This window comes from Amblyraja radiata, chromosome 2, assembly GCF_010909765.2.
Source record: "Amblyraja radiata isolate CabotCenter1 chromosome 2, sAmbRad1.1.pri, whole genome shotgun sequence".
NCBI classification, from domain to species: domain Eukaryota; kingdom Metazoa; phylum Chordata; class Chondrichthyes; order Rajiformes; family Rajidae; genus Amblyraja; species Amblyraja radiata.
Window position 1 is genome coordinate 148,387,663 of NC_045957.1, and position 144,179 is coordinate 148,531,841.

At 44.0% G+C, this 144,179-nt stretch overlaps 2 protein-coding genes and 1 long non-coding RNA gene across 10 annotated transcripts in view; 1 reads left to right on the forward strand and 2 right to left on the reverse strand.

The window, feature by feature from the left end:
* Positions 1-1,232: 1,232 nt before the first annotated feature.
* Positions 1,233-102,706, reverse strand: LOC116985556 (death associated protein). Its single transcript, XM_033040358.1, has 5 exons — positions 102,654-102,706; positions 98,967-99,250; positions 77,593-77,692; positions 8,523-8,568; positions 1,233-1,987 (listed from the first exon to the last, which is right to left on the reverse strand). Exons 1-5 carry the CDS (start codon positions 102,704-102,706, stop codon positions 1,868-1,870), a joined length of 603 nt encoding a protein of 200 aa, XP_032896249.1. The 3' UTR covers positions 1,233-1,867.
* LOC116970418 lies at positions 86,267-88,935 on the forward strand. The gene is made up of 3 exons (XR_004411136.1): positions 86,267-86,358; positions 87,188-87,189; positions 88,853-88,935. It is a non-coding gene; the product is annotated as an uncharacterized LOC116970418 (long non-coding RNA).
* A 19,289-nt stretch (positions 102,707-121,995) lies between the features above and the next one.
* Positions 121,996-144,179, reverse strand: part of ctnnd2 (catenin delta 2) — a 1,121,748-nt gene continuing 1,099,564 nt past the window's right edge. For all 8 annotated transcript variants that reach the window (XM_033017096.1, XM_033017092.1, XM_033017086.1 and 5 more), the window contains 3 exons: positions 131,741-131,872; positions 129,524-129,600; positions 121,996-124,343 (listed from right to left, as the gene is read on the reverse strand). In XM_033017096.1, the coding sequence (XP_032872987.1) occupies positions 124,083-124,343; positions 129,524-129,600; positions 131,741-131,872 (470 nt within the window). In that variant the 3' untranslated portion in view covers positions 121,996-124,082. The remainder of the gene's footprint in view (positions 124,344-129,523; positions 129,601-131,740; positions 131,873-144,179) is intronic.

Genomic DNA, 144,179 nt, shown 5'->3' on the forward strand with positions numbered 1-144,179 from the left:
CTTTATAAATAAAGTTATTATTATTATTATTATTATTGTACCTAGCATCCTCAACCATGACTGGGCTTGTATTCACTGGAGTTTAGAAGGATGAGGGGCTTTCTTACAGAAACATATAAAATTATAAAAGGACTGGACAAGCTAGATGCAGGAAAAATGTTCCCAATGTTGGGCGAGTCCAGAACCAGGGGCCACAGTCTTAGAATAAAAGGAGGTCATTTAAGACTGAGGTGAGAAAAAACTTTTTCACCCAGAGAGTTGTGAATTTATGGAATTCCCTGCCACAGAGGGCAGTGGAGGCCAAGTCACTGGATGGATTTAAGAGGGAGTTAGAAAGAGCTTTAGGGGCTAGTGGAGTCAAGGGATATGGGGAGAAGGCAGGCATGGGTTATTGATAGGGGATGATCAGCCATGATCACAATGAATGGCGGTGCTGGCTCGAACGGCCGAGTGGCCTCCTCCTGCACCTATTTTCTATGTTTCTATGACCCCACGGACAAACCCATGCCCCCATCTCCACCAATGTCAGTCTGAAGATGACTCCTGACCTGGAATGACACAAGTCCATTCACTGCCCCACCTACTGAGTTTCTCCAGCACTTTGCTCAAGATTCCAGCCATGATCATATTGAATAGCGGTGTGGTTTCGAAGGGACGAACGACCTACTCCTGCACCTATTGTCTATGTTTCTACATCCATGTGTCTGTCCAAATGTCTTTTAAATGATATGAAACTGAGCGTTTATAGTTTGACTTGATTTTTAAGATTTGGCAGGATACTAAATTTTACATTCATCTCTCACACATCACCGACAAGCAAATTATCAGATCACTGTCTCAATGTACTTCATGAAAGTTTGCTTTACATAATGGGTTATAACAACATGCATCTGGACATCATTAAGGAAAACTTAAATTCAATTATTTTTCAAAAATAAAACTGAAATAGAAAGTCAGAATCAGCAAATGTGATAATTAAATTAATTAAATCATCTTTAGAAATTCTTCTCATTCATTCAATGTCCTGTAAGAAAGAAAGCAGCCATTTTTCCCCTATGTGGTCTATATTTGATTTGATACTCACAGCAAATTGTTGCTTTTTAAATGCTCTCTGAAATGGCCCATCAAAGAAAACTGGTTAGGCAAAAAATGCAGAACTTTGCTAACATTTCTCACATGGAGAGGGGTAAAAGTGCCTGCCAAATTTCCAAAATTACAACAGTGGCAAAAAGTCAAGAAATATATTTAATTGAATGCAAAGAGCTTTGGAACATCAAGAGGTTATAAGAAGAGCTAAAGCAATGTAGGAATGTGCAGAGATTGAATTGCTGAGCACATGAAATTGGAGCACCATCTCCTGAAAACTACTCCCATTTAATGCACACATGCTTCGAATTGTCTTTGTGTTTACTTCTAGCGCACATTTAGTTCAATTTATAACAGGATTTACAACATGCATACAAGTGTCTGTGAGAATCAGCATTGACTATGCGATAACAGGAACATATAGGCAGGACACGCACATGGCCGAGTCACTCGTACATTTCTCACACATGCACCAAAGTCAGACATTCTGCCAACAATTTCTCTATCATTCCAGAAGCAGAGCTGATATTTCTGATATTTTGTAAAAAAAAAAGCCAAAACCAATATCCCAGGTACCAATTTAATTAAAAAATGGCTAATTAATTTCCAAACATGTTTTGACAAGGTTTATAAAATTTAAAACCATAAATCTGTTTCTAAAGAGAAAAAGAAATTGCTTCAAATATCTTCGACATTAGGAATCCAATTAATGGTTTGATATCTCCCATAGGGTTAATGATCTGCACCAACATTTGTACATTCATTTCAAGGGCTGGGCTCTTCACTTGCGAGGTTGGTGGATGGAATGATTGATCTGATGTGAAACAGACAGTTTCTCCACTGATGGATAAGGCTTCTGGTGGGCAACTTGTGCGGCTGCTGGAGGGAAGTCTTTATCCCCCTGTGGAAGAAATAACCAGACCACAATCAATCTGTATTCAACAACACAAGGTAGGTAATTACGCAAACCCACCTTTCGACAAATGTTTTCAGGGGGAAAAGGCTTCCATTTATGACGTCAAGACGCTCCAAACCAATTTACAGTCCACAAAGTAAGCTTGCTGAAGTAACTACAGCTGCTCCTCGACCTACGATGGGGTCACGTTCCCATCAACCCATCGTAAATCGAGAATATCGTAAGTCGAAAACAAATTTAATACAATTTGATCACGTGACTGGAAGTGAGCTATTGCTCGCTGCTTAGTGTTTGCACCATCGTAAAGTCGAAACATCGTAAATCAGGGAGCATCTGTATTGTTCTGTAAATCAAGGGGTCAATCTGTACACAGCAAGTTCCTCCAAACAACAAAGTAATACAAACTGAATCATTACTTGTGACTTTGAAGGCCAAATATTGGACAAAAAACCTGGGCCATAGATTGATACAGTGTGGAAACAGGCCCTTCGGCCCAACTTGCCCACACTGGCCAACATGTCCCAGCAACATCTCTACTTTTTTTTTAGTAATCCTTTGGATAATTTGCTCTTAACTGAAGTCATTTACGATCTCACCCAACAGGTCACAGGAACAGGAGCCGGTTGTTCAGCTCAGAGCCTATCTTCCACCACCCATTTACATGAAAACATCTGTATTCTGATTCAATTTACATCCCCGGTTAATAACTCTTAATATTTTAGTCCAATAACACGCTATCAACCCAGTCTTGACATTTTCAATGGAATTATCCACAGCAGTTTATTTTGTGGGGAGGGATGCAAAGGAGTATTTCCAGATTTCCACTATTCTGGGTAATTAATTGCTTTCCGATCTGAACAGTTTAGCTCCAATTTTAAATTCTCCCTCATTCTTGTGTATCTGACTAGAGGGAAATGATTTCTCTACACAGAATACTGTGCGGCACTCCATCAGGAACATCAGCTTGGTCGATCGATGCACTGAAATTTCTATAGTGGGGCCTGTCTCAAGAAGTAAGAATGCTACTGTTTGAAGAAGGGTCCCAACTCAAAACATCGCCTTGTCCATTCCCTCCACAGATGCTGCCTGACCAGCTGAGTTTCTCTGGCACTTTGTGTTTTGCTCCAGATTCCAGCATCCACAGTTCCTTGTCTCCAAGAGTGTGCCCCCTCAGAAGGAAAGTCTAATGACATCTAACGTGAGTTGTTGGATAGCAACTGTTCAGGATAAGTACTATTGCTCTCAAATTCATCCCTGTCAGAATGTATTATACAATCACAAAGGGGATGAATTCTGGGCTTAACCACTGTTTTTCAAATAAATGCACAATTGCCTGTGGAGTAACCTGAGATAACGAATGCCGTTGTACAAGTGCATTTCTTTCATTTTCATTACAATCCTTTCTCTGCAAGCGAGAATTAAATCTCAGGAATTTAATTCAACTGTGTATTCTTATGTGCTTGTGAGCGAGTCCCCTTTAAAATTCAGTGAGACAGCACTCTTCAACATGTGAGCCCAGAAAGACTGGGAAAGATGCAGAAATTACATTTCCAAAAGTAAACAGGGTTTAAATTTCCCAACAAGTGGTTTCTGTTTTACATGGTTTTTCTTGGGTTTTGCCCAATCTTCTTGTTGACAATCTTTCAAAGATTACAAGAAAATCCCTACAAGAAACAACGGCCTAATAGTTCCAGGGCTTTTTGTATGTATTTGGAGAGCTGGTGGAATTTGGAAATCCAGACATTATTTGTATAACATCAACATGGTTTTGACAGTGAGCTCATGGGCCCCACCTAGTGGTGAAACCCAAGCGTGACAGCATACAAAGAGCCTGTTTTGGACTACATTAGATTCCAAATATTTTAAGCCTACAATGTCCAGCCAGCACTGCCCCCTTTCTGCATTTCTGCCAGTAGTGTTGAGTTTTTCAAGTAAAGGGCAGCTGAAAGCTTTAAGCAATGATGCTACAGTATCAAAAAATATTGCTTGGAATATCTCCTGCTTGTCCCAGCCTCAAACTCATACAATTCTCAAGCCCGTCTCCCCATTTAAAATCTTCCATGTAACCCATCAGCTGCTCTCTCATTGCTAATGTCATTAAATTGTTCAGCTGCCTGTTTCCCTAGCCCCCATGTTAGCTAATACTATTAGCTCTACTCTGTCCACCGGTAAAATCTATTTTTGCTTCAGATCTATCACCCTCCTCCTTCTAAGTAAGGCCACACAAAGCCACTGTCATAGGACTCAACATTCCAGTACAACCTTTCCTCTCACCCAATGCATATATTGCTTCCCAACCACCAAGTCAATGTCTCGAAACTGAACCGGACTGTTTGTAATTTTACCATCTCATTTTGTCAAGTTCAATATTAGAGCTGCTCCATTTCTTTATCCAGCTCTGTAACACTGCCTTGTGTTGCTGCTGAAACTCTCATCTACAATGCTACCTCAAGAATTGAAACATCCAATATTCTGCTGGCTGGCCTCAGATTTTCCACCGCCCATAAACTTGAAATTATACGTTGGCTTAGTCACAGTTTGCAGCATGGAAACATCGTTCAGACCACCTCATCCATGTCAACAAAGGTGCCTTCCACTTCCTACTGTTGGCCCGCATCTCTCCAAACATGTCCTATCCATGAACCTGTCAAATGCCAATTGTACCTGGCTCAACTACTTCTGGCAGATTACAGAATCTGCCAGAATTCTGTATAAGATTCTGGCAGATTTATGTCCCACCATAATCTTTGGGACAAAGACCCATCATTTATTTATTTGCCTCAGTACTCCACAATTTGAAATTTGTAATAGAAAAAAAAATCACGTGGTTAAAGTGCACATTGTCAGATTTAATTAAAGGGTATTTTTTATACATTTTGGTTTCATCATGTAGAAATTACAGCTGTGTTTATACATAGTCCCCCCATTTCAATGCACCATAATGTTTGGGACACGTCTTCACTAATTGCTCAGGTGTGTTTAGATGCATAATTGATGCAGGTATAAGAGAGCTCTCAGCAACCAGTCTTTCCTCCAGTCTTTCCATCACCTTTGGAAACTTTTATGGGTGTTTATCAACATGAGGACCAAAGTTGTGCCAATGAAAGTCAAAGAAGCCATTATGAGACTGAGAACCAAGAACAAAAGTGTTAGAGACATCTGCCAAACCTTAGGCTTTCCAAAATCAACGGTTTGTAACATTATTAAGAAGAAAGAGAGCACTGGTGAACTCACTAATCGCAAAGGGTCTGGCAGGCCAAGGAAGATCTCCACAGCTGATGACAGAAGAATTCTCTCTGTAATAAAGAAAAATCCCCAAACACGTGTCCAACAGATCAGAAACACTCTTCAGGAGTCAGGTCTGGATTTGTCAATGACCACTGTCCGCAGAAGACTTCATGAACAGAAAGACAGAGGCTACACTGCAAGATGCAAACCACTGGGTAGCCACAAAAATAGGATGGCCAAGTTACAGTTTGCCAAGAAGTACTTAAAAGAGTAACCACAGTTCTGGAAAAAGATCTTGTGGGCAGATGAGACGAAGATTAACTTATAAGAGTGATGGCAAGAGCAAAGTAGGGAGGAGAGAAGGAACTGCCCAATATCCAAAGCATACCACCTCATCTGTGAAACACAGTGGTGGGGGTGTTATGGTCTGGGCATGTATGGCTGTTGAAGGTAGTGGCTCACTTATTGTCATTGATGATACAACTGCTGATGGTAGTAGCATAATTAATTCTGAAGTGTATAGACACATCCTATCTGCTCAAGTTCAAACAAATGCCTCAAAACTCATTGGCCAACGGTTCATTCTACGGCAAGACAATGATCCCAAATATACTGCTAAAGCAACAAAGGAGTTTTTCAAAGCAAAAAAAATGGTCAATTCTTGAGTGGCCAATCAATCACCCGATCTGAACCCAATTGAGCATGCCTTTTATATGCTGAAGAGAAAACTGAAGGGGACTAGCCCCCAAAACAAGCAAAAGCTAAATATGGCTGCAATACAGGCCTGGCAGAGCATCACCAGAGAAGACACCCAGCAACTGGATCACAGACTTCAAACAGTCATTGCATGCAAAGGATATGCAACAAAATACTAAACATGACTACTTTCATTGACATGACATTGCTGTGTCCCAAACATTATGGTGCCCTGAAAAGGGGGGGGGGGGGGGGGGGCTATGTATAAACACTGCTGTAATTTCTACACAGTGAAACAAAAATGTATAAAAATCGCCTTTATTAAAATCTGACAATGTGCACTTTAACCACATGTGATTTTTTCTATTACAAATCTTAAATTGTTGATTTTCAGAGGCAAATAAATAAAAAATGGGTTGTTGTCCCAAACATTATGGAGGGCAATGCACCTCTAAGACTACCCCTATGCCTACTTAGATCCATAAGTTACCATCTATCGAGCCTCTTCTTCTAACTCCAGTCCTCCAGTCCTTGCAACATCATCTTAAATTTGTTCTGTGCCCTCTCTAAATTAATTACATCCTTCCTATAGTACAGGAAGCAGAACTGCATAGAAGGCTCCAAGTGCAGTCTCACTCTTGTACAGCTGTGGCATGATATCCTTAGCCTCCTACAGAAAGTAATTAGGCAAAATCAACACGCTTTTCTGGTAGATAAATCATCTATATTACTAAAAGTCTGTTCTTGACCGGTTTTGGCTTTCTGTGCTGCGATTTCCGAGAGTACGCCGCCACCTACGGCCGTCATTTTTGGCCACCTCGCTCAGAGCCCCCATCCGCCGCATGTGTGCCGAGGATTTTTCCCGTCGATGAAAATTGACAGAGATATTAATGTTTTTACAAAATTCCCCATTCTCTCTGCTGCCTCTGCTGGAGGGAGGGGGAGGGACTATAAAACCAGGAAGTGGTGTGTCTCAATCAGTCTCTGCAAGTGGTGTGCCTCAATCAGTCTCTGCAAGTGGTGTGCCTCAATCAGAGCTCTGAATGACACTGAACAAATGTCTACAGCACTGTGAGTACCCTTAATTTGGTTTGAAAATGAAAATATGGTTAGAGGTAAAAAAGCACTGCCTGCAAATGGTTGTTTGGGTTTGGGTTGAAGTAAAAAGGCCCTCCCTCTCCTCCTCTCCCCCCCTCCCTCTCCTCCTCCCCCCCCCCTCCTCCTCCCCCCCCCCCCCCCTCCTCCTCTCCCCCCCCTCTCCTCTCCCCCCCCTCTCCTCTCCTCTCCCCCCCCCTCTCCTCTCCTCTCCCCCCCTCTCCTCTCTTCTCCCCCCCCTCTCCTCTCCTCTCCCCCCCTCTCCTCTCCTCTCCCCCCCCCTCTCCTCTCCTCTCCCCCCCTCTCCTCTCTTCTCCCCCCCCCTCTCCTCTCTTCTCCCCCCCCCTCTCCTCTCCTCTCCCCCCCCCCTCTCCTCTCCTCTCCCCCCCTCTCCTCTCCCCCCCCCCTCTCCTCTCCTCTCCCCCCCCCTCTCCTCTCCTCTCCCCCCCCTCTCCCCCCCTCTCCTCTCCTCTCCTCTCCTCTCCTCTCCTCCCCTCTCCTCCCCTCCCCCCCCCTCCCCTCCCCTCTCCCCCCCTCCCCCCTCCTCCCCTCTCCTCCCCTCTCCCCCCCCTCTCCTCTCCTCTCCCCCCCCTCTCCTCTCCTCTCCCCCCCCTCTCCTCTCCTCTCCCCCCCCTCTCCTCTCCTCTCCCCCCCCCTCTACTCTCCCCCCCCTCTCCTCTCTTCCCCCCCCCTCTCCTCTCCTCTCCCCCCCTCTCCTCTCCTCTCCCCCCCCCTCTCCTCTCCTCTCCCCCCCCTCTCCTCTCTTCCCCCCCCTCTCCTCTCTCTCCTCCCCCCCTCTCCTCTCCTCTCCCCCTCCTCTCCTCTCCTCTCCTCTCCCCCCCCCTCTCCTCTCCTCTCCCTCCCCCTCTCCTCTCCTCTCCCCCCCTCTCCTCCTCCTCTCCCCCCCTCTCCTCTCCTCTCCCCCCCCTCTCCTCTCCTCTCCCCCCCCTCTCCTCTCCTCTCCTCTCGCCCCTCCCCTCTCCTCCCCCCTCTCCTCTCCTCTCCCCCCCTCTCCTCTCCTCCCCCCCTCCCCCTCTCCTCTCATCCCCTCTCCCCCCTCTCCTCTCCTCTCCTCTCCTCTCCTCTCCTCCCCTCTCCTGTCCTCTCCCCCCCCCCTCTCCTCTCCTCCCCCCCTCCTCCTCTCCTCTCCTCTCCTCCTCCCCTCCTCGTTCCTCTCCTCTCAACCCCTCTCCTCCTCTCCTCTCCCCTCCCCTCCCGTCCCCTCTCCTCTACTCTCCTCTCCTCTCCTCTCCTCCCCCCCCCTCCCCTCCCCTCCCCCCCCTTCCCTCCCCCCCCCTCCCCCCCCCCCTCCCCTCCCCGCCCCTCTCCTCCCCCCCCCCCCTCTTCTCTCCCGCCCCCCGTCTCCTCTCCTGCCCCCCCCTCTCCTCTCCCAACCCCTCTCATCTCCCCCCCCCCTCTCCTCTCCCCCCCCCCTCGCAACCTATGTTAAAATCATTTTGCTCAGTAACAGGTTAAAATAGAGAATAATAAATGATCTTACCCTTGCTAAAGCTCCAGAGATAATTATCGGTACAGTTAGTTGTGGGCTGTAAAAGAAAAAAAAATGTGATTGCACTATTTATCAGAATTTGATATGAATAATGAATAGTTTCCAGAGCTTGAAGGTTGATGTAAGCACATATGTTAGAGAAATAAAGCAGTTAGATTTGTGAGTGAAAGTACTAGTGATCGTGATAAATTTAAGTTAGGGCCTTGGAAAAGATTCACTTGAGGACTCAGAGGTTATATTGGGAACAGTAAAGCTCTGGTCAGACAATTGATATAATTCTTCATTCATTTAATGTGACAAAGTAATATTACTCATTGGAATTCAATGCCAATGATACATAAATTACACATGAACACCAACATTTACAGAAAGCATGAGGTTTAACATAATAAACATTACTGACAGCAATGGCAAAAAACCAAGGTTGGCTTGTCATATTTTCCCTTAAACATCACCCAGTGATATATGGGCAGACTTCTTTCAGTTTGTTGTGTCTTGTTTTCCTGAATCATTCTTCTTCATTCAAGGCTTTCCTTATAATTGGTGACTTTGGGAAAGTTAAAATCGCCCATTATAATAGCCCTGTTAATTTTACTTTGTTCAAAGACCTGCCTGTATATCTGTTGCTCCATTACCATTAGCAATTGGGAAATATATAGTGGAACCCCCTCATAGTGACTGCACCTTTCTTATATTCGAGTTCTACCAATATGCTCACTGCATGAGCCATCTAAGTTATCTCTTTGTGAAGCCTTGACATTCTCCCGAATGCTACTCCCCACCTAATTTATGTCCCTCGGTCACATCTGAAACATTGAGCTGCCAGCCTTTCCTTTCTCACAACACAGTTTCTGTAATGGCTACAAGTGTCTTCCATATCAGAACATTATTGCACAACACTAACATCTCCTGTACAGCAATACTGATGCACACATTCATCCTGTACATACATTCACACACGTACAAGCACCCCAGTCCACGGGCATTATTATACCTGCACCTACTGAGCACGTGTGCAAGGGCAATGTATACACATACAACAACATCGTTTTTGTTTTGTCTCCTTAAATGTATCTTTGATTCTAGTTTTATTATTTTTTTAGCCGTGTATATGTGGGGGGTGGTGGGGTGGGGGAAACCGTTTTAAATCTCTTCCCTGTTCAGGGAACCGACTTTTTCCCTGTCAGGTCCCTGATGTCGTTGGGCCTAACATTGTGGAGCCTCCGGCCGGAACCAACCTGAGGGCTCCCGTTGCGGAGCCTGCGAACCTGACATCACGGAGCTGGCCGTCTTCGGAGTGTGAGGAGCTGTGCTAGCGCGCACCTGCGACCTGACCGGAGCTTCGGAGGCTCCGGCTGCAGGCCCGGTGGACAGTAACACTGGGAGCTTGCAGGTCCCTGGTTGGAGACCGCTTTTCGGAGCTCCCGCAACGGCAACTTCCCCCGCTGGAATCGCGGGGTTTAATGGACTCGGAGCGGGGCCTAACATCGCCCGGCGCGGCGTAAACGGCAGTGGGACTTACCATCGCCCGCCGGGGGCTTTAACATCGGGAGCCCCAGTCCCTCGATGCTGCAGTTGGACTGCTGGACCGCGGGTGAAGAACAAGGGAAGAGATAAGACTTTTGCCGTCCATCACAGTGAGGAGATGTTGGAGATTCACTGTGATGGATGTTTATGTAAAGTGTGTTAAGTGTGCGTCGTGGTTTTTTTGTAATTGTTAACTGTAGAAAATGCAATTTCGTTCAATCCAAGCTGTTTAAATGACAATAAAAGGCATTCTATTCTATTCTAGTTTAAAGATGCACATAAGTATTTCATCTAATTATTTTTATTTATATAACTTCTACACAATAACATTCATTCTCAAGTACTGTGTATAGTTGCATTTGTGCCCAATGACCTACATTGTGCCAGTAGAATCACAGTGACCCTTTGCAGACACTCACCATAAAACACAAATTAGATAAAGTCGGTCCCTGATTAGTTGCCAGTTGAGAAAGGGAAATAGAAGCTGGCATTATCATTCTTCTGGACTTGATTGACCCACATGATGAATTAATGGCATCAACATACAAAATTACTAAATTATCTAAAAGCATCTTTAACTATACAGCACTCAAAGGTTTGTATTCATAAATCTCTCAAAGTAATTTATGTACAATGCATTATTCCACTACAAATAAAATCAATGCCCTGTTGCTGAACACAATGGTACTTCTGAATATAGTAGTAATATCTAAGATTAGATGATTGAAGGGTCTTGACCTCAGGGAAAAACTCAGCAGGTGCAGCAGCATCTATGGAGCGAAGGAAATAGGCAACATTTCGGGTCAAAACCCTTCTTCAGACTGATGTGAGGGTGGGGGGGGGGGGGGGGGGGGGGGGCGGGAAGAAGAAAGGAAGAGGTGGAGCCAGGAGGCTGAGGGAGAGCTGAGAAGGTGAGGAGAAAGTAGGGACTACCTGAAATTAGAGAAATCAATGGGGAAAAATGGGGTGCTGCTCCTCCAATTTACTCTGGCCATGGAGATGTCCTCATTCTTCAGGGAACGGGGGTTCCCCTCTTCTACTATAGATGAGGCTCTCACCAGGGTCTCTTCTTTACCCCGTGACTCTGCTCTCACTCCCCATCCCCCATTCGCAACAAGGGCCGAGTCCCCCTTGTCCTCACCTTCCACCCTACCAGCCGTCACATACAACAAATAATCCTCCGACATTTTCACATCTCCTCCCCATCTGCTTTCCGCAGACCGCTCCCTCTGGAACTCCCTCGTCAATTTGTCCCTTCCCACCTAAACCACCCCCTCTCCGGGCACTTTCCCTTGCAACCGCAAGAAATGCTACACGTGTTGCTAGAGCCAGGATGTTTAGGCGCTAAAAAACTCTGAAATAGGCAGGCAAAAAGGCATAATAAAATTGCAAAAAAGGCATGAAAAGGGCACATTGACAAAAAAAGGCATGTATTTCCTCCCCTAAAATATGGTTAAAAATGATAATATAAAGGTATTCTACATTTAATTACCAAAGTTGCCTGGTTGCACATAATTACAAGCAATTTTTTCAAAATTTCTGGTGTTAATTATGCCCCCTCTCAGACAGAATATGCCTCAGTTGTGAAAAACTTATTTCTACCTCAGCTGAGGTCACTGGTGCACACCCAAAACAAGCTACAGATTCTATATTCATGTCGATATCTTGTGCATTACAACTCCCTTTGAGAACTTTAGCTATGTTTTGTATTTCTTCAAGATCTTTGTTAGCTAAAATCACTCTTTCACATTTTCCTTGTACAGGTGCACAACCTTTTATCCGAAAGCCTTGGGACCAGACACTTTTCGTAATTCGGAATTTGTCGGTCTTCGGAATGGATTTTTTTTAGCGTAGATTTTAATGGCTGGCTCAGTGGTAGAGTGCTCGGCTCATATCCGCAAGGTCGCGAGTTTGCGCCTTGATCCCGGCAGTTCCTCGGTCGCGAGTTTGAGTCTTCAATGTAGTTTTTTTCTTGCAGTCTGTATGAAATGCAGTGTGTTGAATGAATTCCTGAATTTATAAATGTGACCGCAGCATTGAATCACCTCTCGCACTCATGTCACCCTAGCGGGGCTACATGCCCTTAGGCGGCCTAAGGCGACATTTTCACACGCTTATATCCGTGTGCAGCAGAGGCGACGTGCGTTTGGCGCCAAACGTGAGCTTTGGCGAGCTTTGGTGTGCAGACGACATCCTGGGAAAAATGTCCGGTTTCTTCCAGGTAGGCAATATACCCTCCCGGGCAATATACCCTCCACTTCTCTTTTACGAAGGGGATTTAGTTCCCCTTTCTTCCAGGACCGACCGGAGGTTCCGCTGTCACCTCTGCGGGCCACCCTCGGTGAACGCTCACTCAACTTTGTCTTGGGATTCCTACTCTCCCGCGCAATGTATCCTCACCTTCTCTTTTACGAAGGGGATTTAGTTCCCCTTTCTTCGAGGACCGACCGGAGGTTCCGTTGTCACCTCTGCGGGCCGCCCTCGGTGAACGTCCTGTCTCCCTGTCCCTGGGATAGCAGGCAGCGATCAAACAGCACAATACCCCCCTCCCCCTCCAACTCCAGAGGAATCCGTTCCCCGATGGGCCGCTACGGCGACAAGTGGCAGTTCGCCCACAGCCCGAGCTGCGCGACCCCAAGAACAAGATTCACAGCTTCTGCTCATACTGGAGTTGCTTTGTGCTGACCTCTTGTGCTAGAATCTGCTTGCAGATTGCACAAATTAGATAAAGTCGGTCCCTGATTAGTTGCCAGTTGAGAATGGGAAATAGAAGCTGGCATTATCATTCTTCTGGACTTGATTGACCCACATGATGAATTAATGGCATCAACATACAAAATTACTAAATGATCTAAAAGCATTAAACTATACAGCACTCAAAGGTTTGTATTCATAAATCTCTCAAAGTAATTTATGTACAATGCATTATTCCACTACAAATAAAATCAATGCCCTGTTGCTGAACACAATGGTACTTCTGAATATAGTAGTAATATCTAAGATTAGATGATTGAAGGGTCTTGACCTCAGGGAAAAACTCAGCAGGTGCAGCAGCATCTATGGAGCGAAGGAAATAGGCAACATTTCGGGTCAAAACCCTTCTTCAGACTGATGTGAGGGTGGGGGGGGGGAAGAAGAAAGGAAGAGGTGGAGCCAGGGGGCTGAGGGAGAGCTGAGAAGGTGAGGAGAAAGTAGGGACTACCTGAAATTAGAGAAATCAATGGGGAAAAATGGGGTGCTGCTCCTCCAATTTACTCTGGCCATGGAGATGTCCTCATTCTTCAGGGAACGGGGGTTCCCCTCTTCTACTATAGATGAGGCTCTCACCAGGGTCTCTTCTTTACCCCGTGACTCTGCTCTCACTCCCCATCCCCCACTCGCAACAAGGACCGAGTCCCCCTTGTCCTCACCTTCCACCCTACCAGCCGTCACATACAACAAATAATCCTCCGACATTTTCACATCTCCTCCCCATCTGCTTTCCGCAGACCGCTCCCTCTGGAACTCCCTCGTCAATTTGTCCCTTCCCACCTAAACCACCCCCTCTCCGGGCACTTTCCCTTGCAACCGCAAGAAATGCTACACGTGTAGCTAGAGCCAGGATTAGGCGCTAAAAAACTCTGAAATAGGCAGGCAAAAGATAATAAAATTGTAAAAAAGGCATGAAAAGGGCACATTGACAAAAAAGGCATGTATTTCCTCCCTTAAAATATGGTTAAAAATGATAATATAAAGGTATTCTACATTTAATGACCAAAGTTGCCTGGTTGCACATAATTACAAGCAATTTTTTCAAAATTTCTGGTGTTAATTATGCCGCCTCTCAGACAGAATATGCCTCAGTTGTGAAAAACTTATTTCTACCTCAGCTGAGGTCACTGGTGCATACCCAAAACAAGCTACAGATTCTATATTCATGTCGATATCTTGTGCATTACAACTCCCTTTGAGAACTTTAGCTATGTTTTGTATTTCTTCAAGATCTTTGTTAGCTAAAATCACTCTTTCACATTTTCCTTGTATATCTTTACCTACATCATCAGGAATTATACGTCAGAAAACCTGCAAGTTATTCACTAATGTTTTGCCACATTTCTCAAGGGAAGTGATAGCTTGTGGGAAGTTTGCAAAATTGGAAGCAATAAACACAAGATCGCGGTGGAGGAACTTTTTCTGCATGATTTCACTGACGGTCCTGACTGCAGCAGACTTCAAAACAGATGACGAATTATTTTATGTTTTCGAAATTTGCAGCATAGTAGAGTACAGCAGAGAGCCACCTAGTCAAAACGGGCTGAGGAGGTAGCGGAATCTCGGGTACTATTTCCTTGAACATGCTTTGAGGAAGATTTTCTTGACATTGGAAAGTAGGCGATCGACATTTGGAAACAAACTATGTATGTGCTTGACAATTCTATGAAGTCCTTGAGCTAAGCATGTCAAATGCAACATTTTGGGGGAATAAAACTTTAAGAGCACGAGCAGCTTTTTTCATGTCCGGAGCTGCATCAGTCACAAACAGAAGAACATTCTCGTGTTTTATATCTTCTGGCCAAAGATCAGCAAGTGAAGATGTAAACAACTGAGTAATAGTTGAGCTGTTTGACTTCTCCAATACTTCCAATGTCAACAAATACTCCTTTGATGGTGGACCTGCCTCCAGTGTACCGATGACCACATTGGCAACATATCTCCTCACATCGATTGTTTCGTCTATTGAGATCCATATTATGTTGCATGCAACTTCAACTCTAATTTTCTGCACAACAATGTTGAAGTTGATGTCAACATAATTTTTCCGTAATTATGACTCGCTTGGTATATGTTCCTCTGTGTATTTCTTGAAAAAAACTCTGAGAGATTAGTTTTACAATTTCCAAATGGAATTCCAGCATCAATGAATGCCTTGCACAGACCACTCGAAAACTCAGATTTGCGACAGGAGCCAGCAGTAAATGTAGTTAGGAGACAAGCTTGGGTATTTCGCTTGTGTAGTCTACACCCCAGCGATATCAACATTGACTTCTCTAATTTTAGATAGCCCTTGTTTTCTCCCTCCTCCCCCTCACCCTTTCCAGCTCTCCTTCTAGTCCAACTGTCTCTGCCTCTTCCTTTCTTTTTCCCAACTCCCCCCCCCCACATCAGTCTGAAGAAGGGTCTCAACCAGACACGTCGCCTATTCCTTCTCTCCATAGATGTTGCCTCACCTGCTGAGTTTCTCCAGCATTTTTTGTTTACCTACGATTTTTCCAGCATCTGCAGTTCTTTCTTAAATAGATCTTGGAGAAGGCAGAACCAGCGGGCAGCAGCACGAACTAATGAATGACCGATGGTGGCGTCCCCGGTTTCGCCCCGGTGGTGGAAATTTTCTTGTAAGTTATACTATGTTAACACGTTAATAATAACATTAATATTAAAGTGTTAACGTAGAAAACGTCATTTAAATTGACGGCGGCAGCGACCCGACTTCGGAGGTTCGGCCGCGGGGCCCAGTTGGGAGCTCGCAGGTCACAGGTTGGTGACCTGTTTTTCTGAAGCTCCCGCGGCAACAGCTTCTTCCGCTGGACTGGAGGGCGGCAGCTTCGACCACCACTTCGACAACATTGGAGGCCTGGATCGCCTCAGCGCAGAGGGAGAACAAGGAGGGAAGAGACAAAGACTTAAGATTTTTGCCTTCCATCACAGTGAGGAGGTGTCTGGTGAACTTAGTGTGGTGGATGTTAAATTTGTGTTTATTGTGTATTTTGTTACTTTATTATATGTATGACTGTGAGGCAACAAAATTTCATTCAGACCGAAGGGTCTGAATGACAATAAAGTTTCCAAGATCCAAGAAATCACGGTACAACTAGAGAAAATAGCACGACATTTGAGCAAAACGGCAAAAAAAGGCTGATTTAGGCACTCGATCGCACAAAAGGCATTATCCTGGTGAAATCATCAAAAAAGGCATGAAAAGGCATTTATGGCATTCATGGCAAAATCCTGGCTCTACATGTCGCTTTACCTCGCCCCTTGACTCCATTCAAGGACCCAAGCAGTGTTTCCAGGTGCGGCAGAGGTTCACCTGCACCTCCTCCAACCTCATCTCTTGCATCCACTGCTCTAGATGTCAGCTGCTCTACATCGGTGAGACCGAGCATAGGCTTGGCGACGGCTTCGCCCAACACCTCCGCTCGGCACTTCAACCCCCACTCCCACTCCGAATCTGACCTTCCTGGCCTGGGCCTCCTCCATGGCCAGAGGACCACTGTAAATTGAAGGAGCAGCACCTCATATTTCGCTTGGGCAGTTTGCACCCCAGCGGTATGAACATTGACTTCTCTAATTCCAAGTACTTTCTTCTCCCCTTCTCAGCTCTCCCTCAGCCCACTGGCTCCTCCTCTTCCTTTCTCCCCCCCCCCTCCCCACCCTCACATCAGTCTGAAGAAGGGTTTCGACCCGAAACGTTGCCTATTTCTTTCGCTCCACAGATTCTGCCTCACCCGCTGAGTTTCTCCAACATTTTTGTCTACCTTTGATTTTCCAGCATCTGCAGTTCCTTCTTACCCATTTAGGAGGGATACTTTAAATTCAGATCTAAATTAAGTTCTAATTTAAAAGTTTGATTTTAAATTGTGCCAATTTAATGGACTGGCAGAATGTGCACGGCTATTACTGTCATAAAATAATTTTCACAAACATGATTTATTTTTCTCCCACGCATAAATAAAATAGTTCATGTCCTGTACTGAGAACTTGCAATGGGTTCTTTATTAAGTCATGGCTTATTGAGCTAATAAAACAGAATGAGAAACCAAGAGGAAATTTCATATACGACCTGATTTAATATTCTGTTAGCTAATTTTAAAAAGCAAACCATTGTAAAACTGTCAAGTGCCAACAGTAGACATGCAGAACTGAACTGTAACGAGCGTTTTGCTGCAAAAGGTACATCATCATGCATAATCCATACAAATTTAAACACTAGCATGTTTAAACATTGATGTGTTTAACTTAGCTTCTGATATTTACTTGAGAACAGGAAGTAAGCAGGATGGTGGGAGTAGGAAATTTGGGCAGGAAACCTGGAACCACAGGTTTTCTTAAGTGACCTGACAAAATTAACCACAAAACACGTTTAAAATTTTTGATTTTTTTTGCCTGCCAGTCACACATCGACTCGTTTGGAGGATAGACGTCGATAAATCAGACATTGATGAAGGGATGCCACGCGAATATCAGCTTGATGGGTCCTGAGAGAAATATTCCGGCTTTGCTTGGCCCATAAATAGTGTAACAGATCCTTTACACCATGAATATGGTCGTTCTCTTGCACGTTTACCTGCGGTTATTGCCATAGCTCAGGAATTCAGGCTTTCCTCGTGTGAAAAAAATTAAAATGACTGGTTTACAAATGACTGATTTGCATTTGGAAATGAGCAACTTGGATGCCAGCAAGTTGGAATATTTAAAACCTTTCTGCATTCGCATGCATACTTGGCTGAACTCGGAAGTTAAAAGTGCTGCCTTTAACATTGGATAAACTGAAAGAATATGAATGAGAGCTGAAGTCATTCTTGGTCGAGACACAAGTCTGGAATAATTTTCTGTGGTTGTACAAGATCCACATTGTTAAAAGCAAGTTGCCACAAATTAATTATTTTTTAAAGACTAAACATTTCATCACAACACCCATTTTCACCCAGCAACGTTTTCACCCAGAGAGTTGGGAATTTGTGGAATTCCCTGCCACAGAGGGCAGTGGAGGCCAAATCACTGGATGGATTTAAGAGAGAGTTAGATAGAGCTCTAGGGGCTAGTGGAATCAAGGGATGTGGGGAGAAGGCAGGCACGGGTTAGTGATTAAGGACGATCAGCCAAGATCACAATGAAAGGCGGTGCTGGCTCGAAGGGCCGAATGGCCTCCTCCTGCACCTATTTTCTATGTTTATGTAGCATAGATGCATGTTAAAGTGACCACGCACAGGTGAAACCCCTGGAGGGTCACATGCAGGGCAATATTAAGCAATCCTTGCCACTGGAAAAGTAGGATTTTACACACATCAGATTACACCTTCATTTACAGTGTGTAAGAAAGAACTGCAGATGCTGGTTTAAATAGAAGGTAGACACAAAATGCTGAAGTAACTCAGCGGGTGAAGCAACATATCTGGAGAGAAGGAACGGGCAACGTCTGAAGGGTCTCGACCCGAAACGTCGCCCATTCCTTCTCTCCAGAGATGCTGCCTCACCCGCTGAGTTACTCCAGCATTTTGTATCTACCCTAATTTACAGCCCATCCTAAAAAACTGCCTCATCTCCCTTGAGCTTTCATGCTTAACTGAGAATCTTACATACAGATAGATCACTGCTGAGAAACTTTTAGATATCCAAAAGAATTGTCTTTTTTTTTAATAAACTATTATGATTAGCCAAGTCATGCAATTCCCCACGTTGGTCATTTATCACTTTCACTGAATCAAGATCCTGGAATTTTTCTCAACTAACTTGCTACAGGAGCACTTTCTTCACTTTTTTATTGATGTTCTGGATGTAAAGGTTGGAGGGGTAAACTGCTCATTTTCTGATTGTCGTAAGATCTGTGCAAATGTTAACACAACAGATGAAGCTCAAGGATTTTCAACATATCTTGATCTGTGGCGGGATTTTAATCCTGACTGGCAGATGATCTTTAGTTTAGAAGCATATCTCGGCATTGTGGTGCATACATTCTAAGGCACAGAGATATGTCATTAAATAAGAGCTAGACCGAACAGTGAGCCAGATAACTTCAAAAGACAATTGTTGTGAAAAATGTTGTTGTTAAAGGTTTGTCAGCACAGCAAATAGACTGTGTTCCAAATAAATAGATTAGAGAGGACCAGGAGTCCCAACTTTGTCATGCAGATGCAGAAAGAAAATCCCCCCCCCTCCCCCCCCCCAGAGACCGTACATCCTCCAGACCAGGCAGCAATCTTCAGGATCAACAGCCACTCAGTGTCGTTTTTCAAGCATGTAGCAGGCCAGGAATTGCCTCTTACAAAGTAATGCTGCAGGAAATTCAAGGTCTAACTTTGATTGTCTGGGCTTATCAGAAAATAATTTACCACACTTGTTCTTTCCACTACTCCCTTCTCCCAATCATTCAATTAGAACTGTCCACCACAATTTACTGCAGGATATCTCCACTTTTGGCCCACTGTGCTGCGACAGAACGCCGCCACCTACGGCCGTCATTTTTGGCCACCTTGCTCAGAGCCCCCCTCCAACTTACGGGTGCGGAGCATTTTTCCCACCGATGACAAATCAGAGAGATATTAATGTTTTTTAAAAATTCATCATTCTCTCTGCTGCCCCCGCTGGAGGGAGGGGGAGGGACTATAAAACCAGGAAGTGGTGTGCCTCATTCAGTCTCTGCAAGATGGATGAAGCCAAGGGTCACGTCTCTCTGAGCTCTGAATAACACTGAACACATGTCTACACAACTGTGAGTACCCTTAATGTGGTTTGAAAATGAAAATATGGTTTGTTTGAAGTAAAAAGGCACTGCTTACTGCAAATGGTGGCTTGGGAGCTTTGGTTTAAAGTTGAAAGGCACTACTTACTGCAAATGGTGGCTTGGGAGCTTTGGTTTAAAGTTGAAAGGCACTACTTACTGCAAATGGTGGCTTGGGAGCTTTGGATTGAAGTTAAAAAAAAATCACCATTCTCTCTGCTGCACCTGCTGGAGGGAGGGACTATAAAACCAGGAAGTGGTGTGCCTCACTCAGTCTCTGCAAGATGGATGAAGCCAAGGGTCACGGCTCTCTGAGCTCTGAATAACACTGAACACATGTCTACACAACTGTGAGTACCCTTAATGTGGTTTGAAAATGAAAATATGGTTTGATTGAAGTAAAAAGACACTGCTTACTGCAAATGGTGGCTTGGGAGCTTTGGTTTAAAGTTGAAAGGCACTATTTACTGCAAATGGTGGCTTGGGAGCTTTGGCTTGAAGTTGAAAGGCACTACTTACTGCAAATGGTGGCTTGGGTGCTTTGGCTTGAAGTTGAAAGGCACTACTTACTGCAAATGGTGGCATGGTTGAAAGGCACTACTTACTGCAAATGGTGGCTTGAGTGCTTGGCTTGAAGTTGAAGCACTACTTACTGCAAATGGTGCCTTGGGTGCTTTGGCTTGAAGTTGAAAGGCACTACTTAGTGCAAATGGTGGCTTGTGTGCTTTGGCTTGAAGTTGAAAGGCAATACTTACTGCAAATGGTGGATTGGGTGCTTTGGCTTGAGGTTGAAAGGCACTACTTACTGCAAATGGTGGCTTGGGTGCTTTGGCTTGAATTTGAAAGGCACTTATTGCAAATGGTGGCTTGTGTGCTTTGGCTTGAAGTTAAAAAAAAAATCACCATTCTCTCTGCAATGGCACTACTTACTGCAAGTGGTGGCTTGGGTGCTTTGGCTTGAAGTTGAAAGGCACTACTTACTGCAAATGATGGCTTGGGTGCTTTGGCTTGAATTTGAAAGGAACTTTTTACTGCAAATGGTGGCTTCAGTGCTTTGGCTTGAAGTTGAAAGGCACCACTTAATGCAAATGGTGGCTTGGGTGCTTTGGCTTGAAGTTGAAAGGCACTACTTACTGCAAATGGTGGCTTGGGTGCTTTGGCTTGAAGTTGAAAGGCACTACTTACTGCAAATGGCGGCTTGGGTGCTTTGGCTTGTAGTTAAAAGGCACTACTTACTGCAAATGGCGGCTTGGGTGCTTTGGCTTGCAGTTAAAAGGCACTACTGCAAATGCACTTACTTCCTGTTTGCACTGTATATTGATTTAAGATAAAATGCTACCACTTACGGCTGTGATTTTTGACCATCTTACTCAGTCTCCCCTCCGCTGAGCAGGTGCAGAGAATTCTTCCCATCAATGAAAAATAAAAGTGTTATTAGTGTTTAAAAAATGTTGAGAATCTCTCTCCTGTCAATCACGCCATGAAAACCACACCTTTTCTGGTGGGAGGGGGAGGGGTTATAAAACCCGGAAGTGTGGGTATGGCTCAGTCTCGGCATGATGGGGGAGGGAGAGGTCATGACTCTGTCTGAGCTGTGAATCAACTGAACACACTGAATGTCTACTGAACTGTGAGTTTAGTGTTTTGTGTGGTTTTATGGTGGTTTCATCCTGCATGAAATGGTATGAAGCTGCATTTGAATTTGGTGGCCTTGGACCCTGCTTGAAGTGGAATGAAACTGCACTTTAATTTGGCGGCCTTGCATCCTGCTTGAAGTGGTATGAAACTGCACTTGAATTTGGTGGCCATGGATTCAGCTTGAAGTGGTATGAAACCGCACTTGAATTCGGTGGCCTTGCACCCTGCTGTAAGTGGTTGGAAACGGCACTTGAATTCGGTGGCCTTACACCCTGCTCATAGTGGTAAGAAACTGCACTTGAATTTGGTGGCCTTGCACCCTACTTGAAATGGTAGGAACATGGATTTGAATTTGGTGGCCTTGCACCTTGCTTGAAATGGAATTTCAAGGAATAGTCATGTCAACTGCCAGCCCACCAGCCGTGAGTGAGCTGCCAGCAGATCAGGCTTGAGGAACTGAGCTGCCACCCCAAGAACCCATACCAGCACTCCAGAAAGCCCCCCCACTGGCCACCAATATTGGAATTGGTGGAGAGGTGGAATATTGCGTTGGGGGACCAGCCCTCCCGTGTGAACATGGGACCCAACGGGTCCCACGTAGTCTAGTCTGTTCTATCTCTTGCATACCCTTGATTCTCAACACACCATCATTGCAACCACATTTTTAACTGGCAAGATCCTAGTATCTGGAATTCCTTCCCTAAAATCTCCCTTTCCTTTGTTCCTGTTGGATGCTTCTTATAAAGCACCTCATCAACCAATCTTTTGGTTACACATTGAACATTCCATTATGTATCTCAAAGTCAAATGTTTAGGAATAGCCTGCCTGTGATCATCTGTTCCGCCAGTTCTTCCTCCTGTTAAAGGTTGATTTCTCCACTTGTGATTGCTTCAGACAAAATGCCTGCTTATACAATGATACACACGTGATAATATACATTCATTGCCCGTTAAGTGACAACGTTGCCATTGGTTTATTATTGTAATATACACCGAGATACAGTGAAACACTTCACATGCATGTGACTGGGCTATATCCATACTCTGCAATTTCTTGCGGTCTTGGACAAAGTTGTTGGATAACCAAGCTGTAATGCATAATGCTAGGATGCTTTCTATCTTTCATGCATCTGTAGAAGTTGGCAAGGCTCATTGGAGACATGCTGAACTTCCCTCGTCTTCTGAGGAAGTCTTCTTCTTCTTACAAATGAAACATAAACCAAAGGAATAGTTAGATCTCAAGCTGGGTGTTGAGCAGCCAGGTTGTTGTCTCTGCGTCAATGTCTGCCAGGCGCTGAGCTCCATTTGGTGGGTGGTAGAGCGGGCACCCAGAGATGACATGGTTGGCTGTCTGTTGTTCTGCTCCGCATTCACAGGCTGGGCTCTGGCGGAGTCCCCATCTCCACATGCTGGCATTGAAACGCCCAACTAAGGTACCAAGTCTGTTGAGCTTCACCCATGCTCTTCTGGGGAGGTCAGACCCTGGACAGCAAGTAGAAGTAATGGTGTACTTTCTTGGCCGTAGCTTCAATGTGGTTGGTCCAGGACAGATTGTTGGTGATATTTATGCTTAGGAACCTGAAGCTTTTGACCATCTCCACTTTGGCATCACTGATGCCGATTACTTCTTATATTTCTACAACCTCTGTACGTTAGCGCATTATGAACATGGAAGATTCTGACAATAGACTTGAAAGGGCTGTTAACGTTTCAAGATCGATTTTGCACTTCAAATTCATCATGCTGCTAAACAATTGAATTTTATATACTATCCATCATGAAGCATGTGAATGTTGCTAAAAGAACTCGATAAGAATGCAATACATACTTTAAAAAAGACTACACGATCAACCTCACATTGAAGAAATAGTTGATGTTTCCAGGTCGAGACCCTTCTTCAGACTGATGTGGGGACGGAAGACGGGAAGAAGAAAGGAAGAGGCGGAGACAGTGGGCTGTGGGAGAGCTGGGAAGGGGAGGGGAAAGAGGGAGAAAGCAAGGAAGTTGCTCTGAAATTGGAGAAGTCAATGTTCATACCGCTGGGGTGTAAACTACTCAAGCTAAATATGAGGTGCTGCTCCTCCAATTTACGGTGGGACTCACTCTGGCCATGGAGGAGGCCCAGGACAGAAAGGTTGGATCGGAATGGGGGGGGGGGGGGGGGGGGGTTGAAGTGCTGAGCCACCGGGAGATCAGGCTGGTTATTGCGAACTGAGCGGAGCTGTTGGGCGAAGCGATCGCCAAGCCTGCGCTTGGTCTCACCGATGTAGATCAGCTGACACCCAGAGCAGCGGATGCAGTAGATGAGGTTGGAGGAGGTGCAGGTGAACCTCTGCCGCATCTGGAAAGACACATTAGGATTGGATGGAGCCAAGGGGGGAGGTAACATCAGTCTGATGAAGGGTCTTGAGCGACACCTCACCTATTCCTTCGCTCCATAGATGCTGCCTCACCTGCTGAGTTTCACCAGCATTTTTGTCTACCTTCGATTTTTCCTTCTTAAACCTCACATTGAAGATTACTTTCAGTTTTTACCTTTATTTCTTCAACTATCCTCCCATTAAAAGAAGCTTATGCAGTGACTGTTCACACAATCACACGCTGCAGATTATTTATATTTAATCATACATTTAAATTGTTCAATTAGCCACCTGGGGGCAGTCTATCTCCACAGTTTACAAAAACGCACGTCATGATGCAGACTTGAGTTTAGTTTAGTTCAGAGCTACAGCTCGGAAACAGGCCCTTCGGCCCACCGAGTTCGCACAGACCTGCGATCCCCGCACATTAACACTATCCTACACACACTAGGGACAATTTACACATACACCAAGCCAATTAATCTACAAACCTGTACATCTTTGGAGTCTGGGATGAAACTGAAGATCTCGGAGAAAACCACCGTGGTCACAGGGAGAACGCACAAACTCCATACAGACAGCACCCATAGTCGGGATCGAACCCAGGTCTCCGGCACTGCGAGCACTGTAAGGCAGCAACTCTACCGCTGTGCCACCTAGTGTGTCAATGGAGCTGTGTACTCTTGTTATGGACCCCTTGTAGTAGCCACAGCATTGACACGCTCCAATTTGAACTGTCTCTCGACCTACTCGTGAAGAAAGCTCCTCAGATTGCACTAAATCGCAGCACCTTTTTCGTCATTTACCCTGACGATCTGTTCAGTAAGGTGTAGCCAATAAAAAGAAACACACTTCATAGTCCCATGTCTGCAGGCAGTGCTACTTTTTCTTTACACAATGTATTTCTCTTGGAAATTTTTCTTAGACACAAAGTCCTCGTTATCCATAAGGGATAGGGTTAAGGGCCTGTCCCACTTGGCGATTTTTTTCAGTGACTGCCGGCGTCATATCAGTGTCGCCAAAAGATTTTGAACATTTCAAAATCCAGCAGCGGCAAAAAAACACATTTCAAAATCCAGCGGCGACACTTGAAAAAACACCACGCGTCATATGTCATCACGCCGCAGATTTTTTGGTGACGTGATAAGTCGGTCAATGATGCCGGCAGTTGCCGAAAAATAAAATCGCCAAGTGGGACAGGCCCTTTACAAACTTCCCACATGAAACAAAACTTTCAAGTACCTCTCATACCTAATACACAAATAAATAATGAGCACAAAGTGCTGGAGTAGCTCAGCGGTTCAAGCAGCACCTTAGGAGAACATGGACGAGTGACATGAAAGGGGAGAAATGGCTCCAAATCCAGGTGGCGCACAGGGAAGAGAGGAAGGAGGGAAATAAATAGTAAATAAATAAATAAGGGCAGAGGCATGATAAAACAAAATAGATTTCTTTAATTGGAAGGCCAAGATATCTCCTGGTTGCTAAGCATTTTAATTCCCTTCCCATTCCCATACTGACATTTCTGTCGTCCTACGCTTCCTCCATTGCCAAGTGTGGCCAAATACAAACTGGAGGAACAGCACCTTATAATCCACTTGGGTATCTTAAATCCTAATGGTATGAACGTTGAATTCTCTAATTTTAGGTGACTACCTGCAAACAACCCCTCCTTTTCTATTTATCTATTTCTTTATGTACCTGTCATTTATTTATTCCTTTATTTATCAATTCTTTCCACTCCCCTCTCTTCATGTGCCCCACTTGGATTCACATCCATTTCTCTTCTTCCCTTCCTCCTGTCCTCTTCCATCTATATTCCTTCTTCTGGCTTCACAGTCCATACCTCTCCCATCCTTATCTCACACTCTTTGTCTTTTCATCTCAGGCCTTTGTCCAACCTATCAAAATTCCCCCCTCCCGGCATCCACCTATCACTTGCCAGGCTTTGTCTTGCCACCAAAGATAGACACAAAATGCTGAAGTGACTCAGCGGGTCAGGCAGCGTCTCGGGAGAAAAGGAATAGGTAACGTTTTGAGTCAAGACGCTTCATCAGACAGATGTCTTGCCTCCACCTCTCTTCCAGGTTTGCCCCCCCCCCTCCACCCTACCAAAAACAAATCAGTCTGCAGAAGGATCTTGACCAAAAATGTTACCTATCCATGTTCTCTAAAGATGCTGCCTGACTCGCTGAGTTACTCCAGTACATTGTGTCATGATTTGTATAAACCAGCATCTACAGATCTACATAGAATATTTCAAAAGAATGAACACACATTAATAAACATGAAAATGCATAAATACCAAAAAGGAATTGATATCAGATAATGAATAACTTCCATTGAAGCTCATAAGCTGTCAAATAACAAGGTTTTCAAATAACAAGGTTTTCAAATAACAAGGTACAGCTATGTAAACAAAGACTCCTCACCATTAGAATAGCATACAAGAGAGAGCCACTTGACGTAAGTGGTTTGAAAACTGATTAGTGTATTCATGTAGAACATTTATATTGGTTCCCCGACACGTACTATAGAAGATACTAAGTGGGACCCGTTGGGTCCCAGCATCACACGGGAGGGCTGGTCACCAACGCAATATTCCACCTCTCCACCAATTCCAATATTGCTCGCCAGTGGGGGGGGAAGGGCTTTCTGATGTGCTAGTATGGGTGTTGTGGGCCGAAGGTACTGGTTTCCAGAAGGCTAGTATAGACATTGTGGGCCGAATGGTTTATTGGGCTAGCAGCCAACTGTTGCAACAATTTTAAAAGCCAAGCCAAGGCAAACAATTGGGCAGCAGCCACCTGACAACCAACATTCATTTTGTGAACACAAACATTTTTAAAAGGCGAGGCAAACAATTGGGCAGCAGCCACTGGACAACCAAAATTCATTTTGTGAACACAAACATTTTTAAAAGGCGAGGCAAACAATTGGGCAGCAGCCACCCGACAACCAAAATTCATTTTGTGAACACAAACTTGTTAAAAAGGCGAGGCAAACAATTGGGCCGCAGCCACCCGACAACCAAAATTCATTTTGTGAACACAAACTTGTTAAAAAGGCGAGGCAAACAATTGGGCAGCAGCCACCTTACAGCCGCATCGAGGGGACTCACCCTGGAGTAGACGTGCGTTCAGTGTTATTCGCAGCCCAGAGAGCCGTGAACCTCTCGCTTCCTGGGTCTGGCAGAGACTGAGTGAGGGACTACACTTCCGGGTTTTATAGTCCCTCCCCCCTGCCACCAGCAGAGCGAATGGGGATTTAAAAAAAAACACATTAATATCTCTCTGATTTTTAATCGATGGGAAAAATCCTCCGGTCCTGGAAGGCGGAGGGGGGGGCTCTGAGTGAGGTGGCCAAAAATGACGGCCGTAGGTGGCGGCGTTTTCTCGGAAATCGTACCACAGCGAGCCAAAAGCGGTCAAGATCAGACTTTTAGTAATATAGATTAACAATGTAGACGAGGAATTTAAATGTGACAATTTTGCGGATGACACAAAGTTGGGTGGCAGTGTGAGCTGCGAGGAGGATGCTATGAGGCTGCAGTGTAACTTGGATAGGTCGGGTGAGTGGGCAGATGCATGGCAGATGCAGTATAATGTGGATAAATGTGAGGTTATCCACTTTGGTGGCGAAAACAGGAAGGCAGATTACCCGAATGGTGTCAGATTAGGAAAAGGGGAGGTGCAACAAGAACTGGGTGTGCTTATACATCAGTCACTGAAAGTAAGCATGCGGGTACAGCAGGCACTGAAGAAAGCTAATGGCATGTTGGCCTTCATTGTGAGAGGATTTGAGTGTAGGAGCAAGGAGTTCCTACTGCAGTTGAGGCCCTGGTGAGACAGCACCTGGAGTATTGTGTGCAATTTTGGTCTCCTGATTTGAGGAAGTACACTATTGCTATTGATGGAGTCCAGCGTAGGTTCACCAGGTTAATTGCCGGGATGACAGGACTGAAATATGATGAAAGAATGGGTCGACTGGGCTTGTATTCACTGGAATTTATAAGGATGAGAGGAGTTCTTATAGAAACATATAAAATTCTTAAAGGACTGGACAGGCAAGATGCAGGAAAATGTTCCCGATTTTGGGGGAGTCCAGAACCAGGGGTCACAATTTAAGAATTTGGAGTAGGCCATTTACGACTGAGATGAGGAAAAACCTTTTCACACAGAGTTGTGAATCTTTGGAATTCTCTACCACAGAAGGCAGTGAAGGCCAATTCATTGGATGTTTTCAAGAGAGTTAGATTTAGCTCTTCGGGCTAAGGGAATCAGATATGGGGATAAAACAGGTAAGGGGTACTGATTTTAGATGATCAGCCATGATCATTTTGAATGGCGGTGCTGGCTTGAAGGGCCCATTCTTGCTCCTGTTTTTCTATATTTTCTATGCTTCTAGTGTACGGGTGATCGGCATAGTCTCAGTTGGCCAATAGGCCAGTTTCCATGCTGTACCTTTAAACTAAACTAAACATATATTCCTCAGCATCAACTGCAACTCCCAGATGTTAACAGAACAATATCTCATTAACTACACCAGTAATTAGAATTATGCATTTTTTCAAAATATTCCCAAGTCTCACAAATCCAATAAAAGTAATTTCCACTGTGCAATGTTTCTTATGTTACAAAAAAAATGCATTTCACATTGTAACTCTCACTTCTATTCACCGTAGACACCGTACTTCCTTTTCTCCGATAATCTCTGAGGTAAAGTTCTTATCTTTGATCTTTTTCTCTGGATGGTTTCCAGTGCGTGCAACTCAGCCGTCAGGGTTCTCAATCTCACTTGTTGCGTTTTTGCAAACAATCACTTGTTGTAACATCATGCGTAGGTTGCACAGAGACTTCACGATGCCTCCACATATCAATTAAATCCTCGCTCTAGCCATTGGCTAAACTGCTTCAGGACATTTTGCAGTTCTATGACTGCATATTTGCTGGAATCGTCACACCCATCTCCAAGATCTTTCACCAGGATCGTACTATTGGACTTGTGGTTTGGACCTGTGGCGAGCTATTTACTGTACATCATCCCAGCAAATTCCAGTAAAGGCATGGCCAATGTCCAGAATCACCAGGGAATCAGTTGCTTGCATCAACTAATCAAATCACGGAGTCCACTTCCAAAGTAATCACTGCTGAGGACTGAAAATGTACACAATGTTCAGAAATATTAAGATTACTCTCTCCTTGCTTTAGTTGCTACTCCACAATGAAGTGAAACATGTGTTCAGCTCTTGTTGAAGGATGTTGCACATCCATCAGTTTTGAAAAACACAATAATGTTCCCTACTCACTGTGTAACTTCACAAATGTCAGTATCACTATTCTTGGACTGTCATGCAATTCCATAGCAACCTTTCCCTTCCCCTTATGAACTTCTTGCCACCAGGTGAACCTTGGCCTGAATGAACTGAGTTCTCTTCAGAAAATGCCACATTTGTTTACTTCATGCTTCATTTCACAATTAACAAAACAATCGTTACCAATTTCTCATTCTCCATGAATACCATGCTGGAGCTGGAGCCATTAGTTTTTGTTCGTCCTCATCTTTGCACTCTAGATTTCTTGTCATCTCTGGAGCTCAACTGATCGGTAGTCTTCTTGAGTGGGGTCAGTGCACTCACCAGCTTGAGCTGCTGTAGAATTTCATCACAGCCTTGAATCTTTGAAATGCACAAGTGACTGAAAGGAACAGTCAATGTCCATGATTTCAGCTACAGGTTGAACACAGAATTTCTGGCAACTGATGATCCGCTCATCCCTATAACCCGGACAAAATTACGGGAGCTCATCTGAAATTCCCTGAGCGGCCACAGATGGCATTGAGAGTTGAAAACGCTCTTTCCGGTCGTGTCCCTCCGTCGTGAAATAATCAACAATGCTCTCTGTCTTCACTCTTAACTGTTTTGAAATGACAATACAGTAAATCCTCGTTTTAACAACCCCCTTATAACAGATGTCGGATATAATGGACGGACCTGCCAACACATCCCTGGTTTGCACCATCTCCGCGGCCGTTTAGAGCCTGTAGTGGGTGGGAGGAGTGGTAGAGGAGGGGGCGGCTATAATATGAAGAAAATGCAGTTTCCAGGAGCTACGACAAGAGCCGCCACAACAGCCGTGTCACTGAAATGTCCGGTGAGTGAAGAAGGGCTTGCTGGTGTACTCTACTAGTCGAGAGTGGGGTCAGAGGCCAGGACTCTAAAAGGCCGGGGAAACGATGAGAGCCGGGGATGGGTCAGCAGGTCATTCTATTTGCATTTTATATTTATTTTAGTTTAAAATTTCAGTTTTTCGTGGTGCTTTAGAAACATGAAGTGTGTCATTAGTGGAACAGGGGTGCAAAGCCATTTCATTATCACATGACCTTTGTTGGTCCAGAAAAACAGATAATGCTGAAAAGCTCTGAAAGCGAGGGTGCCGCAGTATCGGTGGTCAACCTGTATATGATTCTGGTCTTTCACTATGAGAGGTAACTGGACCATGGTGGCTCCAAAAGCCACCCAACAATTTACTTCCCCTGTAAAGTCAGTTTACTCTACAGCATTGAGATGCGTTTCAGATATTCTCGGTACACATTCTGCTCAGCAAACTAGCTGGTGGCAATATCAGTGCCCATGCTGATATCATGACATTTTCATCTGATAAGGAGCTACTAATGTATTGCGGGTATCTCCCTCTGCACATGTGGACTAGATTCCATTTTATTTTGTCCAATTAAATGAGTTTAGAAATGCAGCATGGAAGCAGGCCTCTTGGTCCAATTAGCCCACATCCACCATCATTGTTCACACTAGTTCTATGTCATCCCACCTTCGCATCTACTCCCTACACGAGTGACAATTTACACAGGCCAATTAACTTACAAATCCGCATATCTTTGGGATGTGCTATGCACCTGGAGGAAACCCATTGAGTCACAGGGAGAATGTGCAAACTCTACAAAGACAGCACCCGAGGTCAGGATCGAACCTGGGTCTCTGATGCTGAGGCAGGAGCTCTAGCAGCTGCACCACTATCTCTTTCTGTTACCAATTACAAACACAAATGGTACTGCTCCTCACCTCTGCCCCATGGCATGCTTGGCAAATAGGGATGAATGTGCTTGCCAGTAGTTTCATTCTTGAGGGAGTCTGCATTTACACACAACGTGGTAATTAAAACATCAGTGCGAGGGTGGATGGATTTTAATACAGTCATAACCTTTTTCCAACCACATGACTTGAAACTTTCTCAACTTTGGCAATTAACCTTCAGTTTTCCTGCTGTGAGTTCTTGTAGAAGCGACGACAATCAAGCATGAAGGTGACAACCACTCTACCATTACCTCCTCTATTGTCTTGCTCCCTGGCTGCATCTTAAGGCCATGTCCTTCGCAAAATTGGTTCACATTTATCAATGTCCTTTCCACACTGGTGGCCACTTTGCATCCACCCTCGAGCATCAGATTCAACGTCAAACAGTTCTGCTTGAATTCTCACATCTAACAGCCTGCACATGGACTCTGCAATGCCTGATCTAAAAAGGTTCGAAAGCTTCAATTCTTAGCCATTGCCTTAACCAAATTGCATATTCGCCCCACCAACTCAGTTGGTTCCTTAAGGGGCTGTCCCACTGTACAAGCTAAAAAAAAAAATCAAACTCGTGGTAAGCACGTAGAATGTACGTAGCGGGTACGTTGGAGCTCAGGACGTCTCTTAGCGGCTCGTAACGCTAACGGCAGGTACTCGGGAAACGCGGTAAGCTCGTGAAGACTCGTGAAGATATTTCAATATGTTGAAAAATGTCCACGAGAGCCCCGAGTACCCATGAGCGGCTATTACCGTAATTCTTCGAGTTCGAATCAGGGTAAACTCGGGAGAACTCTTGAATTAGCTCGTACAGTGGGACAGCCCCATCAGCTTGCAAAAATCTCTGAAGGCACTGCATTAAAATAGTCCAGGAACAATTATTATATCTTCGTTGCGGACCTCATTTGTAATTTGAGGCGCTAACAATCCCACAGGTATTTTGTGCCTTGCTATTCTACCGCCAGCAGCAAAATTCCTTTCCTCTGAGTTTGTCCTCCCCTGGCACCTCAACTATATCACTTCACATTGAACAGTACACTGCAAGTACAGAATAAGGTGCAAAAGTCTGCAATTCACTGGAAGGAAATGCGAATCAATGACAGAGGCCCTTACCAGACTAAATCCCCAGCACCCAAGCCGAGTTATACTCAGTCAGTTACACTGGGATGGCCATGTCATTCGCATGCCCAACATCAGAGTCCCACAGCAGACACTCTATTCAAATTATAAAGTCCTGGTAAGATCTTGCCTGGAATGTTGTTGATAAGTCTAATCTCCCTAACGTGTAACTGAGGGAGTGCAACAAACTCTTAGAGGACTAATTCGTGGCTTGACAGATTGGCCCTGCAAAGGCGGATTAATTAGTCTGGGTCTATGGAATTTAGAATGAGAGATGAACTTGCTGAAATGTATAAAATACAAGCTTTGTGGAAGGGTTGAGGTGGAGTTGGATGGTTCTATGGCTGCGATACTGAATCACAAGGGCTCGCCATTCAGGACAGATGAAGAAAGGTTTTATCACCCAGCAGATGTTTCTTCAGTCAGAAACTGTTTGCCCAAGAGGCTTTGCCACTGAATATATCCAGAGCCGACGCTGACAAATGTTTACATGTTAAATGAATCAAGGACAGACAAAAATGCTGGAGAAACTCAGCGGGTGAGGCAGCATTTATGAAGCGAAGGAAATAGGCAACGTTTCGGGTTTGTATAAGAAGGAACTGCAGATGCTGGTTTAAACCGAAGATAGACACAAAAAGCTGGAGTAAAAGGCAGCATCACTGGAGAGAAGGAATGGGTGAAGGTTCCGGGTCGAGACGCTTCTTCTCTCCAGTAATGCTGCCTGTCCCGCTTAGTCACTCCAGCTTTTTGTGTCTATCTTGGGATTTGTATAGGCGTGGTGGCAGGTGTGTGTGTGCGTGTGTGCGTGTGTGTGCGTGTGTGCGTGTGTTTATTTATTTATTTAAAACATCAGCCATGGTAATATTGAATTGTGTTTGAGGGGTTAAATTCCATGAAACTCTATAATTATTCTCAACATTTCTTTTTAAACACAAAGTGCTCAATGTAAGCCAATGACATGTACAACCGAATAATGTTAAGAAACTTGGAAATTGGATCAAGAAATAAAAAAAGAGAAAGGGCAATTTCAATGTTGAGACAAAGGCAAAGTAACAAATAGTCCCAGCAGAATAGAGTGATGTTGAATCAATTAGAATGCCTACTATGGCTGAGCAAACTCTTTAACAATGGACAGGTAGGCCTGACAGCCAAGTCCATAAGGTCTCAATAAAACTACAACACCATTTCATTCTCTGACCTTCAGTGCAAACCTCATTACTCACCATGCAGGAAAACCAGAAATGTCCTTGTGAGACATTCCCCATTATCTTTGATACTCTGGAAGTTTACAGGGCTAAGATAGGCCCTACAGCCACCCATCTGTCAATCACCCCCTTCACATACATCCACCTATCCCTTACCAGGCTTGGCCCACCTGTACCTCTTTCCAACTATCTCTGCCCCAACTCCAACAGTTTAAAGAAATGTTCTGACCCAAAACATTGTCTGTCCATTTCTCTCCACAGATGCTGCTTGACATGCTGAGCTTCCAGCACTTTGTTCTTTTCTCATAGATTCCATCATCTGCAGTCTCTTGTGTCTCCAAAATGTAAAACCAAATCAATTCCACTCCAGACCTCGAGTGCTGTCAGACAGAGTTTGTATGTTCTCGAGGCCCTTTGGATTCCTTCGGCTGCTCATTCCAAAGGTGTGGGCAGTAGGTAAATTGGCCACTGTGATGAAGCTGAATTTTAGTTAAAAATATAAGAAGATATTAAATTGGCTTCTGGGCTATCTTACAGCTTATATTTAGTCTCAAATTGGCTTGCCTCAGGTTGCGGGTGTGTGAGATAATAAATCCTATAACATTGTCTCCCAAGTGACAAGCAGAGAGAAACAGCTAGTCACATCTTTGAAGTAAGATGCCATAAACCAAATAGCCAATGTTTATGAAGGACGAGAAAGGAACCAGGGAAGTGAAGATAAAATGTCGTAAACCAATGGCCAATGTTATCTTGTACTATGTAAACAAAAGGCCTTTGATGTGATGCATTCTGTGGAAACCTTTTCCTGTACCTCTGACCATGACTAATGTCTGTGAAATGTGCTAAGGGGACAAAAAAACCCTATTTAAGGCAATGTGATTCTGTTGTTCAGTGAGGTGAACGGAGGACGGTCAAGTGTCTGTAATGGTCACTTGACTGGAGTTCTCCCTCCCTTCCATCGGCCGATAATAAGTAAAGTTGTGAACTGGTCTACCAAACAGTTTGTGTGGTGTCTGTTTATTAAGAAGCGAACCTGGTTTAGTAGTTATAAAAGTAGCTTTTTCAACTGTAAATTGCCCCTCATGTGTGAGTGGTAGAATCTGGGAAGTTGATGAATATGGGGAGAATAGAAAATGGGATTAATGTAGGATTACTGTAGATGGTCAATGTGGGCTCAGTGGGTCAAAAGGCCATGATGTCTCTCTCAATGACTGTGATTTAATTTACTCAAATGCACTGTGGTTGACAGATATGTTACCGGGTGGCACCATCAGCAATGGTAGCCTCGCCGACAGTCTGTCTGTCTTTTAGTCTTTTTTGTTATTTTTAGTTTTTAAATGTTTGTGTTAATGTTCTCTGGTTTATTTTACGTGGGAGGTGGGGATGGGGTCAGGGGAAACTTTTTTTCAACCTCTTACCTTGCCGGATATGCGATTGTTTTCCGGATCGTATCTCCTGTCGCTATGCAGCCTAACATTTTGGAGCTGGAGGCTTTGCTCGAGACTGACTTTGAGCCCCACCACGCGGCCGTGGACTTTCCATCAGAGCCTGCGATCCCTCGCCTGGGATCGATGCACTAACTGCGGCCTGCAGATTTCAACATCGAGGAGCTTGCAGTCTCGGGTAGCTCCAAAGTCGCAGCAGGTACGAGCAGCCCCGACCAGGGGTCCGATCGCCCAGCGCAGGGAGCTGAGATCCCCCCCGATATGGGAGCTTGATCGTCCTGACGCGGGGGGGCCCAACCGCTGGCTACGGGAGCCAAGATTGTCCCATCCACGGAAGCTCGAGGCCTTCGACCGCGGGAGGACAAAGAAGGAATGCCTTCCATCACAGTGAGGAATGTGGAGGAGTCACTGTGGTGGATGTTTATGTTAAAATATATTTTGTGTGTCTTGTTGCTTTTTATTGGTATGACTATGGCAAATCAAATTCCTCGTATGTTGCAAAACATACTTGGCTAATAAAGTATGATTATGATTTTTATTACAATTATGATTTGGCAAAGAAATTACAGGTAAAATTCCATCATATAGTACATTTAAAAAAATGCTCATTGGATAGTTTTAAGTTATGCATTCTCAATTATACCTGCTTTTTTGAAGCTTGTGCTACTTAATATTGCCCAAAATGTAATTTTCAGAATGAAATTATCAGCACAATCAAGAGTTAGTCTCAAAGAAATTAGTACTTAACTAGAAGCAAAATATTAACGAGTTACAGAAGTAAAAATGAGTGGGCACCATACAGTACTCACTTGCATAAATGGTGTCTACCATGTACCAGTTGGCATCAGACTCAATTAGATACACATGTTGACTAGTGGTGTGCCTCAGGGATCGGTGCTGGACTGTAGATGCGTAGTGTGAACAATGATGTTGTTACTGTTTGTCATCTACATCAATGATTTGGAGAAAACATACAGGGCAAGATTAGCAAGTTAGCTGATGATACAAAAGTGGGTGGTTTTGCAGATAGTGAAGATGGTTGTGGACGATTGCAGCAGGATCTGGATCGATTGGCTAGGTGGGTTGATGGAATTTAATAGTGAGATGTGTGAGGTGTTGCAATTTGGGACGTCTAACAAGGGCAGGACGTACACAGTCATGGTAGGCCTCTGGGGAGTGTTGTAGAACAGATGGATCTAGGAGAGCAGGTGCATGGTTCCTTGAAGGTCCAAGTCGATAAGGTGGTCAAAAAAGCTTTTGGCACATTGGCCTTCATCAGTCGGAGTATCGAAGTTGGGAGGTCATGTTGCAGTTGTATAGGACGTTGGTGAGACTGCATTTAGAATATTGTGTTCAGTTCTGTTCAACATGTTATAGGAAAGATATTGTCAAGCTTGAAAGTGTTCAGAGAAGATTTACGAGGATGTTGCCAGGAGCTATAGGGAGAGGTTAAGTAAGCTGGGTCCCTATTCCTTAGGGACCCAGGAAGATGAAGGGTGATCTTTTAGAGGTGTACAAAATCATGAGAGGAATAGATCAGGTAGATGCACAGAGTCACTTGCCCAGAGTAGGGGACTTGAGGACCAGAGGACCTAGGGTCAAGGTGAAGGGGGAAAGAATGAATTGGAATTTGAAGGGTAACGTTTACACACAAAGGATGATGGGTGTATGGATCAAGCTGCCAGATATGGTAGTTGAGGCTGGAACAATCCTAATGTTTAAGCAACAGTTGGACAGGTACATGGATAGGACAGGTTTGGAGGGATATGGACCAAACGCAGGCAGATGGGACTAGTATAACTGGGACTTGTTGGCCGGTGCAGGCAAGTTGGGCCGAAGGGCCTGTTTCCATACTGTATCATTCTATGACTCTTTGTTACAGATGATGATTAAATGCCTATAATAAGTACAGTTTAATTCTGACAACTAAACAAAGATCAATGCCTTTGCAATTCACCGACAGCAAACCTTGTTTTTTGTTATAAATAAACTAAATACATCGTATATGACATTTCTTCACATGAAAGTGCCTTAAAATACTCAGATGCATTATCTTTTCCCAAAGTAATGTAGTCAAAGATAAAATATCGTGTTTTAACCTTTTCTGTAGAATTATATTTTTAAAGAGGGCATTTCAAAAGATAAATTAGCATATTACATTTCATGCCAGTTCTAGGTCTATAGATAACTCAATGGTTACATTCCCAATTATTAGCTGTAACCATTATCATAATAGTATGGGCATTTCATATTCCAAGAAGTACTCTTATTGACTTTATTCCCCAAATAAGTGACTGTTCGATTATCTACAAAATGAAATTGGGTACTGGAAAGTTGAACAATATGTAAAGTGTCACCACAACATGGAAATAGAAATCCAGATTGCGACTTGAAAATAAAGAAAACAAAAAAAACAATGGACATACAAGTAAGGCTTGGAACTTCACTCATCCTTAGTTTCTTCATATTTTACAGGTATTTACTCAGAACTAACCACCTAACAATTGAGAGTGGACTATGGGACTATATACGAATAAGAGGGTTACTTTGCAGCAGAATAACTTTGGTATAAAGCTGGTCACATGCTGTAAGGTAACCAAGAACAATTAAGACAATTTCTCTCGCCCAAACATTAGCCATGCCTTTAACCATGTAAATTGCAACCCTTAGAACTATCGCCTTTAAACCTCCATCCTCCACATCAGCAGAATCAATGAAACCCAATGAAAGCTTTACCAAGCGTTTAGTCACTCCAAGTAACGCCCAGTTTTCTCAGCACCCCTCCACAATTACACATTGATTCACAGTAGGATAAGTTTAATATTTTTTGCTGCCAGTTCCTGATGAGGTTATTTAATTCATCAAGATCTTGACCAGGGAACCTTGTTCTGCATAGGGGCCGGGTGGCATGTCTGTGAGCGGATGGCGGGCTACATCTATCACGTGTACACATAGATCCCGCCCCGGATGGCAGGCATCAAATCAAGTGTTCACATATATCCCGCCTCTTCGAGGGGGCCACCCGGACACTGGCCCCTAGTTACGGGCGCTCACATGGCGCATCTACGGACCATTGCCTTGGCTCTGTCCTGAAGGTGGTGGCTCAAATACTCACACTCACTCGTCCCCGGCCTATTGACAACCCCGATCGCGACAGTGAAGCCCAGACACAGGTGCGCAGCTGTGCCGGCGGTTTAGCGCAGAATGTGGTACAGCCAGAGCTCGGAGCTCGGCGCTCGGCCACGCTCGGGCGCTCAGCACTGCTCGGGTGCTCCACAATTGCGGCCGCCAGCTCAGGCGTTCTTGCGTCCTTGTGTCACCACGCCTGGGCGCCTCAGGTCCGGGAGGTACCGGAGATGATGGAAGTCTGCGGGCCGGATGACTACGAAAAAAAAAACGCCTGCAGTCCGGATGATTTCGGGTTACGGGCCGCTTTTGGTCCGGGGGCCGTAAGTTCCCGACCCCTGATCTAGACTGACATTCTAGTCTATACTAGAAGAGTGCAACAAGGCCAATAAAACAGATTAATTAATGTTAATGTCCAAAAGATAACTATTATGACAATGTAATTCTTTCCTGGTACAGGTGAACCCCATGATGGGCATTCGAGTTTCAAAAATTCACCCTTTCAGAAGTCACTAATTACAACCCAGAAATTTGCGATATTGAATAAAATTTGCCCTCAAAGAATCTGTATGAAAGAAAGTAAATAAAGCAACACAAGATTTATTTATTTTTTGAACTTGCGTTTCTTGCCGCTTGCACAGATAAAGTGGTTTTGTGCTGCAGAGAATAATTTTACTCGCGGGTCACCCAGACTGTAACTGGGAGTGGACATTTAAAATTCACTCCCAAGGATGGGGCATTAATACGGTGGAAGAGATGGCTTTTAGGTAGGGCTTCTCAGCTAAGAAAGCTGCTACACAGCTCTGCTTTAGCTTATCCTTGTACACTGATCAGCAATGAAATATAAAGAGGCTATACAACTCTCTTCCTATTTCTTTTCCACTGGGATTTTTATTTTGGCAGTTTTTAATGACACGCAAATTTGTTTGCATTAAATTGAAAACTGTGAACTGGAACAACACAAATTGGTTTTGACAGCCTGGTACAAGACCCACATGAAATAACCTATACTGACTAATGGCGTGTTTTTCCCTTCTTGCATGTGACCTTAAGGTTGCTTGACAACACCTTGGATTTAAATTGTGCCCTTAAAAGCAGTTAAAGATTCCAAACCAGACACAATTATGATACGTTGGAAACAGAAAGGAAAATCTGACTGTCTGTTATTAAAAAAATGTTTGAAAGTAACAGAACACTCACTGCTGTTTATCCTGCCAATTGTGCCCTATCAAAATGTTTGCTGCTGAGGAAAAAGCATTGGGAATGGGATGGGAGAGCAGAGTGGTTAGGCAAAAACTCAAAGATTGTTAGGAAGAAACAAATGAGCAGTCGATACGTGTAACCAGGTGCAACTCAGGGACCAATGAACGATCGGAAACATGCAAAGCAAATGGATGCAACTAAAATTGCATTTTTCCTGGAGCAATGCGTTATGTAAAATGATCCCAACCTGTGGAGATGATTATCAGTCACAGGAATTCTTTGTAAGTACAGTGCTTGATGTACTGTATCAGAAATGCTACAATGCAGTCATTTCAGTTTTCAGTCTGTATTTACAGTCTGAAAGCTTTCAATACAAATGATGGGAAGCACTGTTAAGATTTCACTGATAATAATGAAAGTGTTCCCAACAAAAAGTGGAATATAAACTAGGGTATTGCAGAAAGCCAAGGTCTGATGAGGAAAGAACTCCAGAATTGTTCTCTTTGGCAAAATGTAATTACTGGCATTAAGGTCCATTGCATTATTTCAATGTCACTATTTCCTAAACTTAAACCACCCATTAAATCCTACTTCTTTATCCTAATATATTATGAAGATTAGCTTCAAATTTCACAATAATATATCCACAAAGTAACTTGGAAGAAATTACTCCTTTCAACCAGTGTTGCTTTACTAAGTCAGCATTGCATTGTTGCCTTTGTAAAGGATTTTAACAGGTTTATAACAGAAAAATAGGGCAAATTAGTCAACATGCCTAAAACGTGGGGATAAAATAAAAATATTGCATTATTTATTGGAACGAGCAGGACTGAGTGGCTCTGTAGCAACTAACCTCCTTATTTAAAAGGCTCTACAAATTGTTAACTTTCCGAGATGATCTTAATTTGTTTTACCGGCAAAATAAATCAATTTCTTAAAAGAGAAGGTAAAACAAACTCCCATTTTAGCCAGACCAACAGCAAGTCAGAGAAAATTATCATCATGCTATTCGCAATGAGCAATAACATGGAAAATCTCCATAAAGTTTGGGAAGATTAAACTCGGATTAGCCAAGCTAATTTTAGGCTTGGTTAATCTGAAGTGAATATTCTCCATCTCATTCCTGGCAAAATGAATAACATCCTTTCCCAAATGAGCAACATCATTGTGGAAAGAAGGAACTGCAGATGCTGGTTTACAAAAGAAGATACAAAGTGCTGGAGTACACTTTGTAATCAACGTCTCTAGTTATTAGGCACCGCAAATGATTACCAAACTGCCGCAGACAAATTTACAGATGATTCCAGACAGACAATAAATCACTCACAAAATTCTCAGTATAAATGTACTTAAAGCACAACAAATACAAAGTCATACACATTTGCTGCCATCAGCTTTCCCATGATGCCAGTTGAAAATATTTCTTCATCCACCAATTTTACTCATGAAGGCACAGAATTATAAAGTTGTACAGCAAAAACACAGGCCCTTTGGCCTACCACACCTAAATTATCCCTTTTGCTGCTATACAATAAATAATCCCTTTACTTGCACTATGGCTTTATCCATCTGCCATGCCTATTTGTGCCTGTGCCAATGCCTCTTAAATAAACTTTCAGTTTCTGATTTTATCACCTCTTATGGCAGTGAGTTCCAGATATCAATCATTCTCTCTGTAGAAAATCTTTCCCCTCAAATTACCTTTGAAGCTCGTTCGTCTCAGAAATATTTATCTTTGCGTTTTGCCACAAAGGTACAGATAATGAATATAGTTTAGTCTCTGATGAATAAAGTAATTTATCAGAAAATTAACCAAAGAATAAAAGAATACAAACTACTTTCAGGAATCTTTGAAACTAACATACTAAATGCATTTAAATATATCAGTGAGCAGTGAATAGATGGTAAATCAAATAAGTGAAAGGCGGATAAAGAAAAACATAGGCTCGAAGACTTATTTATGTTATATACTAAAAAACCTGTTTTAAACTTTAAAGCACTTCATTTATCTTTTACATCACTTAAATACATTAAATTAATATGCTTCACTAACAAAGTAGCTTAATACTGGACAGAAAAAACTCCATTTGCTTAGAAGAGTCATCTTCATAAACTCCAAAATCTGCTCATTACCTGGTTCATTTGATGTTATTTTCTACATTGATTAATGTTATCTATCAACAGCAGCACTTAGAGTAGCCCTGGGTATCCCTGTAGAATTCAAAAATACTGTAATTAAATCTGAATAAAGGGCAGCATGCAAACACAGCAGAAATAAACCGGTGATAATCCCACATTAATGTATTGTTTAAAACCAATGCTGCAAAATTACTTTTATTAATATATTAATTTTGCCAGATTGATAGTTACATCATATCAATGGGGGAAATCTAACCGATGTAACTATTCATGTGGATTCGGATGACTAACTGATCATCAAACCATAGTGTTATTGCCAAGAAAATGCTTTTTTAATTAAATGAAAAAAAGAGAAGTATGCATTTGAAGAAGTATGCATTTATAATGTTAGTGAAATTTTCTGCAGAAATTATGGAATGAATCTGGGTGCTTAAGGCACTATTTAAGTTATTTAAGAGCAGTTTTCCTTCCCCTCAATGAATTTAAAGGATGCTATTTTTAATTATTTTTATTCTATAATTCACATCAAAGAGTATAGTTTTTAAAAAAAACGTTGTTAAAGTTAAAAGGGAAACATTGATCGATGAAATATTTTCATGTGGGAATTACATAGGAAAATCACTAGAGTTTCTACATTCGGGACGACAGATGGCACAATGGGCTAAGTGTTCGGCTGGCAACCGGAAGGTAGCCGGTTCGAATCCCGCTTGGAGTGCATACTGTCGTTGTGTCCTTGGGCAAGACACTTCACCCACCTTTGCCTGTGTGTGAATGTGTGTGAATGTGTGTGAGTGATTGGTGGTGGTCGGAGGGGCCGTAGGCGCAGATTGGCAGCCACGCTTCCGTCAGTCTGCCCCAGGGCAGCTGTGGCTACAGAAGTAGCTCACCACCACCGAGTGTGACTGAGGAGTGAATGAATAATGCGATGTAAAGCGCCTTGAGTATTAGAAAGGCGCTAAATAAATCCCATCCATTATTATTATTATTACATTCAAAATTAAGCTAAAGAACTACTGGTGCCCTCAAGAAGGCTAAAGTCAGCAAATTCACTGGTGGAATATGTTATTACATTTACCTGTTAAACAATGTAGACTTAAGACAGGAATCATGTAATGTGTGTTTTGAGATATAAATAATAAATTAGTTGCTGAAATAATGCTTAGGAATGCAATTTGAGCTTTCACGGGGGATCCTTTATGGAGTGACTTTGTCAAGAAAGTTTATTGTCTTGTGTCCCAGATAGGACAATGAAATTCTTGCATTGCTGCAGCACAACAGGATATTGTAGTCATAAATACAGATTAGATCAGTTGTCCATATACCATAGAATATATATACACACATCAGTAAACAGATAAAGTGCAATAGGTTGTTATAGTTCATAGTTTGTTTGAAGTTGTGTTTAATAGTCTGATGGCTGTGGGGAAGAAGCTGTTCCTGAATCTGGATGTTGCAGATTTCAGGCTCCTGTACCTTCTACCCGATGGCAGTGGAGAGATGAGTGTGTGGCCAGGATGGTGTGGGTCCTTGATGATGCTGGCAGCCTTCTTGAGGCAGCGACGGCGATAGATCCCCTCAATGGTAGGGAGGTCAGAACCGATGATGGACTGGGCAGTGGTTACGACTTTTTGCAGCCTTTTCTGCTCCTGGACACTCAGGTTGCCGTACCAAGCCACGATGCAACTGGTCTGCATGCTCCCTACTGTGCACCTGTAGAAGTTCGAGAGAGTCCTCTTTGACATACCGACTCTCCGTAAGTGGAGGCGCTGATGTGCTTTCTTTATCAGTGTTCTGGGACCAGGAGAGATCTTCGGAAATTTGAAGTTCTTGACTTCTTGACCCTTTCCACCATCGACCCATTGACTGTGGGACCCCATCCTACCCCTTCCAAAGTCCACAATCAGTTCCTAGGTTTTGCTGGTGTTGAGAGCCAGGTTATTGTGCTGGCACCATTTGGTCAATCGGTCGATCTCACTTCTCTACTCTGACTCGTCCCCATCAGTGATACGTCCCACAACAGTGGTGTCATCGGCCAACTTGATGATGGAGTTCGCACTATGTCCGGCTACGCAGTCATGAGTATAGAGTGAGTACAGCAGGGGGCTGAGCACGCAGCCTTGATGTGCTCCCATGCTGATTGTAATCGAAGATGACACATTTCCATCAATATGAACAGACTGTGGTCTGTGAATGAGGAAGTCGAGGATCCAATTGCTTAGACTTAGAAGGAATATCTAGTAAAAATGATCGATACCATGCTTAAATCTCATTACCCTCATAGACATTTCTGTATCTTGCTTAAAAAAAAAGGTAGAATTGCAAACTTAATACCCAGAATTAGTAGCAGACAACTTACCCCTTCAAGCTTGTCCTGCCAGCTAATCGACAGATTTGTACACCAACTGCACCTTTGCTACATAAACAGTTGTACTAACCCTGCAAGTAACCTGTAGAAAATGAGGTTATTGACATATGAAAGCATTGCAAATGGTTTGGCCAAGAATGGAAAACTCCCCTTCTCCAATCTAGCATTTTCCATTATCAGCAAAATGTACACGTAGGCTTAAGTGAAACCAAGGACATGCTGGGACTGTAGACTTTGTTCTATTTAGCTAACTGGAAATAAAGTACGAACCTTGTTGATGCAACTGTGACCAGCAATCTGTGGTACTATTCGTATAGAGTAAGCTGCAATTATTTTCAACAATTACTTGTGCTAGAATTAGAGGAAAGGGAAAAATAGATCAAGAATATAAAGAGCAAGAATGAGAAACAAAAAGATAAAGAGTGTACAGAAAGTAAAAACACGAATTGGGTGACCATGTTATCGCCAAGCACATTGCAGCACTCTACTTTCAAACTGCTGACACTGTTACACCATGGATGATACAGCTGCCCAAGTGCATTCAGCAAGTTACCACAAAAAGAAAGCAACAGTAACTACAGAATGTTTTATGATTGAAAACCACCACCAATTTCTACTGTGTCTTTTAGAGACAAACACACCAGGTGCTTCTTCAAAATAGTATGTATTTATCTTTCACATTCAGGCCAAAGTTGCTAGATTTTACATTTGCGCATAAATGATCAGATTGCATATAGTGCCACACACTCATTAAAGCATTCAGAACGCAGACCAAGATTAAGTGCATTCAAGGGCTCACAAACTTTAGACTCACACACATCTGACATCTCTACGTTATTTATTCTCAGCAAATAAACTATGCCAGCTAGCCTTTGAAATGATTGGAAACTGAGTGAGGAAAAAAAGGATTTGCATTGATTTAGAACTTTTCCCAGCCTCAAGCGGTCTCAAAGCACTTTATACTACAGGTCCACCATAGATTTTCCAGCACCCTTGGTTCAGGAGTTTTGCTGGACCAACAGAGATCATGTAATAATAATTCAACCATACACCTCTGACCCACTAATTATACCCCTCCCGTGTCTCCAAAGTACCATGGACTGCTAGAAGATTCACTTGCCTAGTATGCAGGTCTTTACTTATAAGCAGAGATTGGTTAGGCCGGGTTTATTCTCAGTGGAACATACGACACAGAGAGGTGCAGTTCATATATTTATGCGGGGCATAGATAGGGTTCATATTCAGAGTATGTTTGATTTGATTGTAGACTTTAGGAGAGCTCCCCCTCCCCTCAACAACACCACAGTCACATCTGTGGAGTCTTTTAAGTTCCTGGGAACCATCATCTCCAAGGACCTTAAGTGGAGAGCTACACAGAGAATGTACTTCCTACGGCAGCTGAGGAAGCACAATCTGCCACAGGCAATGATGGCCCAATTCTACACGGCCATCGTAGAGTCTGTTCTCACCTTCTCCATCATTGTCTGGTTTGGCTCAGCCACCAAGCACGACACCTGGAGGCTGCAGCAAATCGTCCAATCAGCAGAGATGGTTTTTAGCTGCAACCTTCCCTCCATTGATGAACTGTACACTGCAAGGGCCAGGAAGCAAGATCATCTCTGACCCCTCTCACCCTGGCCACAAACTCTTTGAATCACTCCCCTCTGGAAGGCGACTCCGGACTGTCAAAGCTGCCACAGCCAGACATAAAAACAGTTTTTATCCACGTGTAGTTAGTTGCTCTACTCAACAGCCAAAAACCTGTAGCCTCCCTTTGATCTGGTATTTTGTTGGTTCACATGCTTGATCAATGGTGTTTTATCATTAATGTTTAGTGTTTTCTGAGTCATTCATAACTGTCACTGTATGTCATGTTGTTACTTGTGGGCGGAGCACCAAGGCAAATTCCTTGAATATGATGTGAATACTTGGCCAATAAACTTACTTACTTATTTTCCTAGCGCGACAAAGTCTAAAACTAGTGGGTATAGGTATATGATACAATGGGTTAAATTTAAAGGCAATCTGAGCGGTAAGCGCAAGGAGATCCTTGGAAAGGAGCAGAAGGATATGTGTCTAATGCAGGCAAATTGAAATAGCGTATAGGTTTCACAAATCATAAGAGATAGGAGCAAAATTTGGCCATCGGCCCATCAGGCTTACTCCGCCATTCAAACATGGTTGATCTATCTTTCCCTCTCAACCCCATTCTCCTGCCTTTGCCCCATATCCCCTGGCACCCTTACTAATCAAGAAGTTGGAACGGACAAGGTGGGCCAAAGGGACCGTTTCTATGATGTTCAACTCTATGAGAGGGTAGATTGATGACTACAGGGATCTCTGCAAATGGAATAATTCAAGATATGCAATGATGTGGATAACAGGTGAAATTGGTTTTATGAAAGGTGAAAGATGGGAAGTCAGCCAAAACTATACTGGAATAACTGATTCAAATTAGAATCAAGGGATACAGGCTAAATTAAGCTTTAACATTGTCTCTGTTGACGCTGCATCTATATGTAAAATAGAGTTTCAAAATAAGGGTTGATATTGTGCTTCTTACTCAATAAACAATAACAATTTTACATAAGGATGGTTCATTCAAAAATAAAGCCTAATGCTTTAATGTATGCAATTCCTATTTAATGTATTTGTGCAAATCATACGGTAACTGAGACCTCTAAACTGCAAAACAATCAAAAATGTAATCACTTGAATGTGCCTAATTTTGTAGCCTTGGAATGTGCTGCATATTCATTATGATGTGCATTTTATCATTTGATTTGATGCCATCTGTCCAAGAACAGATGTACAACGACTCTACTTAAATGATGCAATTAGCTCTTTATGAATCTTCTTTATAGATTAAGGCATAGTATTGATTGTAATTATGTTTATTCATGAGTTGCCCAATTTAATCTGAGCACATAACTGCTGACTTTTAAACTAGTTTTTTTAGACTATTTTAAATTTACCAAATCAAATAATGACTGTCAGAAGGAAAGAACCTGCTGGTATAATGGCTGTGTAGTGCAACATTTATAAATAAGCACCAAACTAATAGGAGACACAAGGAACTGCAGGTACAGGAATCTTGAGCAAAACATAAAATGCTAGAAGAGCTCAGCAGGCTGGGCAGCATCTGTAGAAGGAATGGATAGGCAACAGAAAGGTTCTGACCTGAAATGTCACCTATCCACTCCCTCCACAGAACTGCCTGATCCGCTGAGATACCCAGCACCGTGTTAAATTCAAATTAGTCTAGTTTTGAGTGAATATACATTGGAAGTTTCAAGTATTGCATATGTTTACATTAGCATTCAAACAACCAGGATTTTACAAATGATTATGCTAGTTCATAAATTATTCCCTTTCCAAAATGCATGACAAAAAAGATGGAAAAAGGCAAGAATTTAACAATATTCAAGGCAGTGCTTTTAGCCTTTGGCACATTGAGCACGTTTGTGCTCCATTATTAATCCATGTCCACTGCTAGTCAGGAGAGATTACTCCATTCCATATTATGAATTAGCAACTTCATACTTACTGTTGCATGTTGAAAGTAGGATAACATCAGAGAGATTTTGACAATGAGGTAAAACAAATTTTAAAAATGGCTAGAAGCTGTGACAAAATAAACCAGCCTTCCCCTTTTCATTTCCCTTCTTGCATTTTGTCTCCATTTATCTTTCTTCAGGTACACAGCTGAGATCTGGGATCAACTAGCAGGTTTCATCTCACATTTTATATCTCTTGTGCCGGTTGTTATTCAAAACAAAATTTAATTTGTTCTCATGCTCAAGATTACATGTTAAGATTAAAAAGATTCAAATACAGAATAAGGGATGTACAGAAGAAGCTAATACCCACACCCTGAACAATGCAGTGACAGGCCAGTACAGCTGCTCGACAGGACACCAGCTTCTTAATGGAGAGTGTTGGCTACAACACACATTGACCACTTAGGGAAACCTCAGTAAGCCCTGCCGCACAATGAAAGTCCAGGGGTCTCATGCCAATCTTTGCTTTAGTTTAGTTTAGAGATACAGGTTCCATCGCGGAGCCTGGGATCCCTTGCTGGGGATCGCCGGAGAAGAGCTCCGACCGCCGGCCTGCGGCCTATAACACCGTGAAGCCGCAGTCTCCGGTAGGAAGTGGCAGATTTGGAACCTCCAAGCCGCAGAGTGTCCATCCGTCCCGACATCGGAGTTTTGAGCATCTCGACGAGAGGGCCTGTACATAGCGGCGACTACGGAGGGTTCATGGCCCCGAACACAGATGAACAAAGGAGGAGGACTGACTGAACGTTATTGCCTTCCACCACAGTGAACAATGTTGATTCCACTGTGCTGGATGTTCATGTTGTATTCTATTGTGTATTGTGCTCTTTTTGATTGTGTGGGTGCATGGTAAATCAAATTCCACTGGACCTTAATTGGTGTACGTGGCAATAAACTTGAACTAAACAGGCCCTTCGGCCCAACGAGTCCGCACCGACCAGCGATCCCCACACATTAACACAATTTCACACATATACCAACTATACAAACCAAACCAATTAACTTATAGAAACATAGAAAATAGGTGCAGGAGTAGGCCATTCGGCCCTTCGAGCCTGCACCGCCATTCAATATGATCATGGCTGATCATCCAACTCAGTATCCTGTACCTGCCTTCTCTCCATACCCCCTGATCCCTTTAGCCACTAGGGCCACATCTAACTCCCTCTTAAATATAGCCAATGAACTGGCCTCAACTACCTTCTGTATAAACCTGTACGTCTTTGGAGTGTGGGAGGAATCCATGCAGTCACGGGGAGAACGTACAAACTCCGTACACCCATAGTCGGGATCGAACCCATGTCTCCAGGGCTGCAAGCGCTGTAAGGCAGCAACTCAACCGCTGCGCCTCCGTGCTACCCTAATGTTGCTCATGTTGATAATGGCATTGGTTTATTACTGTCACATGTACCAGGATACAGTGGAAAAAACTTTGCATGCTATCCAGTCAAATCATACCATGCACTGGTAATACCAGTGTGAAACACCCACCCACCCACACAGGTTTGTTAGTTCCAACTGGCACTTGAATTTCCTTCATTACGAAAGGAAATGGAAATAAAAAATATATAAGGATTAATCAGGACAGGATTTTAACTAATCAGGTTCTTGCAAAACGGAATAATCAAGTTACATTGCAAAACAGTTAGAAATTTGAGTTTTGGTCCATTAATCAAAATGTTGCAGCTCATTGGCTTCTTCAAGAAACGGCCAATTATAAATGTAATTTATTTTTAGAGATACAACACGGAAACCGACCCCTTTGGCCCACACCATCTATCGATCACCAGCTCACACTCGTTCTATGTTACCCTACTTTCGCATCCACTCCTACGTTAGGGGCAATTTACCAAGACCAATTAATTTACAAACCCGCACGTCTCTGTGATGTGGGAGGAAATCAGAGCACCCGAAAGAAACGCACAGTCACAGGGAGTAGGTGCAAACTTCGAACTCCAAATTTCAGCATCTGCTAGTCTGCAGATTTAAAGTCCTTGCAAGACGTTACTGCACCATTAATCCTACAAATAAATATAATAACAAATCAGTGGTCATGCTTGGCAGAGTGAGTACAGCTTTACTGCCAAATAGACAGCATTTGATATCCTCAGCATTAGTATTAGTGAGATAGACTTTAGAGCAGATCATATACTTTGTGAGGGGTGAGTATTGTTAAGGATATTATCGGGGGGTGATTGAGAGGCCTAAGGTAAACATGAATATGTACCCTGCTAACCATTCATTCAGCCATAAACAACAGAATCCTATATCAGATATCAAACTGAAAAAACTCTTCATTACCTCCCTTTTGGTTGAATAAGTTACTGGTTTCGAGAAACTCATTCTCTTAATTGTTATTTTGTTAATTCTTCTCAAGCTGCAGCTATTTCCTCACTTCCTCCACCCTTTGTTATTAAGACCAAGCAAGGGAATGTCTCATAGTTAGAGGTTTCCTGATTCTAACTATCTGACCAGTGCTCAATTGGACCAATTTGCAAACCTCTCACAGACCAACCAATGCTCCTGATCCCTTTCTGAACTTTATTTCTATGAGATATTGGGGGGCATTTGGCCCACTTATTCCTTGTTGGCTCTAGACAAACCTCATTCTTACACTAATTTTCCCTGCAAGCTATCCTCTTCACATTCCCATCAACCTTCCCTCATATTCTTGTACTGACCTGCAGAATAAAGGAAATTTACTCAGCTGTTTAAATCAACAACCCATACATCATTGGAGTGGGGGCGAGAAAACAGGATGCCTGGGGAATTTCAGCCACAGGAAGAACATAGAAACTCCACACATACCTCATCGTCAGGGCAGGCCTTAAGCCGATTGGACCGATTGCTCCCATTTGGGTCCCGCGTGTAAGGGGGCCCCGCGCCAGAGTAATTTACTCCCGGCTCTGGTAGATCTACCCCGCCCGGGTGGAGGGGGGGAGAGAGGGGCGGAGAGAGAGTAGAGGGGTGTTGGGGGAAGAAAGTGGTAGACGGGGAGGGGTAATGGAGAAGGGGGAGAGGGGGAGAGGGGGAGGAGGGTCGATCCCTCACGGTCCTGGGGCAGCGCTCCCGCCCAAAGATCCTATAGCGGAGCTATAAATCTGCTCACTATAGGATCTTTGCTCCCGCCCCTCCAGTCGCCGTGCTTCACGCACACAGCCCCGGCTCCACCCCTCTCTCCCCGGGGAGACGCGGTGAACAATACACAGAGGGCCGGGCCGGGGGTTGGAGCAACGTTTACAAACCTCGGCCTCAGCTCACACTCGTCCGCCCAGACCCCAGCATCCGCTCCTGCCGCCGGCCATCTCCCTCCCTTCTCTCCTTCCCTCCCTCCTTCCTCTCTCTTTTCTCTTCTCTCATTCGCTCCATCCTTTCTTTCTCTCCTTCCCTCCCTACTCTCTCTTTTCTCTTCTCTCATTCGCTCCATCCCTTCTTTCTCTCCTTCCATCCTGTCCTTCCTCCCTTCTCTCCTTCCCACCCTCCCTTCTCTCCTTCCCTCCCTTCTCTCCCTCCCACCCTCCCTTCTCTCCTTCCCTCCCACACACACAACACACAGACAACTAACACACATACATAACACACAGCAGGGCTGCCAACTCTCACGTTTTCGGTGTGAGACTCGCGCTCTGGAGCAATTTCTCACGCCCTCACGCTCACAACCGAGTTCTCACGCTGAGTTCAGTCCTTGCGCAGTTTGTCCCTTAGCGCCGTGTGCCAGGGATCTGTGCGGTCCGGGGAAGCGCGTCAGTTGGCGGCTGTGAGTGAGGTCGCGCCTCTTCTCTTCTCTCTTGGTTGGATGTGCAGCCGCCGACAACATGAAGCAGCCGGCGATGGAACTAACTAGGTGAATCAGTTGTAAAACCTAGGGGGGGGGGGGGGGGGGGGGGGGGGGGGGGGGGGGGGGAGTCCTCAGTAGTGTGTTTAGATCTTTTGCAAACTGTTCCCAATATGCAATATACGGGTTTTCTGCCCGTAACCCGAAAAACCCCGGGTTTTTTTCAAATCGTTTTTGCGGGGTCGGGGCAGGCGAGCCGACCTGAGAACTGCGGACAGTCCCTGGGACGCGAGCTGATCTGGGAATGGCAGCCAGTCCCTGGGCACACAGAATGCCAACTTAATCATTATGGACAAATTGTGCCAGCCATGTACATGTTGCATAACTGACTCTATACAGATCTGAATGGGCTTAAAATGACCATTTAAGCCAAATTGCTCCCACTTTCCCCATTTTGAATGTGGAATGTGGAAAGCTTCGGCCATGGAGCACTCCGGACAGTGCGAGTGTCCCGGGCCGTCGGAAGCGCCGCTGCCACGACAGTCTCTGTGCCGAAGGGACAGACTCTCAAAGGGAGGTGGGGAGAGAGAGAGGGGGGGAAGGAGACAGGGAGACAGTGGGGAGAGAGAGAGGGGGGTGAGAGGAGAGAGAGGGAAGAGACAGAGGGGAGGGGGGGGTAAAATGGAGAGAGAGAAGAGGGAGAGGGGAAAGAGGTAGGGGAGAAAGGGGGGGAGAGTGAGGTGGGAGGGGGGAGAGAGAGAGGGGTGAGAGGGACGAGAGAGGGGGTGGAGAGGGTAGGAGAGAATAGGAGAGAGAGGGGAAGAGAGAGGGGTGGTAAAAGAGAGAGGGGGAAGAGGGAGAGAGGGGGAAGGAGAGAAAGGGGGGAAAGAGAGAGAGAGAGATGGGGGGGCAAAGAGAAAGAGGAGATAGAGAGAGGAGAAAGAGAGAGGGGAGAGAGAGCCAGGGGGAGAGTGGGGTGGGAGGGAGATATGGGGGAGAGAGAGAGGGGAGAGAGGAGGAGAGAGGAGGAAAGAGAGATGAGAGAGAGAGAGAGAGAGAGAGAGAGGAGGGGGAAGAGAGAGGTGAGAGGAGAGACGGAGAGAGAGGGGAGAGAGAGAGGGGAGAGTGTGGGGAGAGGGAGAGAGGGGGAGATAGAGAGGGAGGGAGAAAGAGAGAGAGGGGGGCAGAGAGAGGGGGATGCGAGGGGGAGAGAGAGGAAAGAGAGGGGGAGGGAGAGAAGAGGGGGAGTGAGAGAAGAAAGAGGGGGGAAAGAGAGGGGAGAGAGAGTTAGGGGAAAGAGAGGGGAGAGAGAGAGAGAGAGAGGGGACGAGAGAGAGTGGGGAGAGTGAGGTGGGGCGGGGGAGAGTGAGGTGGGACGGAGAGAGGGGTGGAAGAGAGAGAGAGGGGGGAGAGAGATGGGAGGGAGAGAGGGGAGAGAGAGGACATAGAGAGAGAGAGAGAGGGGGAGAGAGAGAGAGAGAGGGGATAGAGAGGGGATAGAGAGAGAGAGAGGGGAGAGAGAGAGAGAGAGGAGAGAGAGAAGGGGCAGAGTGGGGAGAGAGAGAGAGGGGATAGAGGGAGAGAGAGAGGGGGGAGAGAGAGAGAGAGGAGAGAGATGGAGGGGAGAGAGAGGGGAGAGAGGGGGGAAAGATACAGAGGGAGAGAGAGGGGGAGGGAGAGGGAGGAGAGTATAGGGGAGAGGGGGGAGAGAGAGAGGGGGGGAGAGGGTGAGAGGGGGGAGAGAGAGAGGAGGAGAGAGAAGAGAGAGGGAAGGGGAGAGAGTGAGAGGGGAGACGGGAGAGAGAGGGGTGAGAGGAGAGACAGAGAGGGAGAGAGGAGAGAGAGAGAGAGGGGAAAGAGAGATGGAGGGGAAAGAGAGATGGAGGGGAGAGAGAGAGGGGGGTTGAGAGGAGAGAGTGTGCATCCTGGAGGACAACCAGTGGCTGCTGGAAGTACCAAGCACTGGGTAGAAACGATGGAAGATTGTGGACTTCAAATGGGGGTGGTTGGAGAAAGCATCCTGCTTGCCTGCTAGATTTTCACTTACTGTAACTGCAGGGAAAATGTTCCCGATGTTGGGGGCGCTCAGAACCATGGGTCACAGTTTAAGAATAAAGGGGCGGCCAGTTAGTACTGAGATGAGAACAAACTTTCTTCACGCAGAGAATATAAGGCAGTGGAGGCCAATTTACTGGATGTTTTCAAGAGAGAGTTACATTTAATTCTTGGGGCTAACAACATCAAGGGATATGGGGAAAACACAGGAAAGAGGTACTGATTTTAGATGAATAGCCATGATCATATTGAATGGCAGTGCTGGCTCGAAGGGCCGATGGCCTATTACTGCACCTATTTTCTATGTTTCTATGCTTGAGTATATGGCAATAAAACTCGACCATTTGATTTTGAATCATTCATGCATGGTGGAGGTAAAATGTAGTCATAGAGTGATACAGTGTGAAAACAGGCCCTTCGGTGCAACTTGCCCACACCCGCCAACATGTCCCAGCTATGCTACCTGCTTTTGGTCCATACCTCCAAACCTGTCCTATCCATGTAGCAGTCTAACTTTTTCTTAAATGTTGGGATGGTCCCTGCCTCAACTACCTCCTCTGGCAGCTTGTTCCATACACCCATCACCCTTTGTGTGGATAAAGTTACCCCTTAAAAAGTTACCTCTTAAAAATACTTCATACAAAAAATATTGAAATCATACTTCTACAGTGCACTAAAACATGATTTTAATACATCAAATTTCAAAAAGTTACTACCCTTGGAGGGGGGACATCCTTCTTCCACACCCTCTCCCCACTCGGTTGCTCCACTCCCTCACCGGGTACCCCCAAGGCTAGTGGTCAGTGATCGCACAGTCTCCCCCCTTTCAAAAACGTTCCAATCCAATTTAAAGCATATATATTGTATTCAAGTGTAAGTTAAAAGACTCGCTGCAGTATGCACCATATTGCACAATTCCAATGGGGGGGGGGGGGGGGGGGGGGAGGAGGGTGTCCCCCTCCCATTGGAATTGCCAACATGTCCCAGCTATGCTACCTGCTTTTGGTCCATATCTCCAAACCTGTCCTATCCATGTAGCAGTCTAACTTTTTCTTAAATGTTGGGGTTCAAAAACGCTCCAATCCAAATGCTATGCTCCCTCGGGCTTGGTCTCTCGCAATTTCTCACTCCCAACTCTCACCCAATGTTGGCAGCCCTGCACACAGACAACTAACACATACAACTAAGTTAGGATGGGGTAGAAGCCCAAAGGGTAGGATGTGGCTGAAGCCCAAAATGTGATGCCTGGACTGGTTTTTCACCAATGGTTTTGGTTTTCCAGGATCTATTTTTTTTTCTTTTCATTTCAGTCACTAAAACAAGTGGTATTGCAACTATGTACTTTTCAGAGGTGATCTACATATTTTGTTTGTTACTTGTAGGCTTACATGTATGCAATTTTATATTAAAATGTAGCTTAGATCGGTTTGATCCATTAAGTCGCAGGCACTTTTTAAGCGCACGCTTTGATTACTTTCCATTCTACCATAGAGATATAAAGTCTATAATAGACTTTAATCATATTTCTATGAATCTACAGACCTTGGCTGGGAACGTGGGGCTCACCAAAATTGTTCCCAACTGGGCCCCGCACCTCCTAAGGCCGGCCCTGCTCATCATGGTCTGGATTGAAGTCGGGTCATTGAGATTGAGATCACAGAACCAGGACTGTACCACAACAGTTCCTCCCCCCTCTTCTCATTTCCTCTCCCTCCATTACACATTAATTCAACCATTGCTTTCCTTCGAGGGTATGCAGCTGCTAGATAAAGTTCATGCTATGTGAAGACTTTGAAAGACTTTCATTAGTCACTGACTGTTGAGTCAAATCTTCTAATTCTTATTTCTTCTTAGAAATAAATGCAGGACAATACTTTAATGGACAAGATCCTTTCAAACTGATTTTCCTTTCATTGTAAGTTCCAGTGAATCATCACAGCAACCCATTTCCAAATTGAAGCTCAGTTTAAAGCTGCAAGCCCATTAAGTGGACAATAGATGAAATTTGATTTTCTGCCTGTTTGGATTCTCCCTTCTGCAGAAGTATTCTAATTAAATTATGCAGAAGTCCTTTAGAGGTTAATTGCTTTCAGTGAAAGACGTTTAATCTCTGATCAAGAGAGAAAGTAATCCCCCCTTTTGGTAAGTGATTGGGTTGCTGATGTTAGACAAAACCAACATTTACTTTGTTTTTCAATTATTTAACTTAATACGCCAGCTTCTCTGGTACAGCTTCACAACCCACTCCTAGTAAATGAGCCAGACTGAGTCAGGGCCCAATCACAGTGGGTCCAGGTACATCTTGGCCAAATGTATCACCAATGCAAAGGCTAGGAAATTCTCTGTTCCAGTGACAAAGGCAAGTAACTGGCTTTGCCAGCAAACAAAGCTATAATATTGTCAGGTCACCTTCTTCCATGCTGAAAACAAGGCAAATACTAGCAGTTAAGGCAGTAATTGTTGTTGATCAGATAGGACACTCTTACTTCCCGGTTACTAAAATTAAAGGGTCATTTGTGACTACCAGTCTTGATGTAAATCATCACATCCATTTCTGTACTCTAGCCTTGTACAGAAAGGAATGGGGGTGGGGGTTGGTGGGTAGAATGGTAGCAAGTTGAACAAATTAGATGTAACAATAGAATAACAAAGAATTCAGGCCTGTACACATGCGGACAATTCTTACTAATTTGGATTCTTACTGGTCAGACTTAATTACAGGAGGGTAGCAAATGTAAGCTATAGAGACGAGTAAAATGCAAAATATATATTTATGTACTTTAAGGACTGGATAATCGTGACTGAAATATTTAGGCACAAAGTTGGGAAATGTTTTAGTTTACTACGGAAGAAGATGCGCTAGAAGACATATGCATGATATTGGAAATTTAGTGCAATGGAAAACCTGGGAAATATAAACTTCCATTTCAATTAAATTACCAATAATTTAGAAGTCACCCAAATTATCTATAAACGTTATCCAAAATCACCTCATAAAATCATAGAAATGGACATAAGAGGGGAAGAGGAACAACTGTGTGTTTTTGTTATAATCTTTCAAACCGGGAATGAAGCACTTTATATGTAACTCTGGCAATATGACTGAAAGGATCCTGAACTGAAGACTTTGATATCTGTATTTTGGTCATTGTTATTTATTTTATGTGCCACGCATGGAAAATTTGTTTTCTGTGCCTTTTAGGATTATTTTTGAAATCTAGTTTAAAAAAATAATTATCAGGTCCATATGGCATAGGGGTCCACAGAGGACATGTTCTTCACATTAGTACTTTACACCAACCTAATACTTGCCTGAGCATCCACTTCACCATACACAGAATGACAGCATCTATTAACAATGCTTTTACGCCATAGATTGTAACGGCAACTTTAAATCCAACAATTGATGCAAAAGGGTTAAAATTAAGATCATAGATTTCCTGGATTATTCCATTGCAGTGACAGCCAGCTGCCTATCTTGCAATTTCTACTGATGTTATATTCTAACAGTAAAATTAGGAATTTCTGACATATCATTTGTCATTCAATTTTCTGCACATGTACAGTGCCCACCATAATGATTGGGACAAAGACTCATCATTTATTTATTTCACTCAGTACTCCACAATGTGAGATTTGTAATAGAAAAAAAATCACATGTGGTTAAAGTGCACATTGTCAGATTTTATTAAAGGGCATTTTTATACATTTGGGTTTCACCATGTAGAAATTACAGCAGTGTTTATACAAATCCCCCCCCCCCCCCCCCCCCCCCCCCCCCCCCCCCCCCCCCCCCCCCCCCCCCCCCCCCCCCCCCCCCCCAATTTTAGGGCACCATAATGTTTGGGACACATGGCTTCACAGACGTTTGTAATTGCTCAGGTGTGTTTAATTGCCTCCTTAATGCAGGTATAAGCAAAGATCATAGAGGAGCAAGATAGACCACTCCTCCGAAATCCAATGGACTGACGTGTAGTACGTGACGGAACGTCACGGCCGCCATTTCTTTAAGCGACACACGTATGCCACCCGATGTGATCCAAAGCAAAGATTATAGAGCTCCTCTATAATCTTTGATCCAAAGCAAAGATCCTCGAGTATCTTGTAGCGGGAACAGCCCCCTCCTTTGCGTAGTTTCCCTTGCATTGTATTGTGCAGTTTCCCTTTAACACACACTGCACAAAATTAAATTTAACGTATATATATTTTATATATTTATATGAATGTGTCTGTGTGTGAGAGGCAAGTTAGAGATAATAAAGTTTATTCTCATGGATCAGAAGCAACTTTGATTTAAATAATCACTATTAATTCATTTGTCTTGTAAGATGATGTACATAATCCATAAAGAGAGGGAGAATGGGGGAGAGGGAGAAGGGGGGAGAGGGAGAAGGGGGGAGAGGGAGAAGGGAGAGGGAGTGGAACGATAGCACATTATAACGTGCGGCCGTCCCATTCCGACCAAAGATTATAGAGCAGAGCTCCTCTCGTACCTTTGATTGCGGCCGCCACCGCCGAACCCCCCGGCCCACCATTGCACCCAAAGAACAAAACCAAAAACGTACAGAAGTGTTAAAATTGTCTTTATTATAGTGGTAAGTAAAGATCTATTAAAAATAAGTCTACTAACTTTCTAATGTACCGACAAACCTAGTTTCACAATGACCGTTGATGGGAGAACAGAAAATAACATGTTCACGACAGAATATCGACAAAAAATAATAATAATATTTTCTAACCTTTCTTTTTTATCGGGGAACCTAAAGAATGACAGGTCTGGTCGTTTAGATTTACGATTAGAACAATTGATAGCGGAGCAGTGAGGTGAAGATTTACATGAGGACGCCATGACAGTATGGGGGAAGCCCAAAAAAATGCTCAATAAAATGGCGTCGACAATCACACACGTGATACTACGCGTTTTTCGAGGAGTGGTCTATCTTGCTCCTCTATGATCTTTGGGTATAAGAGCTCTCAGCATCTAATTTTTTCCTTCAGTCTTTCTGTAGATTGGTTATTGCATGTGAACCAATCATAGTAGAGTAGCATCATTAACCCCACCTCACTGTATACTTTATATTAACACCCACTTTCTACATTAAGTAGTCTTGGAAGCGGTAGTGATGACCTAACAACCTGCTGTACCGCTATACCATGTGTTATAATTAAAGATGACTTAAACTCTAGACCTGTGTTACATTCATCATTTACATGGTGTCAGGCAGCGTGAAGTGACCCACTGCGTCCGTATATTGGGTTTTATTTGCGTTTTATCAGTTATTATTTGTATCACCATGGCTCACTCGTGCCGCAAGCCAGCGCAGCTCATCTTCGATTCAGACATCAGGGAACGACGGAAGCTATTCGAGATCGACTACGAACATTATATCAACATCGTCCATCGCAATGAACCAGATGTGGTCAAAGCTTCGCTTCTACTAAACCTGGCAGGACCAGAGGCTCTGATGAGAGCGAAGACTTTCGACTTCGCACCGGCCGTTCTTGACGCCAACGATCAGGTAGTTGTACCTGCTGAGACTGTGCGTGACCCCAATGTCTTACTGCGTAAATTCCGGGAACTATGCGACCTACCCTCAAACTGTATCTTAGAAAGAGCAAATTTCTTCGCTAGACACCAGCTTCCCAATGAGCCTGTTGAAAGATTTATCTGTGATTTGAAATGTATGGCTCAGCGATGCCGCTTCGGTGTTATGTCTAACGAATTAATCCAGGACAAACTTGTCAGTGGCATGACTGATCAAAAGCTAAGGACTGAGTTACTACGGAATGCTGACTTAACCCTTGAACAAGCTGTGCATGCCTGCCGTACGGAGAGATCGTGGCTCCACTTAGTGACCACTTTGACACTCAGAAAAAGAGTATAAACCTGACGGGTTTCAACAAACGAGCCACACCGACAGCTAATAGAAGATTTATGAATGAACCGCCACAAACGGCTAATCGGGGATTTACCAATTAGCCGCCGCAAAGGTGTCCGAACTGTAACTATTTCCACAACAAGGGACGGATGTTCTGTCCAGCAAACGGCAAACCATGCAATTACTGCAAGATGAAGAATCATTTTGCCGTTTGCTGCAGGGCCGTAGGAACAGAACTTCCAGCTCAGCGTCTAATCTGCACCTGTTGCAACAAGACTAATCATTTTCAGACTCACAGGACCAGCTAGAAGCTGCCCATGAGGACAATCCAATTAGCTCGTATGAAGAGTCCACTGTGCATATACCCCTACACACAGCTGGATAGCTTTTAGATCCCTCTGTGTCTATGCTAATTAACAACAAGCCTGTGAAGGCCAAAATGGATCCTGGGGCTCGCGTGAATGTAATGTCTCTGCATGTCTACAACAAGATAAAAAATAATGAGACCTTGACTAGAGATGGCTCTACCTTACATGCTTATGGGGGGGGGCTATGGCTAGTCTCCTTCGACCGCTCCGTTCACAAGTTACTTATTCTGAGTACCCGATAAAAAGCTACCCTGATCTGTTCGATGGCAAGCTAGGCAAGCTGCCTGCTACCTATAAGATCGCGATTAACCCCACCGTCGACCCAGCGGTCCGTGCCCCCCACCGCGTGCCACACGCCATGTGAGGCAGAATCGAGATTGAACTAAAAACATGGTCTCCATGAGTGCACTAGCCGAAATCAGCGAACCCACAGACTGGGTCTCCACCATGGTTGTCACGCATAAGGAAGACTAAAACGAGCACCGTGTGTGCATCAATCCAAGAGACCTAAACACTGCCATCAAGCACCCACACTATCCGATGAGGACTGTCGAGGACGTCGCTGCACAAATCGGGCGCGCAACAGTGTTTTCTGTACTAGGCGCAAAAAGCTTGTTCTGGCAGATACCGCTAGATGACGAGTCCACGAACCTCACTACATTTGCTACACCATTTGATGTAGCAAACGTAGATGATGACTGTAATCTTAGAATGCCATTCAGCATCAACTCAGCCAGCGAGGTTTTTCAAAGAACCATGGAACAGCTGTTCACAGGCCTCCCGTGTGCCATCATCGTAGACGACATCCTGGTTTATGGCAAGGACATAGCGGAGCACGACAACAACCTCGAGCTTATTCTGGACAGGGTACGTGAGATTAAGCTAAAATTCAACCCCAAGAAATGCAAGTTCCGCGTTCCAGAGGTTGCCTATGTCGGAAACTTGTTCATTTCTGGTGGTCTTAAGCCTGACCCGAAGAAAACTGCTGCCATCCGAGAAATGCCAGCTCCCACCGACGTGCTAAGCCTACAAGGATTTCTGGGTATGGTGAACTCTCTGGGAAAGTTCATACCGAATCTAAGCGAACTCAGTTCACCACTGAGACAACTCACCCGCAAGGACACTGAATGGACCTGGTACCAGCAGCAACAACGGGTATTTGATTTTTTTAAACTTCAGCTGGCCAGCGCTCCTGACTTACTTCGACCTGAAGCATCCTGTCACGATAACCTGTGATGTCTCACAATACGGGCTGGGCGCAGCCTGCCTTCAAACGTCTGCCGATGGGACTGTACTACCTGTATCATATGCCTCCCGCACCCTGACGGACACCGAACAGCGATATGCCCAGATCGAGAAAGAGCTGCTAGCTGTGGTCTTCGCTTGCTCAAAATTCAATTGGGATCACTTTCACAGTCGAAACAGACCACCAACCACTTGTAACCATCCTGAACAAACCTATACACGCAGCACCTGCACGACTGCAGCGCATGATGATGCAGCTCCAGTGGTTCGACTTCAGAATCGTTTACAAAAAAGGAAAGGACATGCTCGTTGCTGACACTCTCTCTCGTGCACCTCGTGCATCTAGTGAACGACATCCCCATGAATGAGATGAGCTTACGGTTCTCAAGGTTGATTTTGTTCCCACGGAACGCCTACGTCGCCTGGCTGAACACACAGCCACTGATGGCACTGATGGCACTGATGGCAGCTGCTCTCATCCATAATCAAGAGGCTGGCCAGACAAACCATCCAGCACACCATTGGAGGTGTAGCCGTTCTTCCTAGTCCGCGATGAGCTGGTAATACAGGACGGTGTCATTGTTAAAGGTCCTAGGCTCACCAGCTCAACGCCTGATGTCTTGGCCAACACGACCTCCGAAATCACCCAGTGGAAGCTGATGCCACAGGTGTTAAAAACAGCCGCGTCCAGAAGCACATCCAGGAGAAACACAACATCCAGAAACGCTCATACGACAAGTTCAGTAAACCACTGAAGCCGCTATTGCAGGGTCAAGTCGTCCTTCTGCAGACTGCTGTGGGACATGTGGGTTTCGTTGTCGGCCCGTCTACGGAACCCCACTCCTACCTTGTCAACGTCGATGGTGTCCTGTACAGATGGAGCCGCCAACACTTGCTGCTTGTAAAAGAACTTTGTCCACCCCCGGCCGATCCGTTTGCTCCACCCTTGTTGTTTAAATCCTCTGCTGCTGCTGCTATTACTAGTCCCAGCGTGTCCCGTTCTCCGCCATGGTTGGCAACCCCGTCTACCAACAATGTTACCTCTCCCGCATGCTCACCCTACCGGTCGCCCAAAATGTCCCCAGCTGTGTTCTCCCTTCCTGGTTCACTGCCTCCCTCCCCCGCTAACTCTTCTGGTACGGAGGGAGAGGGGTTTGTCCGTACGCTTTCGGGTCGTATTAGTAGACCGCCTGACAGATACGGCGAGTATGTTTAAATTCGCGTGCCTTACCTTTGCTTAACCATCTTTACGGGGAAGGATGTAGATTGGTTATTGCATGTGAACAAATCATAGTAGAGTAGCATCATTAACCCCACCTCACTGTATACTTTATATTAACACCCACTTCCTACATTAAGTAGTCTTGGAAGCGGTAGTGATGAACTAACAACCTGCTGTACCGCTATACCATGTGTTATAATTAAAGATGACAAACTCTAGACCTGTGGTACATTCATCATTTACACTTTCCATCACCTTTGGAGACTTTTAGTGCTGTTTATCAATATGAGGACCAAAGTTGTGCCAATGAAAGTCTTTAAGCCATTATGAGTGAGAAACAAGAATAACACTGTTAGAGACATCAGCCAAACCTTAGGCTTATGAAAATCAACTGTTTGGAACATCATTAATTAGAAAGAGAGCACTGGTGAGCTTACTAATCGCAAAGGAACTGGCAGGCCAGGGAAGACCTCTACAGTTGAAGAATTCTCCTTATAATAAAGAAAAATCCCCAAACACCTGTCCGACCGATCAGAAACACTCTTCAGAAGTCAAGTGTGGATTTGTCAATGACCACTGTCCGCAGAAGACTTCATGAACAGAAAGACAGAGGCTACACTACAAGATGCAAACCACTGGTTAGCTGCAAAAATAGGATGGCCAGGTTACAGTTTGTCAAGAAGTACTTAAAAAAGCAATAACAGTTCTGGAAAAAGGTCTTGTGGACAGATGAGATGAAGACTAACATATCAGAGTGATGGCAAGAGCAAAGTATGGAGGAGAGAAGGAACTGCTTAAGATCCAAAGCATACCACCTCATATGTGAAACACGGTGGTGGGGGTGTTATGACCTGGGCATGTATGGCTGCTGAAGGTACTGTCTCACTTATCTTCATTGATGATACAACAAGACAATGATCCCAAACATACTGCTAAAGCATCAAAAGAGTTTTTCAAAGCTAAATAATGGTAAATTCTTGAGTGTCCAAGTCAATCACCCGATCTGAACCTAATTGAGCATGCCTTTTATATGCTGAAGAGAAAACTGAAGGGGACTACCCCCCAAAACAAGCATAAGCTAAAGATGGCTGCAATACAGGCCTGGAAAAGCATCACCAGAAAAGACACCCAGCAACTGGTGATCCTATGAATCACAGACTTCAAGCAGTCATTGCATGCAAAGGATAATGCAACAAAATACTAAACATGACTTTCATTTACATGACATTGCTGTGTCCCAAACATTATAGTGCCCTGAAAAAGGGGGAGGGGGGGGGGGGGGGGGGAGAACTATGTATAAACACTGCGTGAACTCTACAAGGTGAAACCAAAATGTATAAAATTTAGGACAAAGTCCAATTTGCAGTACTCAACTAGCCAGTCATTAATTAGCTAAATCATTAACTTAGAACAAAGTCTACACAATCTCTCAAGAATCTGAGAACAAACAAAGATGCTGCTATACACTTACAAGCAAATCTCCAGAGTGAATAGGAAATAAAGGCCTGAAGATTTTAACTAAGAATTAAAATGTTCTTCTCAGTGATAGCAATAAAAAAAATCATAAGTGTGGAGAATCTTTGACTTTATTTGATGATAATAGTTGTAAAATGTGACATGCGATGGTTCTTCCTGCAAGGCTAAATGATGAAAGGTAGGTCAATCATAATTCAGTATGTAGTAACTCTAAGAAGATTGTACTTTGACTGACATTCTTCAAAAACTCAGCACAATTTAGGATGACACCCCTGTACAATTCTAGGGAACTCCGTTTTGTTGAAGGTATCATTTTCCAGATAAATTACCAAACCCCACAACTCATCTGCCCACTCAGATGAATACAAAATATGTCAGTAGTGACAGACTACTGACCGACATCCACTATAAACCCACTGACTCTCATGGCAGCAAAATTACAATACAGTATCTCATCTCTTTTTACAGATTGCAATGAATGCAATTTCTATTATTTCTTTCCACTTCCAAACAAAATTCAGCATATGATCGACCTCAGTAAGACCAAGTGCAGGCTTGGTGATCACTTTGCACAACACCTCCGCTCGGTTCGCACTAACCAACCTGATCTCCCGGTGGCTCAGCACTTCAACTCCCCCTCCCATTCCCAATCTGACCTTTCTGTCCTGGGCCTCCGCCATGGCCAGAGTGAGGGCCACCGTAAATTGGAGGAGCAGCACCTCATATTTCGCTTGGGTAGTCTGCACCCCAGCGGTATGAACATTTACTTCTCTAATTTCAGGTAGTCCCTACTTTCTCCTCCCCTTCTCAACTCTCCCTCAGCCCACTGTCTCCACCTCTTCCTTTCTTCTTCCAGTCCCCCCATCCTCACATCAGTCTGAAGAAGGGTCTCGACCCAAAACATTGCCCATTTCCTTCGCTCCATAGATGCTGCCTCACCCGCTGAGTTTCTCCAGCATTTTTGTCCAGCTTCAACTGACAATTTGGTGATTTAACAATTTGGTGTAAGATTGTCTCCCAAATATTAATCTTAGTGCACTGTAAACCTGTTTGGTAGCTCTATACCTCCTTAAAAATTCAGGCTAAACTGGGTTCTGTAATTCTGCACAAATTCCTCAGAAATTAAGATTAATATCTAGAAAATTGCTGTGAGCAACTCACTTTCTTCATTAACTATAAAAATAGAGACATTAAGATTATTTATTTGGGTAATAATCTATATTTCTGTCACAATAGCCATTACGATGGTCTATCTACCAGTTGTGCTACTGATGACATTAGAGTGGATGAGATGGTTCTACACAAGAAGGCATCTTCTGGAACATAGCCAACCAAAACTGGAAATCCTGAGATGTGGAGATGATTAATTATCATTTGTTTCATTAATTAATTTGAAACTGTTTCAATGCAATTGATTGCAGAAAAACAACATTCAGCAAAGTAGTATAACCACGATTGAATGGCAGATCAGACTTGATGGGCCAAATGGTCTAATTCTGCTCCTATAACTTATGAACATAAAAGTGACATAACCTCATGAAAATTGCCTTTTATTATTATTATTATTATTATTATTATTATTATTATTATTATTATTATTATTATTATTATTATTATTATTCCAAGCTATTAGATTTTGAGTTAGCACAAACAATAAACTGAGGTTTTGCAATGCAATGGAAGACATTTAAAGACTGCATGGATGAACTACAAAAATTGTTCATCCCAGTTTGGCAAAAGAATAAATCAGGGAAGGTAGTGCATCCGTGGATAACAAGGGAAATCAGGGATAGTATCAAAGCGAAGGATGATGCGTACAAATTAGCCAGAAAAAGCAGCATAATGGATGGACTGGGAGAAATTCAGAGACCAGCAGAGGAGGACAAAGGGCTTAATTAGGAAAGGAAAAATAGATTATGAAAGAAAACTGGCAGGGAACATAAAAACTGACTGCAAAAGTTTTTATAGATATGTGAAAAGAAAGAGATTAGTTAAAACAAATGTAGGTCCCTTGCAGTCAGAAACGGGTGAGTTGATCATGGGGAACAAGGATATGGCGGACCAATTGAATAACTACTTTGGTTCTGTCTTCACTAAGGAAGACATAAATAATCTGCCGGAAATAGCAGGAGACCGCGGGTCAAAGGAGTTGGAGGAATTCAGTGAAATCCAGGTTAGCCGGGAAGTGGTGTTGGGTAAATTAAATGGATTAAAGGCAGATAAATCCCCAGGGCCAGATAGGCTGCATCCCAGAGTACTTAAGGAAGTGGCTCCAGAAATAGTGGATGCATTAGTAATAATCTTTCAAAACTCTTTAGATTCTGGAGTAGTTCCTGAGGATTGGCGGGTAGCAAACGTAACCCCACTTTTTAAGAAGGGAGGGAGAGAGAAAACGGGGAATTACAGACCAGTTAGTCTAACATCGGTAGTGGGGAAACTGCTAGAGTCAGTTATTAAAGATGGGATAGCAGCACATTTGGAAAGTGGTGAAATCATTGGACAAAGTCAGCATGGATTTACAAAAGGTAAATCATGTCTGACGAATCTTATAGAATTTTTCGAGGATGTAACTAGTAGCGTGGATAGCGGAGAACCAGTGGATGTGGTGTATCTGGACTTCCAGAAGGCTTTCGACAAGGTCCCACATAAGAGATTAGTTTACAAACTTAAAGCACACGGCATTGGGGGTTCAGTATTGATGTGGATAGAGAACTGGCTGGCAAACAGGAAGCAAAGAGTAGGAGTAAACGGGTCCTTTTCACAATGGCAGGCAGTGACTAGTGGGGTACCGCAAGGCTCAGTGCTGGGACCCCAGCTATTTACAATATATATTAATGATCTGGATGAGGGAATTGAAGGCAATATCTCCAAGTTTGCGGATGACACTAAGCTGGGGGGCAGTGTTAGCTGTGAGGAGGATGCTAGGAGACTGCAAGGTGACTTGGATAGGCTGGGTGAGTGGGCAAATGTTTGGCAGATGCAGTATAATGTGGATAAATGTGAGGTTATCCATTTTGGTGGCAAAAACAGGAAAGCAGACTATTATCTAAATGGTGGCCGACTAGGAAAAGGGGAGATGCAGCGAGACCTGGGTGTCATGGTACACCAGTCATTGAAAGTGGGCATGCAGGTGCAGCAGGCAGTGAAGAAAGCGAATGGTATGTTAGCTTTCATAGCAAAAGGATTTGAGTATAGGAGCAGGGAGGTTCTACTGCAGTTGTACAGGGTCTTGGTGAGACCACACCTGGAGTATTGCGTACAGTTTTGGTCTCCAAATCTGAGGAAGGACATTATTGCCATAGAGGGAGTGCAGAGAAGGTTCACCAGACTGATTCCTGGGATGTCAGGACTGTCTTATGAAGAAAGACTGGATAGACTTGGTTTATACTCTCTAGAATTTAGGAGATTGAGAGGGGATCTTATAGAAACTTACAAAATTCTTAAGGGGTTGGACAGGCTAGATGCAGGAAGATTGCTCCCGATGTTGGGGAAGTCCAGGACAAGGGGTCACAGCTTAAGGATAAGGGGGAAATCCTTTAAAACCGAGATGAGAAGAACTTTTTTCACACAGAGAGTGGTGAATCTCTGGAACTCCCTCCCTGAGGGTAGTCGAGGCCAGTTCATTGGCTATATTTAAGAGGGAGTTAGATGTGGCCCTTGTGGCTAAGGGGATCAGAGGGTATGGAGAGAAGGCAGGTACGGGATACTGAGATGGATGATCAGCCATGATCATATTGAATGGCGGTGCAGGCTCGAAGGGCCGAATGGCCTACTCCTGCACCTAATTTCTATGTTTCTATGTTTTCCTTCTCACCTTTTAGGAATGGAAATTATTTCCATTCCCTCAAGTCCTGCCAACATCCTCGTAATTTCTGACCACACTCTTTCCAGCTTAATGGCAACTGTCCTACAGAAGGGAGATCGAACATGAACAAAACACTCCAGAGTGTAGCCTCAACAACGTGATTAATCCCAGTAGACTAAAGCATTTGCTGTTCTCCCCCAAAAATCATTATATTTTGGGGGATTTTGAAAGGCAAAAGCAATATATAGTATTCTTTCCTGTGGAAATCCTTGCAGACAAAACCCCCCTAGTTTAATGAGATGTAGCGTTTAACTGTTAAATGAGCTCTGTTATTCTTGTCTTTTAGCTGACTGTACTGAACTAAATTTATACAAAAGCCTTGAATAATACCAAAGCCTCATCAGCTGAAGATGTTAGAGCGAGTAGGCAAAGCTGGAATCTTTCTCAGTTCATTGATCACAAATTAGTTGGAGAGACTCAAATTCTTCATGCAAGAAAAAAATGCCAAGAGTACCCTAATTAAGATCTTAAAAGTGGCCAACTTAGAGGCATGGAAGGACACACACATTTGAGAGGCTTTTACAGGGATACATGATTGTGCAGGGAATGGATGGAAATGGATCACAGGCAGCAAGAGATAAATTTAACTTGGCATCATGTTCAGCATGCACATCGTGGTCTGAAGACCAGATTCCTATGCTGTGCTGTTCTATGTATTAAATACTTACTATGCTAGCAGATGGAGCAGCTGTGCGGATTATCATGGATTAGTAAGAGGAATTTAGATAAGCACGAGGATGAAAAAATAAATGGTGGCTTGAGACAAATTATGGTTGTAACAGGCCTATGCAGAGCATGACATTATCCAAAAGCTTGCTTGCAGCTAGCTAGTCTGTGTGATTGTTTCTCTGTGTCGAGTAGTCTCTTATTGTACAGAATCACCTATCATGTGGATGGACAAGTTACTCTTGATTGTAACATGCACGATTGAAAATAAATTGTCAGAGAAACAAATGCTAATAAATGATGCTGGAACTTGGAAATAAAAACAGAAAATGCTGGAAATATGCAGTAAATCACACAGCATCCTTCGAAAGAGAAACCAAGTAAATGCACCGTCAACGACACTGGTTCAGATGAAGTGTTTTCAATTGAAATATTAGGCAGACAAAAATGCTGGAGAAACTCAGCGGGCGAGGCAGCATCTATGGAGCAAAGGAAATAGGCAACGTTTTGGGTCAACAAGGGTCTCGACCCAAAACGTTGCCTATTTCCTTCGCTCCATAGATGCTGCCTCACCCGCTGAGTTTCTTCAGCATTTTTGTCTCCCTTCGATTTTCCAGCATCTGCAGTTCCTTCTTAAACAATTGAAATATTAATTGTTTCCCTTTCCATTGCCTAATTACCCTGAGTGTTTCCAGCATTTTGTTTTCAGTGCAAATGCCAACTAGCACAAGCAATGGTCTCCAAATCAGGCACATATCTGTAGTCCTGCAAACTTATATCTATCACAGTGAATCTCCTTTTCATTCATGCCAAGGATATGGGGGTCACAAGCAAACTCAACATTAATTTTCCAACCCGAACTGCTCTTACAAAGATGGGAGGCATGCAGCTTTAACAAACCATTGCATTCCGTGAGATCCACAATGTTTGAGGAGAGGAAGTTCCAGCATTTAGAACCAGCATTAGCAACAAAAAAAAAAGCGGATATATTTCAAGGACAGGAAAGTGTGAGACGTGGTGGGCAATTTGCAGATGAAATCATTCACATGGCGCCAGAAGCAACTGTTTTGCCCCGTTGAAGAAGCTCGGGCAAATTGGTTTATTTTGCAGATAGTACATACTACTGTCAGAGAGTACCAGTAATAGGGAGAACAAATGTTAGGCTGTTGAATAGGATGTTGTCAAGCATGCATCAATGTCCTGAATGCTATCAAGGTTTTGAATGGTGTTGGAACTGCATTCATCCATAGTGCAATGACATTGAATTAAATGCTGCTGATTAGACCATCTTGTTGCAGATGGTATATATACACACTAAAAGCTGGTGTAACTCAGCGGAACAGGCAGCATCTCTGGAGAGAAGGAATGGGCGATGTTTCGGGTCGAGACCCTTCTTCAGACAGGTCAGTCTGAAGATGGGTCTCGACCCAAAATGTCACCCATTCCTTCTCTCCAGAGATGCTGCCTGTTCCGCTGAGTAACTCAAGCTTTTTGTGTCTATCTTTGGTTTAAACCAGCATCTGCAGTCACTTCATACACATTTGTTGCAGATGGTAACCTGTGGAATGCAAATGTAATTTGCCACATCAGCCCATCTCTGAAATGTTGCCTGGCTGCTGTTTCATGCCACCATAAACTACTTTGTTTTCTGGGAAACGTGAATGGAAACTAAATTCTCCTTTGTCTCAGCCCAATTGTTATCCCAGTACTCAGTGACTTATAATAGATGAAAAACTTAAATTGTCTTCTGGTCTAATTACACATGATCTCACCTAATCCATTCCTAAGTAATTAATTTTCCATTCCTCTAGCTGACATTCTGCACACACACGTTTTACCTATTGCACCCAGCACCTACCTTTATTGCCAGGCATCTCCTGGACAGTCTTGAAACTAGATTCCCGAGGCCTCCCAAACAAACCTCCTCAAGAACAAGCAGCTTTTTGACAAATGTCCCATCTCTCTTTTATGGACTCCGTTGTCATTATTGTCTAAGTAAACCTGTGTCTAACATGCTTGGATATTTACTTCATGATATATATGTTGTTGCAAATGGTTGCCGAGGGTCACTGTCATCACATTACATGGAATATCTAAAGATCATTGAGAGAAGATGAGACTTTATATCCACACAAATGTTCATAATTTCCTTAATTACTTAATTAATTAATGGTGGTCTACTCTCGCACCTACTTTCTATGTTTCTATGTCTATGTTTCTATTAGTATCCAACTAATATAACTTTCTATAACTCTCCCTGACAAAAGCTCACAATATCACCAAATATCAACTTTGGTAGGTAAATTGCTACACAACAGCTCAACAGTTGCCTACGGCGATCCTCCAGTGTTGCCATTTATAAAGTTATGATCCCACTAGCTCGTCTGGTCTTCCCTAAAAGGTTATATTACAGTAAATTTGGGAAATATCCTGCTACTTTGAAATTAGAAAACCATAAGTAGAGAGAAAAAAAAACCATATCAAATTTCCAGCTCCACTGCCATTAAAACCCATAAGAGCTTCCACTTTAATGGCAATGCCTTTTTTAAGCATAGAAAAAATATATAAATATCTGAATAAATTATGTCATTAACCCTTCATTCACCCCTCTAGTTTCATTTGCCCTTGGGTGAACCATTCACCAGTTTACGAAGCACTGGTCTATTCTACATTTTACTTGATCTGCATCTCTTTTGATCTCTTGCACTTCCTTATCTCTGTAACTCCCTCTCCCCTGACGCTCAGTCTGAAGGGTCTCGACCCGAAATGTCACCCATTCCTTCTATCCAGAGATGCTGCCTGCCCTGCTGATTTACTCCATTATTTGTGTCTATCTTTGGTGTAAACCAGCATCTGCAGTTCCTTCCTAACCACAATCATAGAAACATAGAAAATAGGTGCAGGAGGAGGCAATTCGGCCATTCGAGCCAGCACCGCCATTCATTGTGATCATGGCTGATCATCCCCTATAAACTGTGGGATTAAAAGGTAATGATTAATCATAGTTTTAATCACATTATTAAATAATGGAACACCAATGTTCCTAAGTGTTTTCTCTATTTTCAATAACATACAGTATTATTTTTGATTATCACAAGCATTTCTCAACTCACTTCAAACTGGTCGGGTAATGCATGGCAGTGGTACATCCAAATGCCGAATCTGTTGGCTACGTAAATGCATTAAAAAAATTAGCGTTCTATTCTGTTTTCAAATTTCTACCAGCTGTACTACTCTTCACAGTTCCAGCGTGCTCTTTCATCTTTTTATCTCCTCCCCAAACTGCTTTCGTTCTTCTCTGAAAGTGTTGTCACCTTGACAACATTGAAGTCCACCTTTGTTTGCTCCCATCTCTGACTTTCTGAAGTTTCAAACTTACCAGTTCTGAACATAGAACTGTACAGCAGAGGAAGAGGAAAACACAGGCCCTTCGGCCCACAATGATGTCAATGCTGAACATGATGTCAAGACCTGCCTGCACATAATTCTTATACCTCCATTCCCCATATCCATGTGCCTAAACAAATGTCTCGTAAATGCTACTATTATATCTGATGATGACAGATCACTGTTTATTTTCTCTGGAGAGAATTGGCCCCAATTGTTGCTGATTTGATGGTTTGGATGGGTCAATCATGTAGATGTCGTCAAGTAAAAGCATGAATAAATACCCATCGTTGTGCTGCTACAAGTAAGAATTTCATTGTTCCGTTTCAGGACATATGACAATAACACAATCTCATCTTGACTCCTGAAGCTAGACAAAAATGCTGGAGAAACTCAGCAGGTGAGGCAGCATCGTATGGAGTGAAGGAAATAGGCAACGTTTCGGGTCGAGACCCTTCTTCACTCCTGAACCAATACTTCAAGTGGTTGTTGATAATGAGTCAGATTAAACATGTAGCCATTGTTTGGACCTGCATGAGTGAGAGTAGGTGAAGATGTTGGAAAGAATCTGTCTGGGAATAGGAAACTCTGGCAAAAATTCATTGCTGGATTGGGACTAGATTGTGCCTGGAAAAATATGGCAATTTAGACATTTACAGTGCACAGACTAATAGGAGCCACGTATTTTTCTACCTAATATTTCAGCCCCATTTTTTCAACCATGCTGTAGATGACACTTTCATTGGATTTGCAAATGGTACCATTTCAGATAAATACACTGAGCTTTTATTGTACAGAATGCATTACATGAATGATTGGTGTTGCAAATTCCATCAATGCTTTTAAAAGAGAACTGAATGGATTGAAATAGGGAAAAAAAAATCGAAGGACAAAAGACAGACTCTTTCGGGAACCCAGAATATCAAGTCAGTCACACTATGTTTCAACAATGCAATACAATCTTTTCTGGTTAAACTATCTTTAGAAAGTAAGCTGATTACTGTACTCGGGTGCTGCAAGAATACAACCAGTGTGACAATCTCATAAGTGACCTGCGGCCTCTTTGTTTGTAAACATAGAAACATAGAAAATAGGTGCAGGAGTAGGCCATTCGGCCCTTCGAGCCTGCACCGCCATTCAATATGATCATGGCTGATCATCCAACTCAGTATCCTGTACCTGCCTTCTCTCCATACCCCCTGATCCCTTTAGCCACAAGGGCCACATCTAACTCCCTCTTAAATATAGTCAATGAACTGGCCGCAACTACCTTCTGTGGCAGAGAATTCCACAGATTCACCACTCTCTGGGTAAAAAATGATTTTCTCATCTCGGTCCTCTTATCCTTAAACTGTGACCCCTAGTTCGGGACTTCCCCAACATCGGGAATAATCTTCCTGCATCTAGCCTGTCCAACCCCTTAAGAAAAACAGTAGGTTTTGAGTTAAATTAATTTCATTTGGTAAGGTCAACTTTTTTTCCATTTCCCGTTCATCAATTTACTTTGGCTTTTTGACCGAATGGATATCAAAGCAACGCAGAGCAAATAGAGAAAGGCAAAACTTTGTTGTTGGCTAGCATTGAATCTTGACTTGATACCTTCAAAAGAAAGCTAGCTGGTCTTTCATGGGAGCAAAAAATCAATCAATCATCAGGGGTGGGCAACCTTGTTCTGCATAGGGGCCGGGTGGCATGTCTGTGAGCGGATGGCGGGCCACATCTATCACGTGTTCACATAGATCCCGCCCCGGATGGCAGGCATCAAATCACGTGTTCACATATATCCCGCCTCTTCGAGGACGCCACCCGGAGCACTGGCCCCTAGTTACGGGCGCTCACCAACATGGCGTACCTACGGACCATTGCCTTGGCTCTGTCCTGAAGACGGTGGCTCAAATACTCACACTCACTCATCCCCGGCCTATTGACAACCCCGATCCCGACAGTGAAGCCCAGACACAGAAGATGCACGGCCGTGCCGGCGGTTTTGCGCGGGATGCGATACAGCCAGAGCTCGGCCCCGCTCGGGGGCTCCGCAATTACGGCCTCCAGTGCAGGCCTCCTTGCGTCATCGTGCCTGGGCGCCTCGGGTCCGAGAGGTACCGGAGATGAAGGAAGTCTGCGGGCCGGATGACCACGGGGGAAATAAAACGCCTGCGGGCCGGATGATTTTGGGTTACAGGCCGTATTCGGCCCGGGGGCCGTAGGTTGCCGACCCCTGATATAGTATATATGATCCATGTGATCTCTTGGATTAGATTTGTTCTCCTGAAATTCTCAGAAAAATGCTGCACATTAGTTTTCCCCAAGAGACTTTAATCAGTATCGCAAAGGAGATGATTGTCACAAGAGGGGGTAGAGGCAGGGGGTGCTTGAGTGTTTGGTACTGATGTTACAGCACGATGATAGGTTTTTGAGGTCACATCTTAACATATAACATATAACAATTACAGCACGGAAACAGGCCATCTCGGCCCTACAAGTCCGTGCCGAACAACTTTTTTCCCTTAGTCCCACCTGCCTGCACTCATACCATAACCCTCCATTCCCTTCTCATCCATATGCCTATCCAATTTATTTTTAAATGATACCAACGAACCTGCCGCCACCACTTCCACTGGAAGCTCATTCCACACAGCTACCACTCTCTGAGTAAAGAAGTTCCCCCTCATGTTACCCCTAAACTTCTGTCCCTTAATTCTGAAGTCATGTCCTCTTGTTTGAATCTTCCCTATGGGACGACAGATGGCACAATGGGCTAAGTGTTCGGCTGGCAACCGGAAGGTAGCTGGTTCGAATCCCGCTTGGAGTGCATACTGTCGTTGTGTCCTTGGGCAAGACACTTCATCCACCTTTGCCTGTGTGTGTCCTTGGGCAAGACACTTCACCCATCTTTGCCTGTGTGTGTGAATGTAATTATGTGAAGCACTTTGGGGTCAATGCAAGTTGACTAAAAATGTGCTATATAAAAATAAAGAAAAAAAAAAATTCCCTATTCTCAAAAGGAAAAGCTTGATCACATCAACTCTGTCTATCCCTCTCATCATTTTAAAGACCTCTATCAAGTCCCCCCTTAACCTTCTGCGCTCCAGAGAATAAAGACCTAACTTATTCAACCTATCTCTGTAACTTAGTTGTTGAAACCCAGGCAACATTCTAGTAAATCTCCTCTGTACTCTCTCTATTTTGTTGACATCCTTCCTATAATTGGGCGACCAAAATTGTACACCATACTCCAGATTTGGTCTCACCAATGCCTTGTACAATTTTAACATTACATCCAGCTTCTATACTCAATGCTCTGATTTATAAAGGCTAGCATACCAAAAGCTTTCTTTACCACCCTATCTATATGAGATTCCACCTTCAAGGAACTATGCACGGTTATTCCCAGATCCCTCTGTTCAACTGTATTCTTCAATTCCCTACCATTTATCATGTACGTCCTATTTTGATTTGTCCTGCCAAGGTGTAACACCTCACATTTATCAGCATTAAACTCCATCTGCCATCTTTCAGCCCATTTTTCCAAATGGCCTAAATCACTCTGTAGACTTTGGAAATCCTCTTCATTATCCACAACACCCCCTATCTTGGTATCATCTGCATACTTACTAATCCAATTTACCACCCCTTCATCCAGATCATTGATGTACATGACAAACAACAAAGGACCCAACACAGATCCCTGAGGCACCCCACTAGTCACCTGCCTCCAACCCGACAAACAGCCATCCACCATTACCCTCTGGCTTCTCCCATTCAGCCATTGCTGAATCCATCTTGCTATTCCTGCATTTATACCCAACAGTTTAACCTTCTTAACCAACCTTCCATGAGGAACCTTGTCAAAGGCCTTACTAAAGTCCATATAGACAACATCCACTGCTTTACCCTCGTCAATTTCCCTAGTAACCTCTTCAAAAAATTCAAGAAGATTAGTCAAACATGACCTTCCAGGCACAAATCCATGTTGACTGTTCCTAATCAGACCCTGTTTATCCAGATGCTTATATATATTATCTCTAAGTATCTTTTCCATTAATTTGCCCACCACTGAAGTCAAACTAACAGGTCTATAATTGCTAGGTTTACTCTTAGAACCCTTCTTAAACAATGGAACAACATGCGCAGTACGCCAATACTCGGGGACTATTCCCGTTTCTAATGACATTTGAAATATTTCTGTCATAGCCCCGGCTATTTCTACACTAACTTCCCTCAATGTCCTAGGGAATATCCTGTCAGGGCCTGGAGACTTATCCACTTTTATATTTTTCAAAAGTGTCAGTACTTCTTTAATTTGAAACTCATAGTATCCATAACTACTCTACTCATTTCCCTTACCTCACATTATTCAATATCCTTCTCCTTGGTGAATACCGAAGAAAAGAAATTGTTCAATATCTCCCCCATCTCTTTTGGCTCTGCAGATAGCTGCCCACTCTGTTTCTCCAATGGACCAATTTTATCCCTCGTTATCCTTTTGCTATTAATATAGCTGTAGAAACCCTTTGGATTTACTTTCACCTTACTTGCCAAAGCAACCTCATATCTTCTTTTAGCTTTTCTAATTTCTTTCTTAAGATTCTTTTTACATTCCTTATACTCCACAAGCACCTCATTTACTTCATGCTGCCTATAATTATTGTAGATCTCCCTCTTTTTCCGAACAAGATGTCCAATTTCCCTTGAAAACCAGGGCTCTTTCCAATTTTTACTATTTCCTTTCAACCGAACAGGAACATAAAGATTCTGTACTCTTAAAATTTCCCCTTTAAATGTCCACCATTTCTCTTCTACATCTTTCCCATAAAACAAAATGTCCCAGTCCACTCCTGTTAAATCATCTCGCATCTCATCAAAGTTAGCCTTTCTCCAATCAAAAATCTCAACCCTAGGTCCAGTTCTGACCTTCTCCATAATTATATTGAAACTAATGGTATTGTGATCACTGGACCCGAAGTGCTCCCCAACGCATACCTCCGCCACCTGTCCCGTCTCATTTCCTAACAGGAGGTCCAGCACTGCCCCTCCTCTAGTAGGTACCTCTATGTATTGCTGCAAAAAACTATCCTGCACACATTTTACAAACTCCAAACCATCCAGCCCATTTACAGAATGTGTTTCCCAGTCTATGTGTGGAAAGTTGAAATCTCCCACAATCACTACCTTGTGCTTACTACTAATATCTGCTATCTCCTTACATATTTGCTCTTCCAATTCTCGTTCCCCATTTGGCGGTCTATAATACACACCTATAAGTGTTGCTACACCTTTCCCACTTCTCAGTTCCACCCAAATAGCCTCCCTAGATGAGCCCTCCAATCTATCCTGCCAAAGCACTGCTGTAATATCTTCCCTGACTAGCAATGCAACACCTCCACCTCTTGCCCCTCCAATTCTATCACACCTGAAGCAACGAAATCCTGGAATATTTAGTTTCCAATCACAGCCCTCCTGCAACCATGTTTCACTGATCGCCACAACAACATACTTCCAGGTGTCTATCCAGACTCTAAGCTCATCCACCTTTCTTACAATGCTCCTAGCATTAAAATATGCACATTTAAGAAACCCCCCGTCTCTTCTTCTCTGTTTATTTCCTTTTTTTTCTTTCTCCTCTTGTGTCCGAGTGCTTCCCTTTTCTGCTTCCTGCCTCCCATTCTGTCTACTAGCTTTCTCTATTTGAGTCCCTCGCCCCAACCATTCTAGTTTAAAGTCTCCCCAGTGACCTTTGCAAATTTCCCCGCCAGGATATTGGTCCCCCTCGGGTTCAAGTGCAACCCATCCTTTCTGTACAGGTCCCACCTTCCCCAAAAGAAGTCCCAATGATCCAGAAACTTGAATCCCTGCCCTCTGCACCAGTCTTTCAGCCACGCATTTATCCTCCACCTCGCTCCATTCCTACTCTCACTGTCGCGTGGTACAGGCCGTAATCCTGAGATTGTTACCTTTTTGGTCCTTTTCCTTAACTCTCCTCCCAACTCCCTAAATCCTCCCTTCAGGACCTCTTCACTTTTTTTACCTATGTCATTTGTACCAATATGTACCACGACCTCAGGCTCCTCTCCCTCTGATTTCAGGATATCTTGGATGCGTTGAGACACGTCCGAGACCTTGGCACCAGGGAGGCAGACCACCATCCTGGTCTCCCGACTGCGTCCACAGAAACGCCTATCCGACCCCCTAACAATAGAGTCCCCAATTACTATTGCCCTCTTCTTTTTTTCCCTACCTTTCGGAGCAACAGGGCCGGTCTCTGTGCTGGAGGCCCGTCCGCTGTTGCTACCCCCGGGTAGGCTGTCACTCCCATCCGTACTCAAACAGGAGTACTTATTTGCAAGTGAATCTTGAGTTCATTCACATCTTCAAAAAGAAAACCTAAAATATGGTCCTTTTAAAACGACTGCATTTGTCAGTGCTCATTAAGGTAAGAACAAGAATTGGTGAAAACATGCACAATAAAAACAATGATCCCAATACAAAGCCTGCAAGTACTTCACAGACAATATATTTGTCTCCATCTTAATCAGGTGAACCTGGCAGCTGCTGCAAATTACTTTTGCCTCAGTCTACCTTATCCAGGGAGAAAAATTAAAATTCAGACCCAAGGAACTCGAGACCTGTGACAAATACGTAACCAAAGAGACAGCGAACATGACAAGAATGTGAAATGTCTTGCCATGCAAAGTGCAATGTATTCTAAATTTTGGCATCGTCTCTATCAGATATGCTAACTCTGTTCATCTTTCAGGCTAAAATAAAACACTGACATCAGGGAGCAAAGTCACATCATCTGAAAGTGCTTAGCTTTTGTAACATATTGTGGAAGGACTATCGATTACTTCATTTGGAGATAAGCAAATCTCACCTGTTACTTTCCCATTCTTCACTCTCTTTATCTTTCTCAGCAGGAGCCGGGGTTGTAGATCCCTGATGTTTCTTCACAATGCGCATACCTCCTGCCTTGACTAGGTAGATAAGGACCAGGAGGGGAGACAAGGTGGGGGGTCGCAGAAGAGATTGGGGGGGGGGGGGGGGGAGCGGAAGAGGTGGGGAGGGGGGCGTGGAAGAGGTGGGGGGGATGCGGAAGAGGTGGGGGGGGGGGTGCGGAAGAGGTCGGGGGGGGTGCGGAAGAGGTCGGGGGGGGAGCGGAAGAGGTGGGGGGGGGGGTGCGGAAGACGTGGGGGGGGGTGCGGAAGAGGTGGGAGGGGGGTGCGGAAGAGGTGGGAGGGGGTGCGGAAGAGGTGGGGGGGGGGCGGAAGAGGTGGGGGGGGCGCGGAAGAGGTGGGGGGGGCACGGAAGAGGTGGGGGGGGCACGGAAGAGGCGGGGGAAGAGGGAGCAAGGCAAGGATGAGGGATGCAGGATCAGGGAGGGTGGGAGCAGACAGAAAGGGGAGATGTTAATGTCCATTTAAACATTTACATCTAGCAAACAATTTAAACATTTTGTACATTTAGAAATCAGACATTCATAAATTGTTAAACTAGCAAATATTGCTTTGATTTTGAGGGTTTCTCCAAATGTAATTATTGTGGATCTACTCCTTATGGAAAAAATGGGGAGTGTCGACTGTGGGGAGCGTATGGTGGGTTTCCTGCAACCAACCGCAGGAGATGCAACACCTGTCCCTATACCTCCCCACTCGACTTCGTCCAAGGACCCCGTCTAGTCTTTTCAGGTGAGGCAGAGGTTCACTTGCACCTCCTCCAACCCCTTGCACTGTATCCGCTGTTCCAGGTGTGAACTCCTGTATATCGGCCAGACCAAGCGCAGGCTTGGCAATCGTTTCACTGAACACATCTCGGTCTGCCTAAACTTACCTGATCTCCTGGTTGCTCAACACTTTAACCCCCTCCCATTCCCACACTGACCTTTCTGTCCATTGTCAGAATGAGGCCCAGCACAAATTGTAGGAACAGCACCTCATATTTTGCTTGGGTAGCTTGCACCCCAGCAGTATGAACATTGACTTCTCTAAATTCAAGTAGCCCTTGCTTTCCCTTTCTCCATCCTGACCCCTTCCCATTTGTCCTACCAGTCTTACTGTCTCCGACTATATTTTATCTCTGTACCGCCCACTCCCCTGACATCAGTCTGAAGAAGGGTCTCGACCCGAAACATCACCCATTCCTTCTTTCCAGAGATGCTGCCTGTCCCACTGAGTTACTCCAGCATTTTGTGTCTACATTTGATTTAAACCAGCATCTGCAGTTCTTTCCTACACATATGGTGGGTTCACTATTCCACGTTGATAATATGAAAATAAAAGACTTTATTTTATTGTCTTAACTTTCAGAATGAAGAATGAAGAGTGGGAATGAGACTTTGGACAGGAAAGAACAGATGAGGCCTTCATCAAAAGGAATTGAGTGCAATGGAAAAAAAATTGGTATGGTGGAGAAAGAAAAAGAGAAATGTTAAAATGAATTATTGGCCTATTGTACAATTTAGATTAAAATGTGTAAACAATAGACAAAGAGTGGAGGAGCCAAAGATTCCTTTAGAATGGGATGATTTGCTGATTCTAGTTTTCAATGCAAGGATGCAGAAAGGAGCAGAGCTATGGGAGAGCTTGGGTCCCGAGTCTTTGACCTTGGGACGAGAAACAGACCTCCAGGCTCTGCACCTGGTTTCTTTCTGCCACCTTGTACCCAACCTGTTAATCAACTGTTATTTCTGCTGACACATGTCCTACTGCCTCTGGTTCTGACATATGGACAAGCAACTGCAACATACGACCATGATATTGTCTTTAAATTAATTTTTTGGGCTCCGGGTATCAATGCAAGGAAGGCCAACATTCATTTCACTTCTTTAAATGTCTTTGAGAAAGTGGTGGCGAGTTGTATTCTTGGACCGTTACAGCCAACCTGCTGAAGCTACTCAATAGCTTGCTCCAGAATTTAGATTCAGAAGGATCTCATCTAGATGGTGTGCATTGTGAAGGGGAGTCTGTAGGTGTTTTTGTGAATCGGTTTCCTCATATCCGTTTGATGGTAGTGGTCATGGGTTTTATAAGGTCATTAGTGGACCTCATCAGGATAGTGCGCATCTTGGAGGGGAATCTGTATGTGTTTTTGTGGATCGGTATCCCTATGTTAAAGTTAGTGGTCATGCGTTTTATAAGGTCATAAGATTTTGGAGGTAATGGTGGGGAAGGCTAGGCAATTAATTACAGTGTGCTAGTAATGAAGGGAATGAATGTTTGTGATGGTGGAAGAGGTGCAAATTACAGGCAACTTCGTTCTGGATGGTAATTTACTTTTTGAGAGCTGTTGGAGCTGCAAGATCTTTCAGAACAGTCACTCAAAGTCCCATAGACCTTTAATAGATTGAATGCACTAATAAATTGACAGATGTATTCCCCACTGTTACACTCTAACAGTGCAATTACTTATTTTTTGTTATTTATTGATAAAGAGCTGTCCTCCTTGAGAAATGAGGCCCTCAAGGTGAAGCACATTATCTCAGCGATAAAGTGTGAATTAGATTTTAAGAACAGAAAATGAAACCCAAAGGGTTTGCAAGTTCTCAAGTGCAATGTCGCTGTATATCATGTTAAATTAATTGTTAAATCCAACCATTAATGTTATAATCAACACAAGTTTAAGCTTGGATAGACTGGATGTGGAGAGGGTGTTTCCACTAGTGGGAGAGTCTAGGACTAGAGATCATAACCTCAGAATTAAAGGACGTTCTTTTAGGAAGGAGATGAGGAGGAATTTCTTTGGTCAGGGGGTGGTGAATCTGTGGAATTCTTTGCGCCAGAAGGCTCAGAAGGCCAAGTCAGAGGACACATTTAAGGCATAGGTAGATTCTTGATTAGTGGTGTCAGAGGTTATGGTGAGAAAGCAGGAGAATGGGGTTAGGAGGGAGACATAGATCAGCCATGATTGAATGGCGGAGTAGACTTGATGAGGCGAATGGTCTAATTCTGCACCTATCACTCATGATCTTAATTTATAAATTAAGGCACAATGAATGACAGAATGTTTATGTCTTAAATACCAAACAACATCAAAATGGAGCAAAGATGGAGCCAATGTTGTCAGCTCTCAGTTCTTGAGATCCAGACAAAAAAAACAATATTTACATAGAGACCGGGAGGTCTATACCCAACGTGTATTTTGTCACTGGACTCATACTTAGGTTATGCTTGTTATTAATGTAATCCTGATCCCTATGTATCAATATCACTGTTATGTTTATCATTATTGTTTTTTTTTTGTGTTGTTTTGTTTTTGTTTTTGAAAAAAATTAATAAAAAGATTTTTAAAGAAAAGAAAGAGAAGAGCATTTGCAGATGCCAATTCCCAAATTCCATTTTTGGTTATGTCCAAGGATGGCCCAACCTATGGATAGTCCTGAATTGTCTGGGAATTCAACATTAACCCCGTGGACATTCAGGTTTAAAAAAACCATTCTGAAAAAAAGAGGAGAGTTTCATTTTATTTAAATCCTTTCTTTGCTTGCTAGAAAATAAGAGGAACAATAAGTACTTAGGTAGCAATGAATGTTTCAAAAACACATCCAAACCCTTTGCGATGAAGTTAGAATGATGCTGAGAAAATTAAGTATTTTTAAAAAGAGGCAACTATAGGACACAAGTGCAAGAACATTCTCAACTAAACTTCTTGTAACCAGTGAGAAACAAAAAGCAGCAGAGAGTCTAACGTTCTCAAGCAAAAACCATAATATTCGGTATTAATCGTGACTGGGGAGAAGAGTGAAGGAGCAACTTCAAAATAGTTATATGCCTTCCAACTCATTATTATAGTCTTCAAAGTTGCACACCCACATTTTATTTTATCCCCATTAACAAACAAGTTACAATATATTTCTGATAATAGATAAACCAATCAAATATACCTTTGAAGGAAAAGACTACATTAACCTTCAAATGTCACACACCAAGAAACAAGCTCTTCGGCTAACATGAAATGCCCACATACATTCAGGATTCTGCCATCCGCCATCACTCGCAGTAATTACAGTGTGACCCTAACAACTCACAGATCAGTAGGATGAAATTTTAACAACCAGAGGAAACTCACAGGGTTGTACAGGCAACATTGGAAGTCTGGATATGTAAATAGAAACAAGGAACTGCAGATGCTGGTTTATAAAAAAAGATACAAAGTGACGGAGAAACTCAGTAGGCCAGGCAACATCTCTGGAGAACATGGAGAGATGACATTTTTGGTTGGGACTCTTCTTCAGATTTATTTTAGGGGGGGAGGAAAGCTGGAAGAGAGGAGGAGCAGGGCAAGGTGTGGCAGTCAGGATTCAGGTTGCTCGAGGCACTAACTTACTATCTGTTCCACTGTATTTCACACCCTTCTACATCATCTCGTGGTCCAAGGACCATTCTATCACTATTCCATTTGAGAGTTCTTGAGTTTAATTATAAGTCAATTATTTGGTTTAGGCAAAAAACTTTTATAACAGAAATGTTTTTCATTTTTAACCTTCAAAGATTAAAAAATAAAATCATAATGAGCGAGTTGTAAAAAACTGATGCAAGGTTTTCATTTCTTCCATTATGTAAGTGTTTTATTCTCTGCCAATGAAATTCTGATTAAAATATACATCTGGTCATCCCATATTTGTATTTTTACCAAGACAAATCATTTTCTAAAACTGCCTCACAACATAATATCACATGTGCGGAACATCTAAAATAAGGCTTTCAAGCCAGCAAAATATATCAGTGTCTCACACCTCTCCTGGAGATTGTCAACATTGTGTGCAACGTGTGCGCAAATTAGTGTGGAATCCTTACAAATCTAATGTATCATGGGTCCATCAGATATAGAATATATAATATAGAAGACATTTCTATAACTTTTATATGCTTCTTCCAATCATGAAACTACATCCCCTCGTTTGCGATTCATCCACTGGTGGAAATATCTCAATATCTATGGAAACACATTTAATAATTCTGATTGTTTTGCTTTCCACTGAGGAGGCCTGACCTGCTGAGTATTTCCAGCATTTTCTATTTCTATTTTAGATTTTCAGTATCTGCAATTTTTTTGATTTTCATCTCAACATCTGTCCTGTTGTGCTCCCAAGAATCTTACGTGTTTTAGTTAGATCACTCCTCGATTTTCTATACCCCAAAGAATATAGATCTAACTGCTTTAGCTGTTCATGACAGGGCAGGACAATCTTCTCAAGTCAAGTCAAGTCAAGTTTATTCGTCACATACACATACGAGATGTGCAATGAAATGAAAAGTGGCAATGCTCACTGGATCTCATCCCAGGAATTAACCTAGTGAATTTATTTTGGATTGGTTCAATATCAATATATCCTTTCTTAAACAGGGGGACTAAAACTGTTCACAGTACTCCAGTACAACTGCCACAATAATCCCCTATTTCTAAACACCAATTCTCCAATACAACTGCAACAATAATCCCCATGGGGCCAAGGAAAGAGCGTTCACGTCGCGGCCCTGTTTCAACCAATCTTTCCACCACCACGCACAAGAAGCACAAGAAGCGCAAGACAGACACCATTGTGCAGATGCCAAGAAGTGTGTTCAGCTCTGGCTGAACAACTTCTAATCTTGTGTGTGGACTCGATAAGAAGAAGAATAATCCCCATTTCTAAACACCAATTATCTTGTACTAAAGGTCAACATGCCATCTGCCTTCGTCACCACTGGCTGAACCTGCCTGCTAACCTTTTTGCAGTTCATACACAACACTTGGATCCCTCTGCACTTTGTATAGCTCCAATTTTTCTTCATTTAGATAATAATCTGACTTCACCCTTAGGAAAGTGCACAAACTCACACTTTTATTTTACAATAAACTCCATTTGCCAAATATATATTATATCCTATTGCAGAGCCCCAATATCTTCAATGCAATCACCTTTGTGTCATCAACACATTTGTCTCGTTAAGTTCTGATTTTAAAATGTAAATCCATTTTCTTTTCATAAACTGACCAACTTGTCCATTTACAAATGTTATAGTAAACAGGAGTGCAAACCCTCTCACATTCAAATCCTAGATTTTTTTTTCTTCTTGCAAAGTTCAAATTTCCTATCCTTACCCATGCCCAAGCCCCCTTTTAAAAAACAAAAAAAGTACATGTGGGCACTTCTGGGTCCTTCACAGGGACAGTAACCCCTTTAGATCTGAGATTTATTTTTGGGCACTGCATCCAAGAAAAAATTATAAAGGCTTCAAGAGGATGAAGAAGGGGTGGAAGTTTGCAACCTTCACATGGTCCACCCTGCTAATGCAATCAACTCGACGTGCATAAACAGAAGATCAAATAGAACAAGTTGTCCAACAACTTTAGGCTGTGCACGCCACACGAAAGAAGAAGGATGAAGAAGATTTACCAGAAATGATTCGGAGTGAATAACATCAGCTGTGTGAAGAAGTGAGAAGCTCGATCGTTTCTATTAAGATGGATCCGACAGAGATATTTGGAATCAGTACGGATATAATAGAGAGAAAGCAAATTTGAGAAATCATCCATAGGGAATAAAAGCATTTGAATTTATAGAGTGCTTTTTTTATGACCAGAAGACATCACGATACCTTTTATATCCAATGTGATACGAAATGCAGCGACTTCTCTAATCTCAGAAATGGAGCTATCAATTTACACATTACAAGCAGCCACAAACAGCAATTTGATATAACTAGCTAGCATTCTTTACTGTAACCATATCGTAATCCCACATCAGGATTGGTGATTGCAACTGACTAATTGTATTAATTATATTATGGACAAAAAAGTACATACACTATTTATTTTTCTTTGTCATATGATATTTTCCTCAATTGCATTCCTGCAATTTTTGGAAATTTTCAAGTTCACCATTCATAATCACTTGGGTCTCATATCTGTGAAGTAAGTGTCAGTTACATCAACCTTTTCAAACTGGTTTATTTCAAGAGTCAAGAGTGTTTTATTGTCATATGTCTCAAAATGGAACTACTATTTTTTTTATTTGCAGCATCACAACAGATAAGTAAATATAGTGTTCTGTAAATCTCAAATTTATCTTAAAAGAATTACATGTGAGCAAATGTTCTTTAACAGAAAAAAAATTAGAAACAGGAAATCGTAGAAATACTGTGCAGGTCAAACCATATTAGTGGGAAGAGTCAACATTTCAGGTCAGACACCCTTCATCAGAACTGAAAAAGAGACAAAAAAAAAGTAAAGCCAATAAAAAAGTTGTTGGAAAGTTGTGGCAGGGGTATGTCTCTGCCAGGGTGACCATGGGGGAAATAGCTATAAACTAATCAATGGGTGACTGGGAGGAGTTATAGGGTAAGAACATTGACAAAATAAGCTACAAAATGCATAGTAGTACTGGCTGGCGATGTGCTATACTCCAAGAGAGCAAAAATAAACTGAACTTCATAGCAGAACTTCATCTGAGAGAGACCAAGAATTCTATAATTTGAGAAAACTTGATCTCAAATTATAGAATTCAACATTGAATCTAGACGGTTACAAACAGAAAAAGTGGCGCTGTTCCTCAAGCTTTCATTGGGTCTATGGTGACAAGAATATAGCTTTTGTCACCATATAGATGACCAATTCTACACGGCCATCGTAGTCTGTCCTCACCTTCTCCATCATGGTCTGGTTTGGCTCAGCCACCAAGCACGACACCCGGAGACTGCAGCGAATCGTCCGATCAGCTGAGAAGGTTATTGGCTGCAACCTTCCCTTCATTGACGAACTGTACACGGCAAGGGCCAGGAAGCGAGCGGGTAAGATCACCTCTGACCCCTCTCACCCTGGCCACAAACTCTTTGAATCACTTCCCTCTGGAAGGCAACTCCGGATTGTCAAAGCTGCCACAGCCAGACGTAAAAACAGCTTTTTTTCCCCACAAGTAGTAGCTCTACTCAATAACCAAAAATCTGTAGCCTCCTTTTGTTTTGGTATTTTATTTAATTCACATGTTTAATCAATAATGTTTTATTATTAATGATTAATGTTTTATGTATCATTCTTAACTGTCACTGTATGTCATGTTCTCACTTGTGGGTGGAGCACCTAGGCAAATTCCTTGTATGTGAATACTTGGCCAATAAACGTATTCATTCATTATTCATTCTTTTGGACTGAATGTTGATTACTAAACTTCATGTAGCCTGGTTACTCAACCCTTTTCAGCCTTCCATCTGTTATATGACCTCAGCTTCTTTCTCCTCTCTGTCATTTCCTCTCTCTCTGGGAGTGGAGGATGTGTCCAGACAGAGCATTTGGTCTTATCTCCAGCTCTTCACATTGCAACTTCTACATTCTTTTGTCCAGGCTCGTGTCGATGTTTTCACTGAGTAGATAACCTTGTCCGCAGATAAGCTTGTCTGAAGAAGAGTCTTGACCCGAAATGTTACCCATTCCTCTCTCTCCAGAGATGCTGCCTGTCCCGTTGAGTTAGTCCAGCTTTTTGTGTCTGTCTTAAGCATCTCCTTAATCACTGATACTATAACTTGTCAGAAACACCCCACCCCCCAATGTCCCTGCGGCATCACAAATTTGTTTTGTCTGTTTCAATCCCGATGAAGGGCCTCCAACATGAAACATTGACTCAGTTTCACCATTCACAGATGCATTCTGGCCTGCAGAATATTTTAGCGTTTGGGCAGTTCCATAAATATGTCAACCAGTAGGCCAAATTTTCAAAATAATCAAATTGGTTCAAATGTTATATCATTTTAAAGGTAAAGATATGAACTATCAAAATATGTAAGTTACAGATACACTGGACCACGTTCAAGGTCACCAGACTGCTCCGATGGAAGCATTCAACGACAGCCAATATATTGCCACTTGTATGTACTAATTAATTTCTTGTTTTTTCTAAAAGAAAATGAAGTGAATTATGTCACTCGCTATGATATAAACAGTATAACCAATGTATCCATGATCATACATTAGAAAATGTGAAACTTTTTAAAGTTATGATTTACTTATAAAATGATATGTACTTTGGTCATGTACATCCGGCAGAAAAAAAACTTGATTTTTTAATTTTACAAAAAGACAAAGAACCCAATTAACTGCAGGATCTCAATGCAAAGAAAGTTTTAGATCCTCTGCAAAGACTGTACATTAGATTTATTTAAAAATCCCTAATTAAGGAAAAAGTGTGTGGTCGGACATACACTTTTGTTGTAAGTCCGACATCATATATTCATGTACGTCCGACATAGCATTTATAATGAATACGTTTCTGCCATATTTATATGCCTTAAGGTCGTGTAATTACAGCACAATATCTCTGCATCATTATAAGTGTGTAGCACTATTATTAATAAAACTTTGTTTCCAACACAAGTTTACTAAGATCATAATTTCAATAGTGTGAAACCGTAGTGGGAAAGGAACGGCATCAACACCAATTACTTTCTACGAAGTTGCAGTTCACAGAAACCCTACCATTGAGATCATGTATATTTCCAAAGATGTAATTGCAGAGAAGAGAGAGAATTTGGAGGCATCCTGGCAAACCACAATACCTGTACCATACACGCACAAAATTCATAGTGTGGTACCATTTGGACAACATCACTTGTTTATCAGTGACCTGTCCAACAGTAGTGAGAACCAGCATGTTCGCATCAGAGAGGAGGTTGAGGATCTCAATGAGTCCCTTGGCAGCTTGGATGAATCATCTGATGATGAAAATGATGAATTACAAATACAAATTGGGGACTGGGTGTTGGTTGCCTATCAAGGGGAAACTTTCCCTGGTGAAGTCATTGAATTTGGTCCCAATAGCACTGATCTCGAGGTCAATGTTATGCATCAAGCAGGTGGGCACTGGAGATGGCCACAACACAATCACATTTTCTATTTCAGGAAAGATGTTATCAAAAAAAATCTCCACCAGTGGTCACTGACAGCAGGGGACAGTACATTTTTACTTTCTAAGCCCTTTTCCCTAAGGTCCTCCGCCCCTTTGTGTGAACATGCACGTACAGGATAGCTAAAAAATGTATAAAAATACCTTGGTTATAATATTTTCACATGTTCCTTGATGTTTTTGGTTCTACTTCTGAGTCATTAAAATAAAAACAATATTCACTTGTACAATGTGTGAGAGCAACGAAATAATCAATTTGCGAGAATGTTCTGCCATTGTTTGAAGGCATGACAATTCAGTAAGTCTATGCTAAAGTTGTTGGATTAAATGTTACTTTTACAGTTGCATTAACAGTATTCAAAATGTACTCCAATATACAGAATGATACACCAGATCTCAAATTTATGAGCAGCTTTATTTTTAATTTAATAATTCTGAAGGGAAAAGATGTTCCAGATCTAATAACATGACCCCAATACAGACTGTACATGAAAATCTATTTATTAAATACATTAAACCCATTTTAATGTTGAAGTGTTATCAAGTATATGGTTAATAGTTATTTTCTTTGTTTTGTGTTTGATGAGGTTTCTTTTGTTTAAGTTTGATATCGTTTTGTTGAGTTTTGTGATATTTGGTTGTTGTTCACAGAGCTTAGAAAAACAAGGTATTGTATTAAGTGCTTTATAAATGTCCTTAATATTATCAATAAGTAATGTTACCCATGGTGTCATTTGTCATGTAAGACAAAGTCTAGTAAGTGATGTAATAAGGGCTTAATTACCAACAAAATGTCTGCAATATACACACATACACACACAGACAATAAAAGGCTATTCTATTCTATTCTATTCTACATGTACATCCGACACGACAGTACTGTACGTCCGACACAAAGAAAAACCTTAATTATTCATTACTTGAAAGTAGAAATGACACATTATTCTTGCCATTTCTCATCATTTGACATCTAACTGAAAAGGTTATGAGTGATTTTTGAGAAAAAGCCAGTATACTTCAGAGATTTTCAGTTGAATTTCTAATGTCAGAAAAACGCACTTTTCTATGTACGTCCGACCACATGGTGTTTTTTAATTAGTACAAGTTGATTATGGTGTTTGTATTATATTTATATCTATAATTGTTTTCTACTCAGTAGATGTCACATATTTGTCAAATAAAAATTCTTTGTTTGTAATTATTTTTCCATTGGCAACTCATTTAAGTGTCTGAAATGTACGTCCGAAATTATGGAATTGCCCAGTTACAGGTTTTCCCCCCTGCTTTTCCAGAATCTGGATGTTTTTTTAAATTTAAAGTTCACTATTTGTAGTGACAGTATTTACAACGCCTCAGGGGTTTAGGCCTCAATAGCCACTATAATTATGACCGTGGATCAGAAGGTAATCTATACGCACCCACGAGCCCTCCACGAGACATCCAATGCTGTTGAAAGATGAATCTTCCAAAAACAGTCTCTTGATTAATAGTTTCTTTATTATAGTAGTACAAACAGTAAGATAAATCATAAAAGCTTATTCTTGTATGTACATTTCAATCATGCTCGTGCATGGTCGAAAACTATGTCTCTCCCACAATCTTCATTGAACTAATAAGGGTGGAGGAGGGGTAGCACTATATGTGGATACAACTTTGAACTATAGGGTATTAGATAATATGACAACTGTGGTTGACAATCTGCAGGAATGCATAACTATAGAAATATTCAACGGTAGAAATAAAAATGTCATCATTAGCTGCATATATAGGCCGGGTCAAGTATTGAAATCTTCAGGGGCTGGATGGAGAGTATGTTTTCAATAACAAGTAGCAAATCAGTTTTTTTATGTGGAGATTTCAATATCGACCTACTAAATCCTAACCAACACAACCTTACAGAAGACTTTGTCAACACAATGTACAGTATGAGTCTATTTCCCAAAATCACCAGACCCAGTAGAATTACTTCCCATTGTGCTACACACAATATATTCAACAATGACATTGAAAACAAAACAGTAAGTGGATTATTAATCAACGATATAAGTGACCACTTGCCAGTTTTCATAGTTTATGATTACATCCACAGGAACAACAAACCTTACAAACTAACAGAATATAGACGAGTGAGATCGGAGGAAGCTATCAATGCACTAAAAAAGGACATTGGCACAAAACTGGGACATAATATACCAAAAAAGAGACATTGACAGTGCTTATGAATCATTTATTACTATGTTTAAGTCACTATATGATAAAAACTGTCCAAAGAATATAACAGAAAACCAATAAATACTAAGTGTCCATGGATTAAAGGGATTACAAAATGCCTGCAAAAAAAAAAATGCACTATACAGAGATTTCATGACAGAGAACTAAAGATACAGAAAATAAATATAAAAATTACAAAAATAAGTTAACTTATATTATAAGAACAAGCAAGAAAGATTATTATAAGAAAATATTAGATGATAACAAAAACAACATAAAAAGAATATGGAGTATACTTAATAGTATTATCAGAAATGGCCCGGGGAGAACAAACTACCCGAAGTATTTTATTGATAAGGACAATGAAAATTATAATATGGAGGATGTAGCTAATAGCTTTAATAATTTTTTTGTAAATGTTGGACCAGACCTGGCTAAACAAATCCCTGATCCAGGGACATCTGGAGAAACTCCTGAGAATTTATTGGAGAGAAATCCCTGCTCTATGTTTCTTATGGCAGTAGATGAAAAAGAACTGTTGGACATTGTTAAAACATATAAAAACAAAATGTCTACTGATTTCAACGACATTGACATGTCGTTAGTTAAGATGGTCATTGAGGGGATTTCCAAACCTCTAACATTCATCTGTAATTTATCTTTCCAAACCGGTACTTTTCCAATCAAAATGAAAATAGCAAAAGTCATACCAATATACAAAACTGGGAACAAGCATCATTTTACAAACTACAGACCTGTTTCTTTACTCCCTCAATTCTCCAAAATACTAGAAAAAATGTTCAACAATAGACTAGACATATTTGTAGAAAAGCATAAACTAATCACTGTAAGTAAATATGGATTCAGATCAAACAGATCAACATCACTTGCAATAATAGAATCAATTGAAGATATCACAAACGCCATTGACAATAAACTATATGCAGCTGGGATATTTATTGATATAAAGAAAGCATTTGATACGATCAATCATGATATTTTATTTAAAAAATTAGATAGGTATGGCATCAGAGGTCTAGTACTGGATTGGATAAAAAGCTATTTAAGTAACAGGCAACAGTTTGTGAAGCTGGGCAGCTACAGTTCTACATGTTTGGACATTGCTTGTGGTGTCCCCCAGGGGTCAGTGTTGGGTCCAAAACTATTCATCATGTATATAAACGACATTTGTAATGTGTCCAATGCCTTGAGGCTGGTCTTGTTTGCAGACGACACAAATATTTTTTGTTCTGGGGAGAATTTAAAACAACTACTGGACAAGATAACAAAAGAAATGGGCAAACTGAAAACATGGTTTGACAGGAACAAAATATCATTAAACTTGAGCAAAACCAAAATAATGTTATTTGGTAATTGCAGAACAAATACACAAGCAAATATAAAGATAAATGGGGTTGAAATTGAACGAGTTCATGAAAATAAATTTCTTGGGGTTATAATGGATGATAGAATCAGCTGGAAATCACACATTAAACATGTACAATCCAAACTGTCAAAAAGCATTTCTGTATTACACAAAGTTAAGCAGGTTCTGGATCACAAATCACTCCGCATTCTCTACTGTTCATTAATCTTACCCTATTTAAATTACTGTGCAGAAGTCTGGGGCAATAACTATAAAAGTTCACTACTACATTCATTAACTATTCTGCAAAAAAAGAGCAATACGTATTATTCACAATGTCAGGTATCTGGGTCACACTAATCCATTATTCTTACAGTCAAAATTATTAAAATTAGAAGATTTGGTTGCATTTAAAGCAGCACAGATAATGTTTAGGGCCAAAAATAAAAACTTACCTGGAAGTATACAAAAATTATTCAATGAGCGAGTGGGGGGTTATAATTTAAGAAGAATATTTAATTTTAAGGTACAAAGAGTCCGCACGACCAGAAAAACTTTTTGTATTTCGGTCTGTGGAGTAGGATTGTGGAACAGTTTGAATGTGGAGTTAAAGCAATGTCCAAACATGAACCAGTTCAAAATGACATACAAAAAACTTTTTTTCACTAGGTACAGGGATGAAGGGGATGGTTGACAAACAGGGATTAATGTTTATTTATTATTTTATTTATTATTTATTTATGTTTTTTGGTTACTTCATACATATTACTTGTATGTGTATATCAGTTGTATGTATATATATGTCTGTATGCATCTCTAAAAATTGTCTGGGGTATTATTATGATTAATTAATTAATTAATTAATATGGAATAAGGGTTTAGGGAGAAGGGGTGAGGTTAAATAAGTTATTCTTCTTATCACTCCTTTTCGAGCTTGTAAAGAAAAAGTGTTGGACATTTAAATTTTGCTTTATGCTTTTCATTGCTTTGCAAATATTGCCTGGAATGTCCAATTGTTTGACTATTTCGATTTTGTTGTTGTTATTTATTCCTATTTATGTCTTACTTGTTCGGAACAAATAAACAAATCAACTAAAACTAAACTCCTTGGGAGTCTGCGCCAGAATCCCAGCCGCAAACCACGCCCCAGACTACATATAAATCCCACCCACGTAATTACAGGCAGATAAAAATGTAACAGTAATTGGTTATAATTATAACATACTGAGTTAAGCTAAATGGCTACTACACTATTTTTTAAGTCAAATTCTGAATCTCAAATCTTTGTTAGCTTCTAAAGTTAAACCCCATTAATATGAACATGCGAATTAGGAGCAGGGCACACAGCTCTTTGGCCTGTTCTGTCATTGAATGTTTCTGCAACTCCAGATTGAAGGGTTTTGTCCTGAAACTTCAACTGTGCATTTCCCTTCACAGACGCTGCCTTACCCAGAGTTCCTCCAGCGGATTTTGTTTTCGTTTTGCTCTATGTTCTAGCATCTGTCATCTCATGTCTGCTATTTAATAAGATCATGGGTAATCTAATCTAACTGTAAACTCAACTCTACATTCCCATCTACCTTTGGTAATATTTCACCTGGTCTGTGTTTTACAAGATTAGATGTCCACCATCAAAAGATAGATGTTGAGATGAAAGACAAATAAACTGCAGATGCACAGCAGGCCCATCTGCATTGGTGGGAGGCGAAATCACCAGCCACCCCTCCCCCCCCCTCCCCGACTCCCATTCCAATCAGTCTGAAGGGCCTCGACACAAAATTTCATTTTCCATTTTTTCCCACAGATGCTGCCTGATCCGCTGAGTTCATCCAGCACATGCTTTTTGCTCAAAATAGTTGTCCTGTCAGTTGCAAGTGACTCCTTTTCATCAGTTTATGTTATAGGAGCAGAATTAGGCAATTCGGCCCATCAAGCCTATTCCATTATTCAATCATGGCTGATCAATCTTTCCCTCTCAACCTCATTCTCCTGTCTTCTCCCCATAACCCCTGACACCCGTACTAATGAAGAATATATAAATCTCCGCCTTAAAAATATCCATTGATTTGGCCTCCATAGCCTTCTGTGGCAAAGAATTCCACTTCATCAATAATTATTTTCCATTTTCTACTAGCTGAAAATATTTTTGTAAACTTATTCCAACTAAACATGACAAAAACGTTGTGCTTTCAAATGTAATAATTCCGTCCAGTGCAGGGGAAAAGTTAACTTGAGAAAACCTAAATCAACAGCTGTAGAAAACCACTTCAGATTTTTAATATAGCATCTTTTGTCTATGAATAATCGATAATTTATTGTATTTTCATTTGTCACGTTGCGTGTTCAATGTGCCAATAAAGCTGCAGCAAGTTAGAAGTCATTGTTCTGGTCCCAGCACATATGACAATTGAACACTCATGACTCTCTTGGCCCAGGTAAGGTTGCAGAATTGCATAGAATTGGTGGCATTTACATACTTAGCTAGGCAGAAGATTGGGACTCGTGAGCATAGCCTAATGTCTGGCCTTCCTCGCAACTAAGTACCAATCTTAGTACCTGTCTGCTGCACCAGCAAACACTTCTTAAGCAGAAACTTCCTCAGATCACCTAAAGAAAAGGAAGCCACCAAATTGCTAATTTGTTTTATTTGAATAACAGTTAATTTAAATACTTTAATCTAATTAATTATTTTCTTAAATCCACAGCCATATAACCATATAACAATTACAGCACGGAAACAGGCCATCTCGGCCCTACAAGTCCGTGCCGAACAATTATTTTCCCTTAGTCCCACCTGCCTGCACTCATATCATAACCCTCCATTCCCTTCTCATCCATATGCCTATCCAATTTATTTTTAAATGATACCAACGAACCTGCCTCCACCACTTCCACTGGAAGCTCATTCCACACCGCTACCACTCTCTGAGTAAAGAAGTTCCCCCTCATGTTACCCTAAACTTCTGTCCCTTAATTCTGAAGTCATGTCCTCTTGTTTGAATCTTCCCTATTCTCAAAGGGAAAAGCTTGTCCACATCAACTCTGTCTATCACTCTCATCATTTTAAAGACCTCTATCAAGTCCCCCCTTAACCTTCTGCGCTCCAGAGAATAAAGACCTAACTTATTCAACCTTTCTCTGTAACTTAGTTGTTGAAACCCAGGCAACATTCCAGTAAATCTCCTCTGTACTCTCTCTATTTTGTTGACATCCTTCCTATAATTGGGCGACCAAAATTGTACACCATACTCCAGATTTGGTCTCACCAATGCCTTGTACAATTTTAACATTACATCCCAGCTCCATAAAATGCATCCACAACCATGTGTGCATGCATTTTAATTTGATTTAGTAATCTTAATGGGGAAACAAGATTCTAGAACCTTGAACAAAACACAAAGTGCTGGAGGAACTTAAAGAGTGCAAGAGTAATATCAAGAAAGTAAAATTTCACTACGATCTTACACTAAAGTAACTCATGTGTGACCTTCAACAATTATTGGGAACAACAAGGTTAGTAGGTCACAACGACTCTGTCTGGACTTGTATATTTACATAACTAAATCATTCATCAGGTCAAATTCGTGAATACCAGAAAGTAATGAATAACAAAATAATTACAAATCTTTTCAAACGCTGGGTAGAAAACACGAGCTACATCCCAGATCACTTACAGTCAACAGGTGAATATCTAGCATCTCACCAGAGGATTAGAACTAAATTGAATTTGGACCAAAAAGGGATCAAAAGTGCTGGAGTAACTCAGCCAGTTCTGACCTGTTGAGTTATTTCAGCAGTCCTTTTTTGCAAACCAGCATCTGCAGTTCCTTGTTTCTGAATTTAGACCATGCACGCTCAATTGTGTATGCATGAAGATGCCACATTTTAAAATTGTTCTCAATGTAAAGAATGACAATGCACTCCTGAAGCTGCAGCAAATCATGTTCCCTGTTTTTTTTCCCTCTCATCAGTTCTTCTGGCAACATTTCCCAAATTAGTTTTACAGAGTAATTTCATTGCAAGCGTGTGTCTGTGTCATTTTTGTGATTGTCAACACTCAAAGTGACAAATCATGACTTTTGATAGGACCGATTAAATCACCTTTAACAAGTTTAATATCTTTTACATCAAGTTCTATTGAGAAACTATATTTTTACTTCTCCTTCTGACAATTCTAAAACCTTGCCACTAATAGCGGAGTAGCTACAACATCAGGATAGTGCCAGTGGTCAGAGTTGGGGGAATGCAAAGAAACAGAGATAGGGAGGATGTGAGGCCAAGGAGGGATCTTGATTTCAGAAACACTCATTCTGGTTTTAAAGGCAGACAATGCACAGATGGTTCAAAATAAGAAAAGAAAATGCTGGAAAATACACAGCAATTCTGATAAAAACAATCAAACTGAAGTCATTTCTTTCATCACAGATAGTCTTTCCAATATAAATGAATTGGTGCGATCTTCCAAATTTTCCAGAATTTGGATAGCTCCCAGGAGGTTGGAAAATGACAAATGCAATACTGCTATTTGAGAAAGCGGAATGGGAGAAAGTATGGAACTATGGGTCTATTTATATTACATCAATGGTGTGGAAATTGTTGGAATCCATTATGAAGGAAATAATGACATCAGCACTTAGAAAAGCAGAACATGATTTGACTATTGGGTCACAATGACTGTCTGGAATTGTATATTTACACAACTAAATCATTCATCGGGTAAAAATCGCGAGTGCCAGAAAGTAATGATTTCTAAACCATTACCCATGTTCCAATCCCTATAAAAGTTAGGTAGAAAATACAAGAGTCCACATGGTTGTAGATCCAGGTTTAACAATTCTATGAGTTACTAGACCAAGGGGGACCCGTTGGGTCCCATCTGCTCAATGCGAGGTTTGGGGAGGGGGGGGGGGTCGGCCTTCGGCGTCTCACACACTAACCATCCCCCACACACACACACTAACCCCCCCCCCCTTGATATTATATTAATATAATAAAAAAATATATTTTACCCCATCCCATTCACTCCTTTTACCCCAGATTGAGGAGTGAGGGGGGGGGGATGGTGTGCAGCATCACAGGGGAGGGCTGGTTCTCGAACGCAATACTCCACCACTCACCCATAGGTCCCAATATTCACCACTCCCTAGAGAGGGAGGGGGGAGCAGAGAGGGAGGGAGGGCAGAGAGGAAGGGGGGCAGAGAGGAAGGGGGGGCAGAGAGGAAGGGGGGGGGCAGAGAGGAAGGGGGGGGCAGAGAGGAAGGGGGGTGGGGCAGAGAGGAAGGGGGGGGCAGAGAGGAAGGGGGGAGCAGAGAGGAAGGGGGGGAGCAGAGAGGAAGGGGGGGCAGAGAGGAAGGGGGGGCAGAGAGGAAGGGGGGGCAGAGAGGGAAGAGGGGAGAGAGGGGGGGGGCCTCCCCCCCTCCCCCATCTTCCTCCCACCCCTACACCCCCCCTCCCCCATCTTCCTCCCACCCCTACACCCCCCCCCTCCCCTCCCCTCCCCCTCTCTCTCTGATCACATTGAATGGCGGTGCTGGCTCGAAGGGCCAAATGGCCTACTCCTGCACCTATTGTCTATTATCGAAACGTTAAGGGTTTGGACAAGCTGGAGGCAGGAAACATGTTCCCGATGTTGGGGGAGTCCAGAACCAGGGGTCACAGTTTAAGAATAAGGGGTAAGCAATTTAGAACTGAGCTGAAGAAACACTTTTTCGCACAGAGAGTTGTGAGTCTGTGGAATTCTCTGCCTCAGTGGGCGGTGGAGGCCGCTTCTCTGGATACTTTCAAGAGAGAGTTAGATAGAGCTCTTAAAGATAGCGGAGTCGGGGGATATGGGGAGAAGGCAGGAACGGGGTACTGATTGGGAATGATCAACCATGATCACATTGAATGGCGGTGCTGGCTCGAAGGGCCGAATGGCCTACTCCTGCACCTATTGTCTATTGTATTTCTCTGCCCCGTGGAGGAGGTAGAGGGGGTAGAGGCAGCAACTACCTAGGTAATAGAACAGAAGCCTCCCCACCAGGCGCCGAGCCCAAGCTAGGCTGTAGCCGGCATGGACCAGAGCGAGGCCCGGAGCGATCTGAGGACAGTCAAAAGCTGGCCGATCGTGGCTTCCACGGGGGGAAGCCCACCCACCAGCGTGACAGACCATCGGGCAGGGGAGACGGAGAGGAGGTTGTTCCCTGTGACGGCCGCCATGGCCACTTTTCCACTGCGATTGTCCGCGCCCGCGCTGCGATAATGACCACCGCCGCCATATTGTAGAACTTCAAGGAGTCCAGCAGAGTGGCTGCACGACTTGAGCACGTGTTTAGCGGCTTCAATCCAGAGCCCTGGGGGGGAGGGAGAGGCTGGGCCGTGTAACTCGCAGCTCGTGGAAAACAGTGGGGATGCGCGTTGAAAATTCGGCGCAGCTTGCCGCGAGGAGCAGAGGCATTGTGACGTCATCCAGCTCGCTTCAGCATGCTAGATTTTAAAAATATCTCAGATTGGTGAACAATTTTAGTAAAAAACTGGGAAATAATGAATCAAATTTGCTGATGAGGCAATTTCTGAGATCATGAGGTAAATCTCTACCGGAATATGTAAACATTTCACCGTTAGCACGTCGGCTTTTCGAGATGTGAATCACATATGAAAACACACACATACACAAATAAATACATCCACATCCAAGACCATAGTTTTATATTATAATAGAAGATAGATAGATAGATTTAAGGATGTGGTGGATAAAGGGAAACTTGGTAATATTGAATATCTTTTGAAGGCCGAAGAACAATATGGTGCTATATTAAAGGTTATTGCACAAGGAAAAAGCTCAAGGAATTGACAGCAACATATCAGTATGGAAAGGGGACTGGGGTACAGCCAAAGAATAAATAAATTTATAATTTTAAGTGGTCAAAAAAGGTGGAATAGTCAAGAGGCCTTACGGTCAAGTTCATAATTTCCAGTTTTTAAATAAATTTGAAGTTCCAGCAAACACCATATTCATTGCCAAATCATCACCTATGAAACACTCGATGCTGTCTCAGCTGAAATATACAGATCTGCAACGTTTTTATTTCTCTTTACAATAGCTGTCAGACCTTCCATCACTATCATTTAACTCAGTGCATTAAACGAATCTTATTCTACTGATTTTTGCAATTTAAAACTGGAACCATTAAATAGCAAGCGGGAATACACAACATTGAAATTTAAGTAATAATCCCACAGCTAATTTACACCAAGAAGATAATATTTGATTACTTTATCCGCCTGATATTTTGCCCAATCCCTCCAAATTAAATATATCTACTCAGTGAATAGCAGGTATCAACATGCAAATTCCTTCTGGGTTTAAAAATAAAAATTCAGTCATCAAATGCAAAGGAAACCCTGCTGCATCAACAAGTTGAAAAAGTGTTGGAAGAGCTGGATCCTATTAACTGGGCAGCACGACTGTGTCACTTGGGCATTATATATACATACATATATATACATATATATACATACATACATATATATATATATACACACAAACACTGAACTTTTTTCCTCTCGTTTATTATACTGTTTACATAGCACTCTGTTTACATATTGTGTTGTGCTGCTGCAAGTAAGAATGTCATTGTTCTATCGGGGACATACGATAATATAACACTCTTGACTCTTTATGCCACACACAGTTGTAGAAGTCAGTGATTTATTTCCAACTTCGAGCTAACTTTGCAGCCACTGGATCGACACGAGAGGAAAAACAAAGTAATTAGCTGGTGCCGCGGGTCGCCATTGTTGCAATGTTACATGTACATACCGGCAGGCAGGTGTCCCGCTTTGGTTTCCACCTTGTCCGTGGGTGGGGAAGACATCCTCGCCGAGCCCTTCGCTGCTCCGCTGCTGCTCTGATGTCTCTCGGCTGCAAAGTGGCGACGTGGCTCCACAAACACGGCGGCCGCCCCGAGCGGCGCATGCGCGGGGAGTAGAGGGAGCGCGCGCTCCCAGCGTCTCCCTTCGTTTTCCACCCCTGGCGGTGACGTGTGGGGGCGGCGACGGTTGGCCAGGGTGGGCGGGGCGGAACGCTCACGCGGGGACTGGTCCCTCACGCGGGGACTCGTCCCTCACGCGGGGACTGGTCTCTCACGCGGGGACTGGTCCCTCACGCGGGGACTGGTCCCTCACGCGGGGACTGGTCCCTCACGCGGGGACGGGTCCCTCACGCGGGGACTGGTCCCTCACGCGGGGACTGGTCCCTCACGCGGGGACTGGTCCCTCACGCGGGGACTGGTCCCTCACGCGGGGACTGGTCCCTCACGCGGGGACGGGTCCCTCACGCGGGGACGGGTCCCTCACGCGGGGACTGGTCCCTCACGCGGGGACTGGTCCCTCACGCGGGGACTTGTCTCTCACGCGGGGACTGGTCCCTCACGCGGGGACGGGCGCTCACGCGGGGACTTGTCCCTCACGCGGGGACTGGTCCCTCACGCGGGGACTGGTCCCTCACGCGGGGACGGGTCCCTCACGCGGGGACTTGTCCCTCACGCGGGGACTTGTCCCTCACGCGGGGACGGGTCTCTCACGCGGGGACTTGTCCCTCACGCGGGGACGGTTCTCTCACGCGGGGACTTGTCCCTCACGCGGGGACTTGTCCCTCACGCGGGGACTTGTCCCTCACGCGGGGACTGGTCCCTCACGCGGGGACTGGTCCCTCACGCGGGGACTGGTCCCTCACGCGGGGACTGGTCCCTCACGCGGGGGCTGGTCCCTCACGCGGGGACGGGTCCCTCACGCGGGGACGGGTCCCTCACGCGGGGATTGGTCCCTCACGCGGGGACTTGTCCCTCACGCGGGGACTCGTCCCTCACGCGGGACTTGACCCTCACGCGGGGACGAGCGCTCACGCGGGGACTGGTCCCTCACGCGGGGACTTGTCCCTCACGCGGGGACTGGTCCCTCACGCGGGGACGGATCCCTCACGCGGGGACTTGTCCCTCACGCGGGGACTTGTCTCTCACGCGGGGCGAGGCGCTCACGCGGGGACTTGTCCCTCACGCGGGGACGGGGCGCTCACGCGGGGACTGGTCCCTCACGCGGGGACTTGTCCCTCACGCGGGGACGGATCCCTCACGCGGGGACTTGTCCCTCACGCGGGGACTTGTCTCTCACGCGGGGCGAGGCGCTCACGCGGGGACTTGACCCTCACGCGGGGACGGGGCGCTCACGCGGGGACTGGTCCCTCACGCGGGGACTTGTCCCTCACGCGGGGGCTTGTCCCTCATGCGAGGACGTGTCCCTCACGTGGGGACGGGGCGCACACGCGGGGACTTGTCCCTTACGCGGGGACTTGTCCCTCACGCGGGGACGGGAGCTCACGCGGGGACGGGCGCTCACGCGGGGACAGGCGCTCACGCGGGGACTTGTCCCTCACGCGGGGATGGGCGCTCACGTGGGGACTTGACCCTCACGCGGGGACGGGGCGCTCACGCGGGGACTGGTCCCTCACGCGGGGACTGGTTCCCCACGCGGGGACTTGTCCCTCACGCGGGGACTGGTCCCCACGCGGGGACGGTCCATCACGCGGGACGGGTCCCTCACGCGGGGACGGGTCACTCACGCGGGGACTGGTCCCTCACGCGGGGACTGGTCCCTCACGCGGGGACTGGTCTCCCACGCGGGACTTGTCCCTCACGCGGGGACTGGTCCCTCACGCGGGGACTGGTCCCTCACGCGGGGACTGGTCCCTCACGCGGGGACTGGTCTCCCACGCGGGACTTGTCCCCCACGCGGGGACTGGTCCCTCACGCGGGGACGGGTCCCTCACGCGGGGACGGGTCCCTCACGCGGGAACTTGTCCCTCACGCGGGGACTTGTCCCTCACGCGGGGACGGGTCCCTCACGCGGGGACTGGTCCCTCACGCGGGGACGGGTCCCTCACGCGGGGACGGGTCCCTCACGCGGGACTTGTCCCTCACGCGGGGACTTGTCCCTCACGCGGGGACGGGTCCCTCACGCGGGGACTGGTCCCTCACGCGGGGACGGGTCCCTCACGCGGGGACGGGTCCCTCACGCGGGACTTGTCCCTCACGCGGGGACTGGTCCCTCACGCGGGGACTTGTCCCTCACGCGGGGACTTGTCCCTCACGCGGGGACTTGTCCCTCACGCGGGGACGGGCGCTCACGCGGGGACTTGTCCCTCATGCGGGGACAGGTCCCTCACGCGGGGACTTGTCTCTCACGCGGGGACTGGTCCCTCACGCGGGGACTTGTCTCTCACGCGGGGACTTGTCCCTCACGCGGGGACGGGCGCTCACGCGGGGACTTGTCCCTCACGCGGGGACGGGCGCTCACGCGGGGACTTGTCCCTCACGCGGGGACTGTCTCTCACGCGGGGACGGGTCTCTCACGCGGGGACGGTCTCTCACGCGGGGACTTGTCCTCACGCGGGGACTTGTCTCTCACGCGGGGACTTGTCTCTCACGCGGGACTTGTCCCTCACGCGGGGACGGGTCTCTCACGTGGGGACGGGTCCCTCACGCGGGGACGGGTCTCTCACGCGGGGACGTCCCTCACGCGGGGACGGGCGCTCACGCGGGGACTTGTCTCTCACGCGGGGACTTGTCTCTCACGCGGGACTTGTCCCTCACACGGGGACGGGTCTCTCACGTGGGGACGGGTCCCTCACGCGGGGACGGGTCTCTCACGCGGGGACGTCCCTCATGCAGGGACGGGCGCTCATGCGGGGACTTGTCCCTCACGCGGGGACGGGCGCTCATGCGGGGACTTGTCCCTCACGCGGGGACGGGCGCTCACGCGGGGACTTGTCCCTCACGCGGGGACTTGTCCCTCACGCGGGGACGGGCACTCACGCGGGGACGGGCGCTCACGCGGGGACTTGGCCCTCACGCGGGGACGGGTCCCTCACGCGGGGACTGGTCCCTCACGCGGGGACTTGTCCCTCACGCGGGGGCTGGTCCCTCACGCGGGGACGTCTCTCACGCGGGGACTGGTCCCTCACGCGGGGACTGGTCCCTCACGCGGGGGCTGGTCCCTCACGCGGGGACGGGTCCCTCACGCGGGGACTTGTCCCTCACGCGGGGACTCGTCCCTCACGCGGGACTTGACCCTCACGCGGGGACGGGCGCTCACGCGGGGACGGGTCCCTCACGCGGGGACTGGTCCCTCACGCGGGGACTTGTCCCTCACGCGGGGACTGGTCCCTCACGCGGGGACTGGTCCCTCACGCGGGGACGGATCCCTCACGCGGGGACTTGTCCCTCACGCGGGGACTTGTCTCTCACGCGGGGCGAGGCGCTCACGCGGGGACTTGACCCTCACGCGGGGACGGGGCGCTCACGCGGGGACTGGTCCCTCACGCGGGGACTTGTCCCTCACGCGGGGGCTTGTCCCTCATGCGAGGACGTGTCCCTCACGTGGGGACGGGGCGCACACGCGGGGACTTGTCCCTTACGTGGGACTTGTCCCTCACGCGGGGACGGGAGCTCACGCGGGGACGGTGCGCTCACGCGGGGACAGGCGCTCACGCGGGGACTTGTCCATCACGCGGGGATGGGCGCTCACGCGGGGACTTGTCCCTACACGCGGGGACTTGTCTCTCACGCGGGGCGAGGCGCTCACGCGGGGACTTGTCCCTCACGCGGGGACGGGGCGCTCACGCGGGGGACTGGTCCCTCACGCGGGGACTTGTCCCTCACGCGGGGGCTTGTCCCTCATGCGAGGACGTGTCCCTCACGTGGGGACGGGGCGCACACGCGGGGACTTGTCCCTTACGTGGGGACTTGTCCCTCACGCGGGGACGGGAGCTCACGCGGGGACGGGCGCTCACGCGGGGACAGGCGCTCACGCGGGGACTTGTCCCTCACGCGGGGATGGGCGCTCACGCGGGGACTTGTCCCTCACGCGGGGACTTGTCTCTCACGCGGGGCGAGGCGCTCACGCGGGGACTTGTCCCTCACGCGGGGACGGGGCGCTCACGTGGGGACTTGTCCCTCACGCGGGGACTTGTCCCTCACGCGGGGACTGGTCCCTCACGCGGGACGGGCGCTCAAGCGGGGACTTGTCCCTCACGCGGGGACTTGTCCCTCACGCGGGGACTGGTCCCTCACGCGGGACGGGCGCTCAAGCGGGGACTTGTCCCTCACGCGGGGACTTGTCCCTCACGCGGGGACTTGTCCCTCACGCGGGGACTTGTCCCTCACGCGGGGACGGGCGCTCAAGCGGGGACTTGTCCCTCACGTGGGGACGGCCGCTCTCGCGGGGACTTGTCCCTCACGTGGGGACGGCCGCTCTCGCGGGGACTTGTCCCTCACGCGGGGACGGGCGCTCACGCGGGGACTTGTCCCTCACGCGGGGACTTGTCCCTCACGCGGGGATGGGTCTCTCACGCGGGGACTTGTCCCTCACGCGGGGACTTGTCTCTCACGCGGGGACGGGTCTCTCACGCGGGGACGAGTCTCTCACGCGGGGACTTGTCCCTCACGCGGGGACTTGTCTCTCACGCGGGGACTTGTCTCTCACGCGGGACTTGTCCCTCACGCGGGGACGGGTCTCTCACGTGGGGACGGGTCCCTCACGCGGGGACGGGTCTCTCACGCGGGGACGTCCCTCACGCGGGGACGGGCGCTCACGCGGGGACTTGTCTCTCACGCGGGGACTTGTCTCTCACGCGGGACTTGTCCCTCACGCGGGGAGGGGTCTCTCACGTGGGGACTTGTCCCTCACGCGGGGACGGGCGCTCACGCGGGGACTTGTCCCTCACGCGGGGACGGACGCTCACGCGGGGACTTGTCCCTCACGCGGGGACTTGTCCCTCACGTGGGGACGGGCGCTCACGCGGGGACGAGCGCTCACGCGGGGACGGGCCCCTCACGCGGGGACGGGTCTCTCACTCGGGGCGGGGCGCTCACGCGGGGACGGGTCTCACGCGGGGACGGGTCCCTCACGCGGGGACGGGTCTCACACGCGGGGACGGGTCTCTCACTCGGGGCGGGGCGCTCACGCGGGGACGGGTCTCTCACGCGGGGACGGGACCCTCACTTTGGCCAACGAGAGTTGTTTTTTAAATGTGCTATATAAATAAAAGTGACTTGACGACTATGGTAGGGTGAAGTTTATTCCATGATTTAATTGTGCGGCGGAAGAACGAATTGAATGAATGAATAGAATTTATTTGCCACACAACCAGGGTCGGTGGTATTTGGGTTGTCAGCAGCGGTACAATAATAAAGAACACACAACCACAATAAAAATGTAACACAAACATCCACCCCAGCATTCATCACTGTGGTGGAAGGCACAGAACTTGGCCAGTCCTCCTCCATTTTCCCCCGTGGACGGGACCTCCACCCTCCGCAGCCGTTGCTGTGGGCGTCCAGATGGTAAGGGACAAAGTCAAAGTCAAGGTAAGGTAAGTCCAGGATCGGCTCTTCCCCACCGGAGACCGCGGCTTCAGGTTGGTGTAGGCCGCAGGCCGGCGGTCGAAGATTTAAGGTTCCCGCCGCGCCGCAGCCAGAAGCACCGCAGACCGCAGGGCCGATGGTCGAAGCTCCCCTCCAGGGGTGATGGTAAGTCCATGCCGCACCCGCGGTAGTAGTTGGCCGCGGGCCGGCCGTGATGGCTTCTTCTTCCCCCGGGTCCCCCACGAGGGATCCTGGGCTGCGGACACCGCGCCATCTGGAGCTCTGCAGACCACGGCTTCAGGCTGCCGCGGGCCAGCGAAACGGAGCGCTCCCCTCTAGCGAGCCCCAGCGAGGGCTCGCCCGCTCCACGCCGAGAGTCCACGCTGCGCCCGCCGCTGAAGCCCCGGGCTCGTCTCTGGAAAAGGCCGCGCTGATCCTCGTTGTTAGGCCACGGGGGAGGCGACCTGGAAAAAGTCGCCTCTCCGTGGAGGAGGCGACCGAAGCGGTTTCTCCTTAACCCCCCCACACCACCCCCCACACAAGACACACAAAGGAACATTAAAACAAACTTTAAAACATACTAAAAAAAAATTGAAAGGACTAACGCGCTGCTGACAGGTGCAGTCACTGCAGCGCCCCCTAAGATGCAGCGCCCCTAAGATGCTGTACACATCTGTCTTGGTAGCTGGTATCTCAAATTGGATCGAATGCCCTCGTCTGCTCCTAATTGGTTTAGGTTTGGTGCAGGTTTTGTAATCTATGTCGATCTGGCCATTTAACATTTTGTAAAAACAGGTCAAACGGTGAGCTTCACATCTGTCTTGGAGAGGGTTCCACCCCAGTTAATTCAGAAGTTTGGTAACACTCGCTTCTCTCTCATAGGTGTTAGTAACAAATCGAGCTGCCTGTCTTTGAACACGTTCGATGGAAGAAATGCTTGTATTTGTGTATGGGTCCCATGCTGCAACTGCGTAGTCCAAATGAGGTGATTGTAGTTTCAGATTGCACGATGAACATCAGATGCTGGAAGAACAACTTGGTTGGTTGGTGGGTGGGTGATGAGACAATGGAAAGCTGGGCGAGAACCAAGATGCAGCACAGAACGCCACAGGAGATCCCTTCTCCTTGTGGCTATCAAACTGTACAACTCCTCCCCATCTGTCGTGGGGCCAACTGAACCCCCCCCCCCCCCCAATCTGTGCACATCCCCAATCCTGGACTTTCCACTCGTCACTTTAATTTCATGTATTTTGTTGTGTTTTATGACTGTTGGCAGACCAATTTCCCTCCTGTGATGAATAAAGTTCTATTGTATCGTGAAAGGACCAGAAAAGGGAATCGTCGTGGGGAGAAAGAGTAAGGTGTGGGATGCTGGGCCCAGGATCTCCTCCACTGTTAGAGTGAGGCCCAGTGCAAATTGGAAGACCAATACCTTATATTTTGTTTGGACAGCTTACACCCGAGCAGTATGAAAATTGATTTCTCTAACTCCAAGTAACCCATACTTATCCTCTCTTTAGTGAGTTAAAGTGTTTGTTTTGGATGTCTTCTAGTCTTTTATGTGGTGGGTGGGGGGAGGGGAAGGGGGAAACGTTATTTCCTAGTCCCTACCTGGTCGGATAGGCGGCTTGCCTCCGAGCTGCTTCTTCGCCCCCCTACCATCGGACTGGAGCGGCGTCTCCTGTCAGGAACAGCCGGAACTGCAGCTTCGGCGGCGGCACAGCGCAGGGACACCATCACGGAGCGGGCAATGCCTTACTGGGTCGCCGTGCGGTATGCTCTGGAGTGCTGTGACCGCCGACTCCAGCATCGAGGAGTTGTGGCTGTGGGCGTCCAGCCGCAGGCGGCGCTGGATTTAAAACACCGCAGAGCCTGGGATTCGAGATCGGCAGAGTCGGAGATCCAACCAGCTCCAATCCAAGATCCTGAGGACTTCGGGTGCCGTGGTCTCCGGGGAGGAAGGGGCCGCTCCAGACATTTCCAAGCCACTGAGGAGTGTTCACCCGACGCCGGAGTTCCAGCTTCCCGGCAAGAGGGCCTGAAAACATTGGACTGGCTGCGGAGGCCACAATAGGCCCGACTATGGGTGAACAGGGGATGGGACTGGACATTGCTGCCTTCCCCCACAGTGGGAACCATTGTGGGGGGATGTTTTTATGTTTATTGTTAAATTCTTTAATGTTGTGTCTTATCTTTATTCGGGTGCTGCAAGGGCAAGTCAAATTTCACTACACCATTTGGTGTATGTGATAATAAATGTCCTTTGTATCTCTCCATCCTTCCCACTTCCTAGTTATCCGACCAGTCTGACTGTCCCCCTGATTAAATGTTATCTCTGTATGCTTCGTTGTCAACTTCTCCTAGCTAACAATCATCTATTCTACGTTTTCCTTAACTGATATCCTTTAATATCTCATTTCCACACCTTACAGTTCCTTATCTCTGCGTCTCCCTCTCCCCTGACTTTCAGTCTGAAGGTCTCAACCAGAAACGTCATCCATTCTATCCAGCGATGCTGCCTGTCCTGCTGAGTTACTCCAGCATTTTGTGTCTATCTTCGGTGTAACCCAGCATCTGCAGTTCTTCCTACCCATACCAACCTCTCTGACTTGGCCTCCTCTATTGCTACAGTGAGGTCACAATCAAACTGGAGAAACAGCACATTGGTCATTCCGAATGGTATGAACATTGAATTCTCCAACTTTAAATAATACCCTCTCTTCCTCACCCCATCCCATTGTGCTTCCATTTCTCACACCATCACCCACACTTCCCATTCACCCTGCTCCTTTATACATTAATTTCCCATCCCAGATTCATTGATTTCCCTATTCCCCTTTTTCCACTCACCCTGTCCCCTTTCACCCACATCACTCCCTCCAGCTTTATGTTTCACATTTCTCCTATGCTCATATGACATCCTTTTGTTGTCTTTTCACCTCTAGCCTTTGTCACTTACTCCACCCATCTGTCAAGCAAACTCCCTTTCACCTGTATCTGGAAAGCTTCGCCCTGCCCCACCTCTTTTCCAGCTTTCTCTCCCCTACTCCAAAGGGTCCCGACTGAAAACGTCGCCTGTCCATTTCCCTCCCAGATACTGCCTGACCCACTGAGTTCCTCCAGCACTTTGTGATTAACTCAAGATTCCAGCATCTGGAGTTTCTTGTATCTCATAAATGTTAGAGAATAGAATTAACTTGAAATGCAAAGGATTGAATTTGATTATTTTCTCAGTTTATGCTTATGTTCGATGTTGGAATTTTTTAGCAGGTCAAATTGTTATTGTTATTAAATTTACATGATCATCATTCCAGTGTGCTCATGGCTGCATTTTTGTTCAACACAACAGTGAAGGTGAGGCCAGTCATAATTTTGCTGCCCACAGCCAAATTTACACAGCTGTTTGTCTATTACTTCTGTGCTCAATTATCTGCTTTGACTCCTGGTTAAGTCATGTCTAATTGTTAAACATTCCTTGTCTATGTTTTCAAATTCGCTGGTATAATTCTCCTAACTACATATCAGCTTTCCAACATTCTCCTTGGCATGCGTGCTTTTAAGACATAACTTTTCTGTAACCCATGGTAAATGGTACATTCAACATGTGGGCAGCATGTCATGAATATTCATTGCAATATTTGTCACACATCTTTGTACCTCCAAAATGGGTCAAACCACAGTTGTGAAAAATATTTAAGATCAGGTTTCCTTCAGATTTGATCTCTTCACTGACCATGGGTGGGTGGTGCGACCCATGTCGCAGCGGCCTCTGCAGTCCGTCCGTCTTTTTATTATTTTTTGTATCGTTTGAGTGTAGTTTATAGTGTTTTTTTAACTGGGTATGTGTGGGGGGGGGGGGGACGGGGACTTTTAAAATATTTTCCCTGTACGGAGGACCCGACCTTTTCTCTGTTGGGTCTCCGTTGTCGTTGGGGCCTAGCACCGTGGAGCGGCCTCCAGCTGGAACGACCTGGGGACTCACCATCGTGGAGCTGGCCGAGTTCGGAGCGTGGAGAGCGGTAGTGGCTCGCTGCTGCGGCCCGACCCCGGAGATTCGGGGGCTCCAGCCGCCGCCCCGGTGGACAGTGACACCGGGAGCTCGCGGGTCCCTGGTGGGAGACCGCTTTTTGGGGCTTCCGCAACGGCGACTTCCCCCGCCCGAGTTGCTGGGTTGAGGATGACCTGGAGCGGGAACTTACATCGCCCGGCACGGCTTTAACGGCCGTGGGACTTACCATCGTCCGCCGGGGGCTCCAATACCAAGACCCGGAGCCTGGCCTTACATCGCCCAACGCGGCTTTAGTGGCCACGGGATTTATTTACCATCGCCCGCCGGGGGCTTTGACTCTGACATCGGGAGGAGAATGGGGAGTGCAGGGGAGAGATAAGACTTTGCCTTCCATCACAGTGAGGAGGAGATTCACTGTGATGGTTGTTTGTGTAAATTGTGTTGTGTCTGGGTTATTTTTCTTGTTTGTATGACTGTAGAAACCAAATTTCGTTTGAACCTCAATGAGGTTCAAATGACAACAAATGACTTGTATCATTGTATCATTACTGAAGAAAATGTCTTAGCTGTGGAATACCTTCCCTAAGCCTTTCCCACTTTTCTAAGCATATCCTACAAACACACTTTTAAACCTATCTTTTGGCTGTCGGCCATATTATTTCTTGCATGACTGGTTGATGCCTAATGGTAATGATTCTGTATGAAACTCATTCTTTGGTTCATTAAAGACATGAATTAGTTTTAGTAGTTAAAATCCAAGTTCTTGTTTAGACTCTAGACTTTAGAGATACAGTGTGGAAACAAGTCCTTCGGCCCACTGAGTCAACCCCGATCACCTTGTACACTAACCTACATACTGGGTACAATTTTCCAACTTACTACAGCCAATTAATCTACAAATTTGTACATCTTTGGAGTATGGGAGGAAACCGGAGCACCCGGAGAAAACCCACGCAGTCATAGACAGAACGTATAAACTCTACGGATCGAACTTGGGTCTCTGGTGCTGTAAGGCATCGACTCTACCGTTGTGCCACTGTTTTGCCCCTGTTGTTGAAGCAGAGAATATCTACATTTGTTATAGATATCTGTTGCTGATGCAGAGACAATATCTACATTACACATATATAAAACTAGGTGAATGGCTGGACAATGAAGCAGGAGAAATGATAATGGGGAATAAAGAAAAATCTCAATCAGATTTGTGAGACACGACTTCCCATATACAAAACCATGCTGACTATCCATAATCAGCCCTTGTCCATCTAAATGCATGTATATTCTATCCCTCAGAATACTCTAGAAACTTTCGAACAACAGATGTTAAGCTCACTTGCCTATAGTTCCCAGCATTTTCCCAGCTGCCCTTCTTAAATAGAGATACAATATTTGCCCCCCTCCAGTCTTCCCGCACCTCTCCTGTATTTAAAGGCGACTTGTAAATTTCAACCAAGGCTCCCGCAATTTCCTTTTTAGTTTCCCACAATGACCTCGGATATATCTGATCAGGCCCTGGAGATTTGTCTACCTTCATACCCTGAAGGCTTTGTATCTTAATGCAAGGAGCATTTGTAATAAGGTGGATGAGTTGAATGTGCAGATAGTTATTAATGAATATGATATAGTTGGGATCACGGTGACATGGCTCCAGGGTGACCAAGGCTGGGAGCTGAACATCCAGGGATATTCAATATTCAGGAGGGATAGACAGAAAGGAAAAGGAGGTGGGGTAGCGTTGCTGGTTAGAGAGGAGATTAACTCAATAGAAAGGAAGGACATTAGCTTGGAGGATGTGGAATCGATATGGGTAGAGCTGCGAAACACTAAGGGGCAGAAAACGCTGGTGGGTGTTGTGTACAGGCCACCTAACAGTAGTAGTGAAGTTGGGGATGGCATCAAACAGGAAATTAGAAATGCGTGCAACAAAGGTAAAACAATTATAATGGGTGACTTCAATCTACATATAGATTGGGTGAATCAAATTGGCAGGGGTGCTGAGGAAGAGGATTTCTTGGAATGTATGCGGGATAGTTTTCTAAACCAACATGTAGAGGAACCAACGAGAGAGCAGGCTATTCTAGACTGGGTATTGAGTAATGAGGAAGGGTTAGTTAGCAGTCTTGTTGTGCGTGGGCACTTGGGCAAGAGTGACCATAATATGGTTGAGTTCTTCATTAGGATGGAGAGTGACATTTTTTATTCAGAAACAAAGGTCCTGAACTTAAAGAAAGGTAACTTTGAGGGTATGAGACATGAATTTGCCAAGATAGACTGGCAAATGATTCTTAAAGGGTTGACGGTGGATATGCAATGGAAGGCATTTAAAGACTGCATGGATGAACTACAACAATTGTTCATCCCAGTTTGGCAAAAGAATAAATCAGGGTAGGTAGTAACAAGGGAAATCAGGGATAGTATCAAAACAAAAGGTGAAGCGTACAAATTAGCCAGAACAAGCAGCCTACCAGAGGACTGGGAGAGTCCAGCAGAGGAGGACAAAAGGCTTAATTAGGAAATGGAAAATAGATTATGAAAGAAAACTGACAGGGAACATAAAAACTGACTGCAAAAGTTTTTATAGATATGTGAAGAGGAAAAGATTAGTTAAAACAAATGTAGGTCTCTTGCAGTCAGAAACAGGCGAATTGATCATGGGGAACAAGGGCATGGCAGACCAATTGAATAACTACTTTGGTTCTGTCTGCACTAAGGAAGACATAAATAATCTGCCGGAAATAGCAAGGGACCAGGGGTTAAATGAGATGGAGGAACTGAGTGAAATCCAGGTTAGCCGGGAAGTGGTGTTAGGTAAATTGAATGGATTAAAGGCCGATAAATCCCTAGGGCCAGGTAAGTTGCATCCCAGAGTACATAAGGAAGTAGCCGCAGAAATAGTGGATGCATTAGTGATAATTTTTCAAAACTCTTTAGATTCTGGAGTAGTTCCTGAGGACTGGAGGGTAGCTAATTTAACCCCACTCTTTAAAAAGGGAGGGAGAGAGAAAACGGGGAATTACAGACCATGTAGTCTAACATCGGTGGTGGGGAAAATTTTGGAGTCAGTTATTAAAGATGGGATAGCAGCACATTTGGATAGTGGTGAATTCATTGGACAAAGTCAGCATGGTTTTATGAAAGGTAAATCATGTCTAACGAATCTTACAGAATTTTTCGAGGATGTAACTAGTAGAGTGGATAAGGGAGAACCAGTGGCTGTGTTATATCTGGACTTTCAGAAGGCTTTCGACAAGGTCCCACATAAGAAATTAGTATACAAACTTAAAGCGTAAGGTATTGGGGGTTCAGTATTGATATGGATAGAGAACTGGCTGGCAGACAGGAAGCAAAGAGTAGGAGTAAACGGGTCCTTTTCAGAATGGCAGGCAGTGACTAGTGGGGTACCGCAAGGCTCAGTGCTGGGACCCCAGCTATTTACAATATATATTAATGATCTGGATGAGGAAATTGAATGCAACATCTCCAAGTTTGCGGATGACACGAAGCTGGGGGGCAGTGTTAGCTGTGAGGAGGATGCTAGGAGGCTGCAAGGTGACTTGGATAGGTTGGGTGAGTGGGCAAATGCATGGCAGATGCAGTATAATGTGGATAAATGTGAGGTTATCCACTTTGGTGGCAAAAACAGGAAAGTAGACTGTTATCTGAATGGTGGCCGATTAGGAAAAGGGGAGATGCAACGAGACCTGGGTGTCATGGTACACTAAGTCTTTGAAAGTAGGAATGCAGGTGCAGCAGGCAGTGAAGAAAGCAAATGGTATGTCAGCATTCATAGCAAAAGGATTTGAGTATAAGAGCAGGGAGGTTCTACTGCAGTTGTACAGGGTCTTGGTGAGCCCACACCTGGAGTATTGCGTACAGTTTTGGTCTCCTAATCTGAGGAAAGACATTCTTGCCATAGAGGGAGTACAGAGAAGGTTCACCAGACTGATTCCTGGGATGGCAGGATTTTCATATGAAGAAAGACTGGATAGACTCGGCTTGTACACGCTAGAATTCAGAAGATTGAGGGGGGATCTTATAGAAACTTACAATATTCTTAAGAGGTTGGACAGGCTAGATGCAGGAAGATTATTCCCGATGTTGGGGAAGTCCAGAACTAGGGATCACAGTTTAAGGATAGGAGGGAAGTCTTTTAGGACCGAGATGAGAAAATCATTTTTTACACAGAGTGGTGAATCTGTGGAATTCTCTGCCACAGAAGGTAGTTGAGGCCAGTTCATTGGCTATATTTAAGAGGGAGTTAGATGTGGCCCTTGTGGCTAAAGGGATCAGGGGGTATGGAGAGAAGGCAGGGATGGGATACTGAGTTGGATGATCAGCCATGATCATATCGAATGGCGGTGCAGGCTCGAAGGGCCGAATGGCCTACTCCTGCACCTGTTTTCTATGTTTCTATAGTACCACTTCGACCGATTAGATGCTGTACTGTCTGAAGTTCCATCTTCCAAATGAGGCGGTGTTAATTTTATTTACTCACCATTTTGCCAGGACTTTTATGACAGCAACAAGTCTTCCATCCCTTCTTGTTTTTAGCAAGTCTTCCAATTGTCGCCGCTGCTCCTGTTTTTTAGGTGTTAGTATTGTCATCCATCTGAAGCACACCCCCGAAGCCTTTTGTTATGAAATTAATTGACATTCCCATAAGAAGTTGCAAGAAGGCATCTTTGATAAATCTTCAGTTTATTTGTATTTGTAGTTGTATTTAGTGTGTAGAGTGTAGAATTGTAGAGTTGTATTTTAATGGTTTTCAGATTATGTTTGCACTCATGGACAAGTTGTTGATTATGTTCTCGATGTGCTGACCTGTTCCACCATCCTCACTGATGCTGCTGCCCAACCAATAGTCAACAGTCAACCAATGAATATTTCAGTGTTAGTGAGGATGTTGTCTTCTATCCACACTGGTGATGGTGAAAGATAATGAATATTTGTTTTCATAATTCAGCATAATCACAAGCATAATTCAGTTTAAAAAGATGTACAAAAACACTTGTTTAAAAGGATATTGGGATGAGGATAGGTGATTGTGATATTTGTTATTCTGATTGTATTGGGAAGGGTGATTATAGAGTGATGGGTTGTATATATGACTAAGATACTGAATAGTATATGCGGGTTTTTTCTTTTCTTTTTCTTTTTTTCTTTTTTGTATGGCTTTGTAAATATTTGATTAGTGTTCAAATGTAAATAATTTGGTGTACATATAGTGGCTGGTGTACATATGGTGTACATATAGCTGCTAAATTTGTATGAGATAATTACAAGCTGTTGAATAAGGGGTGGGAATTAATAAGCTTTGGCTTCTTCCTGCTCCTTTTCGGACACATATGATTTCATTTATTTATAGATATTGTTTATGACACTTTATAAATATTTGTGTTTTGTTTTTTGTATGCTGTTTCACACTTGCTTTTTATTCTGTCCGAAATAAATAACTAATAAATAAATAAAAATATGTGATAAAAGGTTTGTAATTACAGAGCAGAACAAATGAAAAGTCAACTTCTTCAAGGAATGAGAAGGATGCTTCTTGTCATCGTTGAGTCATTGGAACGTTCAGTCATTGATAATATTGCAGAGAAATGTAGGAAGGATGATACCCAGCTATAGGAAGTAATTGGAAAGGATGTAGAGAGATTCACCAGGATGTTAATGGGACTTAACCAATTAGGTTATTGGTGGTAGGTACACAAAATTGCTGGGGAAACTCAGCGGGTGTAGCAGCATCTATGGAGCGAAGGAATGGGCGACGTTTCCTTCGCTCCATAGATGCTGCTACACCCGCTGAGTTTCCCCAGCAATTTTGTGTACCTTCGATATTCCAGCATCTGCAGTTCCCTTTTGAACAGTTATTGGTGGTGGCCGGATAGGCTAGGACTATTTTCTCTGGAAGTTGAGCTGTGAAGTTGACGTATAATGAGGAGCATCAATAAAGTAATGCTCCCCCGTCTTTTTCCCAGGGTAGAGGATTCTAAAACTGGAGAACATAGGCAAGGTGAGAGAGGAGAGATTTAAGAAGAACCTTGAAGGCAACCTTTTCACTCGGATGGTAGCCCATATATAGAACGTGCAGCCAGATGAAACTATAGAAGTGAATACAATTATGATTTTCAAAAGACATTTGCACAGATATATGGATAGAAAATGGAGGCAAATGGATTTGGCCTGTATCATTCTCAACTTTGTTGGCATGGACAAATTGGACCAAAAGGCATGTTTCTGTATTGTATAACTCTAACTGTACGTGTGATATATTGCTCATGAATTTCTGTGTGATATTAACACTGAGATCACTGCAATCAATCTTGAATGTAATCAGATTAGAAGCATTTATTGATTATATGAAAAGGGACTACAAATGTTCATGAAGCCATCACTGCTATGCTTAGTGTGAATGTTGACAATAGACAATAGGTGCAGGAGTAGGCCATTCGGCCCTTCGAGCCAGCACCGCCATTCAATATGATCATGGCTGATCATCCCCAATCAGTATCCTGCTCCTGCATTCTCCCCATATCCCCTGGCTCTGCTATCTTTAAGAGCCCTATCTAGCTCTTGAAAGTATCCAGAGAACCGGCCTCCACTGCTCTCTGATGCAGAGAATTCCACAGACTCACAACTCTCTGTGAGAAAAAGTGTTTCCTCGTCTCCGTTCTAAATGGCTTACCCCTTATTCTTAAACTGTGGCCCCTGGTTCTGGACTCCCCCAACATCGGGAACATGTTTCCTGCCTCTAGCGTGTCCAAAACCTTAACAATCTTATTTGTTCAATAAGAAACCCTCTCATCCTTCTAAACTCCAGAGTGTACAAGCCCAGCCGCTGGGCTGGTCACATACCTTCTCAAAGTTTGTGATTTATGTCGAGCTGTCATTGCCATTCAGAGCAGACTGATGCAAATAGAAGGTCTCAAATCAGGATTTATCTTGAATCATTCTGCATTCAAGTTCTTGTCTGCTATTTTCTTGTCTTTTATAGTGTCATGGTTTGGATGACCTTCCCCATTATTGGGTGTTAATATCATGCATTACAGATGTTTACTTGGCCAATTTAGCGTATTTCTTCTTCTGCCCCTGTTGTTAGTAGAAGGTTTAACTATTCTCTGGGTACATTGTTGATGCCCACTGCTTGCCACTGATAAGCTGGACAGCTACGTTCTCGGTTAGTGTTGGGTTATCAATACAGTGTAGGTCATAGAAGGAAGACCTTCCAATGTGCCTTCTTGTGCTATTATCCTTTAACCTGTTTCTTTGTCGTGGATCTGTTCCTTCAGGATTTATTTGATTCTTATACAGTTACGTGTACTGGGCGTAATCCACTCATTTCTCCTTTCTACATTTAAATAAGCTTCAGGCCTCTTCTAATTAATTGCCACTTTGTCCACATCATGATGATCACTTCACCTCTATTTCCTTCCATTTCACCAAGGTCCACAAGTCCCTGTAACATTTTTAATTGCCAAATTAAGACTTTCTGTACCTTGAGAGACTTCAGCTTGTTATTGTCTAAAGCATATGTCATTTGGTTGATGGGACCCACACCTCATTTTAACTTGGAACTCCCAAAAGGTGGTGGTCACTGCCAGCATCTGCTCATTTTCTCACTTTTACATGGCAGTGGGCAACATTATTTGCCATTGATCATCTTGTTAACAATCTGGTTCTATTCTCTGCCACTTGGAAAATCCTTGATCATGTGAATTTCACAATTTTGAAAAAGTACCAATGATTATATTTTTAAAATACCAGAGATTATTTGTCTCTTTGTTTCTATTCATGGTGCACATCCATCTATTTTCATCACTCATTTGCTGTTTATGTTATCCTTGTGTCATGGCATGGTACTCTGAAGCTCCATCTGTAACTCTTTAGTTCTTCATCACTGCCATTTGTCAGAGTATAGGATCATGATATTATGTTCATCCTCAGCCTACATCTCGGAATTCTGCAGTTGATAGGCTTCCATTCAACCAGAGATCCTTCCATTCCCTTGTTCAAAGGGGTGGCAATATCCTTGTAAGTTGCCCTGAATACAGTCGTTATTCCACTCAGTGTTATTAATAATCATAATCCTATCCATTTATTTTTGCTGTCTCCCAAGTGGTAGTGTCTCATCTCTGCTGTGATGGTAACTAGTTTTTGTGTTTAGTGCAATATATTATTGTAGTTTGTGAATTGAAACTCGACTGGTGATCATAAAATTCTGAATAGAAACATAGAAAATAGGTGCAGGAGGAGGCCATTCGGCCCTTTGAACCAGCACCGCCATTCATTGTGATCATGGCTGATCGTCCCCTATCAATAACCTGTGCCTGCCGTCTCCCCATATTCCTTGACTCCACTAGCCCCTAGAGCTCTATCTAACTCTCTCTTAAATCCATCCAGTGATTTGGCCTCCACTGCCCTCTGTGGCAGGGAATTCCATATATTCACAACTCTCTGGGTGAAAACGTTTTTTCTCACCTCAGTCTTAAATGACCTCCCCTTTATTCTAAGACTGTGGCCCCTGGTTCTGGACTCGCCCAACATTGGGAACATTTTTCCTGCATCTAGCTTGTCCAGTCCTTTTATAATTTGATATTCTTCTTGGTTCTTGGTTTCTTGGTCCTCCAAAATATTCCAAATGGAATTTAAACTGGAGGTGGTGAAGGGAGGGCTTTATTTTTATATAAGATCCCCCTCATCCTTCTAAACTCCAGTGAATACAAGCCTAGTCTTTTCAATCTTTTAAATGGGAGGGATGTTAGACCAGAGGACAAAGAGAGGGATGGGAATGAGAAACAGATTTATATGTGGAGGAGTTGAGAACAACTGGAATAAAGAAGACAAAGGAAAGATGCTGGTAAAGGAGAGAGGAAGGAGTAATGGGGATGGATTTACTGTACAACTTTAATATCATGCAAAGAGGTTCTGCTTTATATCCATCTTTAGACCAAATACTTTCCACAGGATTCTACATCCCTGTTCTGGGCAGTCCTAAGGTTCCAGGTCCATGAGATGCAACCTGCAGATGGAGATCACGGTGACTCTAAATGGAGGAGTATGGTTTGTGTTATTACTATGCAGACTTGAAATATTCTTGATTAGGTTTTGAATCTTTTTTAATCTTTCAATGGCCATTTGTTGGTAAGGTAAAATTAAATTTAGACAGTCAGATCAGTTGTCAATAATCTTAAATAACAATTCTAACGTGATTGAAAGTTCCTTTGTTTCCTTGTTTAAGAATAAGATAAAAATAGCAAGGGTGGGGGAGATCACACAAATGTTCATCCAAGTGACTGTTTTAGGTCAGTATTAAATCCACAAAACATCTTTACAGACATATTTACAGGCGGTCACGGTGGTGCAGCAGTAGAGTTGCTGCCTTACAGCGAATGTAGTGCCGGAGACCCGGGTTCGATCCTGACTACGGGTGCTGTCCGTATGGAGTTTGTACGTTCTCCCTGTGATCTGCGTGGGTTTTCTCCGAGGTCTTCGGTTTCCTCCCACACTCCAAAGACGTACAGGTTTGTAGGTTAATTGGCTTGGTAAATATTTAAAAAAATGTCCCTTGTGTGTGTAGGATGTTGTTAATGTGCGGGGTCGGCGCGGACCCGGTGGGCCGAAGGGCCTGTTTCCGCGCTGTATCTCTAAACCAAAAGACTGATGATCCACTCAGTTGAATGACTTTTTTGAGAGAGAGAGAGAGAAATCACAAGTGTTGTTTTGTGAAGTGTAATGCAATGTGAAATTGCACGCTCTGTTAACGTACACATATCCTTCATTCTCATTGATTTTCAAGGTTCTGCCAAAATAAAATGCTGCACACTGAAATATTATTTGCTGTTATTGCTGCTGACATATGCAGAAGTTCCATCATTTTATTCAGTGATATGTAAACCTACAAAGCAGAAAGCATTTATTATTTAATAGGTCAATGAAAGTGACTTTCAAGCCATAACGGTGTTTGTCTTCTGCAGTATAAATACAAAATGTTAGCTACCATTTGTTTTTCAGAAATGTTTGCAGTTTAGTTTTGTAACATGGAAACCTATAGTTTGACCGTCAATATTATTTTTATTATTTGTTTCCATCAATAGTCTGTCTACATTTTCACCAAAGTATTCCTCGCCTTCAACTAAGTCCTATGACTTCGGAATATCAAATATTTATTTGATCCTGTCTGTTACTTAGGACAAATGGAGTCTGAGTGCCACTGATTTGTGAGACTTTGCTGATACAAAGTTGTTTGCCCCAAATTACAAGCAGCCAGAGCACAGGGAATACTGCACAATATGAAAAGTCTGCAATGCTTTCCTGAACATTTAGGTCGTACAAAGGGGATCAGATTGGGGTTTGAATCCAAAACACTGCTTTGGCACAAGACATGTTGGTTAGGGAATTGAAACCAACGCTGTAAACAATTATCCAAAAGATTTTTAAATGGTTGATTGGCAACTATTTACCTGTTGTTTCAAATTATTTTTCTGTTCTATTGTGCACCTTGCTAAGCCACAACAGTGCTGGAGTGTTCTGTGCAGCAGTGTAATTGAAGATGGGGCTGAAAGCTATTTCCCTTGTTACTCGCACTGTAATTTCTCTAGAAAACTGTAGTGTGTGGAGAATAATTGCATGTAAATGATATGCATGGGAACAATCACAGCTATTTACAAGAGTGTGTCAGCTGGTTTGATTGGCAAGAGATTTACACAATCAGCTCCACTGTACCTGGACACAGGTGAATGCAACCATTATTAAAAACTACAAGTGCAAGAGAAGCAATAAAAAGAATACATTGCAATGTTGACCTTTCATTTGATAGCTGGAATAAACAAAGTGGAGGAGGTTATGCTTTAGTTTTATATAGCCTCATCTGAGAACTTTGTTCAGTTTGGCCTTTGAAACATGAAGGATGGATTGATTTTGCTGAATTGCACAGAGATTCGGCCACAGATGGATGGCACAGTGGTGCAGCGGTAGAGTTGCTGCCTTACAGCGCCAGAGACCCGGGTTCGATCCTGACTATGGATGCTGTCTGTACGGAGTTTGGATGTTCTCTCTGTGACCGCGTGGGTTTTCTCCGGTGTCCTCCCACGCTCCAAACACGTGCAGGTTTGTAGGTTAATTGGCTTTGGTAAGTTGCAAAATTGTCCCTAGTGTGTAGGATAGATAGTGTTAGTGTACGGGTTAATCGCTGGTTGGTGCAGACTTAGTGGACCGAAGGGCCTGCTTCCGTGCTGTATCTCTAAAGCCTAAAGTAAAGTCATAACAATTTGCAGGATAGAGTCATGGTCCTGGTGAAAATAAATAATGTGAAATGCCTGCGATTATCCAAAAACATTGTGGGGTAGCAAATACTAATAAAATATAAACACTCCAAAGGAGGAAAAGGATTGATGGGTATGCAAGAGTGATTGGAGCAATACTTATATAATGATAATTGCAAGGTATAAGAGCTTCATATGTGATTACATTGTCTTGCAGCAGTAGAAATGATTAACATCTCAGGTATTCTTCACTTGCATGAATAAATCAGCTGAGCTCTTTTTCTGTTGGAAAGCTATATAAATAGCTATTGATGGCTTTAAGGATGAACAAGGTTTGATCCTTTGCACTTACATTGGAATTGGTATCTGATATTGTGTTTGGTAATAAAGTATTGCCACGAGTCATATATACAATTATACACTTTCAAGTTTATAACTTCCTAATTAACTAACTATTTATCTCTTCCTTGTCAGCCTAGTTTTAAAACAGGATTAACATGCAGCAGGACAATGCACTGAATGTTCACTGATGGTAGAGAGATAGGACAATATAATCGCTGGTAGCAGTTATAGATCAGGCAGGAGACCGAAATGCAAATACTGGACAAAGTGCATTGTAGGAGAGAACAGGTATTGCCTTTCTTGTGCAGTTCATTAACAGAGTCTGAAAATATTCTACCAGTAAATATCCTTTAAATTCCAATACAGTTATGTCTAATCATTGATCTGATTTAAGAAATATATCAACCAATTTATGTTCAGAGAGGTTGCACAAGCAATGAGAAAATTGTCAGCTAATGTCTAGAATGCTGACTGCTTTTCTTTGATTTTATTTAAATTTATTAATTTTCAGGCTCTAGATATGGACCAAATGCATAGTTTATAGGTGGACACAAAATGCTGGAGTAACTCAGCGGGTGAAGCAGCATCTCTGGAGAGAAGGAATGGGCGATGTTTTGGGTCGAGACCCTTCTTCAGACTGATGTCAGGGGAGGGGGCAGGACAGAGATAGAATGTAGGCAGAGACAATAAGACTAGTGGTAGAACTGGGAAGGGGAAGGAGAGAGAATGCAAGGGCTGTCCGAAGTTAGGCAAGTCAATGTTCATACCGCTGGGGTGTAAACTACTCAAGCAAAATATGAGGTGCTGTTCCTCCTCCAATTTGCGCTGGGCCGCACTCCGACAATGGAGGAGGCCCAGGACAGAAAGGTCAGATTGGGAATGGGAGGGGGAATTGAAGTGCTGAGTCACCGGGAGCCCAGGTAGGTTAAGACGGCCTGTGCTTGGTCTCACCAATGTAGAGTTCTCCCACTAGCCTTACTGTCTCCGTCTACATTCTATCCTTGTCCCGTCCCTCCCCTGACATCAGCCTGAAGGGTCTCAACCCGAAACGTCGCCCATTTCTTCTCTCCAGAGATGCTGCCTCACCCGTTGAGTTACTCCAGCATTTTGTGTCTACCTTCGATTTAAACCAGCATCTGCAGCTCTTTCTTATACAAATGCACAGTTTAGAGGGGTCATCTTATTCAACATGAATGAATTGGGCCAAAGGGCCTGTTTCTATTCACAATGATTCTGACTGCTCATCAAAAAGATTAATTGGTGGAGTTTCATTGGATGATCACAAATTGGTGTAATTTGTGGAAAGATGGCAGGTGGCACACTAAATTATTTGGCAGGAGAATGAGAGGTTTGGTGGGTAGGAATGGCTAACGGAATCAAGGGATATGGGGAAAAAGCTGGTACGGGGTACTGATTTTGGATGATCATAATGAATGGCGGTTCTGGCTTGAAGGGCCGAATGGCCTACTCCTGTACCTATTTTCTATGTTTTTATGTTTCTATGACCAGTTCTTGCATGATTTTGAATTGGCTTTAAAGGTAGCAGAAACTTTATGGTTGTAGGCAACTTGCCTTTAAAATTCTGTAGTCTTTTGTGTGTCTTTGGGGGGTTGCAGGTTCATTGCTAATAGAAACATAAGCTGCACATAGCAAATCTGTGCATGATCCTGCAATATTGAATTTTGCTACCCAAAGCACTGTGTCCTCCCTAATTACAATATTGCAGATATACCCTTCTGAAAAATTTCAAAAGTTGATATATGGGAATGCTACTTGGCTTCATTGTGCTATTTAAAGAAACTTATTGGAACAGTTAAAAAATGTTTAATAGCATCAGTTTATTTTTTTTAAATCACATCACCCAGTTTTCTTTCAAGACTGCAGTTTAAAGGCTATATAATCTCCATATAACCAAGAATGCCATTTACCCTTTTTTCTTAATTGTTGACAAAACACACTGTAAAAAGCATTTAACAAATTTAAATCTTGTCTATCTACATCTACAAACTGTCAGCAGGACAATTAGCTACCCATCGATTTTCAGAGTATTTTTTCCTACAATTAGAATTTGAAGCATTTTTTTAACTTCTCATTTGGCACCAATGAGTACTGCTGCACTATTCTCAAAAACAATGTTATTTTAAAGAGGGCAGTATACCTTTTACATCTGCCTACACAGGTAACTTTGAATCACAGCTAAATAGAACATATCTTTCAGTACGCCACCACCCTTCAGTGTTTCTTAATATATAATGCAATCCTTTGAAAAAGGTACTTGTTTCCATGGACCGCAGCACAGCACGTCAAATACAATAAAACCCTTGAGTCTCTATGTCAATCCCAGGTATGTTGTAAAATGACTCGAATGTTTCCAAATCAAGACCAGGAGCTCTATGGTTTGGGCATACACATCAACACATGCTCATTAAAGGCTTGAAGTGAAGAATTCACTTTTAACTGAAGCCACCCACCTGAAAACCCATGAGATTAAGTACAATGGTGATTTTACACCATACTCCACCCTATTTTTTTTAGTGTAATTAAGGTAATTAAGTGACATTAGGGTGGGTGTTATAGTCAATGTCATTTTACATGGGGTGTTTTGAAAACAAATTAAAACAATAATAGGTAGAGTGTAAAACCAGTGTTCCATCGGATCCTATGGACCTTCCTCTTGATATATTAGGTTAGTATTACCTCTTATCCTTGCCCAAGTCTTTTTCTTAAATTCAGTCTGATTTAGGCCTGAAAAGGGATACTGCAGATTGACACGGACAGACTTTATGGCACATTGGAACTATTGTTGACTTTGTATCAAGAGAAAGAAACATGGGAAAAAATTATTTTTTCCTGAATATTTTTTTACAAACATGGATGACAACTTCATTTATTTACTGTTAACACTGTATTGTCATAAACAAAACTGGTATAAATGAAAAATTGTCTTCAAATATCTACATCTAAAACTTTAGGCAGTGAGAGAGAGAGAGAGAGAGAGAGAGAGCGCGTGTCTCATCAAATGAGCTTGTGAAATGATGCTCATGATATTAGCGACTGATGGGGTTTTCAGTTAGTGACCACACAAACAATTCCACATACCAGAACAAACAATACTGCTAAATACTTCCTTCAGTTAGTTACTTCATAAAAAAGAAAACTTGGAAATTCACACATCTGCTCAAACTCGCTTACACTTTTGTTGTTCGTAATTAAAATAGTATTAAGAACAAGAGACAGAAGGAGTACTTTGGCATTGCTGTAATGGACACAATGCTCTCATTGATCAGTAATGTACATCCAATACTTCACAACAAAGCATTAAAATGAAAAAAAATGAACCCAGGCAGGCGGCGAGAGAAATGGTCTTGCTGTACAGAAGAAAACCGGACTGAAAACTACAAGCTGTGACACATGAGAATGTTGGTCTTCAAGAGGTGACAGACTGTTCCCGTAACAAGTGTAAACACATTCAAGCTCTTGTGCTTGACCTTTGACTTGGTCTCTCCCATTTCCCTCCTGTCACTTTCAGCCACTTTCCATTGCCAACTTTCACTGCTGTCCACAATGCCATTTTCTTTGCACATGAATAATAGTATTCCCCCCTCCCTCCCCTCCCCAACCACCCTTCTCTGTATACACAACAGGAACTTTTAATCATTTCCCACCGCACCCATAACCCCTGCTCTCTGGTGAGCAAGTCTTCCATTTCCTTCATATGAGCTGAATGTCACTTGCATTTCTCTCAGTACTTATCCACCCGACCACCATCTACCACACTTCACCCAATGACTGTCTTAGGGAACAGACCTCTGACAGTCTAAGACTTGCTGAAAAATGTCTTGTGATATTCATGCACATGCACAGTTCCCAGGGTCTTTTTTTTCTTGAGTATCTGCCACCTCTGCTTAGACCCAAGAATCAGGTGAGGCTGGATAGTGGCTTGTTTCGTAGTTTAACTCACTATATGGACGTGCGGCAGAATAGAAATCAACATAATTGCCTGTTGACTTCAGGCCGAGATGCATGTTGTATTCACTGGTTGCTGGGCGACTGTGCACTTGGTCTTCAAAGAAAGAGTCATCATAATTTCCTGTAGAGTTTTGATATGGTTGATAAGTGTCATAGTCTTTTCTACTGGGTTCCTGTGCAACAGGTTGTGATGAAACCTGTAGAAAAGAGGAATCAGGCCATTATTCCCAATTTAAGCACTTGGTGGCAATTGCAATTTTCCCCCTTCTAAATTTTCTAATTACCTTGCTGAAAGTCACGATAGAATCTGCTTCTACCACCATTTTAATTTGTTGATTTCAGATGAAAAGCAACTCTAGAAAGCTGTTCTTCACCTTCCATGTACTTAGTTGGTAATTTAAAAAACAAATTATGCCTTTTCATTACCAATGTTTCAAGCAATAGAAACGGATCCTCACCAACTGGTCCATCATCAAGTAGAATTTTGAACATTTCTATTATATTCCTCTTGGCCTTCTTCCTTCAAGACAGCATATCCAATCTCACTACATATTGCATTATTTTTTGTTTGTATAGAATTAGTTCACCCAATATACAGAAATCTTCTAAATGGATAACAATTCTTGCCATAGAGGGAGTACAGAGAAGGTTCACCAGACTGATTCCCGGGATGTCAGGACTTTCATATGAAGAAAGACTGGATAGACTCGGTTTGTACTCGCTAGAATTTAGAAGATTTAGGGGGGATCTTATAGAAACTTACAAAATTCTTAAGGGGTTGGACAGGCTAGATGCAGGAAGATTGTTCCCGATGTTGGGGAAGTCCAGAACAAGGGGTCACAGTTTAAGGATAAGGGGGAAGTCTTTTAGGACCGAGATGAGGAAAACATTTTTCACACAGAGAGTGGTGAATCTCTGGAATTCTCTGCCACAGAAGGCAGTTGAGGCCAGTTCATTGGCTATATTTAAGAAGGAGTTAGATGTGGCCCTTGTGGCTAAAGGGATCAGGGGGTATGGAGAGAAGGCAGGTACAGGATACTGAGTTGGATGATCAGCCATGATCATATTGAATGGTGGTGCAGGCTCGAAGGGCCGAATGGCCTACTCCTGCACCTATTTTCGATGTTTCGATGTTTCTATGTTTCTAATTTGCATTACAAATGTAATTTTAGTTTTAAATACATTCTGTGGTATATTCTGAGACCATTGATGGTAAGAGTCGGCAGCAAGTAGGTTTTGATCTGCGGCTTTTGCCAGTGTTGTACTTCCAACTCGTTGGAAGAAAACGGGCACAGATCACATGAATTTGGTGTGATTACCAAGATATATAAAAGGATTTGAAACGATTTTTCCTGGTGGAGAGTTTACATTAGTAAGCATTTTCACAACAAAGGATAGAGGAAGTTTGGAAGTCACTCAAAAGGTAAGGTAGGCAAATGCAATGCTGGCATTCATTTCGATGGGACTGGAATATAAATGTAATTATGTAATGCTGAGGCTTTATAAGGTGCTGGTGAGGCCACATTTGGAATATTGTGCAGAGTTTTGGAGAGGGTCCAGGGGAGGTCTACAAGAATGACCACAGAGATGCTTGGGTTAATACATGAAGTATATGAAGGCTGAGGGCCTGTACTCACTGGAGTTTAGAAGAATGAGGGGGGTTCTCATTGAAACCTACCAAGTAATGAAAGGCCTAGATAGAGTGGACATGGAAAGGATGTTTCCAATAGTTTGAGTATCTAGGTCCAGAGGGCACAGCCTCAGAATAAAAGGACATACCTTTAGAATGGAGTTGAGGAATTTCTTTAACCAGCGGGTGGTAAATCTGCAGAATTCATTACCACAGACGTCCGTGGAGGCCAAGACATGGAGTATTTTTAAAACTGAGATTGTTACGTCTTGATTAGGAAGGTCATCAAAGATTACAGGCAGAGGGCAGGAGAATTGGATAGAGAAGGTCAAATAAATCAGCCATGACTGAATGGTGGAGTAGATACAAAGGGCTGAATGGCCTAATTCTGCACCTATATCTTTTGCATCTTGTCATGTCAACTTCTAGATTAAGACAGGCAGATTATTGCAAAGTAAGAATATGGAGCAAAGGTGAGTAAAAGGAATTGAAGTGTAAATCAGCCCTGACCTAACCACATGGTGGAACAGAGACAAGGGGCTGAATTAGTTATTCTTTTTCCTCTAACTTATTACTGGATGGAATAGAATAGCAGTTTATAGATTCATAGAGGTGTACAGCATAATATTAGGGCCTTTAGCCCAACTTGTCCATGATTCCTATCCATACTAATGCCATTTGGCTGGATTTGCCTCATATCTCTCCAAACCATTTCTATCCACGTACCTGCCCAAATAACTATCAGATGTTGTAATTGTACTTGCCTCTACCACCTCCTCTGGTAGGTTATTCCATTTACCCACCACTCTCTGGGTGAAAAGCAAACCCAACAGATCCCCTTTAAATCTTTTTGACCTCACTTTAAACCTATACCTTAGACTTAGACTCCCCAACACATGTTAAAGGTCGTGACTGTTTGCCTTACTACATGGGCGGAAATCACTTTTAAAACATGGGGGGGGGGGGGGGGGGGGGGGGAACACAATTTCCTGGTGGCCCGATGACAAGTGTGCATGACAACTAACAATTTTATCTCCTCCCTCTCCCCCCCCCCCCCCCCCCCACTAACAAAAATAAACATAAACATACTTAATTTTTAAAATTTCATATAACATCCCTAAATGATGGGTAAAAATGACTAAGTAACGTGGGTGAATGAGGGACTGTAACTGCACGCCAAGAAGCCCGTGCTCGACCTCCAGAGCCCTTAATGACCGTCCGATACCCGTTTAAATCTTTCCCATCCACCAATACATAAAAAGTTCACAAAGGGTCTGAAGAAGGGTCTCGACCCGAAACATCCCCTATTTCTCCTCTACATAGATGCTGCATCCTCACCCGCTGAGTTCCTCCAGCATTTTTTGTCTACCTCCAAAGTTCAAATGGTAATTGTACCCACATCAGGCAGTTTTAAGAAATTCTCCCGTGAATTTTATTCAAAGGGACACGTCAGTAATACTTGAAGGTCAAAACACAATTATATTTACTGAGGAATGCATATCAATGTATTGGTGACACATCGTATAACAGTGTTAATACGATGTTAACAGTAGCAGTTAACAAGCCATAACAGTGGCAGTTAACAAATCGTTTTTGTCTCAGAGGAATCAAGTGATAAACGACTCCAATCGTTCTGGAGTACTCGTTAAACCCGAGAGCTTTTTAAAAATGTTAAATTTCAAGGCGGCTTTGCTGCAATCTGTTTCGTGTATTGTATGTGGAATGGATGTGCGTCTTGCTATTGTTTATCATTAATAAAGGATGACCTTTAATTCTTTTCAGAGTCTGAGCGAGCTGACCATGCCCGTGGCCGCCACTCCGCAGGTAGGATGGGAACTGGTTGCGGTTTGCTTATGGCTGCTGCTGGTAACGTAAAAATACATGTTTCACAAAACATGGGGGGGATTGTCCCCCGCCTCTCAAAACATGGCGGGGGGGGGGGGGGGGACATGCCCCCCGTACCCCTCGGGATTTCCGCCCATGCCTTACTACACTTCTCACAATTCTATAAACCTCTAAGGTCATCCATTAGCCTCTCTTACTCCAGAAAAACAGACCCAGCCTATCCAATTTCCGATTAAAATTCAAGCCCTCCAGTCCAAGCAACATTCCTATGAAACTTTACTGTAACTTCTCTGGCATAATCACAGGCGATCCTGCTGTACTCGTAGGCAACTTTCTTTGCTGCCCATTATATCATGAACTTTGGCGTAATCTGCAAACTTGCCACCCATATTTTCTTCTAAATGATTAATACATGACAATTAAAGGATCGAGCATTGATCCCTGCGGCACACCACTGACAACAAAACCCGAGTGTGTAAAGCAGCCCTCCACTACCACCATCTGCCTCTTACCACAAGTCAATGTTGTATTCAGTTTCTTTCTCAGCCTGGAGCAGTTTAACCCTGCTGGACCTTGTCAAAGTCAACTGCGCTGCCTTCATCAATCCTCATGGTCAGTTAACCTGCTTCCTCTATAAGGAAATACCTTACTGGCCAGCTTTGATCTACAATCTAGTTACCTCAAAAGCTCTCGCAGAGTGAAAGACAGGACCACTCTTAAGGCAGGAATTTAAATGGTCCCTATGAGTGCCCAGGAAGGAGAGCAAAAATGAGCAAAATAATGTTGATTACTGAGAAAAATATTTCTTTCTTCAAAAGATAAGAACATCCTCAGATGGAGATAGACTTCAACATGGTTAGCGCAGGTTTGCATCAATAAATTTAGCTAATTAAACACTTCCATTTGGAAATAAACTTAGTAACTCAACGATGTGGTATTCTTCTCCACTGGGTTCCCCGAACTTTGGCCCCATCCATACCCCGTGATTGAGAATAGATGAATAAATAAGGTTGTGTTTTCTTTAAAAGTATACCAAATAATGGTCTTCTTCGTCCACAAGCTTGTAAACAGCACATGGATCATTATATTTCTGTATGTTTTGGGAGGAAACAAAGCAAAATAAGAATAAGGGGGGCAGAGAGGATCATTGGCGTCTCACTACCCTCGGTACAAGAACTGTTTCAGAGCCGCTGTCTGAAAAAAGCACTGAGAATAGCTAAGGACAAACTGCACCCCCTCCACATACACCTGGATCTCCTGCCATCAGGCAAGAGATACCGTAGCTACCGGACTACCAGACTGCTAAACAGCTTCCTTCCACAGGCTGTGAGGCTGCTAAACAGTTACTCCACCTGATTCTGCTGCTTTTTGCACTGACAATTTAATAACTCTGGTACTGGCCACTTAAATCAGCTGCCCTGGACAATTTATGACTGTTTTTACTGTATTTTAATGTTGCTGTTTTTACCTGTACTTTTTAACTATACGTACTGTTTTATCAGGGACTGGATTGTTTTTACTGTTTTTATTTTATGTGTGAAATGTTTTAAGTTTTATGTGCGATGCTCCGGTATTCCCTGGGAAACGTCTTCTCATTTTGCACTGTACAACTGTTGCTTTGCAAGATGACAATAAAGGTTGAGTGATTGATTGATTGATTGAAGTAGCTACAATTGACTGTAGTAAAAAGTAAACTGCTGGATGAACTTAGTGGATCAAGTAGCATCTGAGGAGGCTTTAGATTCCAGCATCTGTAGTCTGTTGTGTCTTCGGTTTACTGGTGTCTGGTCTCAGTGGTGAAAGGAGACGAAGGGCGAGAAAAGCTGCTGCTCAGTTATCATTCCACATGGGCAGTTAATAGTCCAATATATAAATAAGATGTTTAAAAAAAGAATAACAGACCTGGTTGTGCTTGATAGCCTCAACTGGAGTAGCATAGGAGTTCCTGTAGCCTGATCCAGCCACGACAGAGAGCTGAGCTGTTCAAATAAAAATAGGTACTGTTAAGGCATGTGGTACAAGAGGACATAATGAAAAAACAAGTCACTAGTTAAGTCTTGTTATGCTAGCAAATGCCTTCATGCAGCTGTTGAAGATTGAGCTAAATCCCTTAACCTCCGAGGATTCAAAGCTTTCAAAGGGGAATAAAAGTAAGTTCCCTTTATTATTTCCTTTGCTTTCTGGTCTCTCTAACCCAACTTGTTTGCCCTGCTATTCCAACTGAAAACTGAATGAATGTACCCCCCATCAACAATACGATAACATCTTGGAATTTGCTACCTAACACTGTAATGGTAGCATTTCAATAAGACCCACCACCAGCACCTGCTCAAGGAAGTCTCAGTGTTGGGTAATAAACCCTTTCCTAACTGGTTAGCCACATCCTGAGAACAAGTACAAAAGAAACAACAATCTGTCGGCTCCCATTGTAAAAGGGCCTTTTCCTGTTGAAGACCAGTGTCCCCCTAGTTCCTGAGATTAGGTCCAGAAATACCTATTTGTAATGTAATGGGGGAGCAAAGATACAATGAAATGTGACCATTTTATGTCCTCTTTTGCACTTAGATAATTAAGACTTTCCACGTGGGATGGATAGTAGTATCAGGATCTTTGATTTTAATGAGATTGATTACAAAGGCACACTGCACAAAATAGCATCCTTGTAGCAGATTAATCAATGCTGGTCCTCCAGAAAATAAAATTTTCTGTGTATCATTTGTAAAGTAACAGTAGTTTTAGAGTTTGCGATATGTGTCAACTCCTGCACTGAAGGTATTTATTTATCACAATAATCATATCCTGGAACGCCCCAATTTTGCCCCAGTCATTAAATAATGTTGCTGTTGTAGCCGAGGTCCATTGTCCAAAGGATCCGAGGGTCAGTTGAACACTCATGGTTCTAGACAGGCTTAGGTACAGCGCATGAAAGCAAGTTGGAAAAAAAATATTTGTTAAAACTGGTAATAAGGAAATTTAACCCACCTCTACTGACTTATTTTTGTTAATTCTGAAATGAATTAATATTAACTAAAGGAGTGATGTTATATCCAAATATCTGACAGGATTTAGGATTACAGTCATAAGGAATAGTAGAATTAGGCCATTCGGCCCATCAAGTCTACTCTGCCATTCAATCATGGCTGATCTATCTCTCCCTCCTAACCCCATTCTCCTGCCTTCTCCGTAACCTCTGACACACGTACTAATCAAGTATCTATCTTTGCCTTAAAATATTAAAGATTATAACATCGCTGGCATAGACCTGCCCAGGCATCACATTGGGTCAGGTGAATTAATATATTTCAATCCCAGTAAGGAATGAATAGAGCAGACCAGAAAAATACCTATTTACGTAACTAATCACAGCTTGGTTTAGTGAGACACTATGCTGTAAAAAGCCTATGTGAGAGATGAAGGATGATAGTCGCTATAAACTATGCAACAGTTAATGGCAGCAGAGAATAGAATTGAACTGAATGTGGGTGTTACTTCATTATCTAACAGGGCTATCCTAACATAATATGAAAACGTGGATATAGTTGGAGAGTTTATTCAGAGGTCGTGGAACCATTCTCACAGAGGTCACCAATGTCAGCAAGGTAGAGAACATGACAAGGCATACTCCTTTTATGTTTGAAGATGTTTCCAATTTGTTCACTGAAAATACACATAAACCTGTGATGAAAGCACATTAGCAGCAAGGAATGGGTAGGATCAGCTGAGAAAGTGATACTAATGTGAAGACCACATCCCAACAAGAGCAGTCCTGAACTACTACCTACCTCATTGGTGACCCTCGGACTTTGCTGGCTTTACCTTGCACTAAACATTATTCCCTTATCATGTATCTATACACTATAAATGGCTCGATGGTAATCATGTATGTCTTTCTGCTGGCTGAATAGCACGCAACAAAAAGCTTTTCACTGTACCTCGGTACATGTGGCTATAAACTAAACTGAAAAATGTCACCCATGATCTGATTGGATTGGTATAGTTAGATACTTGATGACTAGCATGGACATAGGGGCCAAAGGGCCTCTTTCTATGCCATACAATTATATGAATGGTGGAGTAGGATCAAAGGTCTACTCCAGGTCCTGCTTTCCATGTACTCACCTGGAACAGTATCTTTTCTGGAGGTGTGTTCCCCTTTGCTCCCATGGTAGCCAGAGTTGGTCCCGGTTGTGTCATAGTCAGACTTTCTCTCTTTTAAGTTAATCATCTCTCGCGGAGAAACTGGGGCACTCGCTGAAAATGAGAGGGCACTGTGTCTTAGCTTTGGTTTTAGTTTTCAAGATACAGCGTGAAAATAGGCCCTTCAGCCCACTGAATCTGCACAGAACAGCGATCACCCATAGACTAGTTCTAGCCTACACGAGGGACAGAAGTCAATCCGCCAGTCTTTGGGATGTGGGAGGAAACTGGAGCACCCGGAGAAAACCCACATGGTCACAAAGAGAGCATACAAACTCCGTCCAGACAGCATCAGTAGTCAGAATCGAACCCTAGTCTAGAGTCGCTGTGAGGCAGCATCTCTACCACGCCACCACTGTGCTGTCCACTGTGTTTTTCCAATATATTTTCGACAAACTTAAAAACAAGATGATGATCCCTTAAAGATGGAAATGTTCTCTCTGCATGACCAGATGAAAACCTTTTAGAATTGATGCATAATCTGGAGTACAGCATTTTCAGGTGGGTAAAAGTTCCACACACCCCCTCATTCCATTATCAATTGAAATCAACAAAAATAAAAATTGTTAAAATCTTGAACTCAATTGCCTGACTCAGAAGAAAGAACAATATCCCTGATACCATGATCATGTATTCAACATTACCAAACACATGTAAACACATCAATCAATGTTGAAACAATAGAGCCAATAAAATGGTTGAAGTGAAAAATGGATCCAGGCTCAGACTGCTCAAGTAATCTTTCAATCAATGACAAGAAAAGCTGCCTTGTAGTAAATCCAGCAAAGCTGATCACTGGCTATAGATTAATGAAACCATATGTGAGGAAAAAACATCTGCAAATGAAAGAAATAATTCACATGTACACAGAATCATTGACGTGCTCGCGGTTTCATCGCTGACGGTTGATCCAGCTCGAGGTTTCTCAGGCAAGTGCCCTCGAGCTTGAAGGTTGAAGACAGTCGCTGAAAGGTCGCGTCAGTGGGACAGGCCCTTGTTCCCACTGTTTGGGGATTTTAATAGTCCAGAGAGCAAGTGGGATGTTCACTTTGGTATTTTGTGGGTGAGTTATGCAGGCTGATGTGCATGAAGGGGAAACAAATTCACTCTTCGACCCAAAAATCTCCCGACATTGCATCAGGTTCCAGTGGGAGTGCTTCACACCTGATGCTTGTCCGACCTATTTATTCATCTATAGCTGGTTTCATTTCCGATTGCCCCAGGCACTTTAAAGTGTATTTTTGAAGGGCAGTCATTGTTGTAACCTATTTATTGTGATATGCAATCTGCGCACAGCGAGATCCTATAAATGCCATTCTGATAACCTTATACTTAGTTAAACTGATTGTGGGATAAATATGGGCGAGACCATGATGGTTCTTCAGGTAAACACTGCAGCAGTTTTTATACTACCTGAGAGACCTTGGTTAAAACTTCTTGTGAAAGGCAGCAAATCCATCAGTGCACTGCTCAGAAACACTGCATGTCAGTGTTTACATTGGACATTAGTAGTACACAAAATGATACGCATAATATGGAGATACAAGACACTGCAGATTCTGGTTGAAAACCCCCCACAAAATGCTAGAGTAAAGGGCCTGTCCCATGAGCATGCGACTCCATGCGGCAAGCGCGACCTAACCTGGTCGCTTGAGCCGTACGGCCTCGCGGGGCCGGTCCCACTTCGATTGCTGGAGCCGTATGGAGTTTTGCGGAGCTGGTCCCGACATCGCGCGGGGCTCCGAAAAACTGACCGTGTTCAAAAATTCCGCGCGGCAACGGCCTGCCGGCCCGCAGCCACCTCGACGCCATACGCAGCGTCTTGACGCCGTACGTCACGCGTGAACTTCCCGCGGACTTCGCTCGAACTTCACGTCACTCACTCGACCTCCGAGCGGCCCCCGCTTCCGGTTTGGTCGCGCTCGCCGCATGCAGGTCACATGCACGTGGGACAGGCCCTGTACGGGGATCACTCGACCTCCTTGCGGCCCCCACTTCCGGTTTGGTCGCGCTTGCCGCGTGCAGGTCGCATGCTCGTGGGACAGGCCCTTTACTCAGCAGGTCAGGCAGAATCATTCTAGGAATGCATAGGTGACATTTGGGGTCAAGACCCTTCTTCACACTGATTGTAATGGTGGGTGTAGGCTGGAAAAGAAGTGCGGGTGGGACAAAGTGATAGGTGGATACAGGTGAGGGGGGATTTTGATTCAGATGGGTGGACAAAGGCTAGAAATGAAAAGGAGACAGAAGAATGTGAGATAAGGAGTCAAATGTGAAGCCAGATTAAAGGATCTAGGTGAAGGTGGGTAGTGGTGGAAAGGGGAGCAGGTTAGTGGGGGAAAGGAGTGTGCATGGCACAGGAAAGCGAGGGGGGAAGAGGTGGTTACCTGAAATTGGAAAATGTAACATTGATCCAGTTGTGTTGTAAGCTACCCTAGTGGATACACTGCAGACATTTAGTAACAAACTGTGTTTGAGTTCCAGTCTCAGTGTTTTGAAATAAAGTTTCCACATGATGCAATATTACATACTTCGCATCAATACTACCTGCTCCTTGTATGAACCCTTACCATTCATATAAAACTCAAACGTTGTTCAGTAAATATGTTAAATGAAAAATACATTTCGAATACAGGTTCAATAAATACAATGTTGTTTTGGAAGCATATACATTACAATAATTTCCCACAGTGGAAATTTTACCCTCTAAAATATTTGGTTAATTTCACAGTAACTTCCACGTCATCCTTCAAGCTACAAAAAAATAATTTACAAAACAGAAATAACTTATTGCAAATCCACCCAATGGAACGTTACGGCAAACCTGTCCTGATTAAATGTGATTAGCTGTGAAACCAACTCACCGTTGCAGCCTTCTTTTAAATTACCTTTCTCGCTTCCCATTTTAAGCTGAGTTCTGGGCACTCGAGGGGAACATAGAATGTTATTGGAGTGTGTTACATTGTGACTTCAGTAGTAGAAGGATGTTGGAAGCTATAGTGCACAAACACTACTCCCTTGGGAAGCTGTGGTTGGCAGGGCTGGATATTGTGAACAATTTGGAATCATACATGTTGTGGATAGAAGACTAAACAAAAGCCAAGAAGACCATTTATTGACTTGACATTTTTTTTTGGCTCCCAAACAACTTACAGATCCTACTCGATTCAGGTTTCCAGTCCCAGAGGTTTTGCAATGAAATTGTCTGTTGTCAGCGAGAGATTTTCAGTCAAGGGAGCAAGCCAGAGATGGCTTTCAATGCAGGTTATTGAGCAATGAAAAACTGATATGCATTAATGTAAGCGAGGAAATCTGTATTCTCAATTTCAGTGAGACTGAGTGCATAGCTAGACTGCCAAAACAAGTTTTTAAATACAGAATAAAACAGTAAGAGAGGTACATTTCTATATAGAAACATAGAAAATAGGTGCAGGAGTGGCCATTCGGCCCTTCGAGCGTGCACCGCCATTCAATATAGAAACATAGAAATTAGGTGCAGGAGTAGGCCATTCGGCCCTTCGAGTCTGCACCGCCATTCAATATGATCATGGCTGATCATCCAACTCAGTATCCTGTACCTGCCTTTTCTTCATACCCCCTGATCCCTTTAGCCACAAGGGCCACATCTAACTCCCTCTTAAATATAGCCAATGAACTGGCCTCAACTACCTTCTGTGGCAGAGAATTCCAGAGATTCACCACTCTCTGTGTGAAAAATGTTTTTCTCATCTCGGTCCTAAAAGATTTCCCCCTTATCCTTAAACTGTGACCCCTTGTCCTGGACTTCCCCAACATCGGGAACAATCTTCCTGCATCTAGCCTGTCCAACCCCTTAAGAATTGTGTAAGTTTCTATAAGATCCCCCTCAATCCTCTAAATTCTAGCGAGTACAAGCCGAGTCTATCCAGTCTTGTCTTAACATTACTACAATACACCAAAGAGTCTTATAATATTTTGTCATTTTTTCCCTCTTGTCAACAAGCTAAATCAAAAGCTGAAGCTTGTTAACACATCCTTCCTACACAAACTCAGGGCCTAATTCTCAAGGCATCAAAGTCAGTGTAAGCAACATTTTTGGAAAGATCTGATTACATAACATTTTAGTGAATTATATGAGTCATTTCCTGGTATGGGAAGGGCAGTTTATGTGCCAATGTTTTCAGCTCTGCGTCCTTGTTTAAACCAAGTAGCGTTGGATTTCTTGTTCTGGACTTTAGAAATTTAATCACGGACTGTTCAGATAAAGTATCCCTTGTTGTCATTCAAACTTTTAGTTTGAACAAAATTACGTACCTTGCAGTCATGACAGAGAATAAAATAACAGAACACACAATGAACACAGTTTAACATCCACCACAGTGAGTCTACCAGGCACCTCCTCACTGTGATGGAAGGCAAAAGTCTTAAAGTCCTTGTCTCTTCCTTCCTTGTTCTCCCTCTGCGTTGAGGCGATCCAGGCTTTCGATGCTGGGCCCCCCCGCCGGGTGATGGTAAGTCCCGTGGCCATATCCAAGTTCCGCGAATGTACCGGTTCAAACAACGCGGCTCGGGGCGGTCGAAGCTGCCACCCTCCAGTACAGCGGACGAAGCTGTTGTTGCGGGAGCTCTGGAGAATCGGTCACCAACCTGGGACCTGCGAGCTCCCGATGTTGTCGTCCACTGGGCCCGCGGCCGAAGCCTCAGAGGCTCCGAAGTCGGGCCGCAGCCACAGCGCCACCACAGCCCGAAGTCGGCCAGCTTCGTGATGGTGAGTCCTGGCTCTGCCTCCGGAACTCGAGGTCGGCCCCAGTTGGAGGCCGCCAACTCCGCGATTAGGCATCAGCGCAGACGGAGACAGAGACGGGGATACGGCAAAGAAAAGGTCGCATCCCCCCCCCGAAGGAAGAGACTAAAACAAGTTTCCCCCGCCCCCCACACACACACACACACAACTAAAGATAAACTAAAACATAGAAACATAGAAACATAGAAAGTAGGTGCGAGAGTAGACCACCAGGTCCGTCGAGCCCGCACCACCATTCGCTCATGGCTGAACACTAAACAGACACACTTACCCACAAACAGTAGACACAAGACACAGAACACAAGACACTACCCTCCCCTTTATACCGCTATCACCCCTCTCCACCCCAAGAACCTCGTGATCTCCTGGGGGAGGCAAAAAACCGGATAAAAACCCAGGTCCAATTCGGGAAAAAAATCCGGGAAATTCCTCTCCGACCCCAATCCAGGCGATCGACACTTGTCCAGGAGATCACTCAGGTCTTACTATACTAACCATACCTAGGTCCATATCCCTGCCCTCTCCCCGTAGCCCCTTATCCCCTTGGCAGCTAAAAAACCATCTATTTTAGTCTTAAATATATTTAAAGTTTCTGCTTCCACTGCTCCCTGGGGCAGTGAATTCCATAAATTAACCACCCTCTGGGTGAAGAAGTTCTTCCTCATCTCAGTTTTAAAAGAGCCCCCCCTTATTCTGCAACTATGTCCCCTAGTTCTAGTTTCCCCGATCATTGGGAACATCCTCGGTGCATCCACCCGATCAAGGCCCCTCACGATCTTATATGTTTCAATGAGATCGCCTCTCATTCTTCTAAACTCCAAAGAGTAGAGTTCCAGCCTACTTAACCTTTCCTCATATGTCAATCCCCTCATTGCAGGAATTAATCTTGTAAACCTTCGCTGCACTGCCTCCAGGGCTAGTACATCCTTTCTTAAGTATGGACCCCAGAACTGTACACAGTATTCCAAATGTGGTCTCACTAATACTGTGTACAGCTGCAGCAAGACCTCCGTGTTTTTATACTCAATCCCCCTAGCAATAAAGGCCAAAACTCCATTGGCCTTCCTGATTGCTTGCTGCACCTGCATACTAACTTTTAGTGATCCATGTACTAATACCCCTAGATCCCTTTGCGTTGCATTACAACGCAGCTCCTCCTCATTTAGAAAATAACTTGCCCTATCATTTTTTTTCCCAAAGTGAATGACTTCACATTTATTAGTATTAAATTTCATCTGCCAAGTTGTTGCCCACTCACCTAGCTTATCTATATCCTTTTGCAGACTCTTCCTATCCTCCTCATCCCCTACTTTTCCTCCCATTTTTGTATCGTCCGCAAATTTTGATATATTACACTTGGTTCCCTCCTCCAAATCATTTATATAAATTGTGAACAACTGGGGTCCCAGCACCGACCCTTGCGGAACCCCGCTAGTTACCGGTTGCCATCCCGAGTATGAACCATTTATCCCCACTCTCTGCTTCCTATTTGTTAGCCAATCCTCTACCCATGCTAATATATTACCCCCAATCCCATAATTTTTTATTTTTAGCAATAGTCTCTTATGTGGCACCTTGTCAAAAGCCTTTTGGAAGTCCAAGTATACCACATCCACCGGTTCCCCTTTATCCACCCGGGTTGTTACTTCCTCAAAGAATTCGAGCAGATTCGTTAAACAGGACTTCCCCTTCACAAAACCATGCTGGTTCTGTCCGATGAAGTCATGTTTATCCAAGTGCCCCGTTAGTGTTTCTTTAATAATTGTCTCTAACATTTTACCCACCACCGATGTTAGACTAACCGGTCTATAGTTACCCGCCTTCTGTTTACTTCCTTTTTTAAATATAGGTGTTACATTGGCCATTTTCCAATCCACTGGGACCGTTCCTGCCTCCAGGGAGTTTTGGAAAATTATCACCAATGCATCCACAATCCCCACCGCTATCTCCCTCAAGACCCTTGGATGTAATCCATCAGGCCCAGGGGATTTATCCTCCTTCAGTCTCATTAATTTCCCTAATACCACCTCCTTGGTGATCTTAATAGTATTTAGCTCCTCCATTCCTACCGCCCCCTGTTTATCCAGCGTTGGAATATTTTTTGTGTCTTCTATGGTGAAGACTGATACAAAATACTCGTTTAATGCCTTTGCCATTTCCATGTTCCCCACCAACAACTCTCCAGTCTCACCCTCCAATGGACCAACGTTCACCTTAGCCACCCTTTTTCTTTTTATATAGCTATAAAAACTCTTACTATTAGTTTTTATGTTGTTCGCTAAATTCCTTTCATAGTCTATTTTCCCCGTCTTAATTAATCTCTTAGTTATTTTTTGCTGACCTTTAAATGCTTCCCAATCCTCTACCCTCCCACTATCTCTGGCTACCTTATATGCCCTTGCCTTCAGCCGAATACTATCCTTTATAACATGCGTCCAACAAGACAAAAGGGAACAAAAAAAAGAAAAAGACAGACGGACTGCAGGCGAGCCGCAGCTGCTTGGGCAACGCCGCCACTTCAGGAGAGTGTACATAGTTGTTATCCACTGATTTGCCATTGGCAGTTCCTCATACTGCATGAGGCTGGCCGCAGACTTGAACTTTCAGCGGATTTGAGCCACAGAAATAGTTCAGTTCAGTTCATTTTAGTTAATTGTCATGTGTACCGAGGTACAGTGAAAAGCTTTTGTTGTGTGCTAACCAGTCAGCGGAAAGACAATACATGATTACAATCCAGCCATTTACACTGTGTAGATACATGACAAGGGAATAACGTTTAGTGCAAGGAAAATGTTGCATTTCATTGGGTCAAGGTGAGTGTGGTGGGGTGGGAGACAAATTCTGGTATTAAGGCAGGACCTGAGCAGGGATGATTTGGAATATCTCCAAAGTAGCGGAGATGTGTACCAAAGATAGACACAAAGTTCCAGAATAATTTAGCTGGTCAGGCAACATCTCTGAAGAAAATAGATGGGTGACATTTCCGGTTGGACCCTTCTTCAGATTAAAGGTTGGGTTTGGGGGAGTAGGGGAGGGAGGGTGGACAGGGAGGGAGGGGGGTTGAAGAACTAGAGGTGAGAACAGACCAGGATAATCAGGGCCAGCCACAAATGACGTCAGACCTGGATATCCTTCCCTCTTCCCCAACTGGTTCCATTAGCCCATCGTCCCATCTGGTTCCACTCATTACCTTCCAGCCTTTGACTCTACCTCCATTCTCTTCACTATGAGGAGCATTTATAGCTCTGGGTCTCTACTTGTTGGAGTTTAGAAGGATATTTGGGGGGGATCTCATTGAAACCGGCCGAATAACAAAAGGCTGAGATAGAGTGGATGTGGAGAGGATGTTTCCTGTTATGGCTAGGATGAGAGGACACACTCAGAATAAAAGGATGTACCTTTAGAATGGAAATGATTTCTTTAGCCAGAGGGTGATGAATCTGGATGTGAACCTCACTGAAATTCTTTGACAACTATTTAACGTCTCGGATATTCACAGAATTCAAGAACTATTAAAAATTAAACACAACTTTAAAATAAATCGTAGAAGAACAAGAAAATTCAATGAATTTATATGAGGTTTATACAATTAATAAAACTGGTAACTTACATGTAACGTGTCTCATTACTCTTCACTTAGTTGAATGAAGTCACTGAACCTGCATCAGTTATAAACCAGCCTGGGGAAAGGAGACTTCTCAGTGTAACTTTCTGGAGACTGCAGCATTTTGCATTCTTCCTAGGTTGTCCTACAATTTTTTTTAAAGTATCTCAGGATTATATCTCGGATAATAGACTCTAACATTTCTTCAGCTACTGATGTTAGGCTAATTTCCCTGCAGTTCCTGCAACCTGCAGGAAACATTTCACAGAATGCAGTGTATTGATAGATGACAACCAATGCATTCACTGCTTTCTCGTGCCTACCTCTTTTTGTGTACGGAGGTGCAGATTTGTCAGGTTAGTTTTACTGTAGTTTAGAGATACAGCGCGGAAACAGGCCCTTCGGCCACTGAGTCTGCGATGACCAATGATCCCCGTACACCCGCACTATCCTACACACTGGGGGCAATTTACCATTTGCAGAAGCCAATTAACCTATCAACCTGTATGTCTTTGGTGTGTGAGAGGAAACCGGAGCACCCGGAGAAAACCCACGCAGGTCATGGGGAGAAGGTACAAACTCCGTACAGACAGCACCCATAGTCAGGATCGAACCCGGATCTCTGGTGCTGTAAAGCAGCAAATCTACCCCTGTGCCACCGTGCCTCCCTTCAATATCAACTTCTAGTTCGATTAATTTCTCTTGGCACTTTTTATACACATCCTAAGTTTGTTTTAGTTCCCTCTTTTCCTCAGACTGTTGGGAAGCTGTTTGTGTTCACTTGCTTGAAGACTAGTCCATAGTATCCAATTGCTCCGGTATTCTTTTATTCCCTGATATAATTTTTTCTGTTTCTACTGAAGGGAGCTACATTAGTCCTTACTAATCTTTTTGTTTTAATGATGGGTTTCAGTCTCCATCAGGTAGTCCACATAGGTCAAGGTGGGAGACTCCAGTGATACAGATATATTGGAACTTTAATTATTATAGTTCTGCTTCGAATGTGTCCAGTCCAGCATCACATTTTCCATCAAAGCTTTAATCCTGCCATATAGTGCTATTGGTGTGCAATTTGTGCATTCTCCCTGTGACCACCTGGGTTTTCCCTGGGTGTTATTGCCTCCTCCCATACACCATGGGTATATTAGTTGTGGGGTAATAAGCTACTGTAAATTGACTCCCATGTAGATGAGTAATAGACAATAGGTGCAGGAGTAGGCCATTCGGCCCTTTGAGCCAGCACTGCCATTCAATGTGATCATGGGTGATCATCCCCAATCAGTAGCCCGTTCCTGCCTTCTCCCCATATCCCCTGACTCCACTATTTTTAAGAGCCCTATCTAGCTCTCTCTTGAAAGAATCCAGAGGACCGGCCTCCACCTGAGGTAGAGAATTCCACAGACTCACAACTCTCTGTGTGAAAAATTGTTTCCTTGTCTCCGTTCTAAATGGCTTACCCCTTATTTTTAAACTGTGGCCCCTGGTTCTGGACTCCCCCAACATCGGGAACATGTTTCCTGCCTCTAGCGTGTCCAAACCATTAATAATCTTATACGTCTCATCCTTCTAAATTCCAGAGTGTACAAGCCCAGCTGCTCCATTCTCTCGGCATATGACAGTCCCGCCATCCCGGGAATTAACCTTGTCACCCTACGCTGCAATCCCTCAATAGCAAGAATGTCCTTCCTCAAATTTGGAGACCAAAACTGCACACAATATTTCAAGTGTGGTCTCACTAGGGCCCTGTACAACTGCAGAAGGACCTCTTTGCTCCTAACCTGGGTGTAGTTGTCAGGAATGTAAAGGGATAGATTTCAAGGAAATAATTAGTGAAACTGGATTGATGAGATTTCTCTGAAAACTGGCAGATACTCAAAGTGCCAAATAGCTTGATACTTCGATGTAAACAAACATGGGTTGGTTAGTAAGTTTGCAAATGACGCCAAGATTTCTGGAGTCACAAACTGAGAGGAAGGCTGTCAAAGAATGCAGCAGGATATAGATCAACTACAGGTGGCGGCAGAGAAATAGCAGGTGGAGTTTAATCCGAGCAAGCGTGAGGTGTTGCACTTTGGGAGGTCGGATGAAATGGGAAAAGAAACAATTAATGGCATGTCCCTTAACAACATTAATGTACAGAGGGATCTTGGGGCCCAAGTCCATTACTCCTTGAAAGTGGCAATGCAAATAAGCGGAGTGGTATAGAAGGTATATGGCAGGAGTGGGGAACCGTTTCATGTTGGAATGCCGCATTAAGTTAGCTGTAATCTAATAAAGCCGCATCCAAGAAACTTCAATTGGATATACTTCACGACATTTATCTTGAAAGTTGTTGAAGAAATCTATTCCTCGTGTTTTACCTGTAAGAGTGCCCAAAGCGAGTAACTCTTCATAGCAATAAAATAGCCCTCATGACTTACTAATGTTATAATTGTGGCCGTCAGTCGGGGAGGATTATTTTGTTGAATCTTCTTTTACTCTTTGGTATTTTAAATACGTTCATTTAAAAAAATAAAAATAATAACAGACAAACAAGAACATATTAATAAAAATAAAAGGATTTGTTCTACAAAATTTGGATTCATTCAAAAGGCCGCACTTAATGGCCTAGAAGGCCGCAGGTTCCCCACCCCTGGTATCTTGGTATGCTTGCCTTCATTGGTAGGGGCATTGAGAATCCGTGTCAGGAAGTCATGATGCAGCTCTATAGGGCTTTGGTTAGGCCACACTTGGAATATTGCATGCAGTTCTGGTTGCCCCATTACAGGAAGAATATGGAGGCTTTGGAGAATGAGCAGAGGCGGTTTACCAGAAAGCTGCCTGGATCAGAGAGTTTCAGCTACAAGGAGAGGTTGGTTTGTTTCTCTGGAACGCCGGAGGTTGAGGGGAATCGAGAAGTATATGGAATTATGAGAGGCTAAGATAGGGTGGTCAGAACCCTTTTCCTATGGTGGAAATATACAACACTCGAGGGCATAGATACAAAGTGAGAGGGGGAATGTTTAATGGAGATATGTGGGGTAAGCTTTCAAACACATTGCCTGTGATAGTGGTGGAGGCAGATACGATAGTGGCATTTAAGAGGGTCAATGAAGCATGGAAGCAATAGACAATAGGTGCAGGAGTAGGCCATTTGGCCCATCGAGCCAGCACCACCATTCAATGTGATCATGGCTGATCATCCCCAATCAGTACCCCGTTCCTGCCTTCTCCCCATATCCCCTGACTCCGCTATCTTTAAGAGCCCTATCTAGCTCTCTCTTGAAAGCATCCAGAGAACCTGCCTTCACCGCCCTCTGAGGCAGAGAATTCCACAGACTCACAACTCTCTGTGTGAAAAAGTATTTCCTCATCTCCGTTCTAAATGGCTTACTCCTTATTCTTAGACTGTGGCCCCAGGTTCTGGACTCCCCCAACATCGGGAACATGTTTCCTGCCTCTAGTGTGTCCAACCCTTAACAATCTTATATGTTTCAATGAGTGTCATCGGGCGGCGCCGCGCACGGCAGCCTCGCCAGCGGTCTGTTTGTCATTTCACCCTGTTTGTTAATTTTAGTCTGTTTAAAAGTATGTTTTTGTAGGTTTCTTTGTCTTTTTCTGTGGGGGGTGGGGGAGGGGGAAAGGGGGAAACCGTTTCCCAGTCACTACCTGGTCGAGGATGCGTCTTTTCTCCCAGTCGCATCTTCGCCTTCCCCTCGGGGCCTACCAACTGGATTGGGGCGGCCTTTCCTGCCGGAGACCGGCCCAGAGCTTCAGCAGCACTGGATTCCATCGCGGAGTGGGGCGATGCCTTACCGGGGATCGCCGTTTGGAGCTCCGGAGTGTTTGGCCTGCTGCTTTAACACCGTGGAGCTGTGGTTTGCGGAACTTCTAGCCGCGGGCAGCGCTGACTTTAACATCGCGGAGTCCTGGGATCTGTGGCCGAGGGTCGCCAGTGTTGGAGCTCCGTCCAGCTCGGCCTGTGGACTTCGGGA

Bases quoted from the DNA above. Each gene is read 5' to 3' on its own strand.
- LOC116985556 (XM_033040358.1), bottom strand. From the start codon at position 102,706: ATGGACAAGTCCCCGCGTGAGCGCCTGTCCCCGCGTGAGCGCACCGTC. The intron at 77,693-98,966 runs GTATGTACATGT...TTATCTACCTAG, and splicing joins AGCGGGACACCTGCCTGCCG to TCAAGGCAGGAGGTATGCGC. The intron at 8,569-77,592 runs GTGAGATTTGCT...TTTCTTTTACAG, and splicing joins GAAGAATGGGAAAGTAACAG to CCCACAACTAACTGTACCGA.